Source organism: Talpa europaea (genome assembly GCF_964194135.1).
Source record: "Talpa europaea genome assembly, chromosome: 2".
NCBI lineage: Eukaryota > Metazoa > Chordata > Mammalia > Eulipotyphla > Talpidae > Talpa > Talpa europaea.
In genome coordinates this window covers 84,536,044-84,680,222 of record NC_140068.1, presented here as the reverse complement: position 1 = coordinate 84,680,222, position 144,179 = coordinate 84,536,044, and the positions used below count along the sequence as shown (strand labels likewise).

General features: G+C 36.7%; 1 protein-coding gene and 1 pseudogene across 2 annotated transcripts; one reads left to right on the top strand and one right to left on the bottom strand.

Moving 5' to 3' along the window:
- Positions 1–53,973: 53,973 nt before the first annotated feature.
- On the bottom strand, positions 53,974–54,954 carry LOC311167924 (glyceraldehyde-3-phosphate dehydrogenase-like; annotated as a pseudogene). Its single transcript has one exon. The product of its transcript is annotated as a glyceraldehyde-3-phosphate dehydrogenase-like (transcript).
- A 9,749-nt stretch (positions 54,955–64,703) lies between these two features.
- Positions 64,704–129,771, top strand: CD2AP (CD2 associated protein; the record flags this gene model as incomplete). Its single annotated transcript, XM_084258942.1, has 18 exons — positions 64,704–64,752; positions 64,988–65,148; positions 74,220–74,373; positions 82,325–82,425; positions 85,501–85,621; positions 96,872–97,059; positions 99,787–99,865; positions 100,160–100,254; positions 101,576–101,680; positions 103,081–103,117; positions 104,155–104,217; positions 116,023–116,188; positions 116,516–116,658; positions 123,793–123,905; positions 125,078–125,179; positions 126,327–126,508; positions 128,802–128,865; positions 129,730–129,771. The coding sequence occupies 18 exons, from the start codon at positions 64,704–64,706 to the stop codon at positions 129,769–129,771; spliced, it is 1,965 nt and encodes a 654-aa protein (XP_084115068.1).
- Positions 129,772–144,179: the final 14,408 nt, after the last annotated feature.

The window sequence follows — 144,179 nt, the reverse complement described above, 5'->3', positions numbered from 1 at the left end:
GCGCTCAACCGCTGCGCCACCGGGGAGGCCCCACCTTCCCACCTTTGATCCTTACCTGAAGCTGCTCAATAAAATGGTTTGTCCCCCCCAAAATAAAAAATAATAAATAGTATATATACACACACACACAGAGGAACATAATACAGGGCAGATTTTCATTTTGATGTGTCTGCCCACCTTGTGTTCAGTTCAAAGTTCTTACTAGGTGTAACTTGATCTCACTAATAACACTTTTCCAGCAGGTATCCAAGGACAGTACCAGCGGGAAATTCCCTGTGCCATTTATGTATTCATTTGAGAACTGAATATGCACTGCCCCATCTAACCTCTCCGTAGAAAGGGAAGCAAAACTGGAGAAGGTTTAACTTCCCTCATCTGTCACATAGGAAGCTGGGCTAAGTGATCTTGCTATCATTTCAGCTCTACGAATGCTGAGTCTCAATTTCTGTAATGTTATAAGTTCTTACAGTCATGGTGATGGGGTAACTTTAGAGGTTTATTTTGTGCATTTGCTCCTAATGTGATTTCTTCTTTTCCGAAGAGCTTCTTATTTCTGATGTCCTACCCTTCTTATCTAGGATAGAGATGGCTTAATCTATATTAAATAATTCATGGAACAACTCTTTCAAAACAAAAGATGGACTCAGACCCAGAAGTTAAATGCCTTTTTTCTTTAAAGATTTATTTATTTATGCATACATGAAGTGGGGTACAGGCCAGAGGTGTAGGGGGTGAAAGGATTCACCAGAGACAGAATGGGGAACAGAACAGGCAGATTGATTGAAATACACTGCTGAGGGGAGCAGCGGGCGAGTCAGGAAAGGTCTGCTGCGCCATGTGGGTAGCTCCTTGGTTGGGGATCAAACTTGTGCTGCAGTAGCTGTGGATAGCTTCATAGGTTGCATCTTAACCCCTTGTGCCACCAGGGGGGCCCCAGTTAAATGCCTTTCTTTGATTTTCTGAGTCAGTGTTATAGTCCAAATTTGTAGTAAGATTCCAAATGCATTGTCATAGCTTTTTAGTTGGCAATACACTGAGCAGATGATTGTTCTCCTTTTTTAATTTAGTGACTAGAAAACCATAACTGACTGGTTATTTGTATTTCTTATTAAATGAGAATGCAAGATTGTGTCTCAGCGTGAGTTAGTCTATAATGTTTACTGAGTGAAAAACAGCTAGTTTTCAAAAACAGTACATGGAAATAGAAAGGAATTAAAAGATATATATTCCTACCAAACAGATTTCAATTTCATAGAAGAGGAGACGTACTTTTTTTTTTTTAAGATTTATTTATTTATTTATTTATTTATTTATACTGAATTTATACATGCACTGGGTACAGTCAGAAGCGCGGGAGGGTGAGAGAATTCACCAGAGCCAGAGCAGGGAGCAGAGCAGGCAGAAGGACCGAAGTACACTGCTGAGGGGAGCAGCGGGCGGCAGGAGAGGTCTGCGCGCCATGTGGGACCCTCCTCTGGTGGCCATGTGGGACTCTCCTCCAGTGGCCGGGGATCGAGCCAGAGCTGCAGAGGCTAAGGGCAGCTTCGCAAGCCAGCACTCAACCGCTGTGCCACCAGGGAGGCCCGGAGAGGGAAATACTTTTGATGTATCTAAAGTGTAGAAATTCGAAACTATGCAGAGTAGTTAGTGATGTTACATAAAATGAATACTAATCTGGGCCTCCCCAGTGGCACAGCAGGTTGAGCGCGGCACTGTGAGGCTGTCCACAGCCTCTGCGGCATGGGTTCAATTCCCAGCCAGCCAGGGAGATACCCATATGACCGCGGCAGACCTTTCCTGTCTCACTCGCTGCTCCCCTCAGCAGTGTTTTCGGTCCTTATGCCTGTTCTGTTCTCTGCTCTGTCTCTGGTGGATTCGCTCACTATCCCGCACCTCTGGCCTGTACCCCAGCTCTTGTATAAATAAATAAATCTTTTAAAAAAAATTACATTTCTTGAAGAAAAAAGAAAAAGATGAATACTAATCTGTCTGCATGCTTAGGGACTAGACTGGTTGTGGTGTGGTGAAAGAAAAAATTTCTTTCGAACAGAGTGAGGTTTAAAGTGAGGGAGGGGGGCCTCCCTGGTGGCGCAGCGGTTGAGCGTTGGGTTGCGAAGCTGCCCGCGGCCTCTGCAGCACCAGTTCGATCCCCGGCTGCCCCCCGGCCACCGGAGGAGGGTCCCACATGGCGCACAGACCTCTCCTGCCGCCCGCTGCTCCCCTCAGCAGTGTACTTCGGTCCTTCTGCCTGCTCTGCTCCCCGCTCTGGCTCTGGTGAATTCTCTCACCCTCCCGCGCTTCTGACTGTACCCAGTGCTTGTATAAATAAATAAATTAAAAAAAAAAGAATATTTCCCCTTTAAAAATAAATAAATAAATAAAGTGAGGGAGGGACATGATTAGGTGGAAGATGGGTAGGAATTCTGGGGCAGAGGAATGGTATCTGTTAGGCTCTGAGACAGGTGAAAGTATGCAAAGAAAACAGAAAATTCAATGTAGAAATGATAATAAAGGTGCTTTTCAGTGTTTATTGATGTCTTCACTTACTCATATAGCAAACACTGAGTTGCCTGCTATGTAACATACATTATGCTGGATAGTACATAAGTATCGTCCTTTTAATGAGTTAGAAATAAATACCTGGTGACCATGGAAGGAAATTCCTTATGTTCAGTCTGCCATAAATCAGTGCAACTGTTATCTGATCTTGCACACTACAGAGACTCTCAGTGCATGCCAATTAGCATGTCAGGTTCAGAGTTTCCTTCCTAACCTTAGAAATTTGAGAGTGACTTCTTTGACCTCTTGTTCTAACCATTCTGCCCTACCCTCTCTACAAGTGTGAGGTTTGAGTTCTACAGTCTCAGGGTGTGTCCCAAGGCTATCCTCTACCCCAAAAAACACTATCCCTTAAACTCCTATTCTTCATGTGTTCTTGTGACATTTCTCCCTTCCTACACATAACCTCTCAGTTGTTTTAAACCTTTTAGTTCCTATATAATAAGTAATGGGTTATAGTCAAATGCATCAAATAGAAACTTAATTAGAGTGACTTACTGATATTGGAATTTATTCACCTAAAACAATAGGAATGTTAGAGACAAGCAATCCAAGTCTTGTTAGAAGTTTAACAGGATGGTCCCCAGAAAAAGGGAAGGTTCCAGGTTCCCTGCCCCACCCAAGGGAGGATGGTGCTGAGCAGAGAGGAAAAGAAACTGGAGAGGAGACTGGAGAAGGAAGGAAGCAGGATGGAGAACAAGGAAGAGACCTGGAGGAGGCACATGGAACAGAGAGACATGTGAGGAAGCTGCGCTTGCTTCTTTGTCTTGTACTAGTTGAAACAGATGTGGGGTGAGAGACCTGTGGGGAGGTTAACAATGGCAGCTTTTATCTTGGCTTTGATTTTGCTTTTTTTTCTCCAAGACTTGTTTGACAGCTTCTGACCCTTTTCTATGGGTCCTTGCTGGAAGGTGCTTTAGACTTGTGGCAGGCTTTCAGGCCTTGATTTGGGCCAATCCTGTTTGGCTGGACATTTATCCATGAGGGGAATGGGTAACTTTGGGTACTTGATTTAAAACTATATTTTCTGTTTTTTTTTTTTTTGTATTACACACTAATTGTATTAAACTTCTTTCCATTGAAGGTCTTATGTGTTTTGTCTTGTAAACTTCTTGTCTTGTAAACTTCTTTCCATTGAAGGTCTTATGTGTGACAGATAACAGAAACTATTTAGAGCAGGCAGGTTTGGGGGTTCTAGGGTGCCCTTCTCCATGCCCTGTATGCCAGACTGAAATAGGCATTGTTAAATTCTCCTGCTTCTCCATTCCTTAGTACTGATTGTTGCAGTTCCAGGAATTACAGGTATTCCAAGGATGAAAAAGCAGGAAGTAGATGGTTTCTATTTATCTGCATCTAATTGGTCAAACTACACTACACGGCTATCCTTAGCTTCTAGGAACTCTAGGAAGGCAAAATGTAGGGTAAAGAAAGGTTAGGTAGAAGGAGTCTAGAATAGGTGCTGAGTGCCACAGATTCTGACTATATGAAGTCCTACCTCTTCTTGCCTATTGCTCTGCATGAATTTCTAGTTATTATCAAACATATCATTAGCTATGAATTATAGTTAATTGGTTGAATGTATGTGTTTGGGAGCAAGGGCTGGCTGCTTCTGGTCGAGAATTGAAAAGAAGACCAGTTGTGGGCCTCCCTGGTGGCACAAGGGGTTAAGATGCAAACTATGAAGCTATCCGCAGCCACTGCAGCACGAGTTCGATCCCTGGCCAAGGAGCTACCCACATAGCATAGCAGACCTCTCCTGCCTCGCCAGCTGCTCCCCTCAACAGCATATTCAGTCAGTCTGCCTATTCTGTTCTCCACTTTGTCTCTGGTGAATCCTCTCACTCCCTCCCCCCACCTCTGGCCTATACCCCAGTTCTTGTATACATAAATAAATAAATCTTTAAAAAAAAAAAAAAAAAGACCAGTTGAGGTGTTTGGGCCTGAGGAATCAACAATTAAAAAGTACTCAAACTTCTAAACAAAATATTGTTGCAAATAGCAGGATATCATTTTTTTATATGGCTAAGTAATATTTCATTGGGTCAATAGACCCTATCTTTTTATATTTAATCTTGTGTTGATGGTCACTTAGGTTATTTCCAGATCTTGCCTATTGTGAATAATGCAGCATAATCATGAGGGTGCAGATATCTCCTTCATCTTTTGTTTACTGAAAATCAGTAACACTGTTTCATGCACATGAACTCCCAGGTATACTTCCTGTATGGTCTGTTTAAAATTCTTCCCCAGTTCACCAGTTTCTGTTCCTCTTCAAGTTGATGACCCCTGTTGCCCTCTTGCAGCGGAAAGGCTTATGTAGTGCTGGTATGACTAAGCTTTGAATTGACTGAGCAGCCTGCCATTTCTGACCATCACTCTTACAATCTTGAGACTGTTCCTTTGGAGACAGACTAAGATACCTCCATCATGGAAATTCTTGCTATCTCAGCATATCCCTATATATTAATAGATCACTTTTTACTTCTCCAAACATCTCAGAGGAAGAGAAACCTCTTCTCAAAGATTAACAATCTTCCTGTGTTCTGAATTCTACAAACTTCTCAGAGTCAAACTCTCCTCCTTTTGTCCAGTGGGAAACAATGGCCTATGGTCCAAAATCATGTATCTTTATATAATTATTTCTGTGAACATTTAGATCATCTTAAAATGGATAGAGAATTATGGGAACATACAGTCACAGCTTGTCTGTATATACTAGTCAAATCATTTTTTAAATGTGTCTTTCAGAATGAATAATTTTATTGTTCTAAAGATTTATTTTCTATCCTCTATTATTTTTATTGCTTTACTCAGGAACTTTTCTAATTAACATATAGAAATTCCATTTAGGTGTAATTTGTCATTACAAGTGCTCCTGCTTATTTTAACCAACATGTAAAAGAGAACATTTTCCCTCATAAAATCTATCAGCAGCAGATCATGACTGGGGCATTCCTTCTGTTTCCGCAGAACCCTTGAGGTTTTGATTTTTATTTGATGAGAAGCTTCAGAAAGAAATCTTGGGCTGGAGAAATCTTGGGCACAAGAAATGCCGACCATCTCAGTCACCTTTAGCTGTCCAAGCCCTGACCTAGGATGGACCCTCAGGTCCTGACCGTCCTAGTCAAGAACAGATACTATGAAGTGGCCAGAAGCCATTAGATCTCTCTGCTCCCACACTTTATACTTATTAGCACTTCTTGGCAGTTAGGGTCTTGAGTTCATCAAATTCAAGTCTGGGCTCATGTGAAAGTTAGAACAATACAACGTGTAGCAAAGACACTGAGAAATAGATGAGAATAACAAGAAAGTTCTGATCTGAAAGAAGTAGGCCAATTTTGAAATTCAGCATTTTTCTTAGAGCTCTCTAAAAGTCAAACTTGACAATTTGTGACAGAGTAGCTTTTGGAAAAATGGAGGAAAAAGTAACTGGACTTCTGAGTTGAAATTTCGATAGTTGACAAATAAATTCTTGCTCTTCCTGCCTACCTTCCTTCAGAAAGAAACACAATTCCTCTACATAATCCCTTTTCCCCCTTTCTTCTTCTCCCACCTTTAAACTAATGAAAATACTACGGAATGTGATCTGTTGTAAAATAGACAAATAAAGAGTTGATACCTCAAAACATTTATTTCACCCTTACACCATGCAAGACATGGAGCTACAACCTGTAAGGATTCTTGCTTCTGAAGCTTACCCCCTGGAAGCTTCCACTTTTTTATCATTGCCCCCTAAGGAAACATTTTAGATATCTTTTTTTTTCTGAATAGCCCCCACTCTGAAAACTTACTACCACAGAGAGTATCTGTGTGTGTATAGCAGCTATATTCAAGCTTTACATATAGAGCTATTAATGATTTTTTTTTTTTTTTGCCTGAGAACTAGTTTTTACCCTGTTGATATTATCCCTATGGAAAATGATCTAAGGGAAAGACAGATAACCAGCAAATAAATTTTAAAAATACTAGTAGTAAATAAATAAAATGAGAACATTAAAGTATTAAAAATTGGGGCATGGTCACTTTAGATAGATATTCAATTGCTTGCACTGAATCAAAGGAAGGAAATAGTTCATCTGCAGACTCACCTTGTCACTGTTTTCTGCTTCACTTGGGCTGGAATATGGGACTGTTTTGTGGCTGGAAGGCAACCAACCCAATCCGGGTAGGTTTGTGAACGGTTCTAGCAGCCACATGCTCTTTGCCATTGTTTGTAGTCGTTGTACTCCTCCATACACTCCACTCCTCCACCCTCGATACCGCACTACCACCACACTGCACTCTGCTGCAACACCCTTATAAACCAGTCTCTTAGCTCAAGTGTACCCACCTACGCATGCCCACACCCTACTCCAGGTGCCCGCCATCAGGCATGCACTCAGGACCGCAGGGTTCTGTCATCCATCCTAATGGCAGGAGGGTAGAAAAGCCTGATACATTTTACCTACCCTACAATGGCCCTGTGCAACTATACTCCTGTAAGTAAGCTCTGGGTAGAAATGCTCATAAATTCAGATCCTCTTTTCTCTGAAACTTAATTGCTTGCAAGGTCCCCATCTGAAACCTATAAGAAAAAGAAAACTGAGGGGCCTCCCTGGTGGCGCAGGCGGTTGAATGCAGCTCTTTGAAGCTGTCCATGGCCTTTGCAGTGCGAGTTCAATCCCCGGCCAGCCTGCAGACCTCATGGCACGGCAGACCTCTCCTGTCTCACCCACTGCTCCCCTCAGCAGTGTGTTTCAGTACATCTGCCTGTTCTGCTCCCTGCTCAGGTAAATCTTCTTACCCTCCGCAACTCTTGCCTATACCCCACTTCTAATAAATAAATAAATAAATAAATAAAACCTGTGAAGATGATGCCATGGGCTCCAAAATTAAAAAAAAAGAAAAGAAAAGAAAAAGAAAACTGAATGTCATCCTTGATATACAAAAAATTTCTTCCTGATTTTAGAAAACTCACCTTAAGTCATGCTGCCTCCCTTCAACAAGCTCTGTAGCCCTAATAGCAGGGTTGCCAAAAGCCAGGAATCCAATCTACTAGGTCATTTATTTCTAAGCAGCTCTGAATAGGCCATTGTTCCTCAGTAAGGGTGTGAGATTATCAAAGACAAATTTAATTCACCATTGTTGTGGCGGAACAGAGCATATATATATTTGCATAGTGTTCTATCCACATAAGTGTGTTTCAGCAAAATAATACAAAGTATAAACTTAATGTTGAAAAGCAGTAGGATGTGCTGGTTATATGCTCTTGTACAGGTTTTAGAGTCCAGACCACTGTTCATAAATTGGCAGGTAAATTAACACTCAGTTTACCCATATGGAAAGTCAGAATAATGACACTTATACTGGGTTCTTGTGAGGAATAGTGAAAGTAATATATATGTATGTATATATATTAATTGTTTAGCATAATACTTGGAACATAGAAAACCTTTATAAATAGATGCTATTATAATTTTCTATAAGCAACTGTTTCACAACCATGTTTTGTTTTAGTAATCCTTTCTATTTTTGCTAGTTTTTAGAGTAAAAGGATTAAAATTTCATAAAAAACAAACCAGGATCTCTGGAATTTAATCAAGAGTGGCATTTGCTTAATAGGCTTTTTAGTTACATTTTCCCTTCAATTGCATTTGTTGATTCTTTTGGCTAAGTCAGTCTATTATTATATTTTCCCCTTTGGCTGCTAAGTTATATGTTAAGAATGTATTTTTTACTACCCTTCATTCACCACTATAAAATACTGAATTAATAATAGCAGATCAGCTAACTTATAGAGGCTTACACAATTTGAGTCTGAGAATGTTCAACAATAAACTCTCTGTTGTGCCAATTTCCTTCCTGAACATTTATCAGCTCTCAGATCTGTAGCCTGGCTTTTAGCATCACCATCCTGATAATTATCTATGCTAATCTTCAGGGTGATCCTTTCTCTTCACAATCCAGTTTCTCTCTATGTCTAGGTAATATTTCCATTATATCTTCCTGTCTCTCCATTCTTTCTTCAAAACTAATCCACGTATATGTCCTCAAGAGAGGTGCTATTCCCACATGCCAAACATATGCTCAGGAACAATAGACAGGACATTCATCATGTATGAGGCCACCCAACATGTTTAAACACTCTTCCTGGGGGTAGGTGTGATTGGGGAATATCCCATCGCTCTTTTAGCCTATTTAGTTAGGATTTAGGGATTTAGGCAGAGGGAAGATTCTGGTTTGGTGGAACTTAAAGCTAATACAATTTGGGAAACCTTATTTAGGAAAAAAGCAACACAAACATAAATTTAAAGTTAGGTTAAAATTTAGGCACTTATTTAGAATAAGAAAAAAAATCAAAACAAATTACAAATTTTGTAAAGCTGACCAATACCACATACTTTACAAGTCCAGGAAAACAATACAATTTTTAAATTAATAATTGCCTAATATACTCCTTTAATCCTTTTTCTTCATTATATCAAGGGAATACTCTATCACTGCCTCTATACATGAGATTTTTTTAATATCTTTTATAAAAAGAATAGAAATAAACTTCAGTCTTCCTTTGTGCAAGATTGATCAACACCTTTTGTTATTATTGTTGATAGTTTAGAAAAGTTACTTTAAGCCTTACAACTCTTGACTCACAATGTTGCATAAACTGAGTTAGTGTGGCAGGGAAGGTAAAATTGAAGTTAAAGTATCTTTCGCAAATATTCCAAAATCTGTGGCATTCTAGGGCTCTCCCAGGGTCTTGGAAGTGGGGGGGGGGGTCTGTGCTAATGAGGGGGCTTGCACCTTCATTTCCCTAGCTCCATGGTGCATTCATCTTTGTATGCACTTGGGCTTCACCAATCCTGAATACTCCACTCCAGAAGTGAACCACCAGGAAGCTGGAGACCTCCCAAGCAAACATTTCACAAGAATGACAACAGAGGAACAGAGGCATGACTATTCCAGAATTTGCTTGGTGAAACTTCTTGTGTTGAGTGCCCGAGGGGCCTGGTGAGGCAGTGTTGCCTGTACTCAGCAGCAGTGGAACCCACTCCTCTCAAGACCCCTCGCAGTGGGATGTGGACATGGTTCCTGGTTGCAGCACCCCTCGGTCTGACTATCCAACCCAACCTATGAGGTAGCAAATATCATTTATTAAATTAAAATTGTTTTTCTTTGCCTAACCTAGTGTAGGGTAAATGAAGATTGGTCAGGCTTGTATACTGCAGGCCTCTGTGGCTATCACCTGCGGCCTTGATTGTGGTAATGGAACAGGGTGGTCCCCAGGAGAGGGGGAGCTTCCAGGTTCCCTGCCACACCCAAAAGGAGGGTGGATCTGAGCAGGGAGAGAAGAAGCTGCAGAGGAGACTGAGGAAGGAAGGAAGCAGGATGGAGAGCCAGATGGAGACCTGGAGGAGGCACACGGAGCAGAGACACGTGAAGAAACTGTGCTTGCCTTTTGCTCATGGACTGGTTGACACAGATGTGGGTGAGAGAGCCGTGGGGAGGTGACAATGGCGGTTTTTGTCTTGATTTTGATTTTGCTCTTTTCCTCCCAGAATTGTCTGGCTGTTTCTGACCCTTTTCTGTGGGTCCCCACTGGAAGATTCTTTAGACTTGTGGCAGACCTTGCTCTGGGCCAATCCTGCTTGGGTGGACTTTTACACACAAGGGGTTGGGTAACTTTGGGTGCTTGATATAGAAACTAGATTCTTTGCCTTTCCTGTATTGTTTACTAATTGTATTAAAGTTCCTTTTCATTAAAGTCTCATATGTTTTGTGTTGATGAGGCAGATGGCAGAACCCATTTAGAGCAGGCAGGTTTGCGGGGTCTGGGGTGCCTCTCTTCCTGCTCTGTAACAGAAATGCAGGAGACTGGGAGTGAGCTCAGGGTATGCATGCCTGATTATGGACACCTGGAGTATGGTGTGGGCACACTTAAGTGTACACAACTGAGCCTGGAAGCTGAGGCTATAAGTATGGCATCGCACAGAGGACGGCTGCGGTGGAGAACCCCTACAAGAGGACTAGCAGTGCGTCAAGAGGAAGAGAGTGTGAGAGAACCAAGAGAAAGCTCAGAGGAAAGAAAGTATAGAGATTCACAGGAGGCCCAAGTTGCTGTCTCCCTGCTGGCTTGTTTCCCCTGCTTACTATTAAAAAATTTGTGGGGATGATGCCAATGGCGCCAAGATTCTCTTAAGCTGCCTGAACTGACGGTGAACCTACCTGGCCTGGCATGGCTGCAAAATACCTAGCTAGAGTACTTTTGTTTGCAATGGCCAATCCAGATTGAAGCGTGTGGGAGTGTGCCCTAGCAGGGTAAGACTGGGGCTGAGGCACCACAAACCTACCTGAAAGGATGGATAATCTTAACATGGAAAATTGAATCAAAGCAGAGTGTCCACAGAAAATGAACGTCCAAATACCAGAAAAGCAAGGATGAAGGTCAAATGCATGAGCCCCACAGCTCAAGGTACAAATCAGTGAGCCAAGAATCTTGATGAGTAGAAATAGATGAAGGCAAATGGATTTGAGAAAAGGGTATAAGGTCATAGTTCCATTTGATGGGCCAACAGTCAGTTAGAATGCATGAGATTTGGGTGGCTTTAGAAAGAAATAGGGGCCTCCCTGGTGGCATAAGGGGTTAAGCACAGCACTATGAATCTTTCTGTGGCCTCTGCAGCACAAGTTCAATCCCCAGCCAGTCAGGGAGCTACTCACATGGAGCAGCAGACCTCTCCTGACTCGCCCGCTGCTCCCCTCAGCAGTTTGCTTCAGTCGGTCTGCCTGTTCTGTTCCCCAGTGTCTCTGGTGAATCCTCTCACCCCCAGCATCTCTGGCCTGTACCCCAGTTCTTGTATGCATAAATGAATAAATCTTTAAAAAAAAAGAAAAAAAGGAAAAAGAAATAGAAGAAAGCTGGACAAAATAGTTGATTCTTGAACAACATGGGAGTTAGGAGATCAGCCCCCATGAAGTTCAAAATCCATATGTAATTCATGATCAGCTCTCCTCCATATGCCCAGGTTCTGTATTTATGGATTTGACCAACAAAACATATGCATACATTAAACCCGTGTTGTTTAAGGGTCAACTGTACTAGATCTCTTTAGTTTGCACGTAGAAACAAAAGCCTTCTAACCTCCTGCACTGTTTTCTGCCCTACAGGATGTTCTTTGCAAGAAAAGCCATTTGGAGCCACTGTGATTTCGCCACTTAAAATCGGTTGTGGCTCCCTATTGCCTAGACTATTAGAGAATTGATTAAACTGGCATTTCTCATCTCCTTCATCTAGGTCAATCCATGTCTCCAACATTTTCCTCCTTAATCTTCTGATTCCAAGACAAGCATTTCATTTCCCACAGGCACACTGTTCCTTCTGCTTGGGATATTCCTCCTGTCCTATCTCAACACATCAAGTCTCACTGTCTGCTGAAGCCCAGTCCTCCCCTGAAGCACATTAATTGTAATTCTTGTATTATTTTTTGTGTTCCATATTCCATTATTGTTATTAAGACACACTCTTTTTTCCTCTATGAAGCTAAAATTCACTTCGGGCAAAATTCTTGACACAGTGCCTTTGATATTACAGATGCCCATAATAGTGTTGAACTAAATAATGAATGAAATAATCCTTGATGCATTTTTTTATGTAAAACTTGAGGCAGGTGATGGTGGCCTAAGGTGCTGTAGGAAAAATGCAAGTTGGAAGCACAAATACGTAGCTGACTAATGAAGAATCTTCCCACATATAGTTTTATCACATAGGGAACCTGGGACTATGGAGATAGTCTCACTGCTTAGTACTATTCTGAGAGTTTGGAAAAGTCCTAAAAGGAACCTCCTGTACCTCCTGGCACAAAAGAGATGCTCATTGTTAGTGATTTTCTCCTCCTTAGACTTCTCTTCTTCAGCGTTAAAATCTCTGGTTCCATATACTGCTCCACATCAGTTTCCTGTCTTCCAATTCCCTCAATGTTGCTTTTAAAAATTTGACAATTAAGATACCCCAAGTGTGACCTGAACACTTCCCAGAACAGTGGAAATATTTCATGGTAAGATCTTGAAACTATACTTCTATTTTTGCAGTACAAGATAGGAATATAGGGGAACCAAGTAAGACATCAGTGTAAAAAAATAATAACAATGCAAAATACAGCAAAGCAAAAACAGACAATTATAAATCAGAGACATCCTGCAGGGGAGGAGGAGGGAGAGGAATCAGAGGGAGGAAGGGAGGAGCACAGGGGACTGTGATGATGGTGCACGGGTACACTGGTGAAGGAAACTCTATGGGGACTATACCTGAGGAGATGGGGGGAAGCAAATATTGTTTAAAAATGAACGATGATGTAAAAAATAATAAATAAATAAATAAAAGATAACCATGGCACACATTGACTAGCTTTGACCTTGTAATTAACTAAAATCTTCTGATTTTTTTAAAGCAACCAAATGCCAGGTCACCTGTCCATTCGATACTTAAACCAAAACTTATCTCTGTTAAGTTTCAACTAATTAATCTAAGTCCAGAACTTTCCTCTGCCAAGATTGCTTTCAGACTTGATTTTCATAATCTTTAAAAAGTTATGGGGGAGAAAGGTGGGAGGGGCACTAAGCAATAACCGCGGAGCATTCTCCTTACTCTTACTTAATTGCAAGATAAACACCTCCCACAGCATTTGTGCTTATGTGGAGGAAAAAAGATGACTTTCATGCTTTGCCTCTGCCACTTATAACCACATAAGTAATTAAACTTCAAAAAACTTATTTGCTGTATAGTACACATCACCTTAAAGAAAACGAAAAAGGAAAATGATGACATTCTTTTAATTTCTCAAATAGAATTCTCCGTATTTTAATTAAATATATCTATTATTCTGCCAATAACATTGCCCGAAAACTAGTATTATTGCTCCAGTACAAAAAAAATCTAAGAAATTTAAGTTTCTCAGAGTCTGTGCAGGCAAAATTATATTTTTCTTTGAGATCATGCAAAACAAACAAAACAATTTGATTTTTTTTCTCTGAATGCAAAATTATCTTAGCTTTGCCAATAGAACTCTAACAGAAGATTCTTAATATTACATGAAAATGACTTTCCACATAAATCCAAATTGAAAAACTTTCACTGTAAACAGAAGATTCTTCTGAATAATTTCTTCATAAAAAAGCCCAAAATTTTTTTTAATTGCATTAGTGTTTTTTTCATATTAGAAGTTATAATTATTCTTGGGACCTTTTCAATTTCTTTTATAAATGAAAATCTTATGTATATCAAATATAACTTTAAAGGGGAGGGCACTGAATAACAATGAGAAATTTCTTCCACACAAATTTTCCTTGATAGTAAAATAATTTTATTAGAGTGAAAAAGAAAAATTCTGATAACAAAAATATTTTAAAATCTTTGTCCACACTTGGGAGAAGGAAGTGAGATGAAAGACTAAACCCAAAAAAATATTATGAGAAGACTGTCAAATTCACCTGGTCTGGAACCAATTTTTCTTTTCCATTGAAGCATATATAGGATATTTAACATATTCCGTAAAATATTTTTAGAATAGGGCCTCCGCGGTGGCGCAGCAGTTGAGCGCTGGGTTGCGAGGCTGCCCGGCGTAGCCTCTGCGGCACCGGTTCGATCCCCCGCTGCTCCCCGGCCACCGGAGGAGGGTCCCACATGGCGTACAGACCTCTCCTGCCACCCGCTGCTCCACTCAGCAGTGTACTTCGGTCCTTCTGCCTGCTCTGCTCCCTGCTCTGGCTCTGGTAAATTCTCTCACCCTCCTGCGCTTCTGTCTATACCCAGTGCTTGTATAAATAAATAAATAAAATCTTTAAAAAAAAATGGTTAAAAAATATATTTTTAGAATAATTCTAACCTGAAGTCCAGACAAAACAAATGACCTATAAAATAAGTGTTAGAATGTGAGTGGTATTGAAGTTAGAAGACAGGGAAAGTCTAAGGCAGGGTTAGGGAAAGGCATCGTTTTTTTGTATTTATATAAGATTCAGAAAATCATATTTCCCATTTATAATTAGAGATTCACTTACTTAGCATAAACTTGGAAAGATGATCAAGATTTTAGGGCCTCCCCGGTGGCGCAGCGGTTGAGCGCTGGGTTGCGAAGCTGCCTGCAGCCTCTGCAGCGCCGGTTCGATCCCCGGCTGCTCCCCGGCCACCGGAGGAGGGTCCCACATGGCGCGCAGACCTCTCCTGCCGCCCACTGCTCCCCTCAGCAGTGTACTTCGGTCCTTCTGCCTGCTCTGCTCCCCGCTCTGGCTCTGGTGAATTCTCTCACCCTCCCGCGCTTCTGACTGTACCCAGTGCATGTATAAACAAAACAAAAAAACAAACAAATAAATAAATAAATAAACATGCCTCTATAAAATTAAAAAAAAAAAAAAAGATTTTAATATGGACACAATTTTTGTCAGAATTATTTTAGGTTTTTTATATATTTCCTGGATATAGAAGACTGACCAGTCCAGAGGTGTGGGCGGTAAGAGGATTCACCAGAGATAGAGTGGGGAACAGAACTAGTAGACGGACCAAAAACACTGCTGAGGGGAGCAGTGCATGAGACAGGAGAGGTCTGCTGCGCGATGCGGTACCTCCCTGGCCAGCCAGGAATCGAAACTGTGTTGCAGAGGCTGCGGACAGCTTCACAGTGCTGTGCTCAACCCGCTGTGCCACCAAGGAGGCCCATATTTCATCTTTCTTAACCTATAAAACATCTGTCTATCTTGGCTTAACCTACCATAATCCAAGATGTAGTCAAAAGCAAGAGAGCTTTTCTGTCAACTATCTTTATTAACACTGATTGACACTTACAGAACTTCTATTATATCCAATATGATAAAATGTGCTTATATTATATTCAGTATAATAAAATGAGCCATCTTTTCTTCATCCCACATGTAGCCACTTGACCTCATGATCCTGTTTTCCACTGCCACTATTATGAGATAAATAAAATCCTTACTCTAAGTGAATGCCCTCCTGCCCTGCTGAATTCTCTAACAATATAAATTTCTGATCACCTATTTCCAGTCTACTGTCATCAAAGCTCCACCCATTGCTTTGTATCAAATTAATGTTTTGTACATTATGCGGGGAAACACTTGAGAATTTGAATCATTGAGTTTTAGAGTAAGAAGAGATCTTAGCAATCACTTAGTCCACTCCTCCTTTAGTGGACATTGTTGGTGGCCAATTTTCTTTGTCAACCCAATGTTCACCCAGTTGTCTGGCCTCTCCAATGCTACCAATGTGTTTTGGCAATGGGGTTGATTTACCAGTAGGGATGATTTCATTGGTTCAGAATCTCAGCCTAAGCTGATTTGCTCAACCAAGTCCCTGTTATTGTCATGGATGGTATAGATTGAAATATAGATAGATATCTGTCCTTCCCCACCTCAATTCATATGTTGAAGTTCTAACTCCCCAGTGCCTCAAACTGTGACTGAATTTGGAAACACAGGCTTTAAAGAGGTAATTAATTTAAAATAGGTCATTAGGATGGGCTCTAATCCAATATGAATGGTATCCTTATAAGAGAAAATTTGGACATAGACATTTACAGCGGGAAGATGACTTGAAGACAAAGGGGAAAAAAATCATCTACAAATCAAGGAGAGAAGCTTCAGAAGAACCAACCCTTCTGACGACATTGATCTCAGGCTTCTGGCCTCCAGAATTGTGAGAAGATAAATGTCTGTTATTTAAGCTACTTAGTCTGTGATACATAGTTATGGCAGACATCGCAAACTAACACAAGATTGGACATTGGAATAAGACCCAATTTGAGTCAACAAGCATTTTCAAAACTTCCAGGAAAAGAATAGTCCTTGTTCATAAGAGGCTCTCCTTCCTCCTCAACATCGTGAGCTAAAAATGTGATGCTTGTAAATTCTGTAGCCCTTTTGTCATCAAGAGTGTTGCTACCTTAAGAATGAGCCAATACTCAGGGCTGAGCATAACCAGAGAATTGCAAAAGCAAGAAAGGGAGTTACTTAATTAAACCAACCTCAAAGCTTGCTCAATCTCTGGATTTCCAGGTACATGAGCCAATAAATCACAGCTATTTGAAACAACTAGGGCCATGTTTTCTTACAGACTTTGTTGTATTTGCTGTTACCCATCCCTTCATTTTATAGATAGACACTGAGGCCTCTTCAAATTTGTGACTTCTCAATATATAAGAAAATGGAATTCAAAACAATTCCCCTTTATTGACATGGTTAGGTTGAAGATTGGAGATATATACTTAACTGGTAGAAAAATTTTTTTTAAAGATTTATTTATTCATTTACACAAGAATCAGGGTACAGGCCAGATGCGCGGGAGGGTGAGAGGATTCACCAGAGACAGAGCGGGGAGCAGAACAGGCACACAGACAGAAAACACTGCTGAGGGGAGCAGCGGGCGCAACAGGCGAGGTCCACCGTGCCATGTGGGACCTTCGCTGGCTGGCCAGTATCAAACCCGCACTGCAGAAGCTGCAGACGGCTTCACAGTGCTGCGCTCAACCGCTGCACCACCAGGGGAGGCTCTTAACTGGTAGAAATATTTGAGATGAAGAAAACATACACTCTAATGTTATCAATTCAAGAAGGAAGAAATCAGAAAGAAGAATCAGAAGTACCAGAAAAGGGAGAAAGAATCTGAAAACTAGTTTTTTTTTAATGTCAGGAAGTCAACTGTCACGTCTTTCTCTCTAGCCTCATCTTTAATCTCTTTCGTAGGGACTCTACCTTATCCAACATTTATCCCCTCTCTGTCTTTCTCTGCCCTGCTACTTATGGGGTCTCAAGATCCTTATGCTGCTCCAAACATTTTTTGCCCTAGAAGTAACCCACCTGCCCCTTTGCCCAGTTCTGAGCATTTCAGCTGCTTTATTTGTACCCTCCTGTAATGCATGACCTGTAATGCATAATTACATTTTCAAAGTAGCTTCTGTATTTTAAGTCGTTAAGATATATGTTTTTATGAAAATATAGGACACATTGATCCCCTATATAGGAAAATCATATATTATCTATTTGAGAAAGTAGGAATTTTACCGTGTTTGGCCACTTTGAACGTCTTGACAGTTTGAAACCATTGCATCTCAGTTACATTTTTTGTTACATCTCAGTCCGTTTATTTTTTGTTGCAGAAAATGGAAAATATCAAATTGAGATATTCTCTTTATATGCATCTTAAGCCATGTTCTTAAGCCATGTTTTTGTGAATGACTTTTTTAAAATACATTTTAAAAGGACAGGTTTATTAGGAAAAGGAGAAGACACTCGCATGAACACAAGTGGGCAGAAAGAGCTACTGCTGCTGCTTTGCAAATGGAAAAGTTTGAGAAAAGAAATACCTGCATGACCGAATGGCCAACAGGCATATGAAAAAATGTTCAACATCACTTGCAATCAGGGAAATGCAAATCAAAACTACCATGAGATACCATCTTACACCAGTGAGAATGGCACATATTAAAAAAACTAGCAACAACAAATGTTGGCGAGGTTGTGGAGAAAAAGGAACTCTTCTGCACTGTTGGTGGGAGTGCAAACTGGTCCAACCACTATGGAGAGCTGTGTGGAGATTTCCTGACCTACTAAACATAGAGCTTCCACAGGATCCAGCAATTCCACTCCTAGGTATTTACCCAAAGGACACAGAAACATCAATTCCAAAGAACACCTGCACCCCTATGTTTATAGCAGCACTATTTACAATAGCTAAGCTTTGGAAACAGCCCAAATGCCCAAAAATAGATGACTGGATCAAGAAGATGTGGTACATATATACCATGGAATATTACTCAGCATTCAAAAAAGATAAACACATGCAATTTGCTGCAACATGGATGGCACTGGAAGGGATCATGCTGAGTGAAATAAGCCAAAAAGAAAAAGAAAAATACCGGATGGTCTCACTCATAGCAGGAATCTAGAAAACTTAAATAAGGGACCAGGAAAATGAATAACTATAAGAAAGTGAAAATCAAAATCAACAAAAAACTATGAACCAGAGACACTTTTTGGGGGGTGGGGTGCGGGAGGGGAGGGATTGGGGTCAGAATGGGGGGATTGCAATTGTATGGGGAATATAAAAATAAAATTTATTAATTAAAAAAAAAAAGAAATACCTGCATGACTAGGAGAGCTGGCGAATGACTTCTTTCTTTTAAATTTTGGCAAGCTAAGATATAAATAGTGTTTATCAATTAATTTAAATTTTATTTTTATAAACATGCTGTAGCTATAATGAGAAGAGAATTATAGCATATGAAAATATTTGTTGAATAAATATCTGAATGATTTTTGGCACAGCTTGGTGATATATTTGTGCCTTGCAAGTTGAATAATTACATTAAATACCTCTTAGACCAGTTTAATGTTATATCTTTAAAACTTCAAATCAGGGGCCTCTCTGTGGCACAAGGGGTTAAGCACAGCACTATGATGCTATCCGTAGCCTCTGCAGCAAGAAATTCAATCCCCGGCCAGGAAGCTACGCACATGGCACAGCAGACCTCTCCTATCTCATCCACTGCTCCCTTCAGCAGTGTATTTCAGCCAGTCTGCATGTTCTGTTGCCTACTCTGTCTCTGGTGAATCCTCTCACACACATACCCCTTTTCCCGCATCTCTGGCCTGTACCCCAGTTCTTGTATGCATAAATAAATAACTCTTTAAAAAGAAACAAACAAAACAAAACTTCAAATCAATATATAATAGGAAATGAAAAGTTGTGCTTCAAGTTGGTGGACCGAACACGGGATGTTATCACTTGAACCCACCAGTTAGAGACAGAGATGAACCGATATCATCTAAAAAAAAAAAAAAAAAAATCCTTGATTTTTTAAGACATTTTAAAACAAAGAATCCATTGAAGCTATCTTTTTCTTCCTCAGAGTACAAGGAGCAATTTGTATCCTGTTCATTTAAATTGCCACATTGTCCTCTTTTAAATGTATGCATCACTTTCTTGTCACCCATCTGTGTGTTGACTCAAACCAATAAAACCAATCTGGGTTTGTATAGTTGGCGTGGATAAAGTATCACACCTTTGTTTTGCTAACCCAAGTTGAAAGACCTGTGCAGTTCTGGGCTAAGAAAATCTAAGAAATGTTTGTTGTTGTTTTTTTAAATAAACTAGGCATAGTCAAAATCCTACTTCTGATAGCTGATATATTTCTCATGGTTAGGGCTTTTTGTGTCTGCTATTCTTGTTTTAATAATTTCAAGCATTGAATTATTTGGCATTTAATTTATTTATTACTTTTAAATACAATTGACATTACATCTAAATATATGGCCATGCCCAGGAACTTGATGTGGAAAATTACCATTTTATTAGGGTCAACTTACTTAATCAATCATACTTTTGTAGAAACTATAGATATGGCCTTGAAATTGGGTTTGAATATCCTAGAAACTGGACTCCAGAATTTCTGAATTTTTTAATTTAAAATCCTAAATATCCTGAACACCAACCTTTAAAGTTAGTAGTCATTGACACATAGATCGGTTTTCTATTTTAGTGTGCTCCGTCTCTTCTTTCTTCATGTCAGAAACAAAATAATTCCATTTAAAAAAAGTTGTCTACTTGACCAAAGACTGAAAAGGAAAATACGTTTAAGTTTTATTCAATAAGACCCATGCTTCATTGCTGCTAGCTCAGCTTTTTTTTCCCCTAAATTGTGCATCTGCCAGTTTTGCAGAGATGTGAAAAGAAAACTAATTACAAAGAATGTACCCTGTTTTCACCTGTAGCTAACAAGAATTAAAAAGTGGGCTACTTGATAGCCAATCGGCTATAATTATTTTTCCTTCACACTCAGTGTTCACATAATGAGGTGAATTTAGTCTCAAACCCAAGTTTAACTGGCTGCAACTCTAGTTAGAGAAAACTCTTCTGTACTGAGAAAGAGTCTATTTTAAATGGCATGGTAAACAAGTTCTCTTGGTTTTAGGCTAGCTAGGAGAATTTGACAAAGTCCTATGTTTTTCCAGTTGCTTTCCAGGTCAATGGTTTTTTTGCTTAACCACTTAGTCATTTCTAATCACTAAGGTCCAAGAAGTTAAATGGGATTACAGCAATGTTAATAGAATTTTGGCAACCAAGAAGAAAGCATTTGACATTTCTAAAACTACATACAAACTTGCCCATAGATAGATTCTAAGAAATAGTACTTCAAATGCAATTTCCATTCAGGATTACGAAAAATCAAAATAAAACTCTTCAATTAAAGCCTCGCTATCAGCTGTAGATTTGGGATTAGTGAAAATGCCAGAAATAGCTGGCCAAGTCTTATGACTCATAAGCACATGATGCTTCTGCTGGCAGCACAGACAGGTGAGCACAGGCCTGATCTGTTCACTAATTTTGTTCTGGGACTTCAAATACAATGCCCACTGACTGGTGGAAAATTGTCATTTGCATTTTTTCCCAACAAATGCTTGTAGATTCAAGGTATCTTTAAAAAAGGAAAAACAATGAAACTTCAAATTAGTGTATGACTTCAGTCTCAATGTGAAGGATTTGCTTTTACAAGTGATCTAAGTCGGAGTTCTCACCCTCACACCTCAAAAATCACACACAGATGCTCACCTCCCCAGAGATACTAAATTATTGACCCAATAATTTCTTTTCTAGAATGAATGCAGACCAGATTTTACTATCTATCTTGTAACTTTACATGCTATTTGATTTTTCCATGTTTATATATATTTTTTAATTAATTTGAGAGGCATTGACCCTTAATGTGGCTTTAATTTCCCCATCTGTTAGTAGTTATAGTTCTTCTAGGTACTCAAAACACCTACCTAACATCCAAAACAGACATTTAGCTATACTTTTTCAATGTATTAGATTGATATTCTAAGCTCTCATGATTAAAAAAAATAGATTTGAAAGTCTGGGTCTTCCCAATATGTAAAAGCAGACAGTTCTAAAATTTCTCTGAGCCTCAGGTTCACCAACTATTATATGGGTACCTTAACACTACTTACTTCTCCAAGTTGAGTGGAAATTAAATGATATGATCCATGTAAGGCACTTTTTATATTGCAGTTGTTCAATAATGGTTTGAGCCATCATCCACCTTAACCCCCACTCCACCTCAATAATAAGGGGACGTTTATAGTTATATTTATATATTAAACTCATTTGTTCAAATTGCCTCTTCATACAAATGTGTGGTTCTTTTATCTACAAATGTCAAAATTATATGAATGATTCCTCAACAGAGTATCCCACCCTGAACTTAAAAGCAAATAACACCCATTCTACAAACCTTTCTAGTTAGCAAATATTCTGTGATCTCTTCTGCTAGTTTTCCCTCATCACCTTCCTTTTATATATCCATCTCTTTTCATTGACTTTGTTTATATATAACCACAGTGTAGGGTAAGGAAAAATGTCAGGCTTTTCTGCTCTCCTGCCATCATGACAGATGATGGATCCTTGCGGTCTTGAATGCATGCCTGATGGCGGGCACCTGAAATAGGGTGTGGGCATAGGTAGATGGGATTCATCTGGGCTGAGACTGGACTTTTAAGGGCGGCGTCATGGGGACACCAGCAGAAGCCGAAAGAGAAGCCGAAAGAGCAGCAGAAGCCGAGAAAGAAGCAGAACAGAAGTCAGAGCAGAGAAGCAGAGAGAAGGCAAGAGAGCCCAGAGTGAAGACCTGCTGGGTCTGGGACGCCTGCCAGCCTCCCGGCCCCCCAGCACCCCTGCCTGCCATGTACCTGGTAATCCCAATAAAAACCTGCAAAACCACTGAGGACTCTGACTCCTCCTTTACCAGGTCTGCTGGGTCATAGAAAACCTGCCCCGTGGCCATTCCTGCCCCATACACACAGCTTCACAGAACTCAAATAATGCTTCACTGGACAGTGTGTTTTTAGATAGAAGGCAGATAGATTTGGGGTAAGCACACGTCTTTGCTTCTGATGACTGTAGCATTTCATGCCTATAGTCCAGGGACTGAAATGAATCAAAGAAATAGGTTATACAATGCTGTAGGGTAAGATGAAAAATCAGGCTTTTCTGCCCTCCCACCATCAGGATAGATGAGGGAACCCTGTGATCCTGAATGTATGCCTGATGGCGGGCACCTGGAGTGGGTACACCTGTGCTAAGACTGTGCTTTTAAGGGCGGTGTCACGGGGACGCCAGTAGAAGCCGAAAGAGAAGAAGCAGCAGAAAGCAGAGAACGCCAGACAGCCCAGATAGAGTGAGGATTTGCTGGGGGGCTGGGAGGACTGTCAGCCTCCCGGCCCCCCAGCACCCCTGCCTGCCATATGCCTGGTGAACCCCAATAAAAACCTGCAAAACCACTGAGGACTCTGACTCCTCCTTTACCAGGTTTGTATGGGATCAGAGAACCTGCACTGTGTTTATTCTGCCCTTTACAAATGCCATATGTGACCCGTGTTTGCAGCTTTATAATTTACCTATTTACCTCATTGAGCAAGGTCAATATTGTTATTTAGCATTCTCCTCCCTGCTCTAGGGAGGGTCTTTGAGTGCCCTGTGGGTGGGCCAGCAGTCAGTCACAGCATCACTTGGACACCAGTTAGCAATCCATATCTCAGCTGCTCCCTCTCCTACTGCCATATTTGCATTTCAATAACATCTCCAGTCTCCTTGGTGGTGCTAGGGGTTAAGTCTCTGCACTATGAAGCTATCAGCAGCCATTGCAATGCGAGTTCGATCCCTGGCCAGGGAGCTAACCCACATGTCGCAGCAGATCTCTCCTGTCTCTCCTGCTGCTCCCCTCAGCAGTATATTTCAGTCAGTCTGCCTGTTCTGCTCCCCACTCTGTCTCTGGTGAAACCTCTCATCCTTCCTACCCCCGCAGCCCCCACACCTCTGCCCTACACCCCAGCTCTTGTATTTGTAAATAAATAAAGTAAATCTTAAAGAAAAAAAATAACATCCCCATATGAGTTGGGTGTACAGTGTATTTTGAGAAGGTCTGACTTAGGGAATATTTAAGTCTTTAACCCTCCAGTTGCTAAGGATTTCTGACTGCCTTGAGACCTCTTTTACTTAAATTATAACTGTGCTGAAGATCACAGCATTCAGAATAAATTTACTACATTTTCATCGTGGTATACAGTGGTAATTTTCATTTAGTGATTTTAGAAACACTGGGTTTATGGGATTGAGACTAGATAAAGGTATTATTTTTCCTCTTCACCATATTTATTTCAAGATACTAGGTTTTACTACTCTTGGACCTTTCAATCTTGTGCAAAACTATTAATGTTTCCCAATCAGTAATACAAGCGATCAGGTTGTTAAAGGTAATGATGGGATCTGCCTTTCTCCCTATTTCTTAAAAAGTTTACGGGATTGGGCCTCCCCTGGTGGTGCAGGCGGTTGAGCGCCGCACTCTGAAACTGCAGCCTCTGCAGTACCGGTTCCATCCTGGGCCCCTCGCACCTGCTGCTCCCCTCCACAGTATATTTTGACAGTCTGCCTATTCTGTTCCCTGCTCTGTCTCTGTTAAAGGCAATGATGGGATCTGCCTTTCTCCCTATTTCTTTAAAAAAAAAGTTTACAGGATTGTGGTTAATTGGGAAACAGATGTACTTGTTCTTTACTCTGTCATTATGAAATTTTTGGTAAATATACTGTAACAGGGTGGTCCCCAGGAAAGGGGGAGGTTCCCTGCCCCACCCAAGGGAGGGTGGAGCTAAGCAGGAAGAGGAGAAGCAGCAGAAGAGACTGAGGAAGGAAGGAGCAGGATGGAGCCAGGAGACCTGGAGGAGGCACATGGAGCCTAGAGACACGTGAAGAAACTGAGCTTGTCTTTTGGTTGTGGACTGGGTGACACAGATGTGGGTGAGACCCATGGGGAGGTGACAATGGCAGCTTTTATCTTGATGTTGATTTTGCTCTTTTCCTTCCGGGCTTGTCTGGTAGTTTCTGACCCTTTTCTGTGGGTCCCCACTGGAAGATGCTTTAGACTTGTGGCAGGCTTTGGGGCCTTGCTCTGCGCCATTCCCATATGGATGGACTTTTACCCACGAGGGGATGGGTAACTTTGGGTGCTTCATTTAGAAACTAGACTCTTTGCCTTACCTGTATTGTTTCCTAGTTTTATTAAATTTCCTTCCTATTAAAGTCTCATATGTTTTGTGTTGATGCGGCGGATGGCAGAACCCATTTAGAATAGGCAGGTCTGCGGGATTTGGGCTGCCCCTCTCCCTGTCCTATAACAATACGGCTTTACATCATTTTGTTATTCATATATTATTACATGTATACTCATAAGGGACTGTTAGTTAATAACTCAGAAACAAAAGATATACTAATAATAAAGTACAAGATTATCAAGAAGGAACATAAATGTGATGCTAATTCTCCAAGTTGATTTCAGGTTGATCTTCTCCAGATCCATCAGATAAAAGCAAATGAAATTCTGTTGTGGTATATCCAGATGTAGTGACTTCTTTAAAAAAAAATCAAATTTAAATCAAAAGTGTCAGCAGGATGATAACAATCGTACAGTCATGACTTTCTTTACTGAATGTGACAACTCACACATGTGTCATTTGCAGAGAGGTTCTTACACCCTCTATTACCTTATCTTTTATAAAGAAAGCACACAAGGACACAGAATAGTCAGTTTTCTCCTAGGTGGAAAAGCAAAAATCCAAAGCATCAATTTATGAGAGCATTTATCCAATTCTGATTCCACGCAGTTAAATTTTTTCCAAGTAAACTTGACATGCCATTCTAAATGTATCTGTTGATAAGGAAAGTTTCCTTAAATGATTAAAGTAATCTGATAAGACAAAGTGATCTTCCTGAGATAATTTAAATACAATGCTGAACTAAAACAAGAAAAAATAGAATATTTTAAATGTATCACCTCTTCTTTAGTGTTTCATTTTTCTTTCTTAAAAAGTCTACAGTAGGGCTGTGTGGTTAATGGGACTCACAGCATGGGCTCATTACTCTATCACTTGGTTTTATCACTCGGTTGAGACCTGCTAGACATTGAAGTTTTGTACTGTGTCACAGAAAAAGATGAGATTATTTTTTAAAATCCTCAGAGAGCTTAGGTGATCATATATCACTATGGAAAGAATTTAAAGTCCAAAATATTGGATAGGCTGAAGTAAGTGGAATTGCTAGGGCTTCTCCAATCTCCTTCAAAACCTCTTATCTCTCACATTACCGGCAACTTCCTGCTATCTCCTCTCTACTCACCATGAAAATCTGCTACCAGAAAATTTCCTGATAAATTTATACTCACATAAAACCAAAAGATTTAGTGTTATTAAATCATTTAATAAGAAGAAAAATCTCAGTTATCTTTCAATCGCAAGGCATTGAGAATCAATTGGATATGCATTTTAACCAGTTAGGAAAACTTGATGCTGCCTTTCAAACTACTCATCTGCTTTACCTACTTCTAAGTCCGGAATAGATGCAAATATTTCCAATATTTTGGAGGTGAGCGAATGTAGCAACAGTGTTGATGTCAGTATGGAAGGAGACCATGTGGTTCTTGACTCTCCAGGGAGGGTTTATAGTAATGAAGACCCACTTGCTAAATTTCTCTATAACGTGAAACTGACAGCCTCAGTAGGTTGAATAGCAGTAAATTATAACCCAAAAGAAAAAGATCACCAAAAGAATTCAACTTTTAATAGGACAAAATAAATCACACTGAAAACCCTGAACCACATCACACCTCTGGAAAGACTGGGGGAGATACAGTCACCTAAAGTGCTCCTTTCTTCATTTATAGAAGTAGAGGGCCTAGGGGCCTTCCTGGTGGCGCAAGGGGTTAAGTCTTAGAACCATGGGTCTATCCGCAGCTACTGTGTAAAGAACATATAAAGCTTACAAGGAAAACTGAAAATATTAAGGTGCCTACGAGCACTATGAGTGAAAGTAGCTGAGGCCACATACCCAGTGTTAAAGACTGATAAAGCAGATGGTGCCTGAGCCTAAACCTGGTAAGAAGGTATAAAAGGAGTGGAGACCAGTAGCAGACTCAGAGCAGTCCTAAAAACTGGCTCAGAGCAAAGGACTTGCTGGAGGCTGCTCTTCTGGAATCCAGCTTGCTGCCTCCCTTTGGACTGAGACTCGCTTGCTCCTCGCTCCCCTGTTCTGCACATCTCCAACCGACCTGCACTCCCCAGCTCTGCTCCCTGCGAACCCACAGCCTGTTCTCTGACAGGGGCACAAGCTGCCTATCAGCTCAACACCCTGCATGACCATCTGCACTGCGGGCCCTGGAGCCCAGAAACTTCCAGGGCCAGAGGACTTCCACTTAGGTGGAAGGCCTGGCTAAGACACGTCGCAGCTACTGTCTTCAGTCAAAGGTACTTTGGGAACTTGGGATTGGCTTGCCTGTATGAACTCAAGTGTGTGTGTGGCCAATATAGGAATAAATTCTCTTTGAGAGCCAACTTCTGACTGAAAATTATCTATCACACTTGCGACACACTGCCAGGGAGCAAACCCACATGGTGCAAGAGACCTCTCCTATCTCAACTATGATTCCCCTCAGCACTGTATTTCAGTCCATTTGCCTGTTCTGCTCCCCACTGTCTCTGGTGAATCCTCTCATTGCCCACCCCCCACCCCCACCGCACACACCCGGGGCCTATATCCCTATTCTTGTATGCCTAAATAAATAAATCTTAAAAAAAAACAAAACAAAACCTGGAATGGAGCCGATCAATCCAGAGGGGAAAGGTCCGTAAACATTCCAGTTAGAAAAGGTTGAAGAAACTAGAGATGTTAAGTAACATTGGAAAAGGCATAAGAGATTTATCTTCACGTTTTTTAAAGCGAAAGAAAAGGAAGTATTTGACTTGTTCTAGCAGGCATTAACAGGATAGAGTAAAACAATAATATAAAGAACTCTCACATTCAGAAATATCTATAGGAAGCATTCTTTCCAGAAGCAACAAATTCCCAAGGAAAGATAGGGCTGAAGCATAGATGAGTTCTGCTTGGCAAGAATTGCTTCAAGTTACAGACATGTGGTTGGGGTAAATGGTTTTTTTTTGTTTGTTTGTTTGTTTTTTAACACTAAGCTTGGTATTGCTTTCTTTCTTTCTTTCTTTCTTTATTTCATTTATTTATACAAGCACTGGGTACAGTCAGAAGCGTGGGAGGGTGAGAAAATTCACCAGAGCCAGAGCAGGGAGCAGGGAGCAGAGCAGGCAGAAGGGCCGAAGTACACTGCTGAGGGGAGCAGCGGGCGGCAGGAGAGGTCTGTGCGCCATGCGGGACCCTCCTCCGGTGGCAGGGGAGCAGCCAGGGATCGAACTGGTGCTGCAGAGGCTGTGGGCAGCTTCGCAGCCCAGCGCTCAACTACTGTGCCACCGGAGAGGCCCTGAGGTAAATGTTTTTTTGTGGCCTCTTTCAGCAGTGAAATTCTGTACTTTGACATTTCTATTACAGAAGTACAGGAATGGAGTAATTAAAAAATTAGAATAACCAGACGTTGCAGGTTTACATATCATCTTAAAATCTTGGGTAAATTTCCCACTTACCTGCTTAGTATAGTACTCTGAATAGTCCAGTACCTATTAGATCATTTCCCTAGTTCCTAAATAACTAAATTAGATTTTTTGCTTCTTATTGGTAAATAGACATACTTATTAATAATTCTGTATACCAGGATGCTTTTTGTCACACATTCTTTTATTGTTAATTGCAATTTTTTTTACTTTTTTCCTTTAAAAATTCTCATGCATTATTACAGTATATATTACTCAAAGAGAATATACTCAAAGAGAATATTGATACTCTTTGTATCAATATGTTAGGGGGAAAGGGTGTCCTAAATAAACTCCAGAAATAGGTTTTATGGACTCCACCCCCACCACAAACCAAAGATATCCAAGACACCAAGAACTACAAATTTCATAATGTCATCATCACCGAAGGGAAGGTTTCTGGGACCTGAGGATGGAGTTAAGCAGCCAGGTTTGGTATATAACCAGACAAATGGGCTGTGGGGGGGGGGTCTCTTGGTTTTTTGCCAGCTCTCAATGTGTTATTGGGGTTCCAGCTCAGAGGAACTGGTAGGACGCATTCATGAATTTACCTCCCTCATTTTCTCCCTGAGTTATTCATTTCTTCATTTCCCCTTCTTTTGTAAATAAACCTTTTATTAACCTTTTTGTGTGTGCCTGCAGTTGAGTATTATTATAAGTCCCTTTTAAGCTCGTGGGTGAGGACCCACAGTTAGTCAACCCATTTCATATAGGGGTTATCCTGCAACAAGTATACTATGGAGTGTAATATACTCAAGGAGTATATTACTTCTTAATTGTAAGTATGTAAGTATTGATGATAAGTATATATTAAACTTATATTACTGATTGATTTCCTTAGCAGAGAATTGATGTAAACACAGGCCAAAGGCTTGCTGGAGGCTGTTCTTCCGGAATCTGAATAATGTAAAACTGCATGTTTTTGTCAAGAGAATGATAACTTTTATATAGTTGATCTAGTGCATATGACCTTTTGAGATACATTCACATAAACTCTGAGTCATAATTGATTACTTTGCACTTATAGAGTGCTTACAATGTGTTAGACAGTGTTCTAATGTAACAGTGTGCTATTCATAAAAAGGGGAGGTTCCAGATTCCCTGCCTCACCCAAAGAAGGATGGAGCTGAGCAGCCAGGAGAAGCTAAAGGATACTGAGAAAAGGTAGAACAACAGGAAGAGAAGAAAAGAAAAAATATAGCTTTCAAATGTCTCTCTGCTCCATGTGCCTCCTCCAGATCTTCTTTTTTTTTTAATGCTTTAGTGTATTTGCTATTTTATTTTATTTTTTAAATTTTATTTTATATTCCCCATACAATTGCAAACCGCTTATTTTGATCCCATTTCCTCCTTTCCCCGCCTCCCCCCCACATAGTGTGTCTCTGGTTCATAGTTGTTTATTAATTTTGATTTTTTCTTTCTTATCGTTATTCTTTTTCCTTGTCCCTTATTTAGGTTTTCTAGATTCCGCTATGAGTGACACCATCCGGTATTTTTTTTTTTTTTCTTTCTGGCTTATTTTGCTGAGCATGATCCCTTCCAGCTCCATCCATGTTGCTGCAAATTGCATGTATTTAAGTCCTTTTTCCCAGTTATTTTCTGCTGCTCAGCTCCACCCTTCCTCTGGTGGGCAGGGAACCTGGAACCTCCCCTTTCTATGGAGAGCACACTGCTAGACTAAGTTTTAAAAAAATATCAATTCACTTGATCCTTATAACAATGCTATAATGGGCATGCTATAAATGAGGAAACAGAAGCACAGAGAAATCAAGATCACATAAGCAGTAAGTGGCCACATAAAGTGGCAATAAGTCATTCTATATGGTCATAATATCCTACATTTTGTCTCCTCTAACCAAAACTAGTGCCCAATCCCATCCCCAGGCACTCCATTATGTTTACTGTACCTCACAATGCCACATGCTTCAAAACAAATATTATTTCCCCTCTATTTCATTCTCTGGTCCATTTATTTCAGCCAGTTATTAAGAAAAATAGACACCTGATTTAAATGGATTCAAACCAAGAGGTATTTAATCATGAATAGATTCTGGCTTAATGTTGTCATTGTTTTCATGGTTTTTCACATATCAAAGGGATCACTTGCTATTTAAAGAAATCAATCTCAATCATAATAGGTTTCCAAAGGAGGGTCAACTTTTAGGATCTAGCAGGTGGGACCTAAATCACAACAATCTAGCCTCAAACCCAAAAGCTCTGCTTTTTGGTCAGGGTTATTTATAAAATTTAACTTGCAAAAATATAGGGGACTCTGCTGCTTAAAAATAATAAATTGAACCATGGCTCGAGTAAACTTTTTACCTCTTCTTCCCCTCCTGACACCCAGTGTTGGCACATTTTGTCTCCTTTTCTTGGTGACAAAACATTAAGGGATCACAGAATGGTGTAAAACACCTCTCTATGTTCAAGCAACTTCAAGAGGAGGTCCAGCAAGTAATTTTGAGCAAATGCTTTGAGTCTTTCCAATAACATGAAATCAGACTATACAGGTGAACATGCCGGTGAAGTACTATTTCCAGTTGATATCTGATACCAACAGCCGCAATTTCCAGTCTCAAAAAGGGCTTACTTGACACAGCAAAATTTTTATACTGGCCATTACAGGCACAGGAAAATCACCAGCCACCTCCAGATCCACAGTGAATTCCTCCAGTTCCTTTAGAAAAGACCTGAGTCATCCAGGAGTCTGGACTCTTTGGCCCCAGGCAGGTGGCCCTTCAGGTTCCGCAGTTCTAAATGGGCAAGATTGCCTAGAACCCGAGTATCTGAAACTTTGTCCTGTGGTGGAGTCAGATTTCTGGTCACGGATGAGGTCCCTGCTGGAAACAGTTGTTTCCTCCACACCCAGTGCATTCTCAGGGAATCATGGGAGCATATGCAGATTTCTCCAGGCAGGCACTGGGAATATTAAGAAAGCTGCGAATTGCCTTCCTGGTGCTAGTCAGAGATTAACTTTAGCCGGCAACTCTTCTACAGCTAATTTGTGTGTGTGTGTGTGTGTATGAGAGTGAGCGACAGGGAGAAATTTAAGTGTTTTCACAAAGTTACATACCCTTTGCGTGATTAATCCAAAAGATTGTGATTGTCACTGAGTCAGTAGTGATACCACTTAGTTTCTGGGATCAGCTGCACAGCATGATGCCTATAGTAAACAACCAAGTGGTATACTTAAAACATTTGTTGAGAAAGGGTAGATCTCATATTACCGTACATTTCAAAAAAAGGGGCATGCAGAAATGTTTAGAGTTGATGAATATGTTTGCTACCTGGATTTGTTACCTGGACTGTGGCACTGGTAACCTGAGTGTATATATATGTTCAAACTCGCCAAATTGTATATATTAATTATATGTGGGTTTGGTTTTTTTTGCTCCTGAATTTTTTTTTTAAAGATTTATTTATTTATTTATTTATACAAGCACTGGGTACAGTCAGAAGCGTGGGAGGGTGACAGAATTCACCAGAGCCAGAGCGGGGAGCAGAGCAGGCAGAAGGACCGAAGTACACTGCTGAGGGGAGCAGCGGGCGGCAGGAGAGGTCTGCACGCCATGTAGGACCCTCCTCTGGTGGCCGGGGAGCAGCCGGGGATCGAACCAGCGCTGCAGAGGCTGCGGGCAGCTTCGCAGCCCAGTGCTCAACCGCTGCGCCACCGGGGAGGCCCTTTTTTTGTGTGTGTGGGACCCTCCCCGGAGGCCGGGGATCGAACTGGCGCTGCAGAGGCTGCGGGCAGCCTCACAACTCAGAGCTCAACCACTACGCCACCAGGGGAGGCCCTGGGTTTGGTTTTTTTTGAATGCCAATTTAACTTTCATACACCTGGGGCAGGAGGAGAGTGAAGCCTCAATATCTCAGAAATATCTCCCAATTGCCATATATGGGAAATCAGAGGCTGCATAGTGGTCACCTAGGGGTTGACTGAACTGTTTTTCCACTTAGTACTTCAGCCTCTGGGAGTCCAAAGGTCAATTCAGTGACAGATGCCCAGAGGGCTCAACAACCCAATTGCAGACAGAGCTGTTTTCACATATGCCAGAGACAAAGTCTCAGGTTACTTTTCTATTAAGTTTTTATTCATAATTTTCACTTTCTATATCTTTGTGATCCATCTCACTGTGCATTGGAAATGTGGTTTTAGTTTGTGGTAAAGCAGATATCCTGAAGATCTTCATAATGAAAATTTTATATGTGTTTGGTAATTGTTACATGCATCTGTCCAGCTGTCCGCCTTCTCTTAAATTTCACTTCCTCATTTCAACTGGCTGCTTAGTCTCTGCTATTTAAAAGACCCTCTCCAACTACCAACCAAATGCTGCATGTATCAACCATCATCTTCCCCAGACAAATACCACTTCCTCTGAATTCCCCATTTCTGTCCCCATTTCTTTACTAAATCCCTTTTCTGTGTTGTTAAATTCAGCATTACATTTCATTTACTTCTCCAAATATTTTCATAGTGTAATGGTCTTGGGTTTTACAAGGTTATCTGATAGAACTGTTCCTTTTTTTTTTTTTTTTGGCATAATGCAATTAATAATGCAGGTGTCAGCAGTGGAACTGTGTTTCCTAGTTACTGAGTTCAATCCAGTTAGCCTTCCCCACATGATAGATAATTGAAAGTAAGGATTTCTTTTAAATGTCAGGTTTTTTTCTTTACATGTTAGTTAATTAGGTCAAACTAAGAAATGGGAAAGTAACAAATGAGAGCAAAGGAAAGGTAAAGAAAATATCTAAGTAAAGATTTCCTTTTACCCATTAAGGATATTGAATAATAAAAATAACATAAAACTTAATTTCAATAATTATTAAGTACTACCTCATCTAACTGTACTCTTCCACAATGAGACCAAATAGAAAACACATTTATTTCATGAAGTATTAATTGACATAGTTAGCCTGATCAGTGAACAGTTCAGGAATCATTAATGAACTTTTTATTTTTATTTTACTTGGTTTTGTTTTAAAATATTTAAAAAAAATTGTTTTGAATAATAAATACATGTGCACAGTACCAATTTCAGTTCTATAAAGGATATACAATGGAAGTAAAGTGTTCCTTCTATCCTATCCTCCAATCATTCAATTCTCTTCCCTGCATCCACTCTACCAGTTTCTTGTATTTCCTTCCAGAAACATGTCATGTGTGTTTAATGTCCATTTTCAACTGCTTTCCAGTATGCCTTCCTGTGTTTCAGAAACTAGAGAGCTAAAATTAACATCTCCTATTCTCTATTGTAACCAGCATTCCTGATGAGTTTTAGATTACTCTAGTCATACACATACACGACACTTGGTTTTTGAAAGTGGCTAAGTGAGTAGGGAGGCAGGGCAAGAAAAATACATTTTGCTGGCATGGATCATGGCAGAGGCTGCACAATTCAGCAGCTTTCTGCTTGTAGTAGAAGTGATATGGGTTCTTCAGACCAAGTTTTACTCACAGATTTCAGATAGCATGTTTCCAACTACACAGTTTCTCAAGAAGAAAATTCTCATTTGGGAATTTTTCCCATTTTGTGATGAGAAATCAAAGGCAGGATGTCTAGTCTACCATATCATGGAGAGGAAAACCTCAAATCAAATCCAAAAATATCTACATTAATTTTCTTCATTCCAGCATAGCAAAGACTTTGGAAAATGAAAAAAAAGAAAAGAAAAGAAACCACAACCTGTTTTCTCACTAATCAAACAATATGATCCAGTTATCCCACTTCTGGGTATTTACTCAAAGAATATGAAAGCACTTATTTAAAGTTCTATGTGCACCCCACATTCATTGCAACGTTATTTACAAATCAGCAACAACCTAAGTACCCACTGACAGATTTGGATAAAAAAGGTGCAATACTATTCAGTTTTAAAAAAGAAGATGAAATCCTACCATTTATAGCAACATGAATGGACCCTACTGAATAAAGTAAGTTAGATGGAGAAAGACAAGCACTTATATGTGGTTCATAAAAAAACAAAGCAGGAACTCCCTGGTGGCCTAGGCATTAAGTCTCATTGCTATGGCCACTACAGCTTGAGTTTGATCCCTGGCCAGGGAGCTAGCCCACATATGGTGCAGCAGACCTCTCCTGTCACGCCTGTGTTTCCCCTTAGCAGTGTCTTTCACTCCATCTGCCTGTTTTGCTCCCCACTCTGTCTCTGGTGAATCTTCTCACCCCCAGCACTTCTGGCCTACTCCCCAATTAAAAAAAAAAAATAAAATTTTTTAAAAAAGAAACAAAGCAAATGAAGTAAATAAAACAAAATAAACTTTTAGACTATAAGATCAAATTAGTGGTTACCAGAAGGAAAGTGGGAAAAAGGGTGGGTAAATTGGGTACAATTGCTGAAGGATGGAGGTACTTTTTAGTGGTGAACATATGTAGTATGTACAGAGGTTGATTTACAATGATGTACCCCTGAGAATTACATCATGTTTTAAATCAATGTTACTGCAATAAAATATTTTTTAAATGATAATTCCATATAATTTTGAACCTTAGTTAGTTACTCTTGGAGAAGTGCACAAGTTTAATTGCTTGGAATCAGTATTACAACAGCATCCTTTATGATCAAGTTCAGTCCACCACAACCTCATCCATTCACTAACTACACTAAAATAAACATATTTATCATCACCAAATATGCATAAAATGATCCCAGAAGCACATGGCATGCAGGAGTATAAGAAGTGGTATTTTCTGCTCCATAATGTCACACTTACAATTTCACTTTTAAATTTTTATATAAAATTGGATTAATAATTTTTAATGAAAAGTTCAGATTTATTCTTACATGCTAGAATTTTCATCTGTGACAGTCACAATCCAGCTCTGATCATAAATTCTGATGAAGATTGAGTTTAATGCTCAATCAGTTGGAATTTAGTCAAAATGTACTTTTAATGCCAGTACACTTTTATTTTTTTATTTTTTTCTAAGATTTATTTTATTTTATGCATACAAGAACTGGGGAGCAAGCCAGAGGTGCGGAGGGTGAGAGGATTCACCAGAGACAGAGTGGGGAGCAGAACAGGCAGAGTGACTGACAAACAATGCTGAGGGGAGCAGTGGGCAAGTCAGGAGAGATCTGCTATGCCATGTAGGTTTCTCCCTGGAGGGCCGGGATCGAACCCTCGCTACAGAGACTGCGGACAGCTTCAAAGCGTGGCACTCAACCTGCTGTGCCACCTGGGAGGCCCAATGCTTGTACACTTTTAATGTTCAGCCATGCTGGTGTACAAATAATGCTGATTATTTACTGAATATTTATATGTGCCGGGTCCTAGCTAATTGGTAGTAGAAAGATAAATATCTGTACAAGTTACACAAGACAATTTATTAACTATGTTATCTGGCCTTTATTAACTATGTTACCTGAGTTTGTTTTTGATATTGACTCACTCTTTCTTGTAAGGGCAAGGCCTTTTGGTGATACTAGACATTTATAACAGTTTATCTTCTGAGAATGAGTAGTTGGGGTGAGGGAGTGGGTGTTTAGCATAATCTTCTATTAAAACATTATGAAATAGTGAGATACAAGCATAGGAATAGCTAGCCCAGAGTCCAGAAATTAGTCAAGTATCTGCAGAATTAAGTATAATGTTGCCATTTCAAATCCATAGGAGAAGTATGTATTACTATTCTCAAACATTATGAATAGCTAGTTACTGAAGAGAAAACAAACTTGAATTTCAATCTATTCAATAGCCTCTGAATTTAACCCAGATGTATCCCATTAAATTTAAAAAGTTAAATTAAACATGATTGGAAGTTTTATTTGTAAAAATAGAGCAAGCTGCATACTCATTAACTTTTGTGGTTATATATTGCTTATGAATAAAACACCTTTAATTAGATATAATGATTGGTTGTTTATTTTTATAATTATGACATAAAATTCAAAGCCATTGCAGAAAGATTAATAGGTCTAATTACAACTTTGATAGCAATTTTAAACTATTTGAGTGGCATAAAAACATATGCCACAACATAAAGAAAAAAAAAAAAGCTTCAAACTGGAAGAATACATTTGTAATACTTCGGATAAATGCTATCAGGCAGATTCTAACTTGATATCTCTGCGTATCTAAAACAGAGAGACTCTACCACATGAATTATTTTAATTGGTGATCGAAATGAGGAGAAGCTGAAAAGAGGATGGTAAGCACATCGAAGCAGCTAGTAGCATCTTAAACCCCTGAACTGGAGGGGCAAAGGGATGATTCAGTGTTTCCAGAGCCCAGAACCAGGATCAACTAGTTGAAGCCTTGCAAGAGGGATGTGCTTGAAGTAAGGGGTGTGGATGGAGGTGGAAATGTCCTACTTATTCCACCCTCTTGTCCTCTGTATTAATTTTCTATTGCTGCTATAACAAATTACCACAAAAGTAGGTGGTTTAAAACAACACAAATGTGTCATTTTGCAGTTCTGTTGTTCAGAAGTTTGAAGTATTCAATCTATAACCCAATACCCTTTTGCCATGTGATATAACATTGTAAGGGCAGGAGTCAGAGTCCTGGAGCCCTTGGTGGCTTTTCAGGCTTTTATTGGGATTTACCAGGCACATGGCAGGCAGGGGTGCTGGGGGGCCGGGAGGCTGGCAGGCCTCCCTGGCCCCCAGCAAGTCTTCACTCTTTCTGGGCTCTCTGGCATTCTCTGGTGTTCTCTCTGCTTCTGCTTCATTCTCGGCTTCTACTGCTTCTCTTCTTCTCTTCTCTGCTTCTGCTGGTGTCCCTGTGACGCCGCTCTTATAAGCCCAGTCTTAGCCCAGGTGAATCCCATCTACATATGCCCACACCCTACTCCACCATCAGGCATGCATTTGGGACCACAGGGTTCTGTGTCATCTATCCTAATGGTGGGAGGGCAGAAAAGTCTGATACTTTTTCCTTACCCTACAAACATATTCACTTGTTCCAGGGAATAGGTCCTTGCATCTCCAGGGAGCCATTATTCTACCTTCCATGCCTTCCGGTCTACCACCAGTGCCTCCTCTCATTGTCCAAACTCAGTTCGAAGTCATTTCACTGAAATTAGCACCCCATACTTACTGCCACCAGGCCACTCACACCCAGGGGGAAAAGGAGAAATGGACTAAGATTCCCAGACAAATGACTAATATCGTTAGATTACAGAGTTCCTAGAAACCACTGAGGAAATGATAAATAACAAATAGAAAAATAAGCCAAGGATATAGGCTGGCAGGCTGGCATTTTTAAGATGAAGAAATAAAAATAGTCAATATGCAAATGTAAAGATTCTTAGCCTTCGCAATATGATGTGAAATGATTTATAATTTTTCTTCTCCTGTATGGTCTAAATTTGAAAGATCGTCGATACTCAGATTTGGTGACAGTAGAGGCTGCTGAGAAAAGTAATTGGTACATTTTTTGGATGGCCACTGATCTACCAATCCACTGCTGTGAAAAATCTACTTCTGTGTAAAAATATATGTACAACGATGTTATTGCAGCAGTGTTTATGCTATCAAAAGTAAAATGCCCTGGAAATAATTCACATGTCCATTAATACAGGATCGGTTATGGGTCAGTACAACAATGGAGTGCACCTTTAGAAGGAATGACTTGATATGGAAAGAGAATGTATTTGCACAGAAAAAGCACAGTGTTAGAACAGTGTGTATGGGTTATTATAAACATTTTCTGTTAGACCATAAATAAAAATTCTGGTGAATATAAACCAAACTGTTAATGGTAGTTGTTCTGAGCTGTTGAATTCTTTGGGACTTTAACCTATTGCTTTACACATTTCTATATTGTTTGAATTTTACATAAAAATATTTTTGTATATTCAGAAGAAAAGTGAAAAAAATATGGATGTGAATAATCTACGGATTTAAGAACAAGCCATGTTTTTTTTTTTTTTTTCATTGTAAGCACAGATTTAGTGTGTGTATTTTTTTTGAGTGTGTGTGTGGGACCCTCGCCGGCGGCAGGGGAAGGAACCGGGGCTGCAGCCGCCCAGCGCTCAACCTCTGCACCACCAGGGGAGGCCCAGAACAAGCCATGTTTTAATCTAATTTGGATACATTTGATTTCAATGTATCACTTGAAAAATAAAATTTCATCCTGAGTCATAATTAAAGCATTCTCCCCCCAAAATGAATGAATGGATAAGAGGATAAATAAGAGAGATTTTCTTTCCAGCCTCTTGTCGGACATTTTCTGCTATCAATAAATTGGTTTAGAGAGTTCCTCTTTCTCAGGAACTCCCCCCTAAATGAAACTGTCCCCATGAGTTTTCAATTCCTGTCTCTACAAAGTGTCTACCATGAAGTTCTTTTCCTTTCCATTTTGATTTTAGTAATATTCAAAATAGACACATTAACACCTCAGTTTGGAAACAGAGTAGTGAATATTAACTTATATTAAAAATGGGAACTCTGTAAGGCTTTTTCACCTGGCATAGCATCATGTCCCTGCAGCTTTGAAAACTAAAGGTCTTTTAACACAACTCTGCTATATAGTGATCACATCTTTCAGCATTGTAAATATTCTATTTCACAGTTTAATAGGATTCTGAAACATTGAGTGTATCTCGGAATCCTGGGTTCATATCTCTTATCTGAACGAGGTAAAACCACAGATGGGTAGTGAGTAATTCCTCAACCAGCAAGATCATGACTAGTAAGTTTTCAGCACATTATAAAGTTGTAATAGCCTGCATTGCTTAATTCTTTTTAGGGGTGAGAGGTAAAGTTTAAAGATTAAAGTAGTGGTTCCATGGCTACCTGGTGGTGAAAAGAGGTCATGTGCATACACAGAAACACAAATATGTGTTATGTGTCTGCACAGAGATGGGACTGGTGAAACTAAGACTTCACCCACTCACTCAGATGCTGACTATGAAGTCCATAAGAAGATTCCAGTTTCTTTCATACTCTCGGCATTTATTTCACCTTTCCCCACCACCCCATAATTCTTAGAAAAAGTTATGATCTTGTAATATACAGAATGTAACTATTCTAATGATACAATCACTTGCCATATAAGGGCATTTTGATTAGTAATGGATGACGTATTTGAAGGTGGTCCCAAAAGGCTGTTTTTTCTCTTCAACATGTGTCGTAGACTATATTATCTGGGTTGTGTATGTAAACTACACTCTATGAAGTTGGCACAATAAAAACCTTGTGGCACATTTCTGAGAGTGTTTACCTGTCATTAAATGATACTTGACAGTACTTCGGGGTTTTTTTTTTTTTTTTGAGATGATTTTTCTAGGAAATTTCAGGTACGTAAAAATTAATTATTTGTTTAAATGGGATTGATTCTCGGGCCTCCCTGCTGGCACAGGGTTTAAAGACAGCACTATGAAGCTATCAGCAGCCACTGCAGCATGAGTTCCATCTCCAGCCAGCCAGGGAGGTGACCCACATGGCGCAGCAGACCTCTCTTGTCTCGCCCGCCGCTCCCTTCAGCAGTGTATTTCAGTAGATCTGCCTGTTCTGCTCCCCACTCTGGCTTTGGTGAATCATCTCACCCCCCACACCTCTGGCCTGTACCCCAGGTCTTGTATGCATAAATAAATAAATCTTTAAAAAAAAAGGATTGATTCTCTTCACTAAAAAAGCTATGGGACCTCTGAGTTAAATATATATCTTAGATAATCACACTCTGGCTAATCATCTCCAAGAAGCTTGCCAGAATGGAGAACCATTCATTTATAAGAAGAAACTGATCTAATCAATGAACTAATCATTTCTTGCTTTGAAATATTGAAGATACAGAAATATCTGCAGTGTCTTGCTACTGTTAGACTTAGTACATAATTATTGAGAGTCCTCTGTGTGTTAATGACTGGCAAAAATGTAAAGATAGGCAGGACAGAGTCCCAGGTTTCAAAGTATTATAATCTTCATAATAGGAAATGAAAGTTATGTGATGATACCCATGTTTCCAAAGAAAATAACCAAATGTCTAAGGAGAGGTATAAACACAGTATTTATGAGGAAGGAAAGAAAACATATAAGAGAGAAGGAACCATATCAGAGGTCGCAGGTGTGAAGTAATATGCAAGGATTATACTGCATTCTTGCAAAATGCAGCTTCCTCCATTAGACCATAAGTAACATGTCTCTAACTCAGCTATACAAACACTTCTTAGAATATAGTGCCTGGCACAGGAGTAAGTCTTGAATGAACATTTAAATTAGGGGGAAAAAATAGCATCAAATATTCACTCTATGCCAGACTCTTTTCTGATTGATCTTTATAATGGATCACTGAAACAAGATGCCTTTATGTCTCCCTCCCATTCCATTCTCTTGTTTTTCCTCTTTAAACAAAAGAAGAAACTAGGGCTTGGGCCTCTCTGGTGGCTCAAGGGGTTAAGCACAGGATTGTGGAGCTGTCCACAGCCTATGCAGCACAAGTTCGAGCCCAGGCCAGCCAGGGAGCTACCCACATGGTGAGGCAGACCTCTCCTGTTTCACCCGCTGCTGCTCTCCTCAGCAGTGTATTTCAGTCAATCTGCCTGTTCTATTCCCCTCTCCATCTCTGGTGGGTCCTCTCACCCTCCAAACCTCTGGCCTGTGCCCCAGTTCTGGTATGCATAAATAAATAAATCTTTAAAAAAAAAAGAAGAAGAAGAAACTAGGGCTCAAGAAGCAAACTGACTTGTGATGGACTGGAATGTCAGCTAAAGAATAAGCTCTGAGTTCACACACAGGCCCTGCAACTTAATAGTTATGTGATCTTAGGCAAGTTAATTACTGGTCTGAGTTTCCTGCTCTTCAAAATGGGGATGATATAACTACTGCTCACAGCACTGTAATGAAGGTCATCCCAGGCGAAGTATATGAAATGTGTAGGTCAGTGTCTGAAACTAAAATGGTCAGAGGATATTACTGTCATTAATGTTTTTGCTAGTATTGTCAAACAATAAGTAAGAGTACCTACTTTACTGATTTAAGGAAAACATTGAGATTATGTGCCATTAATGTGTAGAAAATTTTTGCTACTTAAAATGGTCTCAGTAAGGTCTAGGTCATTCATGAAAGGACTTTGGTGAGGGAGGGTTAGGAGATCAAAGAGGCTCCTGAGTGTAGGGGTTTGCTAGACCAGGCAAACTGGATTGACTATCAAAGGAGAGTGCTAATGAGTTAGGAGAGATATGGTATAAGATAGAGAAAAAGGGTAGAGAAACAAGAATGAAAAGAGAAGGAGGTATAACCTAAGAAATTAAAGGTAAAGAAAAAGGTAGACCAAATATAGAATATCTCAATAAAAGATATGATTGTTGAAGGAGAAAAAAGAAGGCATGGGTCATGGTGAAGAAGAGTCATTTCTATAAAGAAGGTAGACAGAGTGTTCGAGAAATCATGTGGAATGACTCAACCATGTTTCTTGTTATAGACTGCAGATATTAGTATAAACCTTGGGAGCAAGCTAGTGGAAGCTTACCATGTTTTACATAGATATGGGAAAAGGCAAATGCTGTGTGAGGAGGTGTGGACTGACAAGGAGATGGAGATCTATTTATGAGCCACATGTGGAATGTGGTGTCCTTGTGGGAGTAGGGGACTTGATCTGGAAACCAGAAGAACAGAAGGTGAATTCTCAGGAATATGCAGAAAGGAATGTCTTAGTTTTTGAGCTTCTTTTACCTTGGCAGGCATTTAATTTTGAGCATCAAAATAATGTTAGAAGGGGTAGTTTAGGGCCTCCCCTGGTGGCGCAGCGGTTGAGTGCTGGGCTACAAAGCTGCCCGCAGCCTCTGCAGCACCGGTTTGATCCCCGCCTGCTGGCGAGGGTCCCACATGGCACAACGGACCTCTCCTGTCTCACCTGCTGCTCCCCTCAGCAGTGTATTTCATCAGTCTGCCTGTTCTGTTCCCCGCTCTGGCTCTGATGAATTCTCTCACCCTCCTGTGCTTCTGACTGTACCCAGAGCTTGTATAAATAAATAAATAAATAAATAAATAAATAAATAAATAAATAAATAAATATTTAAAAAAAAAAAAGAAGAGGTAGTTTAAAAGCTCAAGTGTCAGATGGGATATAACACATTGTATTATCTGTGCAGTTGAGAAAGTTAAGTAGGGATCTGAAATACACTTTTTTTTTCAGGAACAATTTCTGTGTAATCAGAGATCAACAATTTGATGAGTACCTTTTAGTGTCACATTAGGCAGATGCAGAAATGGTAATGTCCAAGGTATAAAGATTGTAGATAAAATTCTGTTGAGTGTTTCCTTGGTTTTAAACATCCTTTCTTTGTCATTATACAAGTTCACAAGTGAGGAAAACACAGATCACTAATATTTGCCACCCTGTAGTTAGAGAGTAGCTTGTTATATGCACAAATATCATCTTCTGATTATTGGTAACAGGTCATTTGTAGTTACTGCTTAAAATTGTCAGAGTTCTAAATGAAAATACTGCAAATGCATTACTAAAGTAAGAATGTTCCCTGTTTACTGGTCTGTGCCATGATAATAAATGTGGATTTTCTGAAGAAAGGTGAATTTTATTTAAATAAGTGTAAGCTCAAAACAACTCAGTACATCTTAGCCTTGTAGAAATCACATTCCTCGAAGGGAAAGCTTGTGCCTGCTGCCAGAGTCCACCATACATAATGTGCTGTATATTAAAGTTATATATATATATATATATATATAAAGATTTATTTATTTATATAAGAACTGGGGTACAGGCCAGAGGCGCTGGAGGGTGAGAGAATTCACCAGGGACAGAGCAGGCAGACGGACCAAAAACACTGCTGATGGGTGCAGCGGGTGAGACAAGAGAGGTCTGCCGTGCCTTGTGGGTATCTCCCTGGCCAGTTGGGAATAAAACCTGTGCTGCAGAGGCTGTGGATGGCTTCAAAGCACTGCGCTCAATCCGCTGAGCCACTGGGGAGGCCCTAAACTTTTTTATATTAACAAAACACATTTATTACTTGATTGAGGGCAACATAAATGCTTATTGAATCAAATTTTTTATATCTAATATTTTTGTGACCTATAAATTTTTTCCTGTGATTGAAGATGTGACTGAAAGAACAAATCCATTACCTCCTTAAAAATCCTTCATATATGGCTCTCTTGCCCACCTGTGTCTATACATGTGCCTCTCCTTTTTTCTCCTTTTCCCAATAAACCTGTCCTTTTAAAATTTTTTACAAAAATCCTTCATATCAGTTCCGGGATAAGACCTTAAATCATTCCCATGACACATAGGGCACTCCGTTTTTGACTCTGGTTTCTCAAGTTCCGCCCCCAAAAGGCACCACAGACATGCCTATTGTCTTGGCTGTCTGAATACTCTTCCTTGTCCTTCTTGTGGGGCAACTCCAAAGTAGCCCCCAAAAGTTCCCCAGTACTTCCTCTTTTACCGGCAAGGACTGTATTTTCTATATTTATGACAAAGCAGGTGCTGATCTCTGATGGGTAATCTATAAATGCTAGTTGAATTGAATTAAAGTGTACATGTGACTGGAAAGGTTTTACAAAATACTGTGTCAATAATTGAATTGCCTGATGTTTGAAAAATGCAAATGTATTTGTCATCTGGGCTTACTTAAAATATGTGATTCTTCAAAAGACACTAGTTTTAACATTTTGAAGAAATAATGCTTCTTGAAAGAGACTCTCAGAGAGTCTAAGAGGCTTTCACAGTTTACACTAGCTCTATAATGACACTGCCATCCAAACAAGGTGCAAGTCACATTATGGAAAATGTCTTGTCACTAGGCAAAGTGGTGAGTCATTCAGACGGGTCATCACATTTTATTTAAAAATTTTAGTTAAATTTTTTTTTAATGTGCAATAGAGAAAAGTGCTTAGAGTAGACATGTGTTTGAGTATATCCCCCAAATTTCTAGCAGAGCAGCAGAATTCTGCTACAAACTGACAGGTGGCCAATTTGAGCAGTGACCTCATACTACAGGCATTGTGATTGAGATTATTATTTCCTGCAGTTGTTTGCTAAAGAATGATTTCTAAAATTGAGGTTATACATTGATGTAATTTGTGCTTCACTACATAGTAAACTAGTCAAGTCAAAACACAGTAACAATAAGAAAATTCATCAGGAAATCTAGTACTGTGGAACTGAGGAGAATAAAGAAACAGTGAAACAATAAAACAATTAGCTTCCAAGATTGGAACTAAGTGAGTGTTTTAAAAATAATGCAGTTGAGTTAATACTTAATTCATTTTTCTTCAGCATAATTGCCCTGATTAGAATATTTTTTAGTTGATGGAAAGGTGTTAGATGATCTTTTCAATATAAATATTTTCTGATAAATTCCTAAGAAATGCACGTTAGGAAGAAAGCATGAATGGTTGCTCTGAAATTGTGTTATTCTCACTGAGATGGTTATGTTCTCTTTAATACTAGATCAACACATTTAGTTTTCAGTGGGAAAAAAGGAAGAAAGTGAATGGTCATAGTGGTATTTGTCAGGGAATATAAAAAAGGGTGAAGACAGATGGATAGAAAGAAACCTGAATTCATTCTTAGATAATAATCAAAAGGTGAGAGGAAAAGAAAATTTGTTTTTAGATGAAAGAAATTTGAGGTTAAATGGAAGTATGTGATAAGGATGAGATTATTTTCTCACATTTTCTATAATCTAACGTTTATTGCTGAGAAATGCAATGTTTTGAGCTGAGTAAAGTCCCAGCTATAAACAAATGTGTAAAATATAGTGCCATGCTTTACATTTCTTAAAGTTGAGGAAGTAAGACTTATGAGACAATAGTCTTCACAGAATTATTAATAATAAACATTTGCATAGTAATCCAATGTTTAGTACAACATTTGTTAATTAAAAAAAAAATTCTAGATTTCATTCTGTTTGTCTTGGCCTGTCTTTGCTTTTGCAAGATGTCATTAATTTTAGGATTGTGCTTCTTAGCTTTACTTCAGTAAAACTTTCTTTGGGTTTGACTACCTGATCCTTTCAATTTCTATCATGATCCAACATCTTATCATTAACAGGAAATTGTCCTCTGAGTTTCAAAGTGATTTTGCTTATTTTAATTTTCCAACTTCTAAAAGACTTAGTTTCTTATGGAAATTACAGATCCTGGGATTTCTAGGGCAGAACTTACTGGGAATATTTTTATCGTATTAGATCACATGAACTTTTTGGTTAATAATACATGGTCACCTTATCTGCTTGTGGCCTCCACTCCCTTATCATTCACCTATTCACTGGAATCTTTAACTGCTTTTTCATTTTTTTTGTTAATATATTCTGAAATTATATTTTCGAAGGTAACTTTATTGTCAAATACAGTGTTTTTTTTTTTTTTTTTTTTAACCACCGTAACCTCTCTTTAGTTTTTTCCTTAACCTCTCTTTAGTTCTACTCACTGGCCTTTTTTCTTGAAAATATCTAGGATCTGAAAGATGGAGGAATTTAGTTCTCTTCCAACATATTACATTGTCCTTTGTCTTATATGAATCCTCTTCTGCCTCACTCTAGCCTCATTCTTTCAAATTGTAAATGGTTTACTTTCTTATGGGCTGCTGGAGCCATCCAGACATCTTTATGGCTCAGGAATATTTTGTAAGCATATCCAACTCCACTCTTTACTTCTAGGACACTTCCAGGCTCAAATTATTGCCTTCTTTCAAATTTCAGTTCAATTTATACCTTTTCCCTGAAGATTGCCCTCACCACAGTAATTCATTTTCCTTTCCTTCTCTGGCACTTGACTCTCACTACCTCATGTTGAATAAACTGTGTTCATGTCTCGCTTCCTACTTAGAATGCAAAATGTGTGAGGATAAGGGCTGTGCTTTAGTTGTTTTTTTTTTTTTTTTTGTTGTTGTTTACTTGATAGGGGATAGTGAACATAATATTGAATATTGGTTCATCGAAAAAAGGCACAGCACATTCCATGGTTTCAGTATAACAAAGTCAATATGTACATTACGTTTAGGTGTGGTATGCATATTATTTTTCTTTTTTCCTCGATTGTGACTGACAATTCTTGTTCTAAAAGTACCACGTGCAACTTTTAGTAGAAGTAATGAAATAATTAAAAGATGAGAAAAGCAGGCTTATAGGAGATAGGGGAAATGGATATTTAAAAGGTTGCATTATGAGCCAGGCAGTGTACTTTGCACCGCAAAGATTTCTTTCAGCAGACTCAAGAAACTGAAGTCCAGGAGGTTAATCAAGATCCCACAAAAAGCAAACGGTTTTGCTGCTAATTCCAAAGGGTAGGGCAGTTTCAGTGCTGGATGATTGTAGGAATCAAATGACACAATTTCTTCAAAAAGAAGTAGGCAAGTAGCTGGGTTCAACAAATGTTCATCTGATAACGCCTGTCAGAGAATCGGCCTTACTTCAACAGGAGGGAAAAAAAAGTGGTTGAATGAATTATATTTATGTCTAGCTCTAAGAAAGGGTCATGTTTGATTACAACAATCCTATATTCTTTGTCAAGCAGAGGCCAGAAAAAAGTGCCTGACAATATTTCAGATCAAGACTATTTCTCTCCCCGATCAGGTAACAAATTGTACTTATATATACAAAAGAGGACAAAGTTCCAAAGTTGTCTGTAGCTAACAGAGAATAAAGGAACCGCGCCGTTTATTTCTGTGAAACAGAATTAATTCTGTGCCTAGTTTCCTAGTTTCCCGGCCCCCCTCTTTCCCCTCCCCCGATGAAGAAGAAATGCTTCTCATTGGTAAGGAATTTTGCATAGAAAACTGCTGGATCCCAGGAGCAGCTAGGCATTCGAAGGTCGAAATCAACCTCTCCAACTCTTCCAAGTTCCCCAGAGCCAGCTGCGCCACAGAAAACACCGCAACGCTGCTGCGGAAAGTGGGACAAGCCAGACTCCCGCCTATCAGCGAAAACCCTCTATACAGATCTGAGGCCACAGATCACACGAAGCCCCCGTGCCAGCTGCTCTGAAGCTCAGGGCGGAGGAGGAATAGCAGCAGCCCCTCCGCCTTCTCCCACTTCCGCCCGCCACACCTGGCCCCGGGCGACTCGAGACCCCGCTCGTGACGTCACCGCACCTGGCAGCGACCAGGGGGTCCGGCGGTGAGTCGAGGTGAGTCGCGGCTCGGCGCGGCGGGGGCGGGGCGGGGCACGCGAGGGATTCTCGCGAGATTTGCCGCCTCCCGGGCCCAGCTCCCAGCACTTTCGCGTCCTCTGTCCGAAACCCCAGACGGTCTCCGGCGTCGCGCTCTGGAGCCGCGGGCGTCGAGGGAGCGGCGAGGGGCGGGCTTCGAGGCGGGCTTCGCGGCTCCGCGGGCGCTGCGGGTTGGCGCCGTCGCTGGGACGCACCGGCAGGTCCCACCCGCCCCGCCTGAGCGACCGCGGCGGAGCGGCCGCCGCCTGGGTGGGCGGGGAAGGGCCTTCTGACCGCCGCGGCTTCGGCGAGGCCAGACGTGAGGCGCCGCCGCCGCTGCCCGTTCCTCGCGGGCTGGGCTGACGGGACGGTCCGGGAGCCCCGCGGCGCATGGAGGCGCCTCCTCGCCCCGCCTGAGCTCAGGAGGGGCAGCAGCGGGGCGCAGGCCGCCTCCCGCCGCGAGAGCGGCCGCGCGAGCAGCTGGAGGAGGAGCAGCGGGCGCCGGGCTTCTCCCCGCGGGAGCCCCCAGCATGGGTAAGTCACTCGAGGGCGCTTCCCGCCGCCCGGCCGGACGCCCGGGATTTGCGGCTCCCCCTCTCGGGTGCGCGGCCGGGGCGGGGAGCTCATCCTCCCCGCGGCCCCGACCGCCCCGCCGCACACCTGAATGTCGGGGCGGAGGCGGTACTGCGGGGCTGGCTGGCTGCCCTCGCGCCCATTCCCCGCCGCTTGCCCGGCTCTCGGGGGAGATGCAGGAACGGGAGGGAACGCCCGGTCCCCTTTGCTCGCCAGCTGCCCGGGAAACTCTGCCCCCAGAGCCCCTGCCCTTCCTCAGCGCCCCCTCCTGAGCCACCACCCGTATCCAATGGGGGAGGAAGATCCACAAACTGGACAAAGTAGCACTTTCAACTTCATTTATCTTCGGGTAGCCTTTATATAGGTCGGCCTTTCAAGAAGGATGTTTTTGGGGTTTGGTGGGTTGGTAGAAAAGGCCATTTTATTCCCTACTGTAATTGTTGGGGATGCCTCAAGGACAGGGAATCTTGAATGTTTACTCTGTTTCCACCTAGGCGGGCGTGTAGGCATTTAAATACTAAATCTCTTCCTGAGACCTGGGTTGCGTTTGATAGGATTTTAGTGTTGAACCCTTTGAGGAGCAGTTTCCTGTTTGGAGTTAGACTTCCTTGCTAGAGAAGGGGTAAGAAAAAAGGACAAGGCCTTAAATATGTTATTTACTGTGTGCTTTAAAGTTTGTTTGGAGCTAGAGAAAGCAGAATGTGTTGCATGCAGCCTGGTTTGAAAGGGAGTTTTGTTGAGTCGTGTAACAGTTCTTCTGATAATCAAGTTCGGTGTGGTCTAGCGCTAGGTCTCTAAATCTTTTCAAAAGCAAGAACAGTTTAAAAGCGATTTGCTTAAAAGAAAGTCAAATCGGTGTTCCCAAAAGGTGTAAACGTGTTTTGTGAGAGTAATCAGTTTTGGTTTTGTGGAGTAAAATGAGGAAGATGCGTTCACTTTTTGCAGCTGAAGAAATTTCGGTACTGTGTCATATCGACCTACTATTAGCCAACATCAGTAATTTATGAAATTAACATGATTTAGAAGCAGGACAGATAGACAATACTGCTGATGTGGCATCTTTTGCCCACACGTTGTTCTATGGGGAAAGCTTCAAGCTTAGTGTTTATAGACACTCTCAAGCTCTTCTGTGTTTTCTTAGATTTTTGCTTTTATGTTTTCCTGTCTCTGTCCTGCTTTCAGGTAACATTTTTTTAACACAAGGTGCCCTAATTCATACAGTAGAGCCTTTGCGATTTGGGACGCTTAAATGATTTTCTGATTAGTTGAGTTTATTTACTATCTAGTTGAGGATTTAATCCTTGAAGCATCAAATTTTAAAACTACCTTAATTGCTTTGGATGAAAATCATAATAAAATAAGATAAGCAATTTTCTTAAACAGGATGGGGAATATAATTAATATAATTAATATAGTTTAATCACTTGATGACCCATGTGACTCAGTTATTGTGATGCCTTGAGGCTCTGTTGGATTATATATAGAACTGTTGATCAGTTTCCTCTGAAGTTTTGAAGTTATTTGAATACTTTTTTTTTTTTCTGTTTTGCTATTGGATGTGGTTGTCACTGTGATCTGTAACCCTCATATCCTTTAATGTTTCTGTAAGTATGGAAATCATATTCAAGTTTGTAATTCTGTGTAAGGCAAAAATAAGTAGACCTTTATGTGTGAGAGCTTCTCAATAAAAATAAATGAATATCAGTACGTGGACACTGGATATCTATTTTAATTGTCCAGAGGCCCTTAGTGACTTCTTTGCTGCACTCTGATGAATGAGTTACCATATTTTCTTGGTGAAGGGTGATGTTTATATACTCTGAACCTAAGTAATCAGAATGTGTTGAAGGTGTTACTTAGGGCGGTAACTTCTAGTTAATTTTTGAAAAGTATTTCATATGAATGTATTTATTCATGCATACACAAACTGGGGTACAAGCCAGAGGTGCGGGGTTGGGGGAGAAGATGGTGGTGAGAGGATTTACCGGAGACAGACTGGGGAACAGAACAGGTGGATTTTACTGAAATACACTGCTGAGGGGAGCAATGGGCAAGACAGGAGGGGTCTGCTGTGCCATGTGGGCAGCTCCCTGTCCAGGGATGGAATTCCTGCTGCAGAGGCTGCGGATAGCTTCACAGTGCTGTACTTAACCCCTTGCACCGCCAGGGAGTCCCTGAATGTATTTTTTAGATTTATTGGTCATTTGATAATTCATGTTGAAATTATCAAAATCATTAAAAGGGAGTTTCCTGGGCCTCCCTGGTGGCGCAACGGTTGAGTGCTGGGTTGCGAGGCTGCCTGCAGCCTCTGCAGCGCCGGTTCGATCCCCGGCTGCTCCCCGGCCACCAGAGGAGGGTTCCACATGGCATGCAGACCTCTCCTGCCGCCTGCTGCTCCCCTCAGCGGTGTACTTCGGTCCTTCTGCCTGCTCTGCTCCCTGCTCTCACCCTCCTGCGCTTCTGACTGTACCCAGTGCTTGAATAAATAAATAAAATAAATAAAAATAAATCTTTTTTTAAAAAAAGGGAGTTTCCTGTTTAATAAATCATTTGCATGGTTTTGTTATCAGCAAATGTCTCATTCTGAAAAGGTCAGATTCTGATATTTATAATGATAGCTTAAAGTATTTGCATGTTTTATCTGGTTTATCACCATATAGAAATATTTATTTATAAATAAAATAACTGGGGTACAGGCCAGAGGTGCGGGGGTGAGAGGATTCACCACAGAGTGGGGAACAAAACAGGCAGACTGACTGAAATACACTGCTGAGGAGAGCCGCAGGGGAGACAGGAGAGGTCTTCTGTGCCTTGTGGGTAGCTTCCTGGACAGCTGCAGATGCTGCTGATAGCTTCACAGTGCTGTGCTTAACCCCTCGTGCCACCAGGGAGGCCCCAATACTTACTATTCTTATTTCAAAAGTAAAGATCTGAATTTTAGATCAGAATAAAGCATAAAGCAAATGGCACACAGTGTTACTATATGTGAATATTTATTTTTGACTAAGTAATTATATTTCAAGACTGAATTTCTCTTAATTTTATATACGGCTGTGAACTTGATAGTTATTTTTTATAGGCTCACATATACAACAAATCAGTGTTTAAATTGTGAAGAAATTTTAATGGATAGGAAAATTCACTTGGTTTAGAGGTGATATATACATTTTTATGGAAAATGTGTAACATAGTTGCACAGTTTGGAGAAAATTTTGATTAAGAAAGATAAGTACATTCAAGTAAATTGTCAACTTATGGTTCATCATTCAAATTTAGGATTCACTTTAATCAAACTAACACAGTATGAAAGAAGAATATTAGGAAATTTTTGTTTCAAATTTGGACCAGTAGCAAAGCTAATAATCAGTTGTATTTCTTAGTAAGCACTCATTAGATTTCTTGAAGTGTTTCAAATCTTGAGTAGTTAAAATTCCATTATATCATATTAAGAGTAGGAATCACATTCACAGTATTTTATTTTCCTAAAGAACTAACCTGAAGTTTGCAAAGTAAAGGATGACACATTAACTTAATATGATCAGGGCCTCCCCTGGTGGCGCAGCAGTTGAGCGCTGGGCTGTGAAGCTGCCCGCAGCCTCTGCAGCACTGGTTCGATCCCCGGCCGCAGGCGAGGGTCCCATGGCGTGTAGACCTCTCCTGCAGCCTGCTGCTCCCCTCAGCAGTGTATTTCTTCAGTCTGCCTGTTCTGTTCCCCGCTCTGACTCTGGTGAATTCTCTCACCCTCCTGTGCTTCTGACTGTACCCAGTGCTTGTATAAATAAATAAATAAACCTTTTTTAAAAAAAAGATCAAAATTTGAAAGCTTCAATGTAAAAATTATAAAACAAAGTGCTTTTTTTAAATCCCATGTTGTCAGTCGAAAATACATCTGAATTCTTATTTGTACATAATCCATTTGTGAATCTCCTCCCTCAGAATTCCCTCCCCTATTAAGTGAATTTTAAATAATGAACAAATGTTTAATTTTCTAATGTGTGCAAAGAAGTGGTATTGATGATGGGCCAGAAAAAGTGTAATGATTCTGGATTTAGGTGGGAATTTGACAGAACTGTAGATCCACTTCCGTAAACTGGTGAAACAAGTTCTGAAAGATCTGAATGTGTTCAGAAAAGAAAAGGCAGTGGTTAGTAGCACGCAGTAGGTAAAGCTTTATACTGGCGTATTGGGGGAAAAGGAGGAAGTAGGGCTTGGTAGTTGGCTTGAAGATCTAGCCATAGGGGAGGAAGAACAAGCAAGCTTCAGATTTATATTCTCTTGCGAGATACAAGGTGAGGTTTTAGTTCCAAAGACAATGAGCTTGGTTATTGGAATTGCTTAGGATGAATCAAGCAGTGATATTGACAAAATGCTGAGTTCCTAAGCTATATCTTAGGACTGTTAGTGGTCCTGGATACCTTTAGTGAAATGAGATTTCTATCTAAATGCATGGTATTTCCTGGTCACAGTCTAGCACACACCCTCTATACTTGGTTCCAGGAGTTTGATGCTTTTATATATTTTTTTGACTGCTGTCTCCTTTTCACAGAGTTCCTCTCCTTTCACACCAGTGCAAGCAGATTACAAGTTTTCGGCATACACTTCTGTTTTAGAAACAAAGCACAGGATCCTTCAGAGTGTTTAGTGCAGTAGTCCCCTTAACAGTGGGGGACAAGTTCCAAGAACCCTAGTGGATGCATGAAACCACTGATAGTAAAGAACCCTATATATGTTTTGTTTTTTCCTATACACATGTATGTACCTATGATAAAGTTTATATATTATGCATGGTAAGAGATTAGCAGCAATAGTTAATAAAATGGGACAATTACAAAAATCTGTAATAAAAATTCGGGGAATCAGTCTCAGACTACCTTACTGTATGTAGTGTTTCCCAACTATTGATTAACCAAGGGTACATGAAGCCATGGGATGGGAAACTGTGGGTGAAACAGGGGACTGCTGTAGTTACAACTGTCAGTATAATGATGGATGAGCAAATAAGGCATAAGAAATTTGAAAGTGGAGTTGAACTTTGAATAACAGTTTTGAACTTGCAGAGGTCCACTTACATAGCTATTTTTTTTCTACTGGGGTTTTGTATTCATGGATTCAAGCAAAGGTCAGTGGTAGTTGGTTGAATCCCTGGATGCCAAACCCTATATATCAAGGTCATATTGCTTAAAAAAAGATTCCCACAACTGGTAGAGATTCTAATATAAATGCTCTTGTTCTTTTTCCTCCAGGATGTGTTGGGCTGTCTTACATTGTTGTGATAGAAATAAGACTGAGCATGATAGAAATAAACCTTAACATGTAAATTCATTAGAAATCCAAACAGAGAGGGAATGTAGTACATTAAAGGGGTATATTTTGATTTCAGAATGTTAAACTGTAATAGAAGCATAAAGATCAGGATGTAGATATCTGCGTTGGGAGGCAAACAGGAATTGTTCATCTCACCTTAGTTTGACAAGTAAAATAGTGAGTAATTGGCAGTAGCCAAGATAGATTTTTCTCTTCTCTGACACTGAAACTTTAGAGTGAAGCCAGGCTTTGTTTGAACTGATACCTTTAGGATTCTTCCATTTAAGATAGTAAAACAGTCTCAGCCCTCTTAGTATCTGTCAGTGCTTCAGTGCTGTGGAGGCCAGGAATTTACCTAATATCTACATTGCTTTTATTAACTATGAGTGTCATTCCTGGAGTATTTATTTATTATGATATTTGTGATAGCCATATATTGTTTGTTTTGGATTTTAAGCATAGGCATTCATAATTTGTAAAATTGAGACAATATAGTAATGGCTAGAGTATGAAGTTAGGAAAAATTAAAGTTGGTCTTACAGTCATGTGCTGCTTAATGACGTTTTGGTCAGCAAAGGCCAGTATATACTATGTGATTCCAACATCGTTGTTGTCTTGTGATAGTAGCTGTTGTAGTCTTATAAGCCATCAGCAGCTTCATATATTTTGTTTATCACATCTCTTGATAGTATTTTCGTTTTCCCTTGTGCTTGATTTAGCTTGTTTTAATCTTGTGTTATGTTTTGACTGGGTATTGTGTGCTTTGTTAATGTTATGTGACAAGGCAGAGCTCCCTAAGCCCTTTTCTTTCTCTCTGCGTTTTTGGATAGAACTGTGACAGGTCAGGAGATTCCCAAGTATGTTTGGATAAATGGGGGGAAGGCTCCCAGCAACCTGGGGTGACACTCTTCTTGTGCTTTTGCTGGGGCTGGTGGTCCAGAAGACTTTTTACTCCTTGGATACCATGTGGCCCATGGAGTCCACCACCCTGTTGCTGTAGCCAAATTCATTGTCATACCAGGAAATGAGTGGTTATAGAGGGCAAAAGTAGTTATAGAGGGCAGTGCTGGCCTCAGCATTGAAGGTGGAGGTGTGGGTGTTATTGTTAAAATTGCAGGAGGCAACCTGGTCTTCAGTGTAGCCCAGGATGGATGCCCTTGAGGGAGCCCTGTGATGCCTGCTTCACCCCTTTTTTGATCTCATTATCTTTGGCAACTTTCTTCAGGTGGTAGGTGGTCAGATCCACAACTGACAAGTTGGGGGTGGGCACACGGAAGGCCATGCCATTCAGCTTCCTGTTCAGCTCAGGGATGACCTTGCCTACAGCTTTGGCAGTGCTGGTAAAGCAGAGATGATGGTCTGGGCAGCCCCGTGGCCATCAGGCCACAGCTTCCCAGAGGGGCCATCCACAGTCTTCTGGGTGGCTGTGATGGCATAAATCATGGTTTTGAGCCCCTCCATGATGCCAGAGTTGTCATGGATGACCTTGACCAGGGAAGCCAAGCAGTTTGTGGTACAGGAGGTTTTGCTGACAATCTTTAGGGAGCTGTCATCCTTCTCATGGTTCATGCCCATTACAAACATGGGGGCATCAACAGAAGGGGCAGAGATGATGACCTTTTTGCCTCTGCCCTTCAGGTGCACCCTGGCTTTCTCCAAGGTGGTGAAACACTGATTGACTTGATAGCAGCAGGATCTCATTCCTAAAGGATGGAGATGGATTTTGTGTTGATGACAAACTTCCTGTTGTCAGCGTTGACTGTGCCACTGAACCTACCTTGTGTGGAATTATATCTAGCATGTAGACCATGTAGTTGAGGTCAGTGAGTGGGCCGTTGATGGCAACAGTGTTCACTTTGCCAAAGTTAAAAGCAGTCTGGGTGACCAGGTGCCCTGTCTGGCCATTTTGTTCACTCCAACCTTCACCATGGTGTCTGAGGGATGCATTGACACTGCGTGAGAAGACATAGTTGTCTGTAGAACCAGGAAGAGCAGATAGCCTCTCCTGTTTTGCTCATCATGGCCCCTAATAGTATAAAATCCACTGCTAATGTTGCCAGTAAAAGTGATTGTATTTATACTTTATTTTTTCTTTGTCTGAATATGGGTAGATAGACAAATACCATTGTGTTACAGTTGCCTACAGTATTCACTACATTAACATGATAAGAATTTCTAATCTATCATGTATGGGTGTGCAGCCTAGGAGCGGTATGCTATACCATAAAGCCTAGATGTAGCATATCCTTCTAGGTTAAGTATGCTGATGGTCACACAACTATGCAGTTGCCTAACAATGTATTTCTCAGAACCTATCCCCATCATTAAGCATGACTGTACACTGTTCTGCATGCTTTTTCTCTTTGTGTTAGAAACAGCTGACTTAATTTACTTAGAAATGTGTATGCCAATGTCAAAGTTTTGCATTAGACTTTAATTAAAATTCCTGCTTCTGCTGGTTGCACTCTGGTAAGTATTTTGCTTTGCTTGTTTTATTTGTGTGTGCTTTTACATGAGTATGCATGCTATGTAAGGTGAAGAATCATTTTTATCTACTAATCAGATCACTGTTATCAAACACATTTTATGGCGTAGCTAAAAAATTACTATAAGTGATGAAAGTAAATCTGTTGAGAGTTAAGAATTTCCAGAATAGTCCTCTCTGGTGGTGCAAGGGGTTAAGGCCACAACCTATGAAGCTGTCCGCAGCCATTGCAGCATGAGTTCAATTCCTGGACAGGGAGCTGCCCACATGATGCGGCAGACCTCTCCTGTCTCACCCACTGCTTCCCTCAGCAGTGTATTTAAGTCCGTCTGCCTGTTCTGTTCCCCAATCTGTCTCTGGTGAATCCTGTCATCCCCCGCACCTCTGGCCTGTACCCCAGTTCTTGTATGCATAAATAAACAAATCTTAAAAAAAAAAAAGAATTTCCAGAATGTTAAATGGGAATGTGAAGGTTTTATTTCCAATCTTAAAGTAACCCTTTCCTACAAGTCTCCTAAACTTCTTGTATTCTGTATATTGCATAAAACCCAATTGAACTTATAATTAGGAACTCATTGTTTAAATACTAAATACAAACTTCCTTGTTATTCTCTTCCTCTGCCATGAGGTCTTTAATGCCAGAGGTTACATTATTTTGCCTATTTAAAAAATGCGGTAACGTTTTTTGGGAGCCCACTATGTGTCCTCTAAATTTGTGCATGTGGTAGTAATAATTTGTACTAATTGAGGAGAGGTCAGTCTAATGCAAATACAAAAATTAATTATATTGAAATATGTCCACCCAAATAAACTAAGAGATGGTTGCCTAATAAAGCTGCTGTTTCACCTTAATAGGTGAGGTCTATCAGTTTACAGTGTTAAACAAATTTTAGTGTAAAGGCTTGATTAATTAAAGTTGAGTTAAAATAACTTGAACAATGTTGTTTCAACTGTAAAGTTATACTGTCATAAATGGGTGATGTGAGTCAAGTATACAGTTGATAAATTACATATATAACTTAAAACTTTTTAGTAATGTTGTTAAAAGAATGAAAAGGAACAGGGGAAGCTATTTTTAATGTTTATGTTAGGATAACGAAGATACATTATTTGAACATTTATTCAGTATAAAAGTTGTTAATGAGGTTGTTTATATTTCTTTCTACCTATGAAACCTGGTGTGTATTTTACATTTAAATGACATCGTAGTCACATTTCAAATGTGCAGTAGTCACTGGTGGCTGGTGGTTACTAGCTGGATAGTATAGTTTTAGAATGTAAACCTTACAGGTTAGTTGTGAATATAATGAAAGCATAGGTGAAATAAAGTATCGTACACTTGTAAATTATTATATGAGATTGCACTGTTTTAAGAGTTTGTTAATGATAAACCATTTTGATGTATATGACTCTGTAATAGACACTTAATTAAATTGTATTTTCTCATTAAAAAGCTCAGTTTAGTGGATTGCATGTAATAAGCCTGAAGTTTATTTCATTCTGTTTTCTAAATAAAATTTGATTTTTGGCACATGGCCTACTGGTGTATCAGGGAATTTGAAGCTTTTGAACAATATTTGAATTGTTATTTAGTAAATTGGTTTTAATAATGAGAGGTTTTCTTACATGTTTAATGCTTGTTTAACTTCAAAGGTAAGTAAATGAATATATGAATGTGTTGATCAGGAGCTCAAAAGAAAAACAAATACTATTGCAATACAATAAGTTCTTAGAAATGATAAGGGGAAACCATTTTCAGAAGCCTGTCAGTTTTAATCATGTATTCAGACAGAAGCACACAAAAAAGTAGACAAAATACTTGCACATCAATTGCTTTGGGGGAAAATTTAGTAGGGAAATTGCAGTATATTATGATAGTTTTAACATTTAATGAGTCTTTATTAGGGATTTGTATCTCAGATACAGTTTTAAGCACTGTGCAGACTTTAATTCTCACAATAAATCTTTACATTTTTGGGTATTGTTATTTTTCTCATTTTATAAATTAGGAAACAAGCACAGATGTGTAGTAATTACTTCTGAATCCAGACAGTCCTATTCCAGTGCTTATATTCTTGACCATTATAAAATGTGGAATGGACTCTTCCTCTGAGAAGGTGTCATGTAGGTTACAGATAATAGACACTCTTGGTCGTTATGTGTCTTCTTTTAAAATCCATTTTGCCCTCCATGAGGTAACTAAATTTATGAATTAATACTTATTGTTTTTTTCTGTCTCACACTGTTACATCATAAACTTAGAATTTCTATGAGTGCAGAGAGCTTTGTGTTTTTTAGATGTGCTCAAGTGCGCAGAACAAATGCCTTTTAGTAGTGGCCACTCAGATATTTGCTGAATGAATATAGAGTATAATTATACCTGGGTTGGAATAATTTAAAATTTTGGACAGTGTCATGTCTTTCATCTCAATTCCACAATAACTGTTGAGTGCATACTATATGTTAGGCACTTTCTTTGGTTTTGGAATACAAAGATGAATAGTTTCCTGCTATTAACCCTGGCCAGATAATAATTTTTGGTAATTGGTAATTACCAAATTTGGTAATTGGTTAATAGTTCTTCGATTATAAAAATTTGAGGTTATTGTTTTTGGTATATATGCCTTTATTTTGGGGAGAAGATCCTTAGAAACATGGAGAAATTAAAATTATATTATTTTTGTGTATTTGAGAAGTCTAACTTCATTATGTTTTTATAGTCTCCTACTTAGAAAGCCAGCGAAATTGCTTTTTTTACAGCAACTTCTTCTTTTGGTAAGCTTAAAATTTCTTTTCAACTGATAATTGGATGATTTTTAGCCTTTAGGGAATGCTTAGAATGCTAGGCATTTTACTGACCATTTAATCCCCACAAGATTGGGGTAGAACATTATTCCCCAAGATCAGAGACAGCATGTGGAAAGGCAGGGTCAAACTTGTATTGGTATTGATTCAAAACATGTCCACTTAATTATTCTTAAAATATTTTGGGAAAGTGAGAGAATGTGAAATAAGTAATTAACATAGGGGAAATCAGTTTCATAGTATCATTTAAAAATAACTTCAAGCATTTATACCTAAAAATTGTGACTTGGTATTATGTGTTGTTCATTATTTGGGTAATTATTTTCTCTTAAAAGACCACTTTAACTGTGTGTTACACTTTGGCCTTTTATTTATACATGCATCCAGTGAATTTTAGGATTTTTTGGATGAGTTCTATAAAACTTTTTTTTTTAAAGATTTATTTATTTATGCATACAAGAGCTGGGGTACAGGCCAGATGCACGGGGGAGTGGAGGTGAGAGGATTCACCAGAGACAGAGTGGGGAACAGAACAGGCAGGCTGACCAAAGTACACTGCTGAGGGGAGCAGCGGGCGAGTCAGCAGAGGTCTGCTGCACCATGTGGGTTGCTCCCTGCCTGGCCTGGAATCGAACTCGTGCTTCAGTGGCTGCGGATAGCTTCATAGGTTGCGTCTTAACCCTTGTGCCACCAGGGAGGCTCCGAGTTCTATGAAACTGATGAATGTTCATGTCCCGATTTTGTGTGTGTGTGTGTGTGTGTGTGTGTGACATGTTTTGAAAGAAACATGCTTAAAACTAAATTCTAGTGTTTTCTCCAAATCAATGAAGTAAAAATGTGAATGAGGAATATTTATTTGTATTTTCTCCTTGATTCTTTCGGTGAGTTTTGTGTATTGTTTTATGATTTATTATTTTGGTATTGGTATTTTGGTATTTGGTATTGACCATATGTGCATCTAGTTTCTTTGATTTGAACTTATTCTTACGTAATCAACTTCAGTGAGATTAATTTTTTTTAAACTTTTATTAAGGTTGCAAAAGTAAGGAAATGTAATATTGTATGAAAATTTCTTTATACTACATTTCTTTCTCTTCAGATATGTGGCAAGGGAGCATGTGATTCTATGCAAACTTCTGCACTCTGCTTGACATACGACAAGGGGTGAACTTTGTGTATGTTACCTTAATAACTATGCTTACTTTGTTGAAAATGTAAAAGCTGACTGTTTTGTTTTTAACAAGTTTGAGGAAATAAATGACAGAAATTCTCATAGGTAGCTAAAAGGATTTTATTTATTTATTTTTTTATATATAGTTTTTTTTTTTTTTTCCCCAAGGATTTATCTATTTATCTATACAAGCACTGGGCACAGTCAGAAGCGAAGGAGGGTGAGAGAATTCACCAGAGCCAGAGTAGGGAGCAGAGCAGGCTGACTGATGAAGTACACTGCTGAGGGGAGCAGCGGGAGGCAGGAGAGGTCCGCACGCCCTGTGGGACCCTCGCTGGGAGGCTGGGGATTGAACAGCCTTCCTGCAGAGGCTGCGGGAAGCCTCGCAACCCAGCGCTTAACCGCTGCGCCACCGGGGAAGCCAAGCTAAAAGGACTTTAGGGATGAAACTATTATATAACTAAAAGGAGTTTGGATGATACTGTGCTTTTAATTAGTGTTTTGGCTAATGGATTGGGGCAACTTTAGGGGACCTACATAATGAAATGGCATAGTTAATGATAACTTAGCAGTGCTCTCAGTTTCACATTTTGATAAAAATAGTCTTGGAGAAGAAGTTTCTGGTAAAGATTTTTGGTGTATAGTAAAAATATTCTGGAAATAAAAATTAAAAATAGGTATTTTTAAGTGGTCTAATGTTTCTATCACATTATTTCTTTCTCAGTAAAACTTAGTGTTTACTTTACACTAAAGTTTATTTTCTTTTTATTTTTTTAAAATTATTTATTTTCATAGAGGCATGTTTTATTTGTTTGTTTGTTTGTTTGTTTTGTTTATACATACACTGGGTACAGTCAGAAGCGCGGGAGGGTGAGAGAATTCCCCAGAGCCAGAGCGGGGAGCAGAGCAGGCAGATGGACCGAAGTACACTGCTGAGGGAAGCAGCGGGTGGCAGGAGAGGTCTGCACGCCATGTGGGACTCTCCTCTCGTGGCTGGGGAGCAGCCGGGGATCAAACCGGCGCCGCAGAGGCTGCAGGCAGCTTGGCAACCCAGCACTCAACCGCTGCGCCACCGGGGAGGCCCTCTTTTTATTTTTTAGAGATTTATTTATACATACAAGAAGAACTGTGGTATAGGCCAGAGATGTGGGGTGTGAGAGGATTCACCAGAGGCAAAGTGGGGAGCAGAACAGGCGGACTTACTGAAATACACTGATAAAGGAAGCAGCTGGTGAGACAGGAGAGGTTTGCTGTGCCATATATGGGTTAGCTCCCTGGGTGGGGAGTTGCAGAGGTATCGCTGAGACATAAGCCGTAGGCCACCAGGGAGGTACAACCTTGGCAAATTCTGTGTTGACATTTTGGATCAGAACTTCTTTGTTGTAGTCCTGTACTGTCCTGTACATTGATGGATGCTTAGCAGTATCCTTAGCCACTAGATTCTAGGAACATTCCCAGAATGTTAAGAACCAGAAAATGCTCTGTGTTTCCAGCTTAATTGAGAATCATCACCCTAATATTGCAGCATGTCCCCTGTAGGGCAGAAACTTTCTTTTGAGAAACATTACCCTAATATAAACTAGTTCTGAATTGATATGAGAAATCTAGTTATCCTGAGAGAAATTAAATCACTAATTTAGTTCCCAAACTTAAGTCTTCTGGCATAAAAAACTAGAGGTTAAGATTTTATGCTGGGAGCATTTTATTGGGGCTGGTGTACACACACACACACACACGCACACACACTTTCATTGACAGTTATTTCAGAATCTGGATCATGGGTTTTTGTTATTTCATCTACATAGTAAATTAGGTTTTCCAACTTTAAAACTAGCCCGTGATGAACCTTGCTTATTTGTAGTATGTAATTATCCAATTATGCATTTGCATTCCCTTTATTGGCATTTTATTTTGAACTTTGTTGGAGAGAGTACTTTTCTGGGTACATTCTTTGTTCTTACTATCATTCCAATTGTTTAAAATAATCAATATTTTAAAATAATACTTTGTAGACTTGTTTTGTGTTCTTTGGTAGGTTTGAAAGAATTAACTGTCAGAAAAAAAAAATCATCTATTTTTGGGCCTCCCTGGTGGCTCAAGAGGTTAAGTCTCAGCACTATCAAGCTATCAGCAGCCACTGCAGCATGAGTTCAATCCCTAGCCAGGGAGCTAACCCACAGGGTGCAGCAGACCTCCTCTGTCTCTCCTGCTGGTCCCCTCAGCAGTGTATTTCAGTCAATCCCCCTGTTCTGCTCCCCACTCTGTCCTCTGGTGAATGCTCTCACATCCCTCTGCCCCTACCTCTGGCCAACACCTCATCTCTTGTATGCTAAATTTAAAAAACAAAATCATCTATTTTTTGGAATTGTTTTTGAGACATTTTTGGCTTTCTGATTTTACTCTTGAGTTACTGATATGTTGATTAAGAAAAATTTCTTGAGGAATTCATTTTTTTTTTAGATAGAAATATCTTTATTTCCTTGAGAATTTAGGCTTGGAACTTAATAGAGTATATACCAGAACCAGCCTAGTTCTTAAGCTCTCCCATGTCTCTAAGCTTCTGGGTTGGACCCAACTTTTTAGAATATTCATTTGACAACAAATCGATATTGATTTGTGTATTCTGTAATTTCTTATGGCTTTTATCTATATTTTTCATTGTCACCCTGTAGGCTGCTTTGAGGTGTTCGACTTTTTGACATGCTTTTGAAGTAGATTGCTAGATGAACTGTATACATGCATTGCTTCTGGAGATAATAGAATTGATAAGTGAAATAAATAATTTCAGTATTTTGTATTAGGCTGGCTATTCATATGGTGACGCAAATCCTCGAATATCTGGGATAAATCTATTTTGAAGTTTACTGACTTCATAAAAATTTGGTTCATTTAGTTATAATAAATGGGAAGTTAGTGTAGTTTAATTACCTGAAAGAAATTAAAAAGTAGAATGCTGTTTTAATGTGTGTAAATTAATTTTTACATCAAGCTCATTTTCTAAAGAAAGCATGGACTGTGCTGAAATGAAGGTTGGACTTTTGAGTATAGATTTCATTAAAGTGAATGAAATATATGAAAGTCAAGTCAAGTCAGTATAATTCTGTAACGTTATAAGAGTAATTTAATGTCATTCAACATTTTGGTTTATGAATTTCTGTATTCTAATTTTTCTAAGTACATCTCTACCTCCCTTTTCCCTGTTACAGAAATTAAGATAGAATGCCACTTTATAATGTGCCTTTTATTTATCATGAACTTTTTTCCTGAATAATTTGTTGAACCATATCCCATTGATATCAGAAGTTTTAGAATATTTTGCTCTTTTTTTTTTTTAAAGATTTATTTTATTTATTTATGCAAGAACCGGGGTACAGGCCAGATTCGCAGGAGGGTGAGAGGATTCAACAGAGACAGGGCAGGGAGCGGAACAGGCAGACTGATGAAATACACTGCTGAGGGGAGCAGCGGGCGAGGCAGATCTGCCGCGCCATGTGGGACTCTCGCAGGGTAGCCGGGATCGAACTGGTGCTGCAGAGGCTGTGGACAGCTTCACAGTGCTGTGCTGAACTGCCTGCGCCACCAGGGGAGGCCCCAGAATATTTTGCTCTTAACAGCATTACAAAAAGACATTTTTTAGGTCTACATAATTATCTTTATTATTCTTTTTTGATTATATTTGTCAAATTGACATAAAGGAAAATGAACTTTTGTAGCGTGTATAGTTCTGTTCATTTTAACACATTGCATAGATTTTTGTAGCCAGCACACAAAATTCAGATCATTACCTTAAAAACTTCCTATTGTTACCCTTTGTAGCCTCAAACTCCTTAGTCCACTGGCATCCAGCAATCTGGTTTCCCTTTTTATAGATTTGTCTTTTTGAGAATGCCTTATGAGATTATGCAATTGGTACGTTTATGAAATTTGCCTCTTTTACTTAATAAAATGCCCTTGAGATTCATTCAAATTATTTTTTTTTTGAAGATTTATTTTATTTATTTATGCGTACAAGAACTGGGGTATAGGCCAGAAGTACAGGAGGTGGGGGAGTGAGAGGATTCAGCAGAGACAGAGTGGGGAGCAGAACAGGCAGATTGACTGAAATTCACTGCTGAGAGGGGCGGGATAGGAAAGATCTGCTGTGCCATGTGGGTTAGCTCCCTGGTCAGGAATCAAACTCATATTGCAGTGGCTGGTGATAGCTTGATAGTGCTGAGACTTAACCCCTTGTACCACCAGGGCAGCCTTCAAATTACTTTTGAATCGAGAGTTTGTTCCTATTTATTGCTAACTATTTCATTGTATGACTATATTACATTTTTTTAAAAATCCATTTGTCCATTGAAGGACATTTGGGTTTTTCTTGTAGTTCTTGCTATATACATCTGTTCATAGATTTTTATTTTTTAATTTTTTATTTTATTTATTTAATTTTTTAAAGATTTATTTATTTATACAAGCACTGGGTACAGTCAGAAGTGCGGGAGGGTGAGAGGATTCACCAGAGCCAGAGCGGGGAACAGAATAGGCAGAAGGACCGAAGTACACTGCTGAGGGGAGCAGCAGGCGTGGCAGGAGAGGTCTGCGCACCATGTGGGACCCTCTCCGGTGGCTGGGGACCAAACCGGCACCGCAGAGGCTGTGGGCAGCTTCGCAACCCAGTGTTCAACCACTGCACCACCAGGGGAGGTCCTGGTGTGTAATCTTTAAGTAGGCCAGCTCATCTCATAGCAACTCATGTCTCTAAAAACTGCCAGTGAGAGAATTTCCCTGCAAGATGGACACAGTCTTGGGCCTCCCTGGGGGCGCAGCGGTTGAGCGCTGAGTTGCGAAGCTGTCCACAGCTCTGCAGCGCCGGTTCGATACCCGGCCACCGGGCGAGGGTCCCACATGGTGCGCAGACCTCTCCTGCCGCCCGCTGCTCCCCTCAGCAGTGTACTTCGTCAGTCTGCCTGTTCTGTTCCCCACTCTGACTCTGGTGAATTCTCTCACTCTCCTGTGCTTCTGACTGTACCCAGTGCTTGCATAAATAAATAACTAAATGAATAAATAATTAAATAAATAAATAAATAAAATAAATCTTTAAAAAAAAAAAAGATGGACACAGTCTTAAGTAGTCACATACAATCTGTCATCTTTGTAATATTCTGTTGTTTAGAAATCAGTCATAGGTTACGTCCATACTCCAGAGAATTACACAGGACATAATATGAAGAAATGGGGACCGCTTTAGAGATTGCCACAGAGGTTATTCATCTGACTATAAGTACATGATGGCATGGATTATACATTGTATTACGGCTTTTACTTAAAACTTGTGTTGTGCTTTATCATAAGGCAATGAAGAAATCTGCTGATACAGCAAATATATAAAATCATTGAGACAAGCCTTAATGATGTCTTTGTAATATTGTTGCTATGTGAATTCCTTAGTTTTAAGTTACTAGTATGGTCAGTAGTATTTCATGAAATAAGTTTTAAGCATTTATTTATTTTTTTAGTTGACTTTATTGTGGAGTATGACTATGATGCTGCACATGAAGATGAATTAACTATTCGAGTTGGGGAAATCATCAGGAATGTGAAAAAGCTTCAGGAGGAAGGATGGTTAGAAGGAGAACTAAATGGGAGAAGAGGAATGTTTCCTGATAATTTTGTTAAGGTAAGTATTTTCAGTTAAATTTCTCACTGTTACTTAATTGGATTTAATTTTTAAGAAATACGTGAGTATGTTTAAGGTGTTTAAGATAAAATTTTTATTCTGCAGAATTAATTAGAGGTCTGTAAATGCCACTGTAATGCTATAATGGATGTAATTGTTACTTGGTGTCCTAGTGAATACACCTGTTTACTAATCTTTTCTAAAAATAGTATTTTGCTATAGGGTAGTAGTTGGTAATTTACAAGGTCCTTTTATTGTGTATGTTTTCATTTGAACCTACAAAAGTCATGTGAAGTAGGGCAGATAATAGCCCCATTTTAAATATGGTGACATACAGACTAAATGGTTTACTTAACATGGATAATTAATGGGAGAATCTGAATGGAAATCTCAGATAGTTTATTCTTTTTAACAAGGGAGTCATTGTTCTTTTTTTTTTTTTTAAGGTTTATTTATGCATACAAGAGCTGGGGTACAGGCCAGAGGCATGGGGGTGAGAGGGCTCATCAGAGACAGAGTGGGGAACAGAACAGTCAGATTGATTGAAATACGCTGCTGAGGGGAGCAGCGGGTGAGTCAGGAGAGGTCTGCTGCACCATGTGGGTTGCTCCCTTGCCAGGGATCGAACTCATGCTGCAGAGGCTGTGGACTGCCTCATAGGTTGCGTCCCAACACCCTGTGCCACCAGGGAGGTCCCTCAGATAGTTTATTCTTTGCTGAAAAATCTAATGTCTTTTTAGCTTTTCCAGCCTCTTTGAGAATGTATTAAGTTCCTATTTTTAAACTTAAGCATTGCAGTATTTCGCCATCAGTAACAGTTAGTCTTCAGTTGTCATCAAACTCCTTTTTAAGTAAATAGTTGCATCATCTCTGCCAAAAATCAATCAATATTCTTCTTTTAAAAACTATCAAAGTTCTTAATAGTTTACAAAGGAAAAAGAATATAATTACACTTGTAATTGTCTTATGTATAAAATTTCTTAAATCCAGAACTGTATGCCTGGTCTCATTAGATTATGATTGAATTCTTCTGGAAAGACTAGAGTATGTGTGGTTTTTTTTTTAAAGATTGATTTATATTTGCGTAGAAGAACTGGGGTGTAGGCCAGAGGTGTGGGGGGTGAGAGGTCTCACTAGAAACAGAGTGTGGAGCAGAACAGGTGGATCTGCTGAAATACACTGCTAAGGGGAGCAGCAGGAGAGACAGGAGAGGTCTGCTGAGCCATGTGGGTTAGCTCCCTGATCAGGTTTAAACCCCAGCAATAGCAGTGCTAAGACTTAACCCCTAGGCCACCAGGGAGACCCCCTCATTTTTTTTGAACCTGCATAGTTGTTGTTAGAACACCTGTGAAGTACTGTGCTTTATAATAAATATTTGTTCCCTGGATAAATTTGTCTTTTAGTTGTGGGTTTATCTCTTAAGTGTGAACACTTTACTCTGTTAGTTGACTTTAGAGAACTAACTACATATGATTTATCTCAGAAAACAACTGAGAAAAGCTATATAGTAGGGAATTAAACTTAATCACAATTTTTAGTGTTTGATTTGGAAGTTTTCACATAATCAGTGGTATATGCTGTGATTTTTTTCAAAATATCCATTGTGTAGTAATGCATAAATAGTGTTATGGTAGAAATTCCTTTAGCGTGCTCGCTTCGGCAGCACATATACTAAAATTGGAATGATACAGAGAAGATTAGCATGGCCCCTGCGCAAGGATGACATGCAAATTCGTGAAGCGTTCCATATTTTGAGATACCATCTTACACCAGTGAGAATGGCACATATTAAAAAAACTAGCAACAACAAATGTTGGCGAGGATGTGGAGAAAAAGGAACTCTCCTGTACTCTTGGTGGGAGTGCAAACTGTTCCAACCACTGTGGAGAGCTGTGTGGAGATTTCTGGACCTACTAAACATAGAGCTCCCATGTGATCCAGCAATTCCACTCCTAGGTATTTACCCGAAGGACACAGAAACATCAATTCCAAAGAGCACCTGCACCCCTATGTTTATAGCAGCACTGTTTACAATAGCTAAGCTATGGAAACAACTCAAATGCCCAAAAATAGATAACTGGATCAAGAAGATATGGTACATATACACCATGGAATATTACTCAGCATTCAAAAAAGATAAAAGATAATTTGCAGCAACATAGATGGCTCTGGAAGGGATCATGCTCAGCGAAATAAGCCAGAAAGAAAAAGAAAAATACCGGATGGTCTCACTCATAGCAGGAATCTAGAAAACTTAAATAAGGGACCAGGAAAATGAATAACTATAAGAAAGTGAAAATCAAAATCAACCAAAAACTATGAACCAGAGATACTTTATGGGGTGTGGGGGAGGGGAGGAGAGGGATTGGGGTCAAATAAGGGGGTTGCAATTGTATGGGGAATATAAAAATAAAATTTATTAAAAAAAAAGAAATTCCTTTAGCATTAGTTAATTTTTTTTTTAACAGTTGCATAGTATTTTGCTGTATGTCTCTGAGATTTTATGTATATTTAGGGTTCTAAATTTCTTTTAGCTTTTAAAAACAATGCTGCAATTAATATCCTTTTATAGGGTATATGCAGAACTTCATTTAAATGGGATTACATCTGAGGCCTCCCTGATGGCACAGGGGTTAAAGGTAAAGTCTCAGCACTATGAAGCTACTGCCAGCCACTGCAGCATGCGTTCGATCCCTGGCCAGGGTGCTGACCCACAAGGCACAGCAGAGCTCTCCTGTCTCACCCGCTGCTTCCCTCAGCAGTGTATTTCAAATCTGCCTGTTCTGCTCCCCACTCTGTCTCTGGTGAATCTTCTTCCCCCCGCAACACCTCTGGCATACACCCCAGTTCTTGTATGTATAAATAAAATAAAATCTTTTAAAAAATGGGATTACATTTCTATAAACCTATCATAAATGGAAATTGCATTTAATATAACTGACATACTAAATATCATAGCCTAGTTTAGACTACCTACATTAGACTACTTACATTAGTCTACAGTTGGACAAAATCATTGAACACAAAACCTACTTTATAATAAAATGTTGAATATCTCATGTAATTTATTGATTATTATGTTGAGAGTAAAAAAACAGACATGATGGCATGTGAAACACAAAACACAATATTCAAGAACATGCTAGCAACGTAGTACACTGTAGATTATTGGTTGTTTACCCTGGTGATTGACCAGGTACTGGGATTCATTGTTGCTGCCAAAAATCACAAGAGTATAGTATCACATATTGCTAGCCCCAGAAAAGTATGGTTTTTTTACTGGGTGCATATTGTTTTTGTGTCATCCTAAAGTCCAAAAAAGTCAGGGGCCATCCGTATAGTTAAGAATTTTCTGCTTCCAGGGGTATGTACATATTCAACTTCATAGATGTTAAATTTGTCACTGACTCTTAGCAGTACCACAAAAGTTCCTTTATTCTTTGTTCTAATTAGGGTTTAATACCATTAGATTTTCATTCTTCTTTCCTTCCCTCCTGCCTTTCCTTTCTTCTTTTTTTCTGTTGAGTTAGTTCTTGCTTATTTTCTCATTGACTTGTAGTAGTTCCTAATATATTGAGAATACTAGCTCTTTGTAGTCTTCTTGATTATATATCTTTCATCCTTCATAAGTGTTTCTTGTGACTTGTCTAGCTTAGGAGCAGGGAGGTGATTAAAGATACTCTCTTATGATTTAAGCTTAAATCCTAAGTTTTAAAGTTTTGATTTTCAGTATGTCTTTCATTGGTCTTGTTTTTTTAAATGTGTGTGTATATATATATATATATATATATATATATGTATGTATGTATGTCAGTATGCTCTTACAGGCACATTTCATTGTGCCCTGAAAAATTTACAGTAGTAACATTAAAGATCGGTAATCACAGATCATCACCATAACAGATACAGTAATAATGAAAAAGTTTGAAATATGGTGGGAATTACCAGTGTGAAACAGACATGAAATGGGCACACGCTTGTTAGAAAAATAGCCAGCAAACTTGTTACACACAATTGTGACAGATTTTGTCTATAAATGCACTTGCTGTGAATTGGAATAAAGGGGAACCTGTTCTTCCTGACTGACCTACCTACCTTTTTATCACCTTTCAGAATTTATTTATTTATTTTTGATATGTAATATCCAGAGTTTTAAACTGTACTGAGTGGGAGAAATGGGAAAAGTAAGTCTATTGTGTTCATATGGGGAACCTCTAGATCATGATGCATTTTAATGGAGATTGTAATGTACATCTGTAAAAGTCTAAGAACTCAGAATTATTGAAGTTTTCTCCTTTTAGAAATAGTATAAAAATAACTTTTTGAAAAACTTGTTATGGGGGCCACCCTGGTGGCGCAAGGGGTTAAGTGTCAGCACTATGAAGCAATCTGCAGCTACTGCAGCATGAGTTCGATCCCCAGCCAGCGTGGTGACCCACATGGTGCAGCAGACCTTTCCTATATCGTCCTCTGCTCCCCTCAGCAGTGTATTTCGTTCAGTCTGCCTGTTCTGCTCCCCACTCAGTCTCTTGTGAATCCTCTCACTCCCCAAATCTCTGGCCTGCACTTGTTTGCATAAATAAATAAATCTTTAAAAAAACAAACAGATGAAGTATCAAAGTTGCGTATCATAGTACATTTTTGTTAGATACCTTAAAACATTACACACTGGCTAAGCACAATTTATTCTGTGATTTGGATTATTCTGAATCCTAAATAGACTATATTCACATTTAGAAATAGGTTGATAAATGTATGCTAGAAAAAATGTGTAAGGATTTACATGTAGTAATGTGTGTATATAACTCAGTTATTTTGAAATAACCTGGAATAGTTTGACTTACAGCATTATTATTTGTGGACACATGAAATATTTTATAATGTATTATTTTGTTTGTGCTAAGGTACTTAAAGTTGTAGAAATAATTTAAAGCAGGAAAGCTTGAATACCAGAACCCGGGTTTCTGGTTTATCTCCTAGTCTTGCTTCTTGAATCAGCAGTCAGTGGTTGCTTGTCAGTGTCACCTGTGGCCTGAAGTAATCTTGTAGCTATGAGAGAAGAATCTCCTTGCAGACTTGGTATCTTTGGAGCCATAGACATAGTAGTCCTCAGCTCCTACAGTTTTTAATTCTAACTCCCCCTTCATCATAAGACTTCGAAGCACAAATAACATTTTTTTAAACCAATAAAACTAGCATAAGAAATGTGACCATTGTAAATTATTGGGGTGTTTTTAATACATTTCACTGAAAGTGATATGTATGGAAGAATATTGGTAAGAGGAGTTCTTTCTTTAATGTTTTTCCCACTTGACTTCACATGGCTTTCATTAACATTCTTGTAATAGAAAAAGGAAAAGAGTAGGATGCCATGGACAATGAATGTACATAACTTTCCCCTCTTACCCTACTTTTGCCTTTTCTAAATGGGGGAGGGGCAGTTGAAATAGGGAGGCCCTTTGTCCAAATTGGAAAGATAGCAGTAATGTGGCGAGCAGCATACTTGGGGGAGTGGATATAAGGATATAAAATAAATTTAGACACTTGCAAAATACTTATGCTATCATTGTCTATCTTGATGATTTTGATATGTTTACACTCTGAAGGTACACATTTATTTGATATTAAGGAGAGTTTTCTTGTTCATTATTTTACTTTGAACTTAGGGGTTTTTATGATTTCCAGTTCAGCTTAATCATAATAAAATGAAAAATCAAATGACTTGTAGTCTGGATCATTCCTTACATATGATCATGTATATTCCAGAAAAACAAAATATCAATATAAACTTTTGAAATGGAGCAAAACCATTTTGTTAGGTTGGAAACCTAATGTTTCAAATGAGGATCTATGTAATGTTGACTTTTTAATCAAAGCTAAAACAGGTTGTACACATAAACATTTAATGTTGCTTATTTTCCTTATTATTTTGTAATCTCACTTTCCATGTATTCTGATTTTATATGCTTCTTTAAAGTGGGAGATACTAGCTCTATATCATATCTTTGGGAATCCTGAATGTTAAATTAAAAATAATTAAATATATTCCTTATATTTTATTTAGCATACGCAGAACTGCACTCTGTTTAGAATTTGGTGACTAGATAACCTCTTTTGAGAAATACAAAGTAATTCTGGACCTCTAATCTGGTTTTTATTATTCTTTGTGAGTTATATATTATAGAAGTTACTGCTTTCTGTTTTCACGTCATGATAATCCACTAGCCTTGATCATATAACCAAATTATTATGTGTTTATAGTACTGATTGAGTGGTTTGTAAATTTTGATTATCTTTTATAAGTTGTCTTATATTTTTTATATCTTTTATAAGTTATATGTTTTTTGGTTAGTGCACTTAAAGGTCAGTATCGTTGATTACCTTAATAGATGAAGAATATATCCTCTCCAGCCTTTTAAGTCCCTCCCTCCATTTGTTTATATTTTCCATCTTCCTTTAATTTGCTACTTCCTACTCCTTATTTGTGAAACAAATTACATCTTCCCTATGTGGAGATTTTCCATGTATTTTTTTCTTGGCCACTTCTGTATTGACATTACCTAGCCTAAACAGTGAGAGAGCATTTCTGAATTTGCTTTGTCAGCACATGATGCTCTCTAATTGAGGACTCTGACTGGATCTCCAAAAGTCAGGATTGAAATTGGAGTTGGCAGAAAAAAGATTGGCAGTTTATTTACTGACAGCGTAAAAGGAAATGAAGGACAGGAGGCGGAAGAATACTAGAAGTCTTACTAATATGTCATGGGTTCTCAGTAAATTTACTCAGTAAAATTTACCAAGTGTAATTTGGAGACTCTGTGTGTCCAGGAGCTAAAGGGGAGTCGATGTGAGCGAAAAGAGAGAAAGGGAAGGTATCAGAATGAATGATTTTAGTGCTGGTGGCTTGTAGCAGCAGAAAGAGATTCCAGAGAAGGAATAGAGCCTAAAGCAAACATTATTACCTTGTTTGTAATTTTGCCAGAGCTTTGTGGCCCTATGCTGCTGTGGTAACAGCACTTAATTGGCACTGTTTGCTAGGACTGTAAAACTGAGTTTTCCCTATTCAGTGTAGATGGTATATGTTTTTAACTTGCTTTCCTACCTTTGTATCAGATTTATTATGTCTAATGTTCAGAAGACTTACTACATATAATATTCATGGATGAAAATTTGTTTTGTTTTTTTTAGGATTTATTTATTTATGCATACAAGAATGGGGGTAGAAAAGAAATGGGACAATGTCTTAGAATTATTATATTTGTTTATATAGGTCTTATTAAAAGATCACAAATATCAAAAGTTATATGCTTAGTGAGCAGTATAGAACTAAGATACAAACCCAGTCATCTGTTCCCTGAATTTTTCTTCTGAATCATGACTGGTCAAATTGCAGTCATTTTCCTAGGGGAACACGATTTGGCTGTCAAGCCAAAATCTCGATCTTCTGATCTACAATCCCTCTCTGAGGTATGGTTTACTTAATTTTTAGGAAAGTAGGTAGTTCATGAGACAGGAGAATCTGAAATGAAGAACTTTGGCATGTTGAGGTTGTAAATGCCTGTCATTGCATAGCTTTTGTTTTCATTAGCTTCAGAAATATTTAAGTGCAGTCTGATGTATCATGTATTATTAATAGCAAATTGAGTACTTTTCCTTAAGTACATTACCAATAAAATTGAAGCACTCTAAGTTATGAAATGTTTTGTGTATTTTATTATTTGAACTCCAGGGCTTTTTCTTTTCTTTTTTTTTTTTTTTAAAGATTTATTTACGCATACAAGAGTTGGGGTGTGGGCCAGAGGTTGGGAGTGGGGTGAGAGGTGTCACCAGAGACAGAGTGGGGAGTAGAACAAGCAGATCTACCGAAATAACACTGCTGAAGGAAGCGGTGGGAGAGACAGGAGAGGTCTGCTGCGCCATGTAGGTCACTTTCCTTGCCAGGGATCAAACTTGCACTGCAGTGGCTGTGGATAGCTTCATACAGCTGAGACTTAACTCCTTGTGCCACCTGGGAGGCCCCTTCATTGCTTTTTCATAATTCTGCATCAACTTCAAATAGTTTGTCCAATATGAGAATATTTTCTTCTCTGATGGCAAAGTGATATGTATTGTTAAAAAGGCCCCCCAAAAGCAAGTATTCATGTATTATAATTTGTCTGCAGTGTAAAGAAATCAAAATTATCTGATACCCTACCAACCATAGAATAACAAAATGATTAAAGATTGTGGGTAGCCATAAATACCTGGAGATACAAATTCTTTGTGAACCTGTTATGTGAAAAATATTTTCTAGCTAATGATTTGCTTTTTTATGTTTATTTTTATGAACAGAAATTGTTAATTTTAATATCAAACGGAAGGTAGGAATCTAATTTCATTCCTTTCCCCTTAAATTATAGAACATTAGTTTTACCAGCACCATGTATTTTAGTAATCAACTTTTCCTCTCACTTTTTGTCTAAGTCAAATTTTTCTGTTTTTGGACTCTGCTTTGTTTCATTTATCAATATGTCTGTTTTTATACCAGTACCACGCACATTTGTACTATTATATCATTTTTTTTTTTTCCTTATATCTTGGTTAAAGAAAATTTTCCTCACTTTCTCCCTTCCCCCTTGAAATAATTCTGGCTTTGGCCTTTTTTCCTTCTATACAGATTTAGAAGTAGTTTATTGAATTGCTCTCCCAAATCTGATATATTTATTGAAATTACATTGTACTGTTATATCAATTTTAGAGAGAATTGGCATCTTTATGAGTTTTCAGTTATTGAACACAGCATAATTTTCTTTTTATTTGTCTCCTAATTGTGTCTCCTTTTCATTTGTGTCCTTTTGTGTCAGTAGAATTTCGTATTTTCATGATGGTTCTGTCAAGACATAAACTCATAATGAATCACTATTACCATATTGTGTTGCATTCTGTTGATAGTGTGGGGAGAGAAAAAGTTTGTAAACTGTTGCTCTCAGGTTTCAAATAATAATCACTTTACCTGTTTTTTGGTAATTTACATTTGGGAATTTAATAAAATACAGCTTAATTGGTCTATTTACTGATTTCTTCTTTTGTAGGAGATTAAGAGAGAGACCGAATCCAAGGATGATAGTTTGCCCATCAAACGTGAACGGCATGGGAATGTAGCAAGTCTTGTGCAACGAATAAGCACCTATGGACTTCCAGCTGGAGGAATTCAGCCACATCCACAAACCAAAACCATTAAGAAGAGTATGTAAATAATTATTTTTATGTTTAGTCAAAATAGAAAGATGTTTTCTAACTGTTAAATTATGTTAAGAAAGACCATCAACTTTCTGCCGCATACTATAATAACATTCTGCTTATTCTCATGTTATTAGTTTCTGACCCTATAGTTAGTTGTTAACATGATTATCCAGCATGAACTGCTGACAACTCTCTATAGTAATTACAAATGAAAATGTGAAGGTTTGTTTTCTTACTACTCTTATAGGCACCATTGAATAGTTTACATTTGCCTTAAATTTGTTGTAAGACCATTAATTTAATGGTTTGCTAGAATATCTGCTCATCCTTAAGTACGATAGATGCAAGAATTTTGATGGGATATTTTCTTTAGTAGTTAAACATCTGAACATATATGTTCTAATTTCCAAGGTGATTGGGCTCACATAATACCTTTTAAGTGTGTGGTACACTAATTGTGTTAGAATGATTTTGTGTGGAGGAAAAGCACCACTTTTTGAATCAGATATGAGTGTGAATCTTACGGTCTTAGATCATTGAAACTCTTGAATTTTATTTTGCTGCTAGTGAGTGAGTAGTTGAGAAAGACAGGTAATAGTGTTGTCCTGTCCAAGCTTATAGTCTTGGGAAAGATAGCTATTAAAGTAATAAAGATGTTTATTAAACAAGTATATTTATGGAAGCTGATAATATTTTAAAGTAGGAAAAACCCAAAGCCCCTTGAGAGATTGAATACTGATTCTGTGTTCAATTTGATTTACTATTAAATGACTATTTAACCATAAATATCTTAGAATCAATGTCTAAATCCTTTGAAGTACCAAGTAGTCTATAATAAAGAAATTTTGTTTACATACATTTCACAACAGTAAGACTACTTTTGATTTTTCTAGAGTCCTCATAAATCTCAACCTGTTACAATTCTTTTTGTTTTTTTCAACCTAATACCTTCTATACTTCTATCTGTTTGGAGAAGCCTTTACTTCCTGGAGTATATCCTTTATTTTCATAAAATGAAAAAAAAAATTTCATGACACTAAGACAAATTAAAGGGTTTTATCTGTACTTTGTAAATGCATTGTATGAACAATGTTTAGATATTATCTGTAATGCTTTCAGCCTACTGCCTGAAGGTGGACTGTTTTAGTAGTTTTGATTGCTCTAGACTCTGAAACTGTTTACTTAGAACTTGAGGCACGGATAATAGAGTGTATGTTAACATCCTTCAGATGATCCTCTGATAGAATTTCTGTGTACAAGAAAAATTTTTAGGACCTTGGAATGGCTATCTATGACCTCTGCCTATTATAAAACTCATTTACTACTTTTCTTTAGCTTTTCTGAACTATACAGAAACAAGTTTCTTCTTAAGTAGAGGCTAAACAAAGAGCTTTGGGATTGTGAGTACTTTATTTATTTAGTCTCATAACATGAAAGGACAAACTAAAGTTTATTTTTCTCATAACTACTGGCCATAATTCGTTTTATTGTGAGAAGGGAAAACAATTATACAGTTGGTGCTATAAGGCTTGGGTATTTTCCTAAGAATCCTCTATAACTTGTTTTTAAGTGAATTTGCTGCAAGGATTAATTTGGTCATTTGGTGCTAGCTAACATTTAAAACAGGATGCAGGTTGTTTTTGCTTTCAGATTTCTTTTCCAGGAAAAACAAGCTAATTTTTAAAAAAATCTGAATCTTTTTGTTACTGTTAGTTTACATCATATCCTTAATTCGCAGAATAGGTTATTCAAAAGTGGTTCATTGTAATTCCATATAGTACTGGGTACAACTAACCAATGCTATCATTATTTAAAAAAATTCTCCAAGCCATTGTAAAGTTGAATGGTAAACAGTGTAGTATGAAAGTTCAATTTAAATCGCAGACAAATGAATCTGCATGTGTACTGAGTTTTGTCTAAGCAACTAAAAAGAATATTCAAATAAGATAGCATGATATTAGATGTCTAAAAACTTGACTTTGCAGAACTAGTGAGCTATTTTTCTCTAGTGAAGACTAGAGAAAGAAATTGTTGGCTTTTTGGTGAAGTCTAATTATGAAGTCATTGAAACTTTTGTTGTTACATGTAAATTAAGCAAGGCAACTTCTTTGCTAAAACAGTTATTTTCCAGAGCAAGTACAGAATAATGTTTTCCAGAACAAGGTTGATTGCTATAAGTTGCTAAGTTACAGAAGAGCACAAATTTACACTTCTTTTTTTAAATATTTATTTATTTATACAAGAACCCGTGTACAGGCCAGGTGCGCGGGAGGGTGAGAGGATTCACCAGAGACAGAGTGGGGAGCAGAACAGGCAGACTGATGAAATACACTGGTGAGGGGAGCAGCAGGTGAGACAGGAGTGGTCTGCCGTGCCATGTATGACCCTCACTGGCCGGCCGGGATCGAACCGGCTTTACAGAGGCTGCGGACAGCTTCACAGCGCGGTGCTCAATGGCCTGCGCCACCAGGGGAGGCCCAAATTTACACTTCTTGAAACAAAAACATGTACAAGTCATATTATTGCTAGAGGCCCTTATAAAATCAGGTACAAAGATAGCAGTAGAATAGTTTGCTTAGTAAAGAATTGATATCTTTCATATCACAACACTAAATAACATTCATTATAGAATATTAGTAGATATTTTACTGTTTGGAAAAGATTGGTTTCAGATACGAATCTGTTCTTGGCACAAGGAAGATATTATTACTTATAACTTTGTTTTCCTACTTAGTGGAAACTCATGCTGCAGAAAATTTTTCATCTAGTTGATAATTAGTTTGAATGTCAAAGTTACCTTAAGATTGATCCTAATTGACCACTAGTATATGTGTCATAAAGAAATGATGTGGCTACACGAAAAATTAGGTGACCAGAATGTCAATCTATAGTGTTTCATATCCAGAAAAAAGTAGCAATTAATACGCCTTCTTATTTGAGTTAGTGTTGAGAAAAATGAAAATTCTGAATGCCATCAGAAATGTTAACTGACTATACACCTTTAAGCACACATTTTGAAACAATGGAGATTGTTTCAGATTCTGCTCTTTGATTTTGAAAGACTTTAACGCATGCTGGGGAAAAAAATCATATGAAGCCACCTCATCTTAGCCTCTCAAATGAATGGGGTAGAGTGTTCAAATTTTCTTTTTTCTTTTGAAAAATTTTAAATCTACAGGAAAGTTGATACAGTCATGCAGTGAGCACATATACCCTTCATGTTAGTTTGCTGTTAACATTTTGTCATGTTGACTTTATCTCTAATTAAATACACTTAACTGAATACGTTGACAGTGTATTGTAGACATAATACACTTTCCCCTAAAATCATAAGTTTGCTTCATGATGGTGATAATACAGTATTTTCTAAGAATTTGTCTTAATCAAATAGTAGCACAGCAAAATAGGTGGTATCTTGAACAGTTTGAATCTTTCATTTATTGGTATAAGTATTACGGTGTTTTATTGCTGAGGATAAGAAAGAATTTTTATAAATATTTAATTGTATAGTAAATGACAGAATCACTATGTTTCTTAATGTGCTTTTCTTTGTAGACTAGAGAAAGACATTGATAATTTTTTACATATTAGGAAAATCTTAGTGTTGCAATAAAACCGGACCAAAGCGAACCAAAAAATGAATCAGGAATTATTTTGCTGCTATTTCTGAAGTTTTAACATTCAACCTCTCAGCTCCTAAGAGTGCCAAGTTCTTCATTTTAGTCTTTGATGGAAAGATTAAAAATAATCGTAAGAAATGGTTCCATAATTTAAGAGATCTGTTTGATTTGAATTTATAGATCTCTTTTTCAGAACCATGAAATAAATACTTGCCATTCTTGATGACTTATATTTAGAAGTTAGGATTTTCTGTTTTAGTTGAAAATAAGGAAAATAACTTCACATTTCACACAATTTGGTTTTGTTTTTCAAAAAAGATAGACTTTTCTAAAAAGTTTCTGAAATTTTTTTGGCATTTATATGCTAGTTGCCTTATACTTTTGGGTGCAAAGACCACGAGAACAATCAAATAAGCCAAATAAAGCTGGATATAGATCATGACCCAAAGCTCAGTTTAATGGGTGAACATTAAGTTACCATAAAACAGAGATAGTAATAATGATTTTTATCTCCCCAGAAATTTTAAGGGAATTATAATAATGATATATGACTAGTTACATGGTTATGATTCAGATGAAGGGGCATTTCAATCCTGAGGTTCTCAAGCAACGTGTATTTAAACTCTTCTTTGTAGGACATATCTATCATTCACATGTAGATGGGGATTATGAATTGCTACCTTTGGAAGGTCTAGAGATATAGGCAGGTGTAGGGTATTTTCAGGGCAAGAGGCTCCTTCTTGGCTACTACTATATGAGCTGGGTTAAAGCACTTTGTAACTATAAAAGAAGGCAGTATGATTTTGTGGAAAGGTGATAGTCAGAAGTGCATGTAATTCTAGTTTGCCTCTTTTTAGAACTCTGTGCTCTTTGACAGTACTTAAATGATAGTAACAGTAAAATGATAGTAACAAATTTATATGATCATTTGTGTGGAAGAAATTTGTGAAAAACTTAGAATAGTACTGGTACATAAAAGGTATGAAATATTTTCATGCCTTTGCTGTCCCTCCTTTAACTTTTTTATTATTAGCTTTACTTAACAATATATTGCTGATGATGCTTTTTAATTATTTTGTGATCTGGAAAGCTATGTGAAAAAACATTTCTTTATTAAATAATTGTAGTTGGTGGTTATAGTAGGTGGTGTTTTTATACACTATACCTCTTCCCTTTGAAAAATGAAAAATAACCTTTTCAAATAATTTTGCAAAGTACTTTGGTAAAAGCAATTCTATAGAATTATGTATAGTGCGAGAAGGAAAAAAACAACAACACTTGGGTTATAATGTAAGTAGACTGCTGGAAGTTAATTGCTATGCTTGGTAATGAGGAGTATAATTTACACTTTTCATTCACTTTAAATCATTAAAAATAGTTGGCATTCATTAAGAAGAACAAAGATCCATTTTTAAAAAGATATAAAGTTACCAAAAAGATAGAAAATATTTTCTCCTTTGATATGTACATTAAAAAATTCACTTGGAGATGAGCAAAATAGATTTTTCAATAATATAGATCATTTCCCTTTCATCTATAAAGTGCTAACTATTATAATGACATTTATGAACACATTTTCTCAAGGATGATGTAAACAGTTTGCAAAAGTTGTTAGAGGACTATACTGATGTCTATTTTAAGGGACAAGAAGTTTTCTTGCATTATACATAAAATCACTTAGTAAATTATTACTTAAAATTTACCTTAAGACCTGATGAAAAGTGACATTTGAAAAATTTTACTACACTCTCTAGGCTATTTAGAACAGTATGATTAGTGTTTAATGTCTCTGGTTCTTTTTATTATAAAACATTTTAAGAAATCAGATATAAACTTTAGGAAGTGGGGGACTATTACTAAAATGTTACTTTCTTATTTGCAGAATCAATTCTTTGGTCTACATGTCATGTTTCTTTTGCACCTCTTTCATAGTGTTGGTTGTATGCAAGGTGCATTTATTTTGTTAATTTGGGGGTTCAATTGGATGTACTTTTTTATTTCAATAAACTCACAGATGCATAAGAAAATAGGAGCTGAAGTAACTGTCATGGTTACTAGTTCACTGCGCTTATAGTTCAGGAAATTGATTTCTGAAGAATTTAGTTCAAAGGACTAGGTAATGACAGATGTACTAGGTAGAACTCATGCCTTCAGACTTCCAAGCTGGTGATATTTCTATTGTATCATGGCATCTTTCCTTAGTATATTAAAAAATTCACTTGGAGATGGAGTCATGATTTGATGCAGTGAAATTCTACCAGCCAGAATAATTGCTGTTGATTCTTGTATTACCAGTTCCTGGTTCACTGGGAAAACTATGTTCTTGATGTAGTGTATCTGTCACATCTTTCTTTTTTTGCATCAGGTTCATCTTTCATTCTATAATTTTTGCAAATTCTTCTTTGAAGCCTTCCACATCTGCTCTAATTCAAATTGTCCTATCAATTTTGGTTGTATTTGTAATTTGTACTAAATGTCTTGCTCTCTTATGTATTTGTGTTTTGTCACCAGTTGTTTACTATGCATATTTCTTGTGTCCTAGGTACTGTTAGTGCCTTAAGTGTGCATTTAAATTATTAAAAAAAATCTTAGGTGTTGATGACTGTTTCTTGACACTAATGCCATATTGTTAGGCTTCAATGTTTATTAATTCATTCAAAAATGCCAATAGTTTCCATTACAAGCCAGGCACTATTCTAGATATTGGGGAGAGAGCAATTACACCTTCAGTGCCCATTTATCTTTAATCTAGAGAGTAAGGAGTTTATTCACAAGAAAATTGGTCATTATGATAAATGACAAGTTGTCAGTAACAGGTTTCTGTAGTCAATTGGATGAGTATATGGGGTGCTTTGAAGGCACAAAGAAAGAATAACTAACCCAGAAAGCTATTTGTTAGAAAGTTTCTTCTAAGCTGAGACCTGAAGATGACTTGACCTTGTGGATGAAAGTAAAATGTCCTTGGCAAAAGAAACAGATTTAAGTTTTAGAAGAAAAAGAGCATGTCTTTTTCTAGGAATTAGAAATCAGTATAATTAGATCATTGAGAATCACCTGAGGGTATTGGTGGAGTAGGAATTCTGATCCATTCTGCTAAGGCTGCCAAAAGAAAATACTATAGACTGTGGGTGGCTTCAACAATAGAAATTTATTTTCTCACTGCTCCGGAGGCTGGAAGTCCAAAATCAAGGTGCTTTTTCAGGCCTAGATTCTGGCGAGACCTCTTTTTCTAGTGTGCCAATGACTGTACTCACATGGCCGTGGGCGTGCATGGGTGCTTATAAGGGCCACACAATTATGACCTCACTTAATTGTAATTACCTCCCTCTACTGGCCTGTTCTCTAAATGTAGTCATATTGGGGGGTTAGGGCTTCAGTATGTGAATTTTGGAAGGATATGAGTTAGTCCATAAAAAGTAGGAATGGGATGAAGCCTGATAGACTACATTTCTGAGAAGTTTCCAGGTGATATTGTTGATGCTGGTATAAGAAACACTCTTTGAGTAGCGAGAAGTAATTCTTTAATCTTGTAAATGTTGTCATCTAGCCATAGCTACTTTAATGATTCACTTTAAAGATGTGAGTGTGAGTTTTCAAACTTTAAGAGTGAAAGAAGTTGGGAATCACAAGCCTGGATTGTTATAAATGCCCTATTGTTGTCTGAAACAAATAAAGCTTGTTTGAAAAGCTAAAGTAAAATTATTTTTATCTTTACCATATATGAATTTGATTTTCACCTGTCAGAAAATAGAGATGTTAAAGAATAGAAAATTTATTTTCGATTTGTGTACTTTGCCTTTTTTTAAAAACATATTTTAAAATCAGCATTTTAAGTTTCCTAGACTTTGATCTGAAAGTAATCTGAAAATCACTGCCTTGGAGGGTTTGTATTTGACAAATTTGCTATGCCAACAGTCTTTTAGCTGTATTGCAAACGCCCCATTCTGACCCCAATCCCTCCCCTCCCGCCCCCGCCCCCCTAAAAGTGTCTCTGGTTCATAGTTTTTTGTTGATTTTTAGCTGTATTTCTAATTTTAAAATGGATAGTAGATATTTGGCTTTTGTGTAACTGGGATTAAATATATAAATAGATTTTGTTGCTAGAAACCTTATACCTTATTTGTAGTTGGTTTGAATTTGCTTTGTGATGAATGGATGGAAAGTCAACCAGAACTGATTGTGATTAGCTGCTTAGAATGTTTGTATGTTCTGATTTTATTCATGCATATAAATTCTATGACAATATATTTATATATATACACACACATATAAAGGTGTTTCTGTTTGTTTTAATGATCTTTTTAAACCTAATTTTTTATTGTTACTTCCTTTAGAGACAAAGAAGCGTCAGTGTAAAGTTCTCTTTGAGTACATTCCACAAAATGAGGATGAACTGGAGCTAAAAGTGGGAGATATTATTGACATTAATGAAGAGGTAAGGAAAACATGTATTAGAGATACAGCAGCAATTGAAATTTGCTGTGGTTATTAGAAAAGTGCTTTATAAGAACATTAATTTTCTGTAAGAATTTTTTGCCAGTTTCAAGGCTTATAAAAATTTAGTTTAAAATGGATCTTCAGTAATTTAATGTAAGATTGTCTTATGTGGAGGAAAAAAGTTTTACTCATCTTTACTATACCCAATATTTGTGAACACTATTTATTGCCTTTAGGAATAAAAAAAATTTTTTTTTAATAAAAAAATCTTTTTAAACTAAAAATTTGCATAGTGTAAGTGGCTAACAATATAAATAAGACTTTTTAAAGTTTTGAATTCACTTTAAACATGTAGCAAAAAATAGAACTTTTTGCATAGAAAAGAAAAAGAGAAGCAGGATCTTTTAAAAATCTTTGCCCTATTTGAATTATCACATTCAAATATTAATCAAAAGCACTTTTCCCACAACTTCGTATCTTAGAATGAGATTTAAAAATACTTTACAAATAATTTCTTATCCCTGCTTTAATCATTACAGGAATATTAAAGTTTGAGTGATAACCAGAGATTCTGTTTTTCATAGTATTTGTTTGGTATCATTGTCACAGGGATTGATTTTCTGTCATAACATCATTTTATGCAATCTAGCACTTATGTTTATGTTCATTTCCAGAATATTTATACAAAAGACACGCCTTATTTCTACCAGGTGACAATAACAATAAATATTTATTGAGCCTGTAATATTTCTGGAATACTGTGATAAGTTTTTTCATATTTCCTTTAAATTTCTAAACAACCTAATAGGATAGGGATTTTTTAACCTTATTTTATTTATGAATAATAGATGGAATCACAAATTGGCTGTTCTAATTACTCTTGTTGCATAACATGCCATCTCAAACTTAGTGACAAAGAACAACTGTTTTATTATGTTCATGGATCATGTGGGTTAAGAATTCAGATAGGGTACAGCAAGCATGGCTTGTCTCTGTTCTGTGATTTCTGGAAATAGTCAAAGCTGGTTGCTGGAAATTCTTAGGGTCCTTCACTATCATGTTTGGTGCTTAGAAGGTTCAAAGACTAGAACTGATTATGGAGCACCATTGTGTAGCTTCTCTACTGACTTTCTTACTGTCTTGGGGCCATCAGGATTCGTAGGATAGTTGTCTGTATAGGCAATCAGGGCTCTGAGCATAAGCATTTCAGTGAATACGGTTTTTATTATCTAACCTTCGAAATCATCACAGCACTTTCACCATATTCCGGTGCTTACAGGTGAGTCATAAGCCCACAAGAGGGGTGGAGACAAAAATTACTACTTCTTGGTAGGAGGAATGTCAGGATTAAATTGTAGATGAGCATATGGGATGCATTATAGATGAACATGTGGGATAGGACATCTTGTTTCACCCTTCTGTGCACAAGCTCATGTTCCAGGTATGCAGAGGAGGCAGCATTTAACGCCTCACAATCTCTGCTTTTAATTCACTGTTCTTTACAAGTGTATTACTCTGCATTATCTACCAGTTGCTGTCAGTTTGGCATTCTAGGTACCCATAATAGTCTCCTCATATTCTCTCCCTTTGTTGTGCGTGTTCAAGTTTGTTCTCCATACTCCAATCATATCTGGCTTAGTGCCTCCCATAAGTGTGCTAAAAATTCTGAATTCTTCACACCTATTTCTCCCTCAAACAGCGTGTATTCTAGCTACCTCATATTTCTTCTGTATATATTCCATTGAATTACTCCTTTATTTTTATGTTACTATATTTTTCACATGCTTTGTACCTGGAAAACTTTCATTCAGCCTTTTAAACATTACCGTTTAGGAGTCTTTTAAGTCTGTCCTTTGTTCATACTTTTGTTATAGTACCTCTTGCATGTTATTGTAACTGCTTATTGTTTATTCTCTTCTTTAGATGGTCTTATTTATTTTTAATTTTTAAGATATATTTATTTATGCATACAAGAGCTGGGGTACAGGCCAGAGATGTGGGGGTGAGGGGGTAAGAGGATTCACCAGAAACAGAGTGGGGAGCAGGACATGTGAATTGACTGAAATACACTGCTGAGGGGAGCAGCGGGTGAGGCAGGAGAGGTCTGCTGAGCCATGTGAGTCACCTCCCTGGCCAGGGATAGAACTTGTGCTGTGGATAGCTTCATTGTGCTGATGCTTAACCCCCGCTTGCACCACCAGGGAGGCCCCTAGATGGTCTTATTTAATGACAGATTTCTCATGCAAATTTGATTCTGTTCCTCAAATTAATACCATGGCTTCCACGTAGTAACTGCATGTTGTTTTGTTTTTATAGCTATGATGAGGCAAAAAAGCATTTAAAAATATTTTAAGCCAAAAAAAGCTGTTTTTAGTTTTGATATTGCATTTACTGCTGCTAAGTGAATTTTGATAGCAAACAGTTTGCTCTTAAAAATTTTTTTTTACCTAAAATCTCATAACATCTAAGCAGAAATTATACATTTTAAAACATTAATCATACGAAATTATTTCACGAAGGTTGTAACTTAGCTATTATTCAGTATAAATATTTTTCTAAAGAGTTTGTCCTGGGGACCATTTCCGGTTGGGTTGGGCATGGGTTGGTATTTAGGAATGACTGGCATCTGGATTCTTTCTTAAGTGATTCTTTTTCACATTTGGGCTAAGACTTACTGTTTCTGTCCTGAATCAGATATTTCCAAATAGCGTAAGGAATAATATGTCATAGTTACAAACTAAGGATCAGTAGTGTTTAAGAGTGACATTCCAGAAGAGAATTATTTTAGTTTTAATATGCTGTACTTGGTTATCCACTACTTTGATGGAAATTATTTATATCATAGGTTACATTTTATTACACATCTTGTATAAATAATAAAAAAAAAGAATTAAAAAAAATACAACTGTTGTTAAGCCCTTAAAAAAATAAATAAAACGTTTTCTTCATTGCTTTTTCCTATATATTTAGGGGAATTATATTGCATCACTAATTTTATACTCATTCATTTTCCCATAGGAGAACATTTTCTTGTAAGAGAAATTTTTATTATTTGAGTTATGAACTTTTTCAGGTAGAAGAAGGCTGGTGGAATGGAACCCTGAACAACAAATTTGGACTGTTTCCTTCAAATTTTGTGAAAGAATTAGAGGTTACAGATGATGCTGAAACTCATGAAGCCCAGGAGGATTCAGGTAGACTACTTAAAAAATTTGAATAGAATAAATGAATTTGTTTAAGATCTAGCGTTTACTTTGTATTTTTTGAAACTCTTACTTTTGAACTCTAAGCTTCTGTTAACCTACTTTACAAAAAGCAGCTTATGACAGGGACCTAAAATGAATTAAATATGGAGGCAAATAATTTAATATTTTTCTTCTGTGCCGTCTTCTTCAACCCTAAGTAAACTTTTAGTGACCTAATTGTAAAATGGTATTACTTATGTTATCTCATTTCTTTAAACTTAAGATACAATACTTCATGAAATACTGATCTAGTTTGCAAATCACTTAACTCAGAAATCTTAGAAATTAAAAATAACTTTGTTCAATTTTCCATAGTCACAGGGCTTTGTTTTCTCTGTGAAGATAGAATGTCACTTGATTATTTTGTGATCTCTGTCATTTAGAGACTCACCTAGAAAGTCAAAACTGTGTTTATATTTAAACTACATTTAAATTTTTTTTTGTTTTACTTTTAAGAATTGCTGAGGGATTTAGGAAAATGTTTTATTTTATATTTTATTTTTGTGTAGAAGAACTGGGGTGTATTCCAGAGGTGTGTAAGGATGAGAGAATTCACTAGAAACAGAGAGGGTAGCAGAACAGGTGGATTTACTGAAATACACTGCTAAGGGGAGCAGCAGGTGAGACACGGGAGGTATGCTGTGCCATGTGGGATTAGCTCCCTGGCCTGAGATTGAACTCAGGCCATAGCTAGTGGTTGTAGCACTGAGACTTAACCCCTATGCCATGACGGAGGCCCAGGAGAATTTTTTTAAGATGAATTCAATTCCTAAGTTGTAATACTGAAATAAGTACAACTTTTTCTTTATGGATTGAGTCACAGATACTAAGGTAGATACACAAACTTAAGGTTGCCAGTATCATTGATTTTTTTTTTTTTTTTTCCCTCAGAGCCAATGTTATGTCAGGCTATGAAGACTATTACCTTAGTCTGTTCAGACCACTTTAACAAAATACATACACTGGGTAACTTATAAACAACAATTTATTTCTTACAGTTCTGGAAGCTAGGAAGTCCAAGATTAAGGAGTCACTATGATTGATTTCTGGTTAGACCTTCTTATTGGTTCATGGCTAATGACTAGGGACAAGCTATCTCTGAGGAGCCTCTTTTGTAAGGCACTAATTCCAATCCTGTGGATTCTGCCCTTATTACTTAATCACCCACCAAAGTTGAACCTCCTAGCATCATCACCTGGGGAGATAGTTTTTCAAGATACAAACTTTAGGGGGAAAATAAGCATTTAGACTATAGTAACTATATATAGATCAAGACAATGAGATAAAGTCTTAAGTTTGCTTAAAATGTTTCTGTACCTAACACTTTTCTTTGCATTCCTATGGTACACTTTGATTTTATATTCTATCTTTATATAGACCAAACTAGAAGTTAGGCTCCCATGATAACAAGTGCTGTTCCTTAGCCATTTTATTCTTAGTTGTAATTTCATTGTTTGCAAAATGAGACTAATTTTACCTAAAAGCTTTGTTATGTGGGTTAGCAAGGTAGTTTCTAAGTATAATATTTGCTATATAGTGAATTATTTTGAATTATTTATTTTTGCTTCCTTTTGAAATTAGGAAAACATTATAAGGTTGTTAGGTGTAGGAAATAGATTCATAAACCTCAGTGGGAGTCAGTGGTAAGTCAATGAATACTTTTAAATTTAACAAATGGTAATACTAAACATAATTAATGAAAAGTATCTAGAAATCCTTATTGAGGTTATTCCTAAAGTTACGTGATGTGGTTTAAGTTCTACTATTTTAGACCTTATTAAGAAAGTTCTTTGAAACTTCATTCATAATTGTGATTTGCATATAAATGATTTGTAATATTTCCTGTACTCATTAACGTATTGAGCCTGGAGAAATGGATCATATAATACTGGTCTTTTTTGTGACTTTTTTTATTTCACTTAGCAAAATGTTCTTAATGTTTGTCTATATTGTAGCATGTGACAGAACTTTATTTTTCCTTTTTCTTTTTCTTTTTTTAAAGATTTATTTGTGCATACAAGAACTTGGGTGTAAGCCAGAGGTGGAGGGGGTGAGAAGATTTACCAGAGAGAGTGGGGAGTACAACAGGCAGATCTACTGAAATACACTGCTGAGGGGAGCAGCGGGTGAGGCAGGAGAGGTCTGCTGTGCCATGTGGGTTAGCTCCCTGGCCACCGGGTATCAGTCGAACTCGTGCTGTGGTGGCTGGTGATAGTTTGATAGTGCCATGTCTTTAACCCCTGTGCTACCAGGGAGCCCCCCAACTTCCTTTTTTTCTAATTGAATAATACTCCATTGTTTGCACCACATTTTGTTTACCCATTTATCTATTAATGGATATTTGATAGGCTTTTATTTCTTACCATTTGTGAATGATGTTGCTATGAATGTGGGTGTGTATATAACTCTTCAAGATCCTGCTTTCAGTTTGGAAATATACAGAAATGGGATTGCTGGATTATGAGATAGTTAAATTTTTAATTTTTTGAGCAATTGCTATCCTGGTACTTTCCTATAGTGGCTGTATGTTTTACACTTCTACCAGCAGTGCATAAGGGTTCTAGTTTCTACATACTCTCAATAATTATTTTTTATTAGCTAATTTCATGGATACTAGATACCTCATTGTGAATTTGATTTGCATTTCTCTAAGAATTAGTGATGTTGAATATGTTTCATACTTGTGACCATTTGTGTATCTTCTTTGGAGAAAATGCCTGTTGAAGTCTTTCGTCTTTTTAATTAGGCTGTTATTTTTGTGTTGTTTTGAATTACAGGATTCTTTATATATTCTGGACATTATTGTTAGAAAAATGATATGCAGGTATTTTCTCCAACTCTTGTAATTATATCCTTTAATGTACAAAAAGTTTTAAGTTTAAAGTAATCTTTGTATTTTCATTTTTGCCAGTGTATTTAGTTTCACATCTAGGAACTTATTGCCAAATCCTATGTTATATGCCATACTCCTTGCTATTATTTTTTTTAAAGATTTATTTATTTATTTATATAAGCACTGGGTACAGTCAGAAGCATGGGAGGGTGAGAGAATTCACCAGAGCCAGAGCAGGGAACAGATCAGACAGACTGACGAAATACACTGCTGAGGGGAGCAGTGGGCGCCGCAGGAGCTGTCTGTCGCGCCATGTGGGACCCTCACTGGCGTCCGGGGATCGAACCAGCGCTGCAGAGGTGCACGCGGCTTCGCAGCCCAGCGCTCAACCGCTGCGCCACCAGGGGAGGCCCATACCCCTTGCTTTTTTATTGTAGAAGTTTTATAGCTTTTGATCTTACATTGTTTATCCATTTTGAATAAATTTCTATTTCTGGTTTAAATAAGAGTCAACTTCAGTCTTTTTCATGTGACTATTTATATTTCCCAGCACCATTTGTTGAAGAGACTGTGCCTTGCCCCACTTAGTTGTCTTGACACCTTGTTGAAGTTCATCTGGCCATTCTAAGCCAGCTTTTATTGTGGCTTCTATACTATTGTATGTGTTTATCTTCCTCCCGAAAGGCTATCACCTGTTTCCGGCAGACACTGTATTTTCTTTGTTTCTTCACTGCTTAGTATAGAGATTAAAAGAGTTTTGTATTTTCTGTTATGTTACTTATGTACCTTTTTATAGAGTGCCAATACTTTAGTGGTAAAATAGTGTAAATGGAAGCTTAATACTTTATTTAAAGAGCAGGTAACCCTCTCATTAGTTGATTATGTCATGTTTCTTGGAGCATCAGGCAATAATAGTACTGGTTACTCTTAGATGTAGGTAGTTATTCTTAGAGAGAGTAGATGAATCTCTGCTGTGGTTGGTTAGCTTACTTGCATGGAACATTGTGCTACAAGAACACAATAATGAGTTTGATCATTCAGCATTTGTATGTGATGATTGTAATCTTTATCTGACATTTCATCTTGATTATATAGAAGGTGAGAGTATTGCTTTCTTTATATTTCTTGGTTCTTAAACATAAATAGTTGATGAAAGCTCTGTATACTCTCTGAAAAGTATACATAGTTTTTACAGGAATAAAAATGTACATATTCACATGGTTCATAGTTCATACATACTCCCCTACATGGACATACATACAAATGAATAGATAATATGCCTCATAGTTCAAAAATAAGTATATAATGGGCCTCCCCAGTGGCGCAGCGGTTGAGTGCTGGGTTGCGAAGCTGCCTGCAGCCTCTGCACCACCGGTTCGATCCCCGAATGCTCCCCGGCCACCAGAGGAGGGTCCCACATGGCGCACAGACCTCTCCTGCCGCCCGCTGCTCCCCTCAGCAGTGTACTTCGGTCCTTCTGCCTGCTCTGCTCCCCGCTCTGGCTCTGGTGAATTCTCTCACCCTCCCGCGCTTCTGACTGTGCCCAGTGCTTGTATAAATAAATAAAATAAAATAAAATAAATAAATCTTAAAGAAAATAAGTATATAAAAAGAAGTACATTAGAATATATTTTTTCAGGAAAAATACCGGATGGTCTCAGTCATAGCAAGAATCTAGAAAACTTAAATAAGGGACCAGGAAATTGAATAACTATAAGAAAGTGAAAATCAACAAAAATTATGAACCAGAGACACTTTTTGTGGGGTGGGGGGAGGGAGGGGAGGGATTGGGGTCAGAATGGAGGGGTTGAAATTGTATGGGGAATATAAAAATAAAATTTATTATTAAAAAAAATAATAAAAAAAAGAATATATTTTTTCATTCAACTAATCTTTTTCCCCTCTGTGCTAAAAAGCATTTATACTTCCATATTATTATCCTAGAGTTTGTTTATGCAATTACACACAAAAACATATGTTTTTCCTCTTTTCTTAAATCGTAGCATAGTATATTGGTCAGGATGTGCTGCAGTGAAAATAACCTGTAAATCATAGTGACTTAAAACAGAATGACAGTCACTTAGGGACTTAGACTGTTAGAGGTTCCTTTTTGAACACAAGGTTGCTGAGGCAGGGGAAAAGGAAAATGACTTTAAAAGTTTCTGCCAGTTAACATGTTATTTTCCCTAACATTGTGTAGGCAGTCATGGCCATGTCTAAATGCAACAGAATGGGCATATATAATCTCCCTCCATAAAGGGGCACCAAATATTTCCAAATAATAATATAGTTTACTACATATACTATCATGGATTCCACCTTTTAGGAATCCCTTCTTTTAAAGCTCTTTAACTTTTCAAAGGAGCTCAAACATATTCTTACTTATTAGCACATACTCTATAGCTATTTCATATGAAATGGTGATGGCCATTTTTAAGGTGCTCCCATTTGTATATATTTTCTCTTTAACTTTATAATAGACTTTTTTAAGGTTCTACACTAATTTGGATTAAAGAAACAGTCGAATTCTTTAAAACTTTTCCTTTTTTTTTTTTTGGTCACTTCTATCTAGAGTCTCTTTTTTGGGGACAGAATTGGGCACCTCATAGAAAATATGCCCTCATTTTTTAGATTATACTTGTATATAAATATGTAACATGCATATGATATATAAATAATATATAGTAACATATATCTCTCTTGAGAAAAAAAGAATAAGAACTTGGCACAGAACCTGACAAATTTTGAAGCATAGTACATACTAGTTATTCTTAGTTCTAGATAGTTCCTCATACTACTTCATTCTTCCATTTCTTTATCCCTTTTCTTTCCATAATATCCCTCCTTGCATTTTATGTGGAGTTTTGAATAGTGACATGATAATTTTGTGTTCGAAAGAGCTATTTATAGTTACTTGAATAGTTGAAGTGGGGTGGGGTTGGAATGCTGAAAGTAGTGAGTGCAGATGCTGATTCCATTGAAAGACAGACAATCATCAAGATAGGGATAGAGGTCATAACAAGAGAGATGTACTGTTTTATGTTATAGTTATTTGAGAATCATTAAGATACTTGGTTTTAATTCTGAAGTCAGAATTTATGTTTTAAATTTAGATGAGAATAAATACTGATACTAATCTGGCTTAAAGCAATGGTGTACTTATTAGCAAACTGTCTTGAGTTACTTTTGATGTGTATTGTAATTTTTTATGTTTCATTTTTTGTTATATCTTTATTTACTTTAACATTAAAGTTGGGTATGAATGAAAGCTTTGCTGAAATGATCTTTATGATGTCATATAAACTGAGCCCTTAAAATACATACATAATTTTAAGTCCATATGGGACAACTAGCAGAAGAAATCAAACTTGACTTTAGATATAGTTTATTCCTTTCATAATTTACATACTGTGAGCATTTTCTTGTACTATTCAGCCTTATTGAATTTCAGTAACCTTCTAGAATTATATTTGTTAAAATTGTACCTCCTTGCTTGCTTAACCCTTTTACAATAACAGCATTCTAAATGTAGAACTTTGTGATTATGGGGTAGGATGTCAGTGGTTGAAGTACACTATAATTCTTTTTCTTTAAAAATCCAGTTAATTGGCAGAAAGTTTTTGTATGTTGATGTGAGTGTCAGCAAGTAAGTGCCTTTATAACAACTTTAACAGTAAAAGTTCTTAGTTCAAGTTTTAATGAAGAGTTTGATCTTTTACATTATGACCTAAAGAATCAATGTTTTAAAGAAGTTTTAATGAAGAGTTTGATTTTTTGCATTATGACTTAAAGAGTCAGTGTTCTCTATTTCTGTGTCCTAATGAGCTATGCTATTTATCCTATTTATAACTGCTGTTTTGACAGTCTTTTTGGTACAACAGTGTATATTTCTAGTTGCTGTAATAAGAATTATAGTTGACTGTACATTATAAAATGTTATTTGCATGCAGTATTAGAATATTTGCCACTTTTGATTTTACAGTTTCTTATACTCATTTATATTTAGTACAGCTCCCCTCTCCTTCTCGACAACCCCCCTGCCCTATGCTTTCTTCTCTCAATAAACTGAAATATTCTTGTTTTGGCAAGTTAAAGTCTGGTCTTGGCTAAATTGGTCTAAATCTTAGCTGCTACTGCTAAGAAGATAATTCTGACTCTAAACAACACATTGCACAACATTATCTGAGCTTTCATGGTAATTTATTTTTATGCCCCAAGTTTTCATTGTAGAACTGTAGAATAAGTTATAAGGAAGCACTGTTACATTTTATTACAGAAATGTGATAAACTTGTAATCTACTCTGTTACTCAGTATTTTCTGTATAAAAATCTCAAGATAAATATCTCCTAGTATTCAATTTCAGGAAAAGCTTTGCTTCTCTAGGGAAGTGTTAGGTTTCCGTTTTTATAATGAATTGACTCATTTTTCATTTTGTCAAAAATACATGAAGCCCTTATTTACATTGTCTTTCTGTTACCTTTCACACTCTACTGATTTGTTAAGTATGGCTTACTTTCAACTTTTCACTTTACTTTATGAGTTGTGATCATATACTGACATTTCCCTCGTTTATGAAAGTTTTCTCCCTACAGTATGCCTATAAAAATCTCCCTTTAGAAAGGGAGTTTCTGCTGAATAGATATCTTAAACATGGTCAAAACTGATCTTCTACCTTTTGTTTATACTCAGATCTTTTCTATATAGTCTTTCTCATCTGTGCTAAGGACTACTACATCTTTCTTTTACTTAGACTAAAGAATTAGATTTATCTTTTACTCTTTTTATTCTAACTCTTTTAATCTCACACCTTACACTTGATTCATTAACTGATTCTGTCACCAACTTAAAAAATGTACCAACTTTTTTTTTATTTTACGACCTCCACTGCTGCTACCCTGGTGTAAATTACTTCTTGCTGTATAATTGCAGTAGCCTGTTACTTGCCATTACCTCCCTTCTGAATGTTAAACTGATCACCATCCAGTAGCCACACATTTTATTTAGAATAAAAACCAATGTCATTTAAAATTGTGTACAAAATGCGTATGTTTTCCCCTCATTTCTCTGAGTTCATCTCCTATTGAACTCTACCTTTGTTCACACTGGTCTCCTTATTCTTTTTTAAAGTTGAAGTGTCCCATTTTAGAAGAGAAGCAACTGGGCACATATAGTAAAGAGGGTGAGATATAAATCAAGAGGATTTGACTCTAGAGTTATGTGCATTACTGCTACATTATGTTGTCTTCCAGACATTGATTTCATCACCAGTGTAGTACTTTTGACAATTTTTAGTCAGAAGTAATCAATCTATCCTTCAATACTTGATATTTTCTCTATATATGCACCTCTTTAATGATACATATTTTAATGATTAGTAAAGTTTATAGTCATTAAATCTAAAAGAACATTTTTATTTAATGGCTATAATAATAATAATCAAATTGAAAATTACACCTTAGAATCATCTTCTGAAATTGCCTTTAATAATCACTAATTTAATACCACAGATTGTTTTACTTTAAAAGGTCTCTCATGTAAATATCTCATGCACTAATTTGTGCCACGGTATTGTCTGACAGCGTGGTTATTAAAAACTTTATATTAAAGTATGTAGACCACACTCTAGCAATTGAGAGAACCAGATAGTGTGGAATTACATACAAGATGGATATTTTACAAAGTATAGGAAACACATATTTTCAGATGCGGGACGGCACAAGACTGGGATTTTGAGTAAAGGAGAACAAAGAAAACCATAATTTTTGAGGTAATTTTTGAACTACAGTATAGGCAGGGAAGAACCTCTGCAGAAGGTTGTCAGTTTTGTTGAGTTGAGGAGTTAGAGATGAGAATTCAAGGAAGCCTAAGTACTTGGAACTTATGTAGCTGAGTACTCAAAGGGCAAGATCTTTAGAAATGTCATTGGGGGTTGCCTTGAGTGTTTGGCTGCATACCAATCTGTAAGAGTAGTGTGAAACTCCATGCAGTTAGATATGAAACATCTTGAGGGAAAAGAGCACTTACTGGAGATTTAAATGACTACTTTCTAGTGCTTATAAAAAGTCAATAATTGTTTTGCGTTCTCTCCATCCAGCTTGAGTGTTCATTAACTACATGGGCAGTTTTATAGAAAGGTTGAAGTGGGACTAAATTATTCTTAAAATAAAACTGTTCTAGTTTTACCCTCAAAAAACTTTATACTAATACGTAAGTAATTTATTTATTGTTTGCTGGAAAAGTAAATCAGTACTCTTCTTCAAAGCAGGGGTTTTCAAATTGTCACTGATATTTGAACTGCATAATTCTTTGTTTTCAGTATTTTACTTTAAAATTTTTCAAGGCAAATTTAATCTTATACAAGTACTTTCTGATTTTTTAGGTGTGTATGATATGGATATCAAAATCTGATGAAGTCTTTATTAAAAAACGACTTGCAAAGCATTATCTTTCATGAGCATAAATACAGAAATTTTTAATTGTGGTATCACTTCAAATCCGGCAAAAAGTAGAACAATACATGGTGACTAATGGGGGATTTGTCCCATGCATTTAAAAATTAGTCTACCGTATTTATACTTTAAAGGAGAGAAACTATAAGGTCATCTTAACAGATACAGAAAGAGAGTTTTACACATTCAACATTTACTCGTGGTAAAACTTTCCACAGTGGCAACAAAAGGAAACTTCTAAATGGATAAAACTTATGAAAAACCTTCAGCTAACATTCTTAGGGGTAGATAGTTGATATATCTGTACCATGGTATACCAGTTAGCAATAAGAAGGAATGAAGTTATGGATACATGAAACATCATGAATGAATCTTAATATATATTTTGTTTAACAAAAGAAGTAGTCACAAAAGATTTATGTACCACATACTATTTTTACTTGATACTGAAAGCTTAATCGTTATGACAGAATGAATATCAGTGATTTTTTGAGGCTTGGGGCAGGTGGGAGAGGATTACTGGGGTATTGTAGGTGTCCCTTTTGGGGTAACAGAAATGTTCTTTATTTTCATTGGTGTAATTATATGTTGCATACATTTGTCAAAAGTTATTGGAATGCCCATTTAGAATAGATTGGTTTTATTCATATGTAAACATTCTCTAAAAATACGTTAAATATATTATAAAAATACAGGTAACTTAGGCTTATATTAAAAGACGTTAGAATAGAGCACTGTACTTGTTAAAATTACATTTCTTAAGTTCATAAAAGTTCTTGTTAACCACTTCTAAAATATCAGATGTGTTCTTAGAGGCTTCTGCTGTTTGAGTTATTATGTTAAAATGTTTAAGACTGGTTTTAGGGTCATCTAGAATTCATGTCAGATATTTGCTTTGTACTTACTTGTCTCTATGGCTTTGGGAATGTTCTTAACATCTCTTTGCCTAGTTTACTTTTTTGTAAAATGGAGTAATAGTGTATTGTGTTAAAACCATGGGTGGCTATGTATATAATTAGAATTAGATATATAATTCATGCACAGTGCTTTGCAAGTACGTAGTATATATTAAGCCCTGAATAAATTCCATTTTTGTTATCACCCCGTTACCATTTTTCCTTTAAAACTTCAACGGACTTTAGTGGTTCAGTGAACATATTGAATTACCACTCACTCTCATTTTGAAATATTTGTGGAATTTTCTCAAATGATTTACTTTAGAACTTTATTTCTTAGATTAGGCTTTTTTTTTTGTGGATCTGATGAGTTGTGCTGTATTTTTCAAGAAAAATGAACTGAAAAAATAGTTTTCCATAGTGTTGTTCTTGGAATCATTGAAACCTATAAATAAGAACCTTTGCCACTGAGAAGAATGTGCAAACAACTTTCTTACCCATAAAATGCTAAACTTTATTAAAATTTTCTTGTTTTAACTTAAATTTTCATTGCTTCATATTTCGATGTAAGCTACTTCATTCTTGAGTTAAACTGACAGGCCCTCAATTGTTGGTTTTCTAAAATAAAAATTTGCTTATTTTCCCAGTTTATTTGGATACTGATCCTAATTTTGATCAAATTGAATCATAACTTTAAAAAAATGACTTATTTCATTCCTTTAGTGTTTTAGTTTTACAGTATTCATCTATATTCAAGGGCTGTAAATTCTGATGTGCTCTTATCTGATATTTTCCTGGATTTTTTAACTCTCATTTTGCTAATTAAATTTACCTAAAATTTCTGTTGTCTTAAACAACATGAAAACATCTATGTGAAAGTCTATCTTACTCTTTTGGATATCTTAGTACTCATCATTTAATTGTACTGTTTTTTATATAAAATGTAAACATTATAGAACAGTGATGGCAAGTTTGTTGTGATTCTAGATATAACACTGCAAAAACAAATTATTCTTTCAGAAACTGTTCTGACTGGGCCTACCTCACCTTTACCCTCTCCAGGAAATGGAAGTGACACTCCACCTGGATCAATTACACAGACAAAGAAAATCCGAGGAATTGGATTTGGAGATATTTTTAAAGAAGGCTCAGTGAAACTTAGGACAAGAACATCCAATAGTGAAGCAGAAGAGAAAAAAACCGAAAAGGTAATATTGATGAACTTACTTAGATTCCACTCATCCTCTCATTAAGCATTTTTTAAAATGTAAAAAGTCAGTTAACAACTCTTACATTTCATTTTTTTGACATTGCTAGTAATTATGAATGAGAAAACTGAGAAACTGAATTTAAATTTACATTAATTTCTTTAATGCTATATTTGACTCTTCCAAAATCAGAATGCTTTTTGATAAATTTAACACAAAATTTTCTTAGCAGAAGCTTTTAGTTATTCTAATGTAAAAATAGAAAAGGCAATTTTTTTTTTGCTTTCTAAACCAGAATTATATTTTTTCTCCTTTAAATTGAAGAAGGGACCTCCCTGGTGGCGCAGCCGTTGAACGCTGGGTTGCGAAGCTGCCTGCAGCCTCTGCAGCGGTGGTTTGATCCCCTGCCGCTCCCCGGCCACTGAAGGAGGGTCCCGCATGGCGCGCAGACCTCTCCCGACACCTACTGCTCCCCTCAGCAGTGTACTTCGGTCCTTCTGCCTGCTCTGTTCCCTGTTCTGGTTCTGGTGAATTCTCTCACCCTCCCACACTTCTGACTGTACCCAGTGCTTGTATAAATAAATAAACAAACAAATGAATAAATAAATAAATAGAAGAAGGGCTAAAATGGACTGTTTGAAAAATGGAATCCCAATGAGACATTAATTAGGCACTACTTCATTTTGTATTTTCAGCTATGGTGAAATCTGCTAATCTTCCTCTAAATGTATGGAGAATTTTATTTTTTATTAGCATTTCACCAGTATGAAAAAAATCTAAGTGAATGTATCATAAATTATAAGATAATGAGAGATTTAAAAATAAATCCTTGATTTTTCTTTTGGGGGAAAATAGCTGCAACCTGAGACATTAATTTAAAAACTGTTCATGTGGTTAGCACCTTGGAGATTAAATTCAGATTGAGTACTTTAATAGGATGCTTTCCCTTGGCTTTTAGAATGTTGTTTCCCTTGTAGTTTTCTTTAATATCTTTTTACTTAATCTTGAGTAAAGTATTTCAGTATTTACACGCATTGTTTATTTATATCAATAGCTCATTTATAAGACTTTTCTTTAGTGAAACATATTCTGAAGTTTACTCCTTTAGCAGTTAGTTTCAGCATTTTTTTCTTTCTCATCTTGTTCTATATTTTCTCATGTAAATGATTTAGGTTCAGGAAAGAGAACTTCTTCTTTCTTTTTTACCCTCACCAACCTGTGAGACCATCTTGCATGAAAATTATGCCTAGTTGATTCTTGGTTTTAAATGTAAAAATGGAATTTTCATTCTAGAGCTAGATAGCCATATAAGAGCTAACAATCTTAGAAAAGCAATGTCTGAATTGTGAGGAATACTAGACACGATGATCTGGAATCCCTTTCCAACTCTAAAGTTTATTGTTACATTGAATACATTTATTTAATTATGAATATGCTAATAATCTGTCAGTTGCTATTTTTAATGTCCTCTATGCAGAGTTGTTATTAGTGAGAGCAGATTCAGGGTCATCCTGTATGATAACCTCTGGAGGATTCCTTTGATCATTTTTTGATCTAGGAATTGTTAAAATAGGGAGCACATTTACTGTATTTGTAGATGACACCAAATTGAAAGATAGGGCAGTTTGAGAAATTAAAATGAGTATCTTAAAAGATAAACTTAACATGCAGTGATTGGTAAACAATATGATAACAGTATGGATGTTCTGATTTTTAGCTAATGAAATCTAAGGTCAAATATGTTATTTCTGGGGAGAGAACTGGAGGAACACTTAGTATAGGACTGTGGATCTTACTGTAGTCAATTACAGTGGAAAACTCTAGTAGAAGATAGTTAAAAAGGTGGTAACTTTAAATGTTTTTGTTCAGATGGCAGGAATGAAGTAGGAAAACTTTTTTTCACTGTGTTATTTTATGGAAGCATCATGCTGTTTAAGAAAATACTTTCTGTTGAGTTATTTGTAGCTTCAAATCTGGCCTTCATGATTTTACTACTGTCATGGATAGGTTCCTCACTGCTTTTTAATCTGCAAAAGGCACTGCTTTTTAATCTGCAAAAGGAATGAATGATAGTGCCTTCTTTATCCAGATTATATTGAGGATTATGTTACATATATTAAGTGTTCAATTCAGGAATTGGGACAAGTGAATTTTCAAATGTTATTATTTAGAGGGTCTAAAATCAAATCATAGTTCTATATTCATAGCATTTATATGGGGTATCAGCATGTTTATTACCCTTAAGGTAGGGAGTTTTTGTTTTTTTTTAAAGATTTATTTATTTATTTATGCAAGCACTGGGTACAGTCAGAAGCACGGGAGAGTAAGAGGTTCACCAGAGCCAGAGCAGGGAGTAGAACAGGCAGACTTATTGAACACACTGCTGAGGGGAGCAGTGGGCGCGGCGGGAGAGGTCTGCGCGCCATGTGGGACCCTCGCTGGCGGCCGGGACTCGAACAGGCACTGTGGAGCCTGTGGGCAGCTTTGCAGCCCAGCGCTCAACCGCTGCGCCACAGGGGAGGCCCAAGATAGGGAGTTTTAAAAATTAGAAGTTCTGTGCTTCCACTTCAATAACTTTTGAGATCTTTTATAGAATTTTCAGTCTCATTACTAACCTGGCTATAAATACTTTTAGGGAAAACTGAATTATTGTTAATAGAAACTTTGTTTAATAATATTACCTTTATTCTAACTTAAAATAGTTAATGTCTTCTTTTTCTGTTCTAGCCTTTAATCATACAGTCATTAAGCTCCAAAACTCAGACTGTGGAAATAACAAAAGCAGACACTGAAGGTAAAATTAAAGGTAGGCTTTTGAATTTTTTTCATACTGGGAATAAAGCATGCTTAAGTATAGTGTTAGACTTATTGAAGACATTTGTTATACTTACTGTTTGTGATCAGTGTGAAATCTTGTGATTAAAGAGTTTGGTGTGCTTTGTTCACTGACATAACCTCCTATAGTTAAAACTGGAACACAGTAGACACTTGTTTGATTGATTAATGAATTTGTTACTTAATTCAACTTAACAGCATTGGCCTAAATTTTAAAATTTAAAGATGAATTACTAAGTTACATTATTTGCATCCTTTATTTTAGCTAAGGAATATTGTAGAACATTATTTGCCTATGAAGGTGCTAATGAAGATGAACTTACTTTTAAAGAGGGAGAGATAATCCACTTGATAAGTAAGGTAAGATATTTTTCAGTGACTCATGTAATTTACTAAATAGAAATAGTTTTCAGAAGTTCTGGGACTTCATCTTTTTTATTTCTGTGACCTGAGAACCTGAGATGACATAAGTGCTCAGAGAGCGCACTTTCTCTTTTTCCCCATGCTTTTACTGGCCTTACTACAATTGATATACTAGGAATTATTTTTATTGTCGTATCATTAATTTTTCTCAATTAACATTAATATCTCCCCTCTCTTATTCCCTTCTGACTTCTTATCCCAATTCATTCCATTTTTTCCCCATATACTCTGTGTGTGTAAACAAACACAAAAAAATAAGGAAACATTTTAAAAGGCCTATCAGTATATAAATGGTTTGGAATTTCATACTGTGGAAAGTGATGCAGCATTTGAAAGAATAGGTTAGTTGTATAATTTGGAATGAATTTTAAAGGAAAAGATAACCTTTGGGATATGGGTAGAATCTGGGCAGAGAGAGCAAATTTGTGAAATTTCGTGTTTACTATAACCCTATAGAATAAGTTCTGAAATTTCTCCCAGAGTTTTAAACTGACTTTGTTATCAGATGATTTTGTGTATGTGATTTTTTTAATATGCAGATAGTTTGGAATGATGACATCTAATTGCTCATGCAGGGATGGTATTTGGAAGGAACTATTTCTGAAACAAATGAACAATGTGATTAATTTTTAGTATATAAAGTGTTGAAAGGAATGTTACGTAAGATGATAAAGTTTAGAAATTCATATTCTTTCTGTACCCTCCTCCCCCACTTTACTTCTCTGAATATCTTTTCCCTTGTTGATTAACTTTTACAATTATTAAAAAAAAAAAAAACCCTGATTCCATAAATGCTGCAAGAAGCAATATGTGGGAATATTTTATTTGATGAGGCCCTTACGATCTTTTTTTTTTTTTTTTTAAGATTTATTAATTAGGCATACAAGAGCTGGAGTGCAGGCCAGAGGATTGTGTGTGTGGCAGGGAGTTGAGGGTGTGTTGAAGTGAGAGGATTCACCAGAGACAGACAGGAGAGCAGAACAGGCAGTTTGACTGAAATACACAGCTAAAGGGGGCAGCGGGTGAGACAGGAGAGGTCTGCTGTGCCATGTGGGTCACCATCCTGACCGAGGAATGGAAATCTTGCTGCAGTGGCTGCTAATAGCTTTACAGTGCTGAGATTTAACCCCTTGCACCACCAGGGAGCCCTGATCTTTTGTTTCTTATATAAATAATGAAATTCTGTATTTTCCTACCTTGTTGTAAAGTTTTCTTTTTCTATAGATAATATTTATTAAAACTTCATTTCCCATTTTAGGACACTGGAGAAGCTGGCTGGTGGAAGGGTGAACTTAATGGTAAAGAAGGAGTATTTCCAGACAATTTTGCTGTTCAGATAAGTGAACAGGATAAGGATTTTCCAGTAAGCTTTTATTTTTTTAGAAAGAAATTTTTGCCAATATTTCTTAAAACACAGGTTTTTACATTGTTACTGAATAACTTTTGTGAGGTTGTTTCAGGTTTGTAAAGTCAGTTAAAGGTTATTTGAAAGTGGTAAAACTAAATATCAGTTCTCTGCATTTATTCTGGGTTTTATTTTGTCCAAACAATATTGAAAAATAACCTTAGATTTCATTACCTTATTATAATCAGAAGGAAAAGTTGGCTATACTAGTTAGAAAAATTAGCACTTGCCTGGGTGAAATTTTTATTTAATTTGTTAGAAATCTTTATTTTAAGGTACCTTTGATCTTACTCATTCTGTCTACACTTTTTTTTAATTGATATACATTGATTTACAACATTGTGTATGATTTAGGAGAGTAAGTTCACACCTTTTCAGATGTGTATCATACCACATTCCCCACTAGAGTACCCATCATCCTTGACCATAGTGCCAACACATTTAGTTGCTCTATTTCACTTCTCATAGTGAATAAAGTGAAGCAGAGTCATTTATCGATGATCTTTTACTTTTCTACAACTTGATTCCTTTTTTCCCCCATGGAAGGATGGATCTGAGTTTTTAAATTAGAGGCAGTAAAGAGACTAGAGCAAGTGCAGCAAGGCTATCTACATGATTCGAGCTAATGCAGAGCCCACTGAACTTTGCAGTCTTTCAGTTAAATTACTAGAGGTTACTCTATAGACACTTATGTTCTCTGAAACTCTCCCTAGATTTCATTCAGTATTGATTCAGCTTTCAGTATGCTTTATTTTCATACTTTTCCTAATGAACACTTTTTTTGCCTTTTATTGTGTTTATGCAGTATTGATTATCAGTTATTTTTTAATGGGAAAAACCAAATTCACATAATTAGATATGTGTCTCAAGTTTTTTAAGTATTAAGTCTTAAAATCAGTGCTTGTAAGCCCAAGAGAATTTGAAATGTTGAGGGAAAAAAACACAGCTTTGCCTTTAATCTTCTCTTTGAGAGTCTCCTTTTGCCTATTACCCATCCCTGACCCTTTTCCCTCAGCTTTTAAATAGAGGTTAGGTGGTACATAGGAATCTTAAACTGGGGGAGGCAGGAGAAAATATTTTTATTCATAATAAGGATTTTTCAGGTTTAACCAACTCAGTGACTATTTTTGAAATACTTGAATTTTCATCAATGAGGCATTTGTTCTAATAGAATGAAATTCTTTGCTAGTGACCTTTTATGGATTTGTTACGATCATAAAATAGTTTTATGATTTTTAACAAGGATAGGATACGAAAGTATATTCATGTAACTTAGATTACTAATGGTTGGAATTATTTTAATCATTAATATTTAATATGTAAATATTTAATTGTTTTAACTATTATTATTTTAATAGAAACCAAAGAAACCACCACCTCCAGCAAAGAGTCTAGGTATGTAAGAAACACATTCATCATTTCATATCTTTAGGTTCTAAAATGGTGAAATTGGGTATTTTTTTAAGCCATTGATCTTTATTAGCAAAATAAAAACCCAAACATGTTAAACAAAATACAAATTGTATAAAGTGGAAGCCTTGAAAATACTTTGGATACATTAATTATATGTTGTTTTAAGTTGATATAATTGACTAAGTTTAACTCTCTTTAGAAAACTAAATGTATTGACCGGGTCATTTAGTCATTCTACCATTTCAGGTGTAATCTGTTTTTTAATGTCTCAAACTAATACAGTTATTTATGTAATCTTCCTTCAGAGAATATGCAGATAAAGGTTGAAAAAACTAGAAGAGTTTATTTTTTCAAGTAGGCGAATAAATTTTGGTACACCCAGAAGAATTTTCTTGAGTTAAAGCATTAGAAGCTGACTATGTGTTTCTCTCTAATTTTTAGCCCCCACTTTCTGATTTTTATAAGCATAGTTCAATATTTTTTCTTGAATAATGCACATTTTCCTATGTTTAGTGATTTTAACTTTGTGCTTATTGATCTAATCCAGAGCAAGGAAAGCATAAATTACTTTGAATTTATGCATCAGATACTTACTTTCATATTTACTAATCATAAGACTTTTAATATTCACTAAAATTAAGTAAAATTGAAAAATTTAATTCCATGGTTGTAACAGCAGTATTTCACTTTTCAGTAGTTAATGTTAGACAGCACAAAAATAGAGCATTTCCATCATCACAGAAGGCTTTACTGGATAGCAATGGTTGTAGAGAGAATATGAATATCTTTATTGACAAAGAATGAATTGAGACCACAGTATTAGTACTTAATGTAATAGTGGCAGGTACAGTTTTAGAAATTGGCAGGTACAGTTTTAGAAATTGAACAGAAAATCTGTTCTTTCTATTAAATCATATTTTCATCTGATGTTAACTTTTTAACATCTTTGCTTTTTAGTAATGTAATTGTATTTGTGTTCTAAAACTTTTTTTAAAGTATTAATTTTGTTTTTTCCTCAGCTCCAAAACCAGACCTAGTGGCTGCAGAGAAAAAGTATTTTCCTTTAAAGCCTGAAGAGAAAGGTGAGGTTGATTGTTTACATTCACAAAAATAATTTTTCCTTTGTTGTCACTGTAAAGAAAAATAACCCCATATTGGTTCATTTACACTGATTTTTAACAGGTGTTCAGTAATTACTTTGAAATGCTTGGAGTTTTCTGGAACGGAGTAGGTTCTTGATACAAAGTTAAGATTTTACCCAAACTTACCAGTTTAAAAGTTAAAATATTATCTTGTTAAAGATGTTATATTTTCATTCATTGAAAAGTTAAACTGTTATTTCAGTAAATATTGCATTTCATTATAGTTATTTCAAATAATGTATGAAATTAAATATTAAATGACTTATTTCAAAATAAAATTTCAAGATTTTCAATAAAAATTTTCATGGGTGTAAGAGTGAATTACTACTTAAGAAATGGATATGATTTATTAAATATTAATTTTCATTGTATATGTTTATCATGTGAACTTGGAAGTTTTCCAAATTACCATATGTAATCTGTTTTTTTAAAAAAGGGGGACTTTGTTTTATTACTGTTAATTTGGAGAAAACACCTTCTCTTTTGTACAGAAAGATCTGAATGGTTGTCTTTTGTAGATTAGGTTATATGTATATGCATAGTAAACTTAAATATTGTTTTGGAATCTTTTTGTTTCTACTACCTGTCATTATCTCCTGCCTCAAGTGTTATATATTCTCTTAATTTTCTGTTACCTTACTTCCTTGTCTGGCTTTTACATCATATTTTTCAAGAGCAGTTTTAGATTAATAGCAAAATTCAATATAGAGAGTACAGAGAACTCCCTTATACTCCCTGTTTACATGTATAATCAATCGCCCCCACTAATCACATCCTGCACTAGAATGGTGCGTTTGTTACAATCAGTACAACTCTCTTGACACATCATTATCACCCAAAGTCCATAATTAACATTAGGGTTCATTTCTCATGTTGCACATTTTATGAGTTTGGACAAAATGCATAATTTCACAAATGTATAATTATAATGTGATAGAGAATAGTTTCACTGCCCTAAAAATTCTTTATGCTCTTTCTTTTTATCCTTCCCTCCCCTTAGACCCTGGCAACCATGGATCTTTTCATTGTCTCTGTAATTTTGCTTTGGCCACTATGTCACATACTTGATTCTTACACTACGTATGTTAGGTTTCTCCTTATCTTTTCCTAGCTCATTTCTTCTTACTGTTAATTTTCTAGTGTCTGAATGTACCACAACTTATCCTTTCACTTACTAAATGACATTTAGTTGCTTCCAGGTTTTAACAATTAATAAGGCTGCTATAAATATCCTTGTACAGATTTTTATGTGAAAATAAGTTTTTACTTTTCTTTGGTATATACCAAGGATTGTGATTGCTAGATCATGTGGTAAGAGTAAGTTTGGTTTTCTAAGAAGCCACCAAAATGTCTTCCAAAGTGACTGTACCATTTTCCATTACTATCAGCAATGAATGAGCTCACTAGTTACTCCACATGCTGACCAGCACTTGGTGTTGCAGGAATTGACTCCCATATTACATATTTATTATCATCCTCTAGCCTGTTTTCAGTCACTGAATGTACCAAACACTTATACCCTAGATATATTATACACCTTCATAGCTTTACCTTTTCCTCATGATTTGTGCTCAACTGGGAGATTTTTATATTCCTTTATTATTTTTCTACTTTTACATTTTAGAATTTTAAAGTATGATACAAAAATAATTTATAATTAACAAAAATGTTTCTTAATCTCAGTTTAGTCCTTTTTTGATATGTTGCTAGGCCAAGTCTTAGATCAGTTTGTTTTAGTACTTACAATATCTAACTTAGAAAAGCTCATCTTGCAAGGATAGGTAGGATCAGTAAGAAATCTGTTGCTGGCTTATGTTATTCATTTCATAGTCTGCACCATTAGTTAAGGGTTTTGTTAATAACACTTAGTGACTTCACATATTTCTCTGAAATAGTTCTTTTTTTTTAGAGATTTATTTATGCATACAAGAACTGGGGTATAGGCCAGAGGTGCTGGGGGGTGAGAGGATTCAACCAGAGACACAGTGGGGAACAGAACAGGCGGATCCACTGAAATACACTGCTGAGGGGAACAGCGGGTGAGACAGGAGAGGTCTACTGTGCGATGTGGGTAGCTCCCTGGCTGGGGATTGAACTCATGCTTCAGTGGCTGCATATAGCTTCATAGGTTGCATCTTAACCCCTTGCGCCACCAGGGAGGCCCTGAAATAGTTTTTCTTATGAACAAAATGAAAACTGATGTATTTTTATTATATTTACATGCTTAAAATCTTGGCCATGATGAAGTTACAGAGACTGAAGTTGCCCTCTCAAGCTAAATTATCAGAAAACTGGTCAAAATATATGAATCAGTGGCTTTCAAACGTTGGACAGGTAGTTTAGGTGGACTGTTACTGTTGAAAGAGTGGAAACTAGTAAAGCAAGCCCTAAAATTACCCCAGCTTATTGTCTAGAAGCAGTTTGTAGATAACAAAAAAGGAGGAAGGCAAACAACACAAGTTTTCTCCTGCTTTTTTGGGAAACTTCTCAGTGCCTTACCCTTCAGTAGCTCACTTTATTCTTTGTGCCTTGTTATATTCTCAATATGAAACATGTATTACAGGAAAGGAGGAACTGTTGTTTATTTTGAAGTGGCAGGTTGGAGGCATATAAATGTGTATTATGAAAGAATGTAACCAAAGCTGCTTCTGACTTTATAAGTAGATTATGAAGCACTTTAAATGGTAACCTTTATGTACATGTCCTCCCCATAGTTCCAGTTACCCACTTAGGAAGAGCTTAAAGGACTGCTGAGGACCAGGCTAACTTCACACTTTTACTAGTGGAGACAGTGAATCTGTATTCACTTTAGCATGAACATTTCTTTCAATTTCTATTAATACAATTGTAGAAACCCTTTCTGCCTTTTTATTTTTAGTTGATTCTTAAGCAGAACATAGCCAGATAATAACCTCATTCAATCAGGAACCAATAGCTTAATAATGGAGTCTGGTTTCCTAATTAGTAGAATGGGAAGGGAGAGTTTGCTGGTAGATATACCTTCTTGAGGTTTTCTTGTCTCTGCATGTGGCACAGATGTTAGCCTGGCATTAAATGGTAACAAGTTACTGTTATTGTTGCTGGGAAGATGTAGTCAAAATACTGGGAATTCATTACTGCTATATGGGACTACAGATTTCAGTGATCTATTTGACTGATTTTGGAACTTTCAATCCCAGTAATTTGGATTGTGATTCTTACTCTACCTATCTTCCTGAAAAAGATGTGGGGTTCTACTGATTATGTAAGCCTTTGTCTCTTAAAGAAGGTCATGTGGCTGTTGCTTTTTCCCACCCAGAGTGTGGTAGTATAATTAATTCATTCACTGAGCTAAAAGTTACTAAGGATTATCAGAATTTGGTCTTTTGGTGTATTATTCTTGAGTCTTTGGGCATCATGTAAAGGCTCACATGTTCATTTACCTTTCATATGTTGGTGGTTCCTGCTTTGGGTTTGGTTGGATTTATTCACATTGTTCCCTTTTTCTTGCATTTGTTTGTATTTCATATTTTCTGCCATGTATTTGTGTACCTATACATATTTATGTTTACACAGATATACGTATATACATACACATATATAAGAATTTTTCTAAAGGAAAGACCTAGTGGTGGAACATGTTTAATTTTTCAAAAATAGTTTTCTCTCCTATTCTGAAAAGATTTTTAGTCTTAGATTGAATTCTAAGTTAGCGGAATAATAGTTCTTTGTACATAATTCAGCATACATACCTAAAATGGAAATTTTGAGACATCTACTTTATATTTTTGCTTGGGAGTATGCTCTGTTTTTAATAAGTCAGTAAAAAGGAATGCATAGTTGTGCAGAGTAAAAACTTCTGAAAACTTAAATGGAATAAAAAGTGTATTTTCTGATTCACTTGCTGGCTATGGATTTTTAAATCAGTATTCATCATTTTGCAGAGTGAATTGGAAATCTATGTTCAAATTATGTTTCTAAAGTATGTATTCTGAAACTTGATGTAATACAGTTTAGTGTGGAATTGAAGTCAAGATCTCTGTTTAAGACTCATTTTAAAGCACATACTAGAAGTGGTAAATTCAGATGCCTTTTCATCTGTGACACGGATGGGATGGTAGTACATTCTCAGAGTTGAGAACTGTGGCAGCCCTGTATTGTATTTTATATTTAGCATGCTTACCAAAGAAGGAAATGATGCTTAGATAATAATATTCAACAAAGGGCATTTTGATATTTATAATAACACCACTCTAGTTAGGACCTAAAAAAAATCTTGACTTCTTAAGAAGTAGCAAATGGTATTCTTTTTTGATGCCTAATGTCCAGTATCATAAAAATCCATCTGTATATATGTGGGAACTGGTTTCTGCTAGTTACTAGGAAGATTAAATTCATTTTTGGTTTTCATTTTTTAAAAGTGATAATCTCACTATTGCTAGATGAATAGTTAATGTGGGTAATAAAAGTTGTGATTATGCAGAGACTTAGAAAATGAGCAGTGTTTTGACTGGAAAAGACAAGGTGATTACAAGTTGCAGAGAGAGAATATGAAAATGATGAGAGAAACCATAGCATATTTAACAAAGGGCTGCCACATATGTAGGAGATGTGAAAAATTATGCTAAAAGGTAACTTGATACAACTGTTCTTAATCCTGGTGGTATATAGTTACCTGAGTATGTTTAAGAAGATGTGTTGATGCCTAGGATCCTCTTCAGAATTTTTATAGGGTAGGACTCAGGTATTAGTATTTTTAAAATTTTCCATGAGTCTGCTCTGAAGACAAAATTGAAAACTACTTGTATAATTCTTGAAAAGCCTTTCATTGCTATGACAAGGAGTGTATATTTAGTTATTTTTTTTCCTGTTTCAAAAAAAATTTAAATAGTGATAAGGGTTTCATTTGAGAATTTATGCTATGTATGAAAATTAAGTGTATGTCATATTGGCATTAGGCACAACAACTTAATATATCTAAATCATTACTGTTGCAATCGGAGAAAACATTCAGCTTACAGTATTTGCTTGTCAAAACAAAACTTTCTTGACTACATTAAACTTAGATTATCCTACCAAGTTTCAAGTAATCTAGTCACCGTCATACTTCTCTTTTCTTGCTCTCTGTATGTAGAATAGCCCCTGTATGATGTTCATAGAATACTAGTTATCTTCACAGTTAGATGGTATCATCCCCTTTCCCTGGACTCCATCTTCCCTTCATAATCTTTTCGTGGCTAATTCCTTCCATTTTTCAGGTTCTAGCATATAACGTTGCCTCTTCAGCAAGTGTAGATAATTTTTATTGTAGTCTGTCACATACATAGTTTAGTTATTTTATTATCTTTTTTCCATACTTGACTAAACTCCGTGAGAATAAAGGTATAGTGTGTGTGTGTATCTGTCTGAATCTTTTTTAACATTGGTTCTCTAGTTCCTTGCTCAGTAGGTAGGTATATAGTTCATAGTAGGTACTCAATACAGTATTATTGTATAATTTAAAGACACTAAATTATATAATGTGACATGCTCAAATCTGTTTTTCGGGAACTTTGTTCTAGTACTATTTGGATAGATGTGGTGGTAGTGGTATAGATAAAAGGAAAAGGAAGTTGGAATGTGAAGAACAGAAAACCTTTCTCAAATGATTTTAACAATGAGGAAATAGTTTCACATAATTGGAAGTCTGTAAGTAGGAGTCATATGACTTCAGTCATTTTATTATGGACCTTTATTATATCCCTGTTCATTCTGCCATATTTACTGTCCACTTGTATCTTCAGATTGGTTGCCCCAGGGTGTTGCAGGAATGCTGACACTGACAAGCAGGACAGCATAGTTTTTGCCTAGTAATAGGAAATCCTCTCCCAAACAATGGAATGTAAGTCCTCTTTAGTTACTTGGACCAACTTTGGGCACATAATCACTTTGAAAACAGTAAGTCTGGTTAAAAAAAAAAAAAAGAATGTTGTGCACTTCCTGGCTTGGTGTAATCCTATGAAGGTAGAATGAATTTGAGTAAATTGGTATACTGCCTGCTAACGATACAGAAATATATATATTAGGCTCTATAATAAAGAAGTTGGTTTAGGTTTTACATGAACATGTCTTATTTGCTAAGTGAATCCCAACAGTTGTAAAGATGGGGAGATGAGATAGGAAGCACAAAATAAAGTTTTTTGGGAGAAATGTGCATGAGCTAAACTTTGGACCTGGAGCTTGATATGAATAGAGGAATTATGGTAAACTGTTGCTTCGAATTTCTATTATGCTTTTACTTGGACAGTACTATCCTGGAAGTGGCCCATCAAATTATGGTTATGGGTAAGATATAAAAAAAATGCCTAGCATGACAATGAGAAGACATTTTAGGATAGAGTCTTAGAGAATATGTTTATTTAAGAAGTTGCTAGGTGAAATGGAACACCTGAAGAAGATTGATAGGGAGTGTCATGGAGACAGAGAATGATCAGCTAATGATAAAAAATAGAAGTCAAGACATTAGATAAAAGTAATGTTGAAGCAGATTATTCTTCTAGTAGTGACATTTCCTGCTGGAAAACTAGAAGGGTTGTGTAAAATATATACATATTGCTGGAAGTCCTCTGTTAGACTAAATATTAGCTATCAAGGAAAGCGAAGAATTATAGGGTGAAGATTAAAAAGAGGAGGAGGGCAACTCAGTATTAAGTCTGGCATTTGGACCTGTATTTCATTTTGAGGCATTTGCTAATTCTGAAAGTGGTAGCTGAGCCTGAAAAGAACTTTCAGTAGGTTTTTGGGTCCAGGGAGGCAAAAAATGAGCTCAGGGTCAACAGAAAGGGAAGTACCTTAGTGAACACTTAAGTTTTCAGTTGGGTTCCCAACAAGTTCACTTTAATAGAAAGTATGAAATGGAAATAGAACTGACTCAAAATCACTTAAGCCCAACTTCAAAATGCTTCAATCCTTTATTGAAAAAAGGTAATCTGAGATTTTTACTGCCCCTTAGATTACCTACCTGAAACAAAGTAGATTTTTATTCTCTGAAGAATACAACATAATCTAGATTTTTAAATTATCTTTGTATGCTTTCACATAAATATCTGTGTCTTATACTTACTCAGAAATAGCCAGACATACTTAGAGCTATGATACATGACTAGAAATCAATAGCAGAAAATGGAACCTGGCCCCCAAGTGTTCCAGTTACTGGAGATACCAGACACAAGCTGTAAAGTATCTATGCTTAATACATGTTCAAATAATAAAAGATGTGATTGGTAATTTGGCAGAATTAGAAACCATATAAATGTAAAGGTTAATATAAATGAATGTATTTGTAAATAAATTTGTTTATATATGTGTATAAAGATATGTAATATATATTAATATGGATGTATACATATTTTAAAAAGAACGTCTGAATTGAAACCGGTAGCGGTAGGGAAGATGATGTAAAATATAAAAAAGAATTTAAAAGACATGTAGGATATGATGAAAAGTTCTAACAAATGTAATTGAAGACTCAGATGGGGGTGAGAAAATGGAGCACAACCTTTTTTGAAGTTGTAATGGTTTCCAGTTTTGATCAAATGGTTTCCAGAAATGATCAAAAGCAATCATAGAATCAGGAAGTGATATGGAATCCAACCTGAGAGTATGCAAAGAAAATTACCCCATACACTCTTGGTAGTGAAACCTACCTCATAATACAAATAAAAGTCAATTTCATGTAGATTATGACTCTAAATCCTATAAGGCAACAGTATTTTTATGTCTTTAAAGTGTGGGAAATATTTCTTTATGACACATAAGACACTATCACAGTGAAAAATTGATTTGAGCACATTAAAATTAGGAATGTTTGTTGCAAAGAATGAAAACTTGCCACACAGTAGAAAATAATATTGAGTTTTGAATGGTACTTCATCAAGAAAGTATGAAAAGTTACCCAAGGAAATATATTTTAATTTAAATATATATTTTTTAATTGAGGTAACATTGGTTTACAACACTGTTTATGAGACAGAGGTATAGGATTACATCTCTTCTGATGTGATCTCACATCACATGGGATGTATGGTAGTAGAACTCCCATAGACTGTTGGTGGAATAAAAATTGTTACATTAATCTGGAGAACTAGTTGAATGTATGCCTAGTTTTATGCCAAGCAGAAATGTGTGCTCTATATGTGCACCAAAAGACTCAAATAAGGGTTATCACAGCATTATTTATATTGGCCCTCATAGAGAAACAGCACAAGTTTCCTCCAGCAGTTGAGTCCTAGAGTAAATGTACTATTTTTATGTACCCCAGGATAATGTATAATAACAATAGGTGAGTTACATTTCCTCGCAAAATATGAATCTTATGATTTCATTGTTGTAAAGTTAAAATATGAAAAACTCTGTGTGTTGGAAGTCTCCATTGTATTTGAGCAACAGGGTAGTAATTAGGAAGAAATATGAAGGCAACTTAATGTGACTGATGTTCAGTTCTTGGCCTGAATGATAGCTACTCATGTATGTTCCTGTCATGATAATGTTCTGAACTTTGTGTTTGTGCTTCTGAAAATATATGCCAACATGCCAGTTGAGTGAGATAAATGTGATAAAATTTCTCCTGAGTTTTTCTAAAATGTCAGGAAAATATATAGTCCAGTAAGAATGCTTCTTTTTTGAAATACATTGTTTTTACTACCTCATCTCTTAAATGACCACTGATCAAAGAATAGAATATATGATTTTTCAGTAGAATTTATACACTTGTAATCATTCATGCTTTGGTGCCAGTGTTCTTATTTTTCTATTACTAGTCTTACAGTAGGGAACTTGCCCTCATCTGAATTAATAAGTGGATTGACTTATGAACAATGTTAGTAATGCATCACTATATTCTGTAGTAAATAAAATACCTGTTTCAGTTATTTGCTGTATTTTGTTGGCTGCTATGTATTTTAGCAAAAAGTTTTCTTTATACATATAACTCTTCTTTTCTCTATCTTAAATTATAACACCTATATCTTGAATAGTTTTTCCTCAGGGCATTAGGAAAATTAACCTAAGATTTTTTTTGATCTAATTTTCTCTTGTTTTTTTTTTTTTTTTTTTTTTTTAAGATTTGTTTATTGATTGATTGATTGATTTATACATACAAGCACTGGGTACAGTCAGAAGTGTGGGAGGGTGAGAGAATTCACCAGAGCCAGAGCGGGGAGCAGAGCAGGCAGAAGGACCGAAGTACACTGCTGAGGGGAGCAGCGGGCGGCAGGAGAGGTCTGCGCGCCATGTGGGACCCTCCTCTGGTGGCCAGGAAGCAGCCGGGGATCGAACCGGCGCTGCAGAGGCTGCGGGCAGCTTCGCAACCCAGCGCTCAACCGCTGCGCCACCGGGGAGGCCCTAATTTTCTCTTGTTTTTGGTAAATTTCTAGATAAACTAAAATTTTAGAACACACAATTGAATATCCACATATAAAAAAATTATTTTGAACTTCATCTCAACTATATTCAAAATTTGACTGAAAACAAATCATTTACCTCAATATGAAAGCCATAAAACTAAAACTATTAGAAGAAAACAGAGATACATTTTCATGGGCTTGGGTTTGTGTGAAGGATTTTTCGATATAATAACAAAAGCTCAGACAACAACAAAAAGTTAACTTGGACTTCATTAAAATAAAATTTTTTTTTCATCAAATAGCATTATCAGAGTAGTGAGAGGACAAACAGAGTGGGAAATCTAATTTCCAAATCGAGTATCTGATAACAAGTTCATGACAAGATATTTAATAACATCACTATTCATTAGGGAATGCAAACCCAAACCACAGTGGGCTCCCATTTCATATCCACTAGGGTAACAACAATAATAAATAACAAATGGAAAATAACAAGTTTTTGTCAACAAGTGGAAGAATTGGACCCCTCGTACACTGCTTATATGAATGTAAAATGTTTGAGTTACTGTGAGAAAGTTTGGTAGTTTCCCAAAAAGTTAACAGAATTACCATATGACCCAGCCTCTTCTCCTAGATATATATCTAAAAGAAACGAAAACAAGTCTTCATATCCTTTGTGAATGAATGTTCATGGCAGCATTGTTTCCAGTATTCAAAAGGTAGAAACAAAAATGTAGTTTGCAGTAGTCAAAAGACGTCCTTCAATAGCCAAAGTATTGTGCTACATACATATAATGAAATATCCACAAAAAGGAATGAGGTAGTGATAACATGATACATTGATAAACCTCAAAAATATTATTCTACTTAAAATAAGTCAGACACAAAATGTCTCATGTTCTATGGATAGTTCTGTTACGGAGCAGCCCCGATATAAAACGGGTTGCCTGGCTGTGGGTCCTCACCCGCGCGCTTAAAAAGGGACTTATTAATACTCCACTACAGGCACACACAAAAGGTTAATAAAAGGTTTATTAACAATGGAAAAGGAATTGAGGAAATGTACAACTCAGGGAGAAAATAGGGAAATAAAGTCTTTAATGTGTCCTACCTGATCCGCCGACCCGGAAACCCAAAAGTACTCTCAGAGCAGGCCTGGAGCTTCCAGCTGCCGGGGAGCCAAAATGGGGAATCCCCCAAAGCCCACTTGTCTGGTTTTATACCAAACCTGGCTGCTTAACCCCACCCTCAGGTTACAGCAACCTTCCCTTTGGTGGTGATGGGATTTGTAGTTCCCAGTGTCTTTTGGCTTTGGTCTGGAGTGGGGGCGGAGTCCACAAAGCCTGTATGGAATTAGCTTTGGGACATCCTTTTCCCCCTAACAGTTCCATCTATATGAAATATCCAGAGTAGAAAAGTCTGTAGAAATGAGACAAATCTGGTGGCTGTCAGAGACTAGATGGAGGAGGGAATGGGGAATAACTGTTTAATGAGAATAGTAGTATTTTCATTGTTGGTAGATAAAACCAGTCATTTTGAATGGAGGGTTTACCTTGGTTTACCTTTGGTGTGCAGTATTTATGATTCAAAATTACTGGTTTCTAATTGATGTGAAATGTCATTAAATTACTTGTGGTCCTGTGATACATTCTTTTGAAAGACCAAATTTTGAAAATTATTCAGTATTGCACTCAGGAATTTCTTACCTTGTGCTGTAAGACCTATGCACATTTTCACTGACTGGTGTTATCATGAATATCTAATATGTGTGCAAGTATGTCAGTTTTAATACTTGTTCTTAGTATCTGAAAGATCAGGAACTTAATATGTCTTTATGTGTAGTACCAAAAGTGTGTACCTTTTTGGTGACAAACATTAATATGGCAAAGAATTGTTCTCAGTGTTTTTTCCAGCGTATTTCTTATGTACTTCATAGATTAATTAAATGAAATGTTAATAAGATTTTTCTAATAAAATATTAGAATTATAAGGTTATAATTCTCTCATTTGTGACTAATCAGCCTAGCCTCAGTTTCTCTTAAATTTGTTTTTTTTTAATCATTGTGATTATTCTAAGTAAGAATTTTAAATGGCACTAGGATTCCTATTTGTTTTCACTTTCATATATGTCAGTTACAGAAAGTGGTCTGGATTTAAGTCTGATAATACTGTTCTTTTTGAGAAATACTGTTCCCTTACTGCTGCAAAGACATAAGAAATAGGCATTGTTTGTTAGTCAGAAGCTTATTTTAGAGAGAAGGTCCCCTTCTCACCAAAGTAAACTCTCTCTCTCTCTGTTTCACACTTTTTTCAGGCTGACAAAAAAATAGAAAAACCTAGATAGCTCTAACTATTAATAACTTATTAAATATTTTTTAATCAGATGAAAAAACAACACTGGAACAGAAGCCTTCTAAACCAGCTGCTCCACAAGTCCCACCCAAGAAACCTACTCCACCTACCAAAGCCAATAATTTATTGCGATCTCCTGGAACAATATACCCAAAGCGACCTGAAAAACCAGTTCCTCCACCACCTCCTGTAGCCAAGTAAGTTTTACCTAATTTTAAGTTAGCTTTGGCTCTACTGCCTTTCTATAACTCAAAGTAAGTTTTGAGTAATTGTGCCCATATTTGTTATTTAAATGTTAATCTTACATTCATAATAAGTGAATTCCTTTAACTTGATATTTCTAACAATAGTTTTTGCTGTGATTAGTCTTAGGGTGGATATTTATTTCCATAAAATAATTTTATGGAACAGAAAGAGATCAGTCTTATGCTAAATATCTATAGCACCATTTAATCAGTTGTTAAAAAATGATCATGTTTCACATATGAGTGATTTTTTTCATATGTTTGATTTTTCTCATTCAGGATTAATGGGGAAGTTTCTACCATTTCATCAAAATTTGAAACTGAACCAGTATCAAAACCAAAACTAGATTCTGAACCGTTACCACCTAGACCAAAATCAGTAGACTTCGATTCATTTACATTTAGGAGCTCTAAAGAAACAGGTAAGTTATATGTAGAAAGATGATGTCATAAAAACATTGCCAGTGGTTTCACAAATTATTTAAAATAAATTTGTGTATACAATTCGTGTGTGTAGATGCTGTGGAAATTAATTCAAATTTATTTCAAATTTATGAAGTCAAAGTAGAAAAAACAAAAAAGATAAATAGGCAAAATAGTTATGACTTATATAAACTTTCTTACTGCTTGGAGGAGCTTAAAAGATATCCATTTATCATGTTATTTCTTCAAAATGCATGGCCTCAGAAGACATGAATACATTTTTGTTTGAAAAATTTTAAAAAATGATATAGACTTTAAATTCCATTACTGGATTATTTTAAGTAGACTTTTTATTTTTCCACTTAAGATACTCCCTGCCCCCCCCCCAATTCAGGAAAATAGACTTTTTACTGACATTTTCTCTGTATATATAGATCAACAGTTGTGGGTAAATGTCCCTTGAGTTTCAGTATTGATTTTTTTTTTTTAGCCCATTAATCAATTATTTGTGTCCTGATCTTTTTTTTGTAGAATAAAAAAATGTTGAAATGGAGAATCCTTAATAATAGATTAACTGTGGAAAGTGTTACATAATCATTACTTTGTAGTAATAGTTATGATATTGTGCTTTTCAAGTATTTTTACATTTTCAAAGCACTTTCTAATATATATTTTATCTTTACAGTAATTTAAGAGGCAGATGCTATTTTTCCCTATTTTCTGTATAAACAAAGCGAGTCATAAACTTGCCAGATTTCCAAGATCATATAAATCACATGAGAACTCTTTAAATCTATGTAAAGTGCTCAGATATTGTTTAAAAATTTAGTCTTATTTTTTTTATCTTCAGTATTAACTTTTTGTATTTATATTTGAACTTCAAGGCAAATAACATTTTTTTTTGTTTTGTTACTGTATTGTCAGATGTACAATACAGTTTATGTGTTTTAGATGTTTTATTTTTCTTCCTCTTTTCAGTTTGCTAGTACGAAAGTTGTGACCTAAGTATGGCTTCATTGTTTTTTTTAAATTTGAATGTTTTGTTTTATGTCTCTTTCATTATGTAATGGATCCTTTCTACTCTGGATGAAGCTATATTCATTAGCAGTTTTTGGAAATTGGGATGTTGATTATATTTTAGAGCCATTCACTCAAATATATTCAGTTATGTTTTAGCCTGTGAAGAGTGTTCTTACTGTTAAATAAAATAAAATCCTTCTTAGGTTATTAGAAAGTATCTTTTACTCTTTTTTATTGAAGTTACTGGTTAAAAAGTAGAATTTTATCAGTCCTTACTATTTTCTCATTTATTTAAAATATAGCTGGCAATAGGTTTTCAAAAGTAAACTTTAACTTTCAGATGTATACTTTTAACTCTGAAAATAAAAAAATCCATTGGTATTTTTGAACTTCTACAGTATGTTCGGTCTTTAAAACATAAATCTTAAATTTTGATGAGTCTTTTTGGGGGACCTGAGCCTTTTTTTTTTTTTTTTAACCTGCATTTTTATGTTACTTTGTATCACTCATATATTTATTTTTTTCTAAAGGATGTGGAAATTACAAAAGAAAATTCAGTAAATTAAAAGAAATTTTCACTTTTTCTGAAATTTTTTTTATATACAATCACTAAGAAGTTTGTGTTTCCTTTGCTCTTTCTAACAGAAATAGTACAAATAGTAATATAAAACTACTGGTGGTTGAAGGTTTATTTTTTATGGTATTTTTGGTCTGAATTATTTTCTTCTATTTGTAGTCATTATTTACTTTCATTTAAAAATGAGGCTTTGTAGAGTGGGGTTTGAAAATTTCTTATTTCTGGTTGGTTTTTCTTCAAACAAAAAAAAGGAAGTAATTTTTAAGAGTGGCTGCAGCTAAAACAAGGTCAGTTTCAACTAAGTTTCAAACTACTGTCCTTTAGTTCTTGAGTTACCAGATTGCCTTTCATGTACTATGTCACGTAATATAAAGCTCAGAATACATAATTGTTGGGAATTGAGTTCGTATTAAGTAGCAAATATTTACTGAGAAAGTGTTATATCTTCAGTTTTGTTACAGGTACAACTAATATGCTAAGATAAGGGGTGGTAGCTGTTGACAAAAATAACTTCAATCTCAAGCCTTAATTCAGAGACTATTCCCTATTTCCTTTTTTTCATCAATTTTTTTTTGTCACTATATTGTAAAATATATTTTACATGTTTTCAGTATGTGTGGCATAAAATGTTCTTAGTACTTTGTATGAACATGCTTCTGCCTCTTCTTTGAGATATTAACACCTTAAAAATACTGTAGATTGAATGAAGTCTCAAGTTTGGCATTAGGTTGAGGCATAACTTATATATTTGGCTCAGTTTGAGATTTTAAATTTCTGAAAGTAGCATATGAAAGTAGTCCTTTAACAGAAGTTTCAGAAAGTTTAAAACAAATGAAAATCTTGTTATTTTTTAAAAGAACTTTTTACTTATTTTTTAAAGATTTATGTTCTTTATTTATGCACATAGAAGAACTGGGGTCTAGGCCAGAGGTGAGGGAGTGAGAGGATTCACCAGAGACTGAGTGGGGAGCAGAACAGGCAGACCAATGAAGTACACTGCTGACGGGAGCAGCGGGCGAGACAGGAGAAGTCTGCTGCCATGTGGGTCAGCTCCCTGACTAGGGATCAAACTCGTGCTGCAGTTGCTACCCATAGCTTGATAATGCTGAGACTTAACCCCTATACCACTAGGGAGGCCCTCCAAATGAAAATCTTTGTAGAATTATTATGTAAAATAACTTGAGGTAAAACGGTATATGACATAGTAGAAAAGTACATTGACTTTTTTGTTAAAAAATGGGGGTTTTAAATTAGAAACTGATTGCTCATTGGGCTATTTCTTAATCTCTTTCTCATTGACCTTTTAATGAAATCATCTAGTATATCTGTGATACCTATTACAGTATCTGACATGAAAGTTCTTATAAAATTTTATTTCTCCCTCTTCCCATTGTTAATCCATTTTATTCCGTTTCTGCTTAACTATATAGGATGTGTATTCCTGACTCTACTCTGAGATTATTTCCCTGTTTAGAAAGCCATATATGTAAATTATGTATACTGACTTTTGAACATAGAAGAAAAATACTACAATTGTTTTTCTTCAAGTCTTTCCAGATATATTGTATATATGGTATACAGTGCTGCAGATTGTGGTACTTTAGAACCAGATTTTCATTTTGTTTTTCTCTCTTTCAAGTACTTTATTAAAAATTGGTTTAAGATAATCTCACTGCCAATGCTGGTTATAGAGTTCACATGATCTAAGTATTTCTAAAGTAGTAAATTTTCCAAGAAGTAAAGCTGTTTCACAAGTGGTTTTGGAATCCAATACGTCCTCCTTAATATCATTAATAGATTCTTGGAAATGTGACTTTAAGTAAAACAGTGTTTAAAGAAACTAATTTGACCATAGGCTAATTGGTATAAACAGAAGATAAATTCCCATAGCATATTTCACATCACAAAAACATCACCAAACTTCTGTATAAACACCTAGTCACTTCTGATATAAACTAATTTGTATTCATTCATTCATTCATCATTTATTTGCCAACCAGCTTTTTTGAGCTCAGGGTTAAGAGTGGCTGGAGCCTGTCCAGGAAGCTCAGGACATGAGACAGGAACCCACTCTGGACAGGACACCTTTCCATCACAGAGCATATCCCACACACCTACCCTCCCTCACACTTGGATAATCTTTGGAATATGGGAGGAAGCTAAAGTACTCAGAGAAAACCCACATAGACATGGGAAGAATATGCAAACTTAACATAGACAGTGGCTGGCTTCAGGCTGGAATCAATTTTGTTTTGCTATCAACATTACATCAAGTATCAGCTATACAAAATACAAAATTTAGTGATAACTATTACATTGAGAAAACACAGGTTATAAAGATTTCTCTTACTGTAAGGTTTTTAATCCTTCCTATGGTTCTTCTGTGGTAAATTCTTGAATTGAAAGGAAATTTTAGGGATACAGATTCCTTGATAATCCTTGGTAGTCTTTGAGTGGTAGACATTATAAAAACAGCCTGTACTAAACTCTGATAAAAAACAAAACACTGCACCCTAGACTACATCTGAGGAATAAGAGCAGATTAAAATTTTATGTTCTAATAAGAATTTTCTTGATAGTACCATTTTAGAGAGTATCATTTAAGCATGATTGGATTTTCATTATGTATGAGGTTTTAAGCATTGGATTGAATTGATTTTTTATTATGAGATATTTGAAAGTAATTTTGACATTTTTCTTTTATTATATCAATTAAAATTGTGTCTTTCATTGTAATCACTATAATATGCTAAAGACTTGACTAAAAAGTGGTTTAATTTTTGTTATAACTATATTAATGAATTGTTGATTTATTCTGTGATCTCTTAAGTAAATTTTACCACTAAATTTTCCAACAACTGTTTTGTGTCCAGTGAATATTAAAAAAGGTTTCTTTATAGCTTAATTTGTGTTGAAATTAATACTAATCATAGTTTTTCCTTTTTGGAAGACAAAGGAATAAATCTAAAATTTGATATACCTCTTTTGTAAGCTTAAATAAACTTCAGTAATACTAAACAAAGAAATGGTTCTATTCATTCTACAATTGTTCCTTTTTCCTGCTTTGTGAAATAATTTTTTTGGTTTAGTCTTTTTTCTAGACATTCCTATCCTTGACTTTTCTTTCCAGATTTTGTTTCCTAGCCTGTTTGCCATGTTTCCCTTCTTACGTGTCAGAAAATTATCCTACCTTTCTCCATTTTGGTAAGATGACAATTTATAAAAGAAATCGCAATAGTGTATTCAGTATAAATAGGTGGTGCACATTGATTTTTCTTTATAATTTTACTAAAAGTATACATGTTTGTCTGTCTATTTATTCTAACCCTTTTGGTTTTCCATTTTAAAATAAAGTGAGATTCATGTTGAAAATATTTTCTTGCTTAAAGATATGCTTTGATAAAAACATTTTTTAATCGGCAGCCGTAAGGGTCAGTTATTTTGATTCTTTAAAATTTCTTGTCTGCTTAGGCAATATGTGGAAATGTAAATGGCAGAGTGACAATGTGATTGCAAGAGTTAAGTGATTGTCATGCTTTTATGCCACATGTACAGTATAAATCCATTGATATTGCTCTTAGGTAATAAAAAAGTGTTCAAATATATCATGAGTCAAAAATGTGCACTATTTGATTTTACTAAACCAATGACTTAAATGGAGAACCTGAGAGAGTTTTAGAATAGTAAAATTATTTGTTGTGGTATTTTAACCCCAAATTGGACATATACAAGGCATTTTTACATAAGCATGGTATATAATTTCATAAATCTACCTTTTAATTACCTTTTCAGTTTCATTTATCTTCATCCCTTCCTATGTTTTTCTTTCTTTTTCTTTCTGAAAGTTGCTTAAATATGCATTTGAAAATAATCCCCACAGACCAAAATGATTGCATCATGTTAGTTAAGGCTTATTTGAAGATTGTCAGTACACATTTTTCAGTGTTAAAGCGGTTTATAACTCTTCAAACTACAACATAATTTTAAACTTTTAAAATATTGTTTTGTTTATGATATTTACAGATAAAATGAGGTAGTGTATATTTATAAACACAAGGTCTTTCACATTACAGGATACATTTTCCATTGAAACTACTGTTTCTTACTATGGTTTGTTATATTTTATAACTACTTATAGGCAATTTTTAAGTGACTCAACACAAAAATTGAACCAAGCACACTAGATTGCCTGTTGTAAAGTATTAACTTAGTGATTAGATGACAGATAGAACACAAAGTAGTACCACAATGTGTAATGGAAAAAAAATGAGATGAGACTAACAAATACTTTGAGTTATTATAAAATACATATCACTAACTAGAGATACCTTTTTCTGTGTCTTACCTTTGTATCCTCCATGCCTTAAATTTCTTTCTAGATAAATTCCTTTGAATATGAAAATTGATGAATAAATTTTTAAGGAAGTTATGATAAGTATCCTTAGATTTCTTTTGAGAAATAACAAGTAACTGAGTTGGGACATATAACTATTTGGCAGAAAGCGTTGTAAACATTCAGGCAAATGGTAATGTGGCATATAACCTCCTACAAGGAATATCAGGCCAAAGATACCTGCTGCCATGTAGAGTATTTGATTATAATTAATATCCCTAGTTTGGAATCTGGGCTAAAGGAAGGTTATATTTACAATACAGGTGTCTGGAATGACAGTTTCCTGTGTCACTTTTCATTATTTGTACTTTAAAGTTAAAGATGATCTCCTATAGCAAGGTTTTCTGGATCATGTAGAAAAAGGGGGAGGAATATACCATTGTTCCAGAGATTCAAATTGCCTAGATTTGTCCTTAAGCCCAACTTAGTGGGTGCAAGGTTGGCCAGCATTTGATGGTGGGGAAACACAAGTGTATAATCTATGTATAATTTTCCATTGCTATTAGATTTGCTTTAGGTTGATAACTATCTTTTTATTCTGAAACATGGTAATGTCTAAGCAGAGATGCAGTGAAATTTAAACAGTCTTCGAGTTCCACTATATCATTGTACACATATATTTATACATATAACGTAAAGATATTAAATCATAATTTCATTACATATTGAGAAGTGTAGTTGGAAAGCAGCAGGGTCCCAAATATAGTTGAGTCCTTAAGGTTTGCATATTAGGATATTACTTAAGTTTAAAGCAAATTTTATGATTTAGTTTTCTGTATTATGAGTTGAAGAAGTAGGTCATGTTTTTTTATAAGCAAAAAATATAACAGCTTTTTTTATGCTTCCACAACTTATGGTACAGACTTCTGTCTTTCAATAAGAAATATTTGTTGAGACCTAAGTCTCTATTGCAAACATGAACTTTATATTCTTCTTAATAGTCTTATACTATAAAATGTATTAGGTAAAGGAATTTTTTAAGGGTGAGTGTTGTTTTCCAAATGCATATGAAAAGCACAGGTCAACTTGTGCGTCCTAGTGGTACTGTTTTGAATTTATAGTTTGTTAGAAGTCCAAAAGCAATCTTTTTTACCATTAAAAATATAGTTTATCTTAGTAGATATGTTTAATTTTATTCTCCAGATCTTATAAATTTTGATGACATAGCTTCTTCAGAAAACTTACTACATCTCACTGCAAATAGACCCAAGATGCCTGGAAGAAGGTTGCCCGCCCGCTTCAATGGTGGACATTCTGTGAGTTAAGAGTTGCTGTTGTAAAACACAGAGAATCTAGCAATTCCAGTGTCTTTTTGAAGATAAGAATGAGGATGGGATTTATACCTCCACCTTAGTTTTAAAATCAGGAAGATATACTTAAGTGGCAAATGATTGTATTTAAGGAGATACAGGGAGTTAAGTTCATTTCAACTGGACTTGGAATGGAAAGTTACAGAATCAGATATAGACTTGTTGTAAAACTATAACTTTAGAGTACAGGGTCATAAGGGGACAGGGAACCTGTGCAGTCCAGCTGCCCAGCAACAGTAATTAGAATGGTGTGTTGTATGCTCACTTTGGGAAAGAAAGGGAATTCCTCCTTCCCCCTAATCTAGTCTTTAATATATATTTAATATATATTTTTATATATTTAATATGCATATAATATATATTTAATATATATAATATATTTAATAAGCATAAAATATATATTTAATATATAAAACATATATTTAATATATCATTAGATATATATTTTTATATATTTATATTTAATATATATTTAATATATATAACATTAAATATATATTTAATATATGTTTAAAAATATATATTTAAAGAGCAGATTTATTAGGGAAAGGGAGAGAAGAATAAAGGACACTTGCATAGACACAAGTGGATAGGAAGAGCTGCCCCAGAAGGGACAGGTTTGCTGAGAGAGGCCTGCATGGTTGCAGGTGGGCGGCCTTGACAGGTCATAGGCAGGCAGGAAGCTGCTGCCCTGCAGAGGGAGAGAGTTGGTTAAAAGAGGCACCTGCATAATCACAGGTGGGCAGGAGTTTCCTGCCTTTTTTTTTTAATAGTACTAATGTTAGTTATTTAAATATGTAACTTCTTTTTATGCTTTCTGTACAATGCTCCAGATCTTGTTAGTTCTTTAGTGTAAGTATAGTAACTCATAAGCACTGTGGTGCTTTTAAATTACTTAAGTAGAGAAATTTTTTGTTGCTTAGAGGCAAATAGCTCTTTTTCCCCTCAAGATATGCAGTGTATTATACATCATGAAATTATGTAATATCCTGTTAGAATGGAATGTCTGGAACAGTAGCTACTAAAACAGTGATAAAAGTTATATACTTTATTCAAATGTCTATTTCTTTTCCTTCCTTGATTTTTTTCTGTTGCTTGATTTTCAAAAAATCATTTAGCCAACTCAAAGTCCAGAAAAAATCTTAAAGTTACCAAAAGAAGAAGATAGTGCCAATCTAAAGCCATCTGAATTTAAAAGGGATTCGTGCTACTCCCCAAAGGTGAGGTGCATTGTGGTCTACAGTTAATAAAATTTGTAAAATTCTTTGTAAACATCAAAATTGTGGGATTTAAAATATTCCTTATGAAGAATTATTTCTTTTGCCAAGAAATGATCTGTTAAAAAATTTAGTTGTTAAACAAGACACATTATTCTTTTGGTTCTTTCTTTAGAAGAGCTAACATTATTTTAAATGAGTAATATAAATGTTACATGTTTCATATTTTTTAAAGTGTTGATGTATACATCTGTTTCATTATTTCATTAAACATACCCTCTTCAAGGTAAAAAGCTATCATTTGTTTACTCCTTACCTAAGTTGGTATTTTGCAATGTAACTGAATATATGCTTTAATGAATGACATAAATGATTCCTTATTTATGAATGAATTACATGCTGTTCATCAGTATTTTCTAAACTCTCAACATTTTTATTTAAGATAGTACTATATAGCTGATACATGTATTTCAGAAGATCGTGTTTCCTCCTTAACTTTGTTTTAGGACTTTTGCTGCCATTTCAGTTTATGAGATATACTTAATCTGATTCTCCCAACTGTCTAGTAGTCTAATGAAATTTTACTTGCTGCTGTTTTGTGTAATAAAATCACGTCAGACCATGTGTTAATTTTAGTACTTCTTACTTAGATTTACTAATTCTTCTGAATTATTTTCCAGTGAAACTTTTTGGGTATTCTAAATAATAATTATTTCATACAAATGAGCAAAAAACAACTTCAATAATAGTGCTGGCATAGTCTTGCTTTTTGGTGCTCCACCAGGCAAAACCATTCATAAGATAAATCCAATGGATTTTCCTCCTCTTTCTTTTTAAAATGGTCTTGGCATTTCTTACAAACCCTGAGTGATTATAGATTTATCTTCAGTTTTTTGGCAGTTTTGCCACTTATGTACATCACACTGCTTTTTGAATTTCTAAATTTACCATTTATCTTGAAGTATTACTTTATCTCCTTGCTATAAAATTGTTTGAACTTAAATATAATATAAACATAAATGCAATATAATATAATTATAATATAAACATAAATATAATAAAACATAAAACATTAAATAAATATAAACATAATATAATAAAAACATAAATCAGAAACTTTTATTGTATTTTCTGTTTACTATATTTTCAGCCGTCTGTGTATTGTTCAGCACCTTCAAGTGTTTCTAAACCAAATATGACTGCTTTTGTAACTCCATTAGAAAGCAAAACTAAAATAGAAACAGATGATGGGAAAACAAATTCCCTGGATGAACTTAGAGCTCAGATTATTGAATTGCTGTGCACAGTAGAAGCATTGAAAAAGGATCATGGGTAAGTTGCCCTTGTTTTCTTCTTTGAGTATTACTTTACACTTGTGTGAAGAATTTTTTTAAACTATATTAAGTAAAGATGTGTTCTGCCAGATTATCATATGAACAAAGAATATATTTTCAAAGAAATTTTATTAATAGTACTTTTCTCCTTTTGGCACAATTGAACTAGAAAATTTGTTCTAGTAGCTTGATATTGTAAAGTAGCATATGTATCTTTTTTTTTTTTTTTTTTAAGATTTTCTGATTTTTTTTAACAATTTATTTATACAAGAACCGGGATACAGGGCAGATGTGGGAGGGTGAGAGGATTCACCAGAGACAGAGTGGGGAACAGAACAGGCAGACTGAGGAAATAGACTGCTGAGGGGAGCAGTGGGAGAGACAGGAGTAGTCTGCTTTGCCATGTGGCTTTCTTGCCAGCTGGCCAGGATCGAACCAGCGCTGCAGAGACTGTGGACAGCTTCACAGTGCAGTGCTTAACTGCCTGTGCCACCAGGGAGGCCCAGCATATGTATCTTTAAAGCTAGAAATCTTGTGATCAAATGTATGTTAATTATTCTTTTTTTTTTTAATTTTATTTTTATATTCCCTATACAATTGCAACCCCCTTATTTTGATAAGGATTCATTTCTTTTTTTTCTTTTTTTTTTTTTTAAGATTTTTTTTTTATTTATACAATAGCTGGAGTACAGGCCAGAGGCGCAGGAGGGTGAGAGGATTCACCAGAGACAGAGCAGGGCATAGAACAGGCAGACTGACTGAAATACACTGCTGAGAGGAGCAGCACGTGTGACACAAGAGGTCTGCCACTCCATGTGGCAATCTCCCTGGCCGGCTGGAAATCGAACCCGTGCTGCAGAGGCTGTGGACAGCTTCACAGCACTGCGCTCAACCCGCTGCACCACCGGGGGAGGCCCAGGATTCTTTTCTTTTTTCTTTTTTCTTTTTTTTCTTTTTTTTTTTTTTTTGGTGGGACCCTTGCCTGCGGCTGAGGAACGAAACAGCGCTGCAGAGGCTGCGGGCAGCCTCGCAGCCCAGCACTCAACCGCTGCGCCACCAGGGGAGGCCCCTGGGATTCGTTTCTTTACCTAAGATCACACATCTCTTAAATGGCAAAGCTAGAACCTAAACCCATATTTACTATTGGCTTAGAGCTCTCTTTCATTAGTATTCAGATTGCTAGCAAGTATAAAAAGGAGGCATTATTTAATTTATTGATAACCTATAGAAATAGGAAGTTAGATTTGAAGCATATTTTATGTTGTATACCAAATATATTCTAGATAGTTTTGAGTTAAATATTTTAAAATTATGGCCAATAGAAAACAGTAGACAGTTTACTCCCAATATAGATAAGTAATTTTGTAATCATTAAAACCACAGGAAAAAAATAGTTTTGAAATTGCATAATTTAAAACTGCCTTTCTCATATATTCTTTCTTTATGAGTTTTCAAGTTTCTCAAACTATTATGTCTATAATACTCTTGAAGATAATTTTTTTAGTATATGTTAAAGCTGAAAATACACATACTTTTGATTTAGAAATTTGATACACTGATATTTATGGTGTTAAGTGAAATTTCTAGTCTTCTCATTCCCTTTGCGGCTCCCCCCCACCCCCAAATAAACTTAACTAACCAAACAGAAACCCTGGCTGTTTGAATATCAAATAGCAGTTATGAGAAATCTGCTAATTTTAGTAGCATGGAGATGTCTGAGGGTACTTTGTAAAAAGGCAATACTATATGTTACTTATAGCTGTGGAGGGAAAATTAACTACAAAAAGATAAAAGGGAACAGAAAAAAAGAAAATATGAATTAAGGAAGAAGGATCATTGGCTGAAGTTTTTTGTTTACTGGTTTAGTTTTTGGATTTTAATGTAATATTTAATTTTTAAAGGTAAAAAAGAATGTGAAATCCAACTTCTTATTAAATAAGTTACAATTTATCTTGTACTCTGACATAATTTGACATTGATTTTACCAACTTGTTTGTTCAATATGGGAAATGCATGAAAGTTGGATATGGAAAACTTCTAAAGGCTAGTTACTGTTCTGTTTTGTCATGAGTTGCTTTGTATTCACTTTAACATTTCTTTCTCTCAGATTTTCCTTGGTTTTGTCTTGGCTAGTAGTTTCATTGAACCATTCAAACTAGGGAGTTAGACTTTTTTTTTCAACCAATTAATAGTTTTTCCCATGTTCTGGGATGTCAGGCAACGCCTATTAATGTAAGTCAAATTCATCCTTTAATTTAAGGAGTTAACAGTGGTAAATACTTTGTTTTTAGGAAAGAACTGGAAAAACTAAGAAAAGATTTGGAAGAAGAGAAGGCAATGAGAAGTAACCTAGAGGTAATTCATTTCTCTCAGTATTGAGATTTTAGTCAGTGTAAACTGGACATATTTTTTCTAGTCAAGTTGCATGATTGGTTCCACTATACTATACTACTTCATTTTGCACACTTTTGCTGCTTAGTAGTTATGTAATTAATCTTGTCAACTCCCTGTCACATTCCTTTCATTCTTGAAGCAAATATTTTTTACCTATTCTCATAGGCAGTGCACGAGGCACAAGGTATGAGGCATAAGGTATCATGAATAAAATAAATACGGGTCTTACCTCTGAAGAGTATCTACTTCTAGATCTTTTGCACTTTTTACTGCTTCTTTCTTGATCTGAAGTTCTCTTTTCTTCACCAATAGACTTTTTTTCTTTTCTTTTCTTTTCTTTTCTTTTTTTTAAGATTTATGCATACAAGAACTGGGGTACAGACCAGAGGTGTGGGGGGTGAGAGGATTCACCAGAGACAGAGTGGGGAACAGAAAAGGCAGATTGACTGAAATACACTGAGGGGAGCAGCGGGCGAGTCTGGAGATGTCTGCTGCACCATGTGGGTCACCTCCCTGGCCGGGTATCAAACTCATGCTGCAATGGCTGGCGATGGCTTGATAGCACTGACTTTTAACTGCCACCAGGGAGGCCCTCTAGTTACTTTTTTGTTGTCACATGCCATTTAGGAATTTGCATTGTGGTGTTTTCTTATGATGAACTTTTTCTATTTTCATTTATTACATCCTTGGAAATTGGATTTTAGATCTAAAAATCAATATCTGGATGCTTTAAACTATGATATCCTATATCTTAATGATATAGGATAAAACAAACTTTACTAAAGTAAATTTGATCTGTTGCTTAGATTATGTTTTGTATTGTAGATGGAAGTAGAGAAGCTGAAGCAAGCAGTCCTATCTTCTTGAAGAGGCACAGACCGCTGTTCTCAGTGCTCTAGGAATTCCAAAGCAACACTATGAACTTCAACAGACATAATACCTAAAAAATAACAAATGCTGATGTTGTGATAAAGAAGTATAAATATATAATGTCTATAGATAAGTAGGGAGAGGGTGAACTTTTTATATATAAATATATAAAAAGCATACACATACACGTCTTGCCAACCTGAAAAAACAGAGGCCTTATTTCTTATGTGCTGGGATTGCAAACTTTTTTTTTTAGTTTGCTTGAAAATACTACTGAATCTGTATAAAAGTAAAGAAAGTTCAACAATAGTTTTTTTATTGAAACTTGTAGTATTATTTTTAAAGAGATCTGTGCTATAAATATGGTGATATCTTTACAAATAATCTGTAAAATATACTACTTGAGAGGGACAAAATAGCTTTATAGTAACTATAGTCACTACTTTTCCCATAATACATAAGGGATATAAACTTTGTATATATAAATATTTTTTACTTTTAGCATCTTACCCAGGATTACACTGTTGTGCCTGTTTGTTTGCAATGCTATTTATATTCTTGGTGATAAAATAGGAATTTCCTAGTTATAAACCAGATTATTCACCCATGCCTATAGTACTAACTAATGAAATAATCAAAATAATTTCTTCAACTTTTAGAGTATTTTATATTGCTTGCACTACATAGGATTCACAAAAGGAGTTTAGTTAAATTGTATTGTTAAATAGACTTGGGAAAATATGAGCTATATTTTAAATTCATTAGGTCTAAGGAACTAAAAATGTTAATTTAACCCTTAACTTGTGCCTAGAAACTGCAGCACATATAATATGCAAACACCAGCCTATTGCTGTATTTTCCGGTTTATTTTACAAGCTCAAATATAACTCATTTTATGATCTTGTGATTTAATGCTTTATGGCCCTCCCTCTGATTTTTAATAGTGGTGGTGATAGGAAGACAGAACTCAAAATTTTCAAAACTTCTGTGAGGTTTCATATTTTGACAAGTTGTCATTATGTAAATACTCAGGTTTTACCTAATATACCAAACTAACTGGTAGAGATCTTTTGGATTGTCATTTAGGTACCAGTTTTATAAAGAATGGTCGTATATCATAAAATATAACATTACAGCTTATTTAAAGCCAAATATAGTTGACCATATTCAAAATGCATTTTCATAGATGGATGAATTGGCAGTTTCTTCAGAGTCAGGAACAGTTGAAAGTTTTAAAATGATATATCTATAGAATATGTCTCATTGTGGATTTATATTAAGATTTTTTTAAATTAACTTTTTTCATTTGTAAAATTTAAATTTTAAGCCTTATATAGCAAATGGCCTTCAGATTTTGAGTACCAAGTATTTTATTTCGATTTTGTTGTATTAAACCCACCAAAACTAATATTTTTCTTTTGTGTTTTAATTATAATACTGAATCTTATGTTAATAGTTTAGTTAATAAAATTTTATCCATTGGTTTAAAATAATAGAAATTCCAATATATAATTACTTATTACAACTTTAATTAGAGTTTTTTTGGAAACTTTTTTTGTGCATTGATTATGTATGTACTTTTTAACTTTTAAGTTCTTGGGCTCTTAAGATGATGAAGGCACTACTGAACAAAATTGTTTCCTCCTGTTTTAGTCTTTTAAAAATGACTTGTTGAATGATTTCCTTCTTGTTAGATAAATTAGATATTTTCTTCTAATGAAAATCCCTGGGTACAAATAAAAACAGTGTATCTTAGAGATATCTCAATTTTCTGACTGAATTAGTGACTCCTCCCCATCTTAATGGACCTGGTTAAGTTTCCAGCAGATTTCAAGCTGTTCTTAAAGTTTCTATTGATACTTTTCTCACAGTGCATAAAATCAAGACGATCACGAGTACTGAAACTATTTAAGATCTTTGTAGAATGCTCAGACTAGGAAAGTAATTGAAGTTATTGTCTCTCTTTTTCTGCTCTTGATCTGATAGTAAAAGAAAACCAAGCCAATTCACACTCAGAGTGATAAATAACTAATCTGGCTATTTAAATCTATTATTTGCTCTTGATATGAGAACCTTTAATTTCTAATAATAAATATCACAAAATGATATGTAATTATAATGACCTTAGGGATATGTCATTAAAATTTTTCTATGAGTGAGTATAAATTGCAGAATAGAAGTGAACAGCATTGAATCTCATTGCCAAATTATTGGTGAATGTATTGTTCAGATTTTCTATTCTTTGAAACACATAATATTTCTCATTTTCCTAGTTCTATTTTAATATTAGGGTGTCTGTCTAGCCACCCGTCTGCCTATGTGTCTGACTATAAAGCTGTTATTCTTTCCACAGTTTGTCTGAAGACAGGAAGAGAGAATGGACCTGATGTAACAAAGGATTCTCTTTATTATGCTTTTTACTGTGATCACAGAAAAAAATCCAAGTACTCTCTAGATTGGTTGTAAACATTTTATGCTTGCATTTAAACTTGAAATATATGAACAGAACGAGACAATCAGTTAAATCAGAAATGAGAAGTTAAAATTTCATGACCTTATTTTGCTGTAGCAATAAAATGACCAAGTGCAATGACTTGATTTAATAAAATCATCTTTTAAAAGTTGCTGCTATGAATATTTTTAGCCATAAAATTTTACCCTTGTTGTAGTCTGACTTGCCTTCACTATATATAATACAGCTGGTGTTGTATTCTAACATTCCAAAACTAAGAATATACATATATGGGGAAACTCAAATAGTATATACTTCACTGACTTGTTTACAGGTGCTGTAAAATAAAAATGCTTCTCTCTCAAAAGAAAAATTAATAATAAAGACTAGTACTGCCAGTTGTATCAGTCCTTATTGGTGTTTTTTTATTACTGTCAACATAAGCTTATAGCAGAGTTTGATGAAAATTATTTTACATTTGTTTTCCAAAGTGAAAGAGATAATGTAAGTAGTATAATGAAAGCATCATTTTTTGGGATTGCTGAATAATACTCCACTGTGTATATAAGCCACATCGTCTTGATCCAGTCATCTATTTTTGGGCATTTGGGTTGTTTCCAGGTTTTGCCCATTGTAAATAGTGCTGCAATAAACATAGGTGTACAGGTGTTCTTTTGAATCAATGTTTTTGTGTCCTTTGGGTAGATCCCTAGTAGTGGAATTGCCAGGTCATATGGTAGCTCCATTTTTAGTAGACTGAGGAACCTCCAGACAGCTTTCCACACTGGTTGGACCAATTTGCACTCCCACCAGCAATGTAGGAGAGTTCCTTTTCCACCACATCTTCACCAACATTTGTTGTTGCTTGTTTTTTTTTTTTTTGTTTGTTTGTTTTGTTTTTTTGATATGTGCCATTCTTACGGGTGTAATGTGGTATCTCAATGTAGTTTTAATTTGCATTTCCCTCATTATAAGGGATGTTGAACATTTTTTCATGTGCCTGTTGGCCATTTGCATTTCTTCTTTGGAGAAATGTCTTTTAAATTCTTCTGCCCATTTCTTGATTGGATTGTTTGTTTTGCTTTTGTTGAGTCGTGTGAGTTCTATGGAACATTGTCACTAACAAAGAAAAGAAGGGTATAAGTTTAGAAAAGGAAAGCAAAAAATGCCACAATTTTCAAATGATTAATATCTATGGAATAAACCCAAAAAATTTTAAGATAAATTTATTAGTTTATTTTTTCTTTTTGAATTTTCTTAATTGTGTTTTCTTTTCTTGCCAAGACTTCCAGTAAAATGTTGACTAGAAATACAAAAAAAAAAAAAAAAAAAAATCAAAAGTCCTAGACCTGTGTCATGATCAGTGAACCTTTGTGATTCTGTTTTATCACCTGAAGTGGAAATAATACCTACCTCCAGGATTATTGGTAGAATTTGGAATGATTTCTGTAAAGTGCCTTATAGGGTGCTTAGAATAGATTTTTTTAAAAAGGGAGTTGTTATTTTACTCTTTTCAAAAGCATTTTACGGTGATGGATATGATATAAATTCAATGGATCGGATTAAGAGAAAGGCATAGCAGTTCCTCTCTACCTGTTTTGGAATACACGTTTTTCATTAGTACTGTTCGGAATGGAGCTGTTAGCAGCTTACAGATTCTACCTCTGTCTGATCCAAAGTGACTGGCCCAATGGAGAGGACTTTGCCCAAATCGAGTTACCGGTTTATGACATTGGGATTTTAAACGTGAAAAACAAAAGGAGCCTAGTATCCACAGTACATTCTATTATCACTGACTTTAAAGAACAAAATGGAGCATAAAGAGATGAAACGGAATCCAGAAGGATTTAAGGTCTGATGACCAGTCATTCCTGAGCCCCAGCTGTCCATACATTGTTTGGCTTCCTAGCAAAACTAGATGTAAACTTTCTCATAAACTTTTTGGTGACTGAAGTCACAACAGGAGGTTCTGGTAGACATCTTGGCTCACGTATGCTTGCTGAAAACATGCCACATATGTGGTGCTAAGCTTTCTAGAAATCCAATAGAGTTGAATCATGGAAGAGGAGTTAGACACCATTATAAAGCAATATGGAAAGTAGGTGTGACAAGTCATTTAAATACTGTTTTAGTTTGAAATCTAAAGATGTTTGAAAACACCTTTGTAAACACTGGGAATAATTTAAGCTTTGCAGGCACATGACGGTAAAATTTTGGATTATAGAATCTGAGATTGAAGGGACATTAAGAGATTAATCCAACCCTGTGCAGATGTTTTGTCTGAAGATAAAATTTACAGATTTAGCCCTATCCTAGGGAATAAAAGGCAGCAATTCAAGTGGATCTATTTAGGCTTTATTACCAATTAAGATACAAAGAACTAGACTGGGTCTGGGTGTTGTTTTTTTTTTCCTGAGTCCTAACTGCTATTGCTTTAATTTTACGACTAATACTTTTATTGTGAATGTGATTGCATATAAAGGGAAAAATTAGAAGTAATTATCAATATTTTTGTATAGATTCAGTTTTTTTCCTTTTTAAGATTTTTATGCATACAGGAACTGGGGTGTAGGCCAAATGTGCAAGGTTGAGGGCCTAAGAGGATTCACCAGAGACAGCGGGGAGCAGAACAGGCGGATTGACTGAAATGCACTGAGGGGAGCAGTGGGTGAGACAGGAGAGGTCTGCTGCGCCATGTGGGTATCTCCCTGGCAGGGGATCAAACTCAGACCATTCTGGTGATAGCACTGAGACTTAACCCCTAGGACACCAGAGACGCCCTAGATTTAGTATTTTTCTATGATGGAAGGCAGTATGATTTTCATTTTACAACAATGGGATCATTTTTCTTACCAGATTGGAGGTCTTTTTTTACATTATTGTTATTAGCTACTTAAGTTCCTAGATCATCATGTGAGTAAAGTTATTAAAGGGCTTTTACATGTACAGAGTAACTTAATCCTTTAGTAAATGACTTAAAATTTCATAGTATAGTATATTTTTAGAACTATTTCTAGATGTTAATGCAAATACTTAAAAAATGGTGTGATAGTAATAATGTGTATTCCTCTCCATTGAAACAAAGCAATAAATAGATTGAAAGGTAGACGATGATTGAAAAGTGAGATGTATGATAAAAACAGGCCCTGTGATAGATTTTTCCAAAATGTCCATCTGATCATCTCAGGCCCAAGGAAGGGTGGTAGAACTGAAAGAAAAGCCATTCTAAAAGCGATCAATTTGAAAGCTGGCAGCTGAGGGGAGGGAAATGTGCTTTTTGGGAAAACAACGTTTGATGAGGGGGGTTGATTTAGATAAATAAAATTTTCTCCCCTCTGCTCCTGTGAACTAGATAGCAAATAGCTGACGACATTCAAAGGTGAGTAAAAGGGGGCCTCCCTGGTGGCGCAAGGGGTTAAGACGCAACCTATGAAGCTATCCGCAGCCACTGCAGCACGAGTTCTATCCCTGCCAGGAAGATGACCTATATGGCGCAGCAGACCTCTCCTGACTCGCCCGCTGCTTCCCTCAGCAGTTTACTTCACTCAATCTGTCCTGTTCACTGCTCTGCCTCTGGTGAATCCTCTCACCCTCCACACCTCTGGCCTGTACCCCAGTTCTTGTATGTATAAATATTTAAAAGGTGAGTAAAAAGCTGTGCCATCTACAGACATTTTGATGTGTGTGTACTACTCAAATATTTAAAAATTACCCTGAAGCAGGTTTTTTCTGCAAATAGAAATCCCTGTGTTCCAGGGATTTATAATATCTATAACATTAAGAAACACTTTAACAGAACTTTAAGATAAAGCGTGACTATCCCAAAGAGAAATAGAATTTTTAATTGACCAGTCACCATAAATAAACAGGAATGTAAAGCGCTAGCACTAAAAAAAGACTGCAAGGCCAGATGGGATCATAGCTGTGTTTTAACTGATATTTACTGAAAGCTTAAAGAAAAAAGATGGAATGTTTCCCCAACTCATTTTATTAGTCGTGCATAACTTTACTATCTAACCTCGATCATAGACCAAACTCACTTGTAAAGATTTGGTTACCAGGAGATTGATCAAATTTAATGTATAAAGGATAAGAGCCAAAGAAAATTTTGCTGACGGGGCAGTGTGGGAGTCTGGTGGTGGAGAATACAATGAAAATTTGCCACCACTGATTTCATGGGGACACTAACATTTCTCCCAACTATTGTATTTATACCATTAGTGCAAATGTCAGCAGTGAAAATAACATCTTAGTATTATAAAAGTAGTTTTGATGTTGTGGACCACACCTTAAAGTACCGCTGATCTAAAATAACCTGTGTGGTCCCTACCATATATCAGGCAATTAGTAAATAGTGGGTGAAGCAATAAATGAATAAATGAATGACAGAGAATATGAATGAATAAATGAATGACAGAGAATACGTCCCTTCTTTGCCCCTGTCTTTACCCTGTCCTGCTTTTTTTCTTCTTTATTCAAATAGCTTGAAATAGCTTCTCAGAACTAATCACTATAATGCCAGTTGTTATAAAATACCCTTCCTGGGCTCTGTGTTTGAGTCTTAAAATGTCTAACATTATAATGGGATTTTAAGTTTAATTGCCCTAAGGTTTATATTGAACTTTACTGTAAAAACAGGCATACTGTCAAAAACTGATAGTACAAAATCTGTTGTACTTACCATGCAACTACATTGTTCAGCTAATCAAAACAAATTCTCATCTATCAATCCCCTACCTAATCACCTCAACAATTCTATGTGATATGTAGTGACATTATTCTCATACGCGAAAACAGGCTCAGGGAAAACAACTTGACCAAGGCTGCTCAGCTAATAAGTAGGGATGGACCTGAGGGCTGAACCCAGACGGGCCAGTTTTGAAGCCCGTGCTCTTGGTGATGTTATCCCTACATAGGTAAAGCCTAGGAAAGGAGGAACCTGAACTGGGAATTTCTCCTATGTGTGTTTATTCTTTTTAATCCTTTATATTGACTCTGAGTGTCAAGTTTTCCACTGGTAAGGAATTAGTCTAAATCAAAATCCATTTGCAATGATCTCCTAGACTCCAGACTTATCTGTGTTACATGATTGCACATAAATTAGCATTTTAGGGACCATTTTTCATAATGTACATCTTTGCAAATCTTTTTTAACATTGAGAAATCCTTGATTTTGAATACCTGAAAGTTTTGTTATAAAAATTTCCCATAATCATATGTATCAGAGTATTACATGTTCACACCTCAGTTGACTTATTTTAAAAGAGAAAACAGATTGCAGAGAACAGTGCTTGCTTAGGAGTGTTTGCTATTTGCACCTTATGAATATAAACTTTGTAAGTTTTTCAGCATTAACATCACTTTTGCCTAAGTATTGTTTTTTACTGACAATAGTTGGGTGCCTGGAGTGGCTGGCCCTGATTTTAAGCACTTTTCATTCATGATATCATTAATCCTCACTCCCTTGGGAAATAGATATCTTTTTATTTTAGCAAGGACAGGAAAAACAAAAACCCTACTTCTGGTATAGAAATAAATGGCCACTAGGTGGCAGTCAAATATAGCTCAGCTGCGTTTGTGTACCGAGTAAACCACAAATATCTGTAGCAGCTGCAAATAGAATCAGAGGCCCAGTTCTTGTATGCAAATAAATAAATCTTTAAAAAAAAAAAAAACAAAACAGAGGCTCCAACCTATTAAATTCACTGGGACATGACCCCTCTTCTACCCTAGCCTGGCCACTTCCCTGGGTAAGTTCCCTTTGATAGGGTGAAAACAGTTGAGGCTTTGGAATCCGAGAATGCAACTGATCTGGCTTTGAAAACTGGCTTAAAAATTAGTAGCTGTGTGGATTTGGTAGATCACTCAAACTTTGTCACCAGAGATCTAAATATTAACATAATTTAAAGGCTTCACCTCTTGTCAAACATACTTAGAGAGAGGCTGGCCCTGAGCACTTCTATTTGCTTTTCTTCTGGAAGAAGAATCACAGCACAACCACCACAATTACCAGCTCGCTCTAGCTGGCCAACCATGCTGGGTGTTGATACCAGAAGGTTCCTTTGGTCCCAGTTGCTGCGATGGCTCCTTGACCTTTCCTTGTGTGATTTACCACTGCCTGCCCTTGGTTCTCAGGGAACTGTCCCTGTTTCTGATTTTTGTCGTTAAATGTGTTGCTTTATCAGCCAAGTCAAATGCAGGCCTCCCTGGTGGCACAAGGGGTTAAGACGCAGCCTATGAAACTGTCTGCAGCCTCTGCAGCACGAGTTCAATCTCCACCAGGGAGCTACACATATGGCACCGCAGACCTCTCCTGTCTCGTCCACTGCTCCCCTCAGCAGTGCATTTCAGTCAGTTTGCCTGTTCTGTTCCCCACTCTGTCTCTGGTGAATCCTCTCACCCCCCACACCTCTGGTCTGCACCCCAGCTCTTGTATGCATAAATAAATACATCTTAAAAAAAAAAAAGAAATCCCTTCCTTGATCATTTAGGTAACAAGCTCCCAAAACAATGAGTGATGCTGTGAGCTTCTTAAGAGTTCTGTTGAGCTCTCACTTCCCACATCTGTCTTGTCTCCAGAGGCCTCATGTAATTCACAGAGCTGGAGTCTGACTGTAACTCAAAGCAGTGGAGATGTTAGGGGGAAAAGGATGTCCTAAAGCTAATTCCATACAGGCTTTGTGGACTCCACCCCCACTCCAGACCAAAGCCAAAAGACACTGGGAACTACAAATCCCATCACCACCAAAGGGAAGGTGGCTGGCACCTGAGGGTGGGGTTAAGCAGCCAGGTTTGGTAAAACCGGACACGTGGGCTTTGGAGAAGATCCCTCATTTTGGTTCCCCGCCAGCTCTGAGAGTGCCTTTGGGTTTCCAGGTCGTCGGATCGGGTAGGACGCATTAAAGACTTTATTTCCCTATTTTCTCCCTGAGTTGTACATTTCCTTAATTTCCTTTCCCTTGTAAATAAACCTTTTATTAACCCTTTGTGTGTGCCTGTAGTGGAGTAGTAATAAGTCCCTTTTAAGCGCGCGGGTGAGGACCCACAGCCAGGAACCCGTTCAATATCGGGGCTGCTCTGTAGCAGAGAGTCCAAGGGCCATCATCAGGACCTAAAACGCAATTTTTTTTCAGATCAAATTCTATGCAGAAATTTTCTTTTTTCCCCAAAAGGGGATTAAAATGTCCACCTCATGGTAACAGGACTACAAACAGAGTCATAAAACCAGAGAACAATACTCCCCCAAGAAGGACATGGTGATCTGGAGACTGGATGCGGAGCAAAATGTCGGAGGACGGAGTGAGACATCACACGGCAACAATCCACCAACCAGTTAAATAGAAGCCAAACCATCTAAAGTGCACTTTGGGGGAAGTAAAACCTTCCATGGAAGTCAGTTGGTAAAGACTCAGGCCTTAAGACAGTTATTTGAACTAGTGACAAAACCAGTGACTATTTATTTTTATTAGCAATAATATTCCTGGAATAGGAGAGAAATAACTGAAGACACGGGAAAGTATTCAGGTGTAAAAGGGACCCTTTCCTTAATATTACCAAGATTATCACCAACCCTGGGCATGGAGGGAAGGAAATGGAGAATGAAATAAGCAACATATTTTTTTTCATTGCATATGTCAACATACCTGTAATGCAAAAATGTACTTATGCTTATTGATTTCATTTTGATAGAAGGCCAGTGTTCCCAGCGTTGGCAGAAAAAAAGACAAAAGTTGCTATTTAAAGGCAATAGTCTCGGGCCTCCCCGGTGGCACAGCGGTTGAGTGCTGGGTTGCGAAGCTGCCCGCAGCCTCTGCGGTGCCAGTTCGATCCCCGGCTGCTCCTGATCACCGTAGGAGGATCCCACATGGCGCGCAGACCTCTCCTGCCGCCCGCTGCTCCCCTCAGCAGTGTACTTCGGTCCTTCTGCCTGCTCTGCTCCCTGCTCTGGCTCTGGTGAATTCTCTCACCCTCCCGCGCTTCTGACTGTGCCCAGTGCTTGTATAAATAAATAAATGAATCTTCAAATAAATAAATAAAAATAAATAAATCTTTAAAAAAATAAATAAAGGCAGTAGTCTCATCTGGTTCAAATTATTATATATATAAAGTAGTCATCAAAACAGTTCTCAGGCTGTTTCTTCCCCATTCAAAGGGCCTGCCTTTGTTCTTAGTATGGTTTCTGGGGGCTCGGGGGTAGAAGGGATGAATACATCCTCTTGGCAGCAGGAAGAGGTGAAACCTCATCATTCTTACCGCCCCCCAGTGCAGTGTCTTCACCCATTAGCTGCAGGACCCTTGACCAGTTTCACCAAGAAGCTGTTGATCCTGCTGATATCGTGCTGATGTGCTCTTGACTCCTGCCCAAACCTCCAACGTTGGGTCTTTGATTGCAGCGTCTCCTCACTCCAACCCTGTTCTTGCAAAACTTCTTGAAGCTTCCCCTAACTTAACTCCCCCTCACCCCAAGGCATCAATAGACTTCTGGGTCATGCTGTGCCCAGCCAGGGGATGAGAGACCATTATCTCACACCCATCTGACCACAGGCTTTCCTTTGCTCTTACTGCTCGTCTTCCGGGTTCATTATCAAGCAACATTCCCGGCTCCTCTTGAAGCCTCTCCAGGAAGTTTGAAAACCCCATGAACTGTCCAGGGGAATGGAGCACTGGTCCTCTATTCTCGAAAGTCTTCAGGCACACCTGGGTGTGTGCATGTCCCTGGCATCCCTCTAACCTTTCCCTCCTCAGTTGAATAGTGACCCCAGAGGATACTTACATTTCACCTCTTGCCCTGCTTCCTTCTTGCCCTTGCTCTTGTCAGGGGCTTCTCCTGTTCCAGAACCAGAGGGCTCTGTATTTGTTCTCTGTTGCTGCTGTAATCATGATAAATGGTGGAATGTGAAACAACAGAAACGCGCCAGCTTGCTGCTGGGAATCAGGAGTCAGATGTGGGTCCTAGTGTGTCAAACCAAGGTTTGGCAGGGTCGAGTTCTTTTCTAAAAGCTTCAGGAGAAATTAGTTTCCTTGCCTTTTTAAGCTTTTAGAAACTGTCCACATCTCTTGGCTCATGGCCCTGTTTTCCTCTTCAGAGTCAGCGGTGGTGGATTGGGTCCTCATCACATGCTTTCTCATCTCTGCCTCTCCTGAAGTGAATCCTGATGGATGAAGATTTTTATTTTGTTTTGCATCTTTTTATTTAAAAAAGTATTCATTGTACAACTTTGGAAAATACAAGAATATAAAAATTTCCCACAAGCACTATGATAATATCGCCAGCAGGGGGACTTTGTACTTCCAAAATACAGACAATATTGTAAACCAGTGTTACCTCAATATAAATAAAAGAAAATTTCCCACAAGGCTACTAATCAGGGAGGAGATAACAAACATTTAAATATGCTCTTTAAAACATTCATGATGTTGTCTATATATGTACTATTCCACCATATGATTATAGTGTAAAATATTTAATCAACTCAATTATTGTTGAATTATTGGGCATTTACATGGATTTCAGTTTTTCTTTATTATTATTTATAATAATTATGTTTTGCATGAATTCTCAGACACACCTTACATCCTCAAAATAAAGACCTAGACGTGGCATGACCATCTGTGTTAATGGTATGATCAATTTTTGTGCTTTTTGTACATGGAGTCAAATTCCTCTAAATAAGTTGTACCAATTTACACTCCCCACATCTGGCTTATATTGGTCTGCATGAGCAACGAGTAGACTCACCCTACATCCCAGGTTACCCGGGGAAGTCCAGGTTAATAAAAGAAAACACTTAACCTCTGGGAGTAATTCACCATCACAGTCTGTTCCAGTAAACAGACTCTTAATGTTGATCAGTTGGCTAATTTTATGGTAGATAATAACACTGTAAGAGAAACATAAGATCCCCTGTTGAGCAAATCTGAGCCCAAAAGCCTGTTTAGTGATTACGATGAGAAATGGGTTAGTGACTACTTAAATCAATGAAACTGAGAAAAGATGAGGAGTGGGGAAAGAAGAGGGAATGTAAATTAAAGACATGAGGGTGAGTTTTAGAAATTTACAAATACATTTTCCGATGGCTGAGAATTCAAACCAATGTGGTTTCCTGTCCTATTAAACAATGCTGGGTCTGAGAATTCCTTCCTGCACCCATGTGAAATTGAAAAGAAAAAAAAATAAGCAAAATTAGCTTAGGGACTTGCTTTTCAAGAAATATTTACTCCTGGAAGTTAAACTCTGAGCCATGTAGAATCATTATTGAAAGTACAGCCTGCTTTTCAAGACTCACTGGAGACTTCTGGCTTGGCCCAGCTCGCCAAACCATGATATTATAAACTCTACCTAGTCCCCACCTGTTGTCTAGCTTTCAAGGCCCAAAAGCCCTATAAATATCCTTCCTGCCCAAACTTTCCTCTTCTGAAATCAATGGAGGCTCATGGTGGTATTATCTTACTATGGGCAATTGTTATATGGAAAGTAAAATGTTGTTCTCAAGTATGAAATAAAAGTTTTATTGTATCTCATTAGAGATGAATCCACTAGATCATATCAAGTTGTTTTTAAATTTGAATACTGAAAACAAATTTGAATGTTGGGTTAGATGTCAAGGTTTATTTGGATCCTTTAAGTAATCTTGGGTGTAGAAATCCTTGAATTCTTTTTACCTCAGAAATCAGAAAGTTCACAAGAACCTTATTTCTTACATCAGCTCTGTGGCAACTCTTGCTGTCTTCCCTTCTTCCTCGCCTCTTCCCTCTCGACCCCGAGTACAGAGGAAGTTGGGCAGAGACTGGCAGAATTTGAAGCCATGCTCATTCAAGGGTGATTGACGGAATGGTGGCTATGATTGCTTTCAAAACCATTGACTATGTGTGTGTAGCTCTTGTTTCCTGGGGGAGGAGGGGTAAACCGACTACCTTCAAATAAGTAAATATGTAGATAATTATTAATTGGGATAAATGAACCGCGAGAAACAAGATGCAGTAATTCAAGGTTATGGGATTGGTGGTTAGAAGGATGGGGGAGCTATTTAGAGAGAACATCAAAGAAGACCTCCTTGAGAGGTATACTGAAGCTGGGGTCTGAGAAATGAGAGAGGCTGGACTAGGGTAAAGCAGGAGAGGAGCTAGGACACGCAATTTAAGGAGGCACTCTCAGTTCGTGCAAGTACAGGTTTAGAATCCATTTTTTAAAGATTTATTTCATTTATTTATGCATACAAGAACTGGACGACAGGCCGGAGGTGCAGGGGGTGAGAGGATTCTCCAGAGACAGAGTGGGGAGCAGAACAGGGGGATTGACTGAAATACACTGCTGAGGGGAGAAATGGGCGAGACAGTACAGGTCTGCTGCACCATGTGGGTAGCTCCCTGGCCAGGGATCGACTGAACTCATGTCGTGGTGGCTGGTGATAGCTTGACAGAGCTTAGACTTTAACCCCTGTGCCACAGAGAGGCTCCACGTTTAGCATCTAAATGATGCAGAGAGTGAGGGCTTCCTTAAGGTTTGCTCCAAGGGTCTCTGTGATAGGTTGAAAAGGAGAAATAGCCGGCTCCATAAAGAATGTGGTGAGGGTGTGCTAATGAAGGCTGAGGGTTAGAGGTTAGGGGGAAGGAAACAGGGGGCAGTGATCTGAGGCAGAAGAAATAGGATGCACAGTGACCCAGAGGTGGAAAGAGCTTGGAATGTTCCTGGAACAAAAAAGAGCCAGTTATGTCTGGATCAGAATGGGTAGAGGAAAGAAAGGCAAAGGCAACTTTGAAGAGGCAGCTCCCAGGTCAGCTGAGCTTTGCTGGCTGTACAAGGTCCACGGACTTTATTCTGAGTGCACTGAGAGAGGGTCTGCGTCTCTGAAATGGTATGACTAAACATATGTGTGAGAGAATATATTTTTGTAAAAAACAAAGAAAACCTGGAAAGGGGCAAGAATGAAATTAGAGAGACCAATGAGAAAAT